Genomic DNA, 121,896 nt, shown 5'->3' with positions numbered 1-121,896 from the left:
TTAAAAAAAATTCAATTCCGCAAAGATTTATTTATTATTTTTTTTCAGATTTATTAATCACCTACCATGTGTTATGCTAGGTGCTGGGGGAGAATATGGAGATGACATGGTCCCTACCCTCAAGAAATTCTCATCACATTAGGGTTCTCCCACATGCACATGGAAGAGAATACCACTGGGAGAGAGTTTTGCATCTGGCATCCTAGGACCAGAGTTCAAGTTTCAGCTCTGCTTACTTTTGTAATCTTACACAAGTCACTCTCTAGCCTAGATTTCCTCATCTATAAAGGGAGGTTGAACTTGATAACCTCTGAGGTCCCTTCTAGCTCTACATTTGTGAAAGTATGAGATAAATTACTACAAAATGCATATAAAATAAATACAAGGTAAAATCTTGAGAGTAGAATGAGAAGAGAGAGACACTAAGAAATGGAGGAATCAGAAAAGGTCTTTTATGGGTGACATTTGAATTGAATGTTGAAGGGAGCTGGTGTGAGTGAAGAGGAAGAGAATTTCAATATTCAGCCTGTACTTTTATATCCTTAGTGCCTAGCTCAATGCCTTGAACATAGTAGGCACTTAAGTGTTTATTGAATTGAAGAGTAACAGATCCTATTCAAAGCATATGAAGGAAATTAGTGCCACCCGAAGCCTTCCAGCTATGAAAGCCTTTTTTTGTCTAGGATTTCTTTGGACAGCTATAAGATGAGAAAGTTAGATGTGGTGCAGAGAAAAATTTTTTTTTGGCCCATAAATAGCAGTAAGATTTGTATCTGATTCGTACAAAAGAAAGTATTCCCATCTCAAGCTGCATACTTGGTGAGCATTGTTATTGGAAGATTTTTTGAGCTGATGTGTATAGATAACATGTACATTGACTTAGTGTGCAAAGACCATCTTTGATAAAGGCTAAAAAAAGCCATGAGCAACATTCTAAAAGTGACTGACCACTTTACCCAATATTCATAGATCTACCCTATCCCAAACCATCTGGCCTCCAAGATGGTAAAAATACTTTGGGTGAAGTATTTTTCTGAATATAGCTTCTTTACCAAAATACACTGTAATTAGGATTGACATTTCAGTCAACAAGTCAATGAGCATTTATAATGTACCAGGCACTGTTAAGTGCTGGGGATATGAAGAAAAGCAAGAACACGGTCCCCGCTGCCAAAAAGAGCTGACCTCCTAATGGGGAAGACAACATGGAAACAACTTTGTACATACAAGATATATAAAAGGTTGGTTGGGGGTAATTTCAAAGGGAAGGCACTAGAATGAAGATGAAATAGGAAAAGTCTTTTGAGAAGGTTGAATATGAGCTAAGACCAGGGACACCAAGAGGTAGAAATGAGGAGGGAGAGTATTCTAGGAATGGAAGACAGTCTAATGACAAGGGAGTTGGGAGTCAGAATATCATGTACTAGGACATGTTGGGTAAAATGTCTACAGGATATCTAGTTTGAGATGTCCAAAAGGTCTGGAGATATGAGACTAGAGGTCAGGAGAGAGTTTAGGTTGGATAATGAGATTTGAGAATCATCTATGTAGAGATGATAATTGAATCCATAGAAGATAATGAGATCACTAAGTGAAATAGTATAGAAGGAAAAGAGAAGAGAGACTAGGACAGAGCCCTGTGGGATATCCACAATTAGTGGGAGTGACCTGGATGAAGATTCAACAACAAAGAAGCCTGAGAAGGAGCAGCCTGACAGATAGGAAAGAGCAATGTCATAAAAACCTAGAGAGGAGATTGTCAAGGAAAAGAAGGTGATTGACAACGTCAAAGGCTGCAGAGAGGTCAAGAAGGATGAAGCTGAAAAGATTTGCCAATCGAGAGATTATTAGTGACTTTAGAGAGAGCAGTTTCAGTTGAATGATGAGGTTGGAAACCAGACTGCAGAGACTTTAAACAAGAGTAAGGGTAGAAGAAGCAGAGGTGTTTACTATATACAGTATCTTCAAAGAGTTTAGCCACAAAAGGGGGACTAGATATAGAATAATAACTGGTGGTGATGGATGCATCAAATGAGAGTTGTTGTTTTTTTTTTAAGAATGAGAGAGGCATGGGCATGTTTGTAGGCAGAAGGGAAGCAGCCAGTATACAGACAGATTGAAGACTGGTGAGAGAGTTGGAGTCATGGTGGTGAGGTGCAATTTGCTGGAGAAGGGTTGGAATGGGATCACTTGTGCACGTAGAGGCATTTGCCTCGGCAAGGAGGGAGGCCATGTCTTTGTATATGCCAAGGCTGAAAGAGTATGTGGTGGGGAAATCATTTGAATGATATAAAATGAGGAGGGGAGAAGAGGGAGCTCTTGGGGAATGGTCTCAATATTTTTACAGTGAAGTATGAGATAAGGTTTTCAGCTAAGAGTTCGAGAAAGGGGAGCTATGGAAAGTTGGCAGAGTGATGAAAAGGTATGGAAAGGCCTGTGGTGAATAAGCTAGTAAATCAATTAGAGAAGTGAAAAGGATTGCCTTGCTGAATTTTCAGGACAAGTTACTTGACATGGCAGATATGCCTTGCTACTCTTCCAAAAAGATTCCCAGTCAGGACACTAAAATGACATCTTAACTGACATTATAACTATTCTGGAACACTCAGGCTAGAGAGCAGTTTTGGTGTAGCCAGCTGTGGACATTTCTGGCCCATGCTCATGATAGAAGATGGGAACTGGGTCTATGATTTCAATGATACAGCAAGCTCCCACATGAAGAAATTCCTTCTCCCAATGCAACTCGGTGTCTTGTCTGCAATTTATATTGTAGAGAGGTGCCTGGAGCAGTGAGGGCATTAAACGAATCACCCAGAAACACAGCTGGCGCTCTCTTCACTATGCCCTGTTGCTTCTCCTATGTTTACGGTTCCCAAGGGAATGATGCCAAAGGATTACATTATGTTTGTTGATATTTGGGAATCTCAACTGCACATTGACCTATACTTTGGAATGTTGGAAGATTGGAACTCTAGAGACCTATGACTAAGATGTCACAATACTGAATGAATGAGGACCTTTCATCTCGTTAGGGCTTTAGCAAAGAAAAACACTAACGGAGAATAAACAATTCTACATTGCTTAAGTCCACTATCAGGAATTCCAGTTGAGAGTCAGGGCCCTGCTATGCAAACTCAGTATTCCTGGGAAGCACAAGATACTGACCAATGAATGGAAAGTCACACCATATCACTTCATCGAAATACCAGAATGTCTACCAATCTACAGCAGTGGAAAACAGAGAGGCCCCTACATGGAAAGTACATCACAATCACTTGCCAACCACGTCAAGTGAGTAGCTTGCCAAGTGACCAGGAATGTAAGGATACAGAAAAGTTAAAAGAACTGAACCCCTAAGAGGACCCCAACAACAGATTGCAGTTGGACCACTATCTTCTGAGAAGAACCAACATGGAGATGGCCTAAGCCAAGATTCCGATGAAGGTGAGATTGAATGTGGATTTACCACTAGAGATTATGGAATGCCATTAGAGATACCTTAAGACCTGCAGGAAACCCCTTCTCTGGTAAAGAAAAGAAGTTAAATCCAGAGGTAGCCATCTTTTTGGAAATCTCTGGGAGACAGTAGCTGCAGGTGGAACTTACCTATCTAGGGGCAGCAGATAGCCCTTATATCCCTCAGATGTTTGTGGAACCAGAATTTAGGTCATTGGCCAATGTGCCCAATAGCAGCTTCAACCCAATAGCAGCCAGGTGGCAGAGTTTTAAAATGCTAGACCTGGGGTCAGGAAGACCTGAGTTTGAAATCTGCCTTGAACGTTGGCTGCATGATCCTCAGAAAGTCACTTAATCTCTGCTTGCCCCTGGGGTTTCTTTAACTGTAAAATGAGGTAAATAATAATACCTACCTCCCAGGGTTGTTGTGAGGATAAAATGAAATAATATTCATAAAAGCACTTTGTAAACCTTACAGTATTGCATAAATGTTAGCTTTAATTGTTGCTAACACACCATGGAGGTGTACTCAGAAGTGGCTACAAGTTATAGCAAAAGCTCTGTATCGTTCCTATTCTGCTAGAGACTGAGCAGGTACCCTGAAGGAAAATGAAAAGGGACATCACCTAAATAGCATCTACTGGCATAGGGTAGAATACTGTACACAAAGGAGGAAGGCAGTTGAATGTTGTAGTACATATGACATGTTCTGTATGTAATTTATTATATAATATTACTGTATGCTATGTATCAACTGGGAATTATTTTGCATGAACTTTACATATGATATTTGGCATAATTTGCAGGTTCCAAAAGCCTGCGCTTTAAGAAAAATTGGGTTGATAGAAATATTGAGTCATTTGCCTCTTCTCCCTCCCTTTACCATAAAGTGACTGGGGGAAGCAACCTCTTTGGAGTGTTGCATGGATCTGGCAAATAGGGAAGGCTGAAAAGGACAAAGGGGAGAGAAGTTGGAGAAGAGGCAAAGAGGAGAAAGGTGGGAGGCTCAGAAGGGTTTTTTGGTGAAAGGGTGCCGAGGGCTTTTTGGCCATCACACAGAGGAAGTGGCAACTTTCACAGACTGGAAGAATTGAGGAATTTGTCAACTTTGTCTCAGAAACTGAGGGAATGTATCCTAGGAGGTCATGAAGAACTGAAAATTGGAATGGGAGAGGGGGAGAGATGCCATCTCATCCCTTCCCCTATTCCTGCTTTTAAGCAGGCTAAGAAAATATATTTGGGAAAGGACTTTTCTCCCCACTGGGGATAGGGACTAGACCTGAGATTTAATTGGTATAGAAATTCCCAAGTGAGAAAACTCCCTCTATTCAGGTATGTTGGCACCTTCTTTGTAAGTTACAGTCTTAGAGAGTTACTTAGAGCACTGAAGGTTAAGTGAGTTCACTTGCCTAGCCACATAGTTAGTGTATACCATAAGTCGGATTTGAACCACAGGTTCTGGGTTTAAGCCCAGCTCTACACCTATGATGCCACAATACTCTTTTCTCACCATACACAGGTTTCTAAGTGATTTTGACCAATCACATGCCTCTTTGGGATTAACAGTTACTCATTACGGGACTTCTCATGGATTTTCCTCATTTTAACAAAATTACCTAGGGTAACACAAGCTGTTTGCTTGTAAGTGGGGAGATAGTATCAGGATATTATGGGGTATTAGACATATATTTTTCCAGTTTTTTTAAGAGGGAGTCATGAACTGTGAGTGAGAGGATCTCTCAAAGCATCTCAAAGATCCGTTGGGCTATGACTGAGTCTCTGATACAAGCAGTACACATGTAATGTGTGATATCAAACATAACACTTAACTTTAAGTCATCTATGTCCTAATAATTAGTAAAAGCTGGTGTTCATTGATAGGCAAATATGTCAGCTTTTGTTACTATGCTATAAATTCCCAAGGATAAGATAAACTTGCATGTAGGGCTTAAGACAATGTGACAGCACTGGAGGCCTGGACAGTGGAGCACTTCCAAAGACAGGGGGGCAGGGAAAGGTTGTAGAAAGATAAGAGGATGTCAGAGCTGAACTTCATTCATTTCAAAATGTTACTTTGGGATGGCACTAGACCCAGAAAGGGTGAGAAAAGTCTCTTCTTTCTGCTGTACCTCTAGTAAGTCCTGCTTCTTTTGGGACTCAAAACTTGGTACTTAGTATTAATAGTAATATCAATCAACTACATCATAGATTAGAAAATCATTTCAGCTGGGTTAGATACTATGTAAAGCATTGTGTTGAAGGCAAAATGCATTCTGAGTTTCAACAACTGACAAATACACACTTTGGTGGGGCAATATATTATTTTACTGGTAATCCTATTTTAAGCCTTCTGTTACAAACATCTCCACCTTGAGAGTATAAAAGGGGTTCTCTTGGCACCCTTGAAATCATATTACAGCTGTAAAAAGTCTATTTCTTCAGAACTGGGCTTATGAATAGGTGTAGTATGATTTCAGGGGTGCCAGGGGAATGCTTGTTACTCTTGCAACTATTTTTAATTTGATTATGTAGCTTCTAACTCAAACCATATGAAGCTTCACTTTTGAAATGCAATTTCTTTTACCAATTAGTTTATTTCAGCTTTATAGGTATTATGGCCAACGTGTGAAAAGCTACTCATTTGATATTATATATATACCTATCTTTTAGTAATCAGGAAATCAGTCATCAAGTATTTATTAAGCACTTTGTGCCAGACACTGTGTTAAGTTCTGGGGATTCAAATGAATCCTGACCAACCATAAACTAGTCCCACAACGCTTATGGTTTCATGATATAAAATCTTAACTTGGTCATTTTTGTTTTTTAAAATTGTAAACAGATCTCCAAAAAAGAAACAGGGCTTACATAGGAAAAAAAAGAGCTAATTGGCAGGAGTCAGGAAGATCTGAGTTCAAATCTTGCCTTGGACACTTACTTACTAGCTGTGTGGTCCAGGGCAAGTCCCTTAATCTCTGGGAGCCTCAGCTCTTCACCTGTAAAATGGTGATAATAGCAGCACCTACCTTATAGGGTTGTTGTAAGGATCAAATTAGAAAATACTTATAAAGTGCATTGTAAACCTTAAATTGCTATGTAAATGCTAACTATTATTACTATTGTAATTAGAGGAAAAGAGTGAACACTATTGCTTCTACCTCTTGTTCCTCGTTCCCTCTCTTATCTCCCAGTCCCTTATTCCTGTTTAGTCTTGATCATATACTCAACCACTCAACAAATCACTGTCCACCCTTTTAAAATCTGTTCCTTTGCCCTTTGGCTATTTCCCACCCTTGGTCACTCCTACTTTGTCTGCCCTTGTTCCTGTTGGAGGAAGCTCCTGCTCTCTCATTGCTGCTGGAGGAAGTCATGAAACTATGCTGACCACAAATTCATGCTATCAAATATCAAGAGGTCTATAATTTCAGCTCTAGTTGACTCATCACATTCTCAATGGTAGCTTTTCCAAACCTCTTCTTGCCTTAAGTTCTCAACTCTCCCTCTACTCCTTCCATTGCTTCCACAGATAACCTCACCTGCCTCCTACTTGACTGAGATTATAGCCATCATCTCTTCTCCACACCCAAGTAGCCCCTTTCTGACTTTTTTTTTCTTTTTTCCTTTAGTCTTAGAGGATGTTTTCCTCCTTGCCAAATCTAACTATTCTCCTTCCTTGTTCCTCAGGACTTTGCCTCATCAGTCATTTCCTCTTTCTTATAGGATTAGAGGATCAAATAAGGGTCTAAGACATCGTCTGGTGGCAAATCCCCTCATTTTAGATTTGAAGATACTAAGACCTACAAAGTTGAGAAGTGAATCTGAAGCCCTGTTATGCCATTCTGATTTTTTTTTCATCTCCAATTTCTCCCTCTCCTCTGGCTCCTTTCTCTCTACCTAAAAGCATGCTCAGGTCTTCTGATCCTTTGAATCTTTCTTTTGATCTTGCTAGTCCCACAAACTATCAACCTTCATCACTCTTCCTCTTTCAACGTTCTGGAAATAGGTATCTATCCTATTTGCTTGTATTTTTTTTAACATGTTCTCATTTCTTCATTAAAGGGCCCTAAAAGTATCTTCTACTGAAATTGCTCACTAATAACCTCCAAATTGTCAAATCACCAACCTTCTCACTCCTTATCCTTTGACCTTTAGCGTTTAACATTTGATGTTACTAACATTTGATTGATAATTTGATGTTCCTCCTTTTCAATATTATCTCTGTTGTGGCTCTATCCAAACTGGTTCTCCTATCTGTTCTCAGTTCCCTTCACAGGTTCATTTTTCTCTTCCTGAAATCTAATTGTAGATTTCCCCTAAGCCTAGTCTATCCATGACCCTTTTTCCCCATACTCTTTCCCTTGAGGACCTTATCCATTCTCATGACTTCATTTACCATCTCCAAGCAGAGGAGTCCCAAAGAATACATCTAGCAAAATTTCTCTGCCAAACTCAGTTTCTATATTTCCAGTTGTCTGCTAGACATTTCCACCTGAATATCCTAATGGTACCACAAAATCATATTCAAAAATAACTCACCATCATCCTCCCAAAGTTTACCCTTCCTCCAAATTTCCCTATTTCTGTTCATGGCATTACTATTCTCTCAATTATTTAGGCTTGAAATTTTGAAAGCATCTCTTTCTTCCAGTCAGTTGCCAAGTTCAGTCTATTTTATCTTGATAATTTCTCTCACATTTGTCTCCTTTCTACTCACACTGACACCACACTAGCTCATCAAGATCTTCTCTTCTAGACTATTGCATATGCAGTATCTCTCCTTTCCAATCCATTCTTCATAGCTGCCAAAATAATCTTCCTCATGCACAGGAATGACAACATCCCTCCCTTGCTCAAAAACCTTTAGCTTTTTATTGGATAAAATGCAAACTAAGCCTGTTGAGACCCTCAACCATTTGTGTTCAATCTACATTTCTGGCTTGTCTGACATCATTCCTCTTTACACATTATATGTTCCAGCCAAACCAGCCTTTCTCTGAGAGGACCACCCTCCTTCTGCATCTTCCCCTGTGGAAATCCTTCTCTTCCTTCTAGGTACAGCTCAAATGTTGCTTTCTTCACAAGGCTTTCCATGATTTTTCCAGCTGAAAGGGATCTTCTCATTTCCCAAAAGTTCTTACAAAAACATGTCCAGATCTTTCCTTTGCTTTTATTACATTTTGCCTTGTACCATACTTATTTCTTTACATACTATATCTATTTTCCCCAATAAATTATAATTTTCTTGACAGCAGGAACCATGCCATTTTCCTTTTTTTAAATTTTTAAACTTGAACATGGAAGCTTAAAAATTGAATGACAGAACTAGAGTTGGAAGGAACCTCAGAAATTGTCTAGTACAATCCATACCTGAGGAAGAATCTCCTCTACTAATCTGAACAAATGGTAAACTAGAAGACATTCAGGAAGGGGAAATCCACTACCTGACAAAGCAGTCCATTCTCCCTCCACCCTCCTTTTTTTTGGCTAAGCTCTAATAAGATCATTAATGGACTCCTTTTCTCTCACTTTCTCCTGGATTGCCAGGATGGTTTCCAAAAAGTTATTATGAATTATTTTAAAAACACATTCAGGTGCTTCACAAGATGAGGTTTCCTTTGAGAAAATTGCTATAGTATTTGGACTGTGTCTTAGGGAGAGATGAATGATGGGAAGGTGAACTTGTTAAAATAGGATTTACTGAAGAGTCAAGATTTGAGGCATAAGCATTTCTTTCTCCTCTTAACAAATTTATTTAAACTCACATTGCATCCAACTAAAAATGCAAATTACTAAGGTAATTCATCCCTGAAAAATGTTACCTGAAATAGGTTAATTTGCCAAAATTGGAAGGAGGTGGAAGCATTTTAGAAATAAAGGAATAAGGAACCAAATAAGCATTAAAAACTTTGGTAAAACTTGAGTACTTTTCTTGGTGGATTCACTGAAAAAACTCTTGGAAACATGGAGCCAAGATGGTGGCTGGAAAGCAGGGATTTGCTTAAGCTCTCCCCCAAATCCCTCTAAACACCTGTAAAAAATGGCTCTGAACAAATTCCAGAGCTGCAGAACCCATGAAATAGCAGAAAGAAACAGGTCTCCAGCCCAGGAGAGCCTGAATGGTTGCTGGGAAGGGTCTATCGCATGGTGTTGAGAGCAGAGGGCAGCCCAGAGTGCGCTGCGCCAGGACACACCAGACCCTGAGTCAGCCAGCCGGAACAGGCCTTGGGGCCATGAAACAGTGAGCTGTGGCAGTTGCCAGACTTCTCAACCCACAAATGCCAAAGAGCAGGTTAGGGGGAAACTGTGGGATTGAGTTCAGGGCCACCAGCTCTGGGGGTGGAGGAAGTGGTGTAGCAGTGGTGGTAGCAGCAGCAGGAAGCACCTGAGGATGCTTCCAGAGCACCAGTGTCAGCTGCTTCCCAAGTCCCTGGCTCACACAGTGGGAGGAGTCTAGCAGTGCATCAGAGCCAGAGTACAAGGAGCACTCTGTGGCCACAAAGGCAGATTCTCTTGCTGTGCCCTGCTTGGATCTGTATTGTGGTCCTGGTTGGCGGTTCTTGGGGGAGGAGAAGTGCTGCTGTGACAGAGCCTGGGTGACGGTGGAATAGAAGTAGCTTGAAATCAGCATTGCTTGGACCCTAAAGCTTGGGACAAAGTACTCTCTACTCTACAAGCAGTCATATCCTGACAAAAAGCTCAAGGGTCAAGTAGTTGCCTGGGAACATGAACAGGCAGCGAAAATGAACTCAGACTCAAACTCTAGATTCCTTTTTTGTTGACAAAGAAGAGGAAAACATACAGCCAGAAGAATTCAACAAAGTCAAAGAGCCTACATCAAAAGCCTCCAAGAAAAATATGAATTGGGCTCAGGCCATAGAAGAACTCAAAAAGGATTTGGAAAAGCAAATAAGAGACGTAGAGGAAAAATTGGGAAGATAAGGGTGATACAAGAAAACCATGAAAAATGAGTCAATGACTTGCTAAAGGAGACCCGAAAAAATACTGAAGAAAATAACACCTTAAAGAATAGACTAACCCAAATGGCAAGAGAGCTCCAAAAAGCCAATGAGAAGAAGAATGCCTTGAAAGGCAGAATTAGCCAAATGGAAAAGGAGGTCCAAAAGACCACTGAAGAAAATACTACCTTAAAAATTAGATTGGAGCAAGTGGAAGCTAGTGACTTTATGAGAAACCAAGATATTATAAAACAGAACCAAAGGAATGAAAAAATGGAAGACAATGTGAAATATCTCATTGGAAAAACCACTGACCTGGAGAATAGATCCAGGAGAGATAATTAAAAAATTATTGGACTACATGAAAGCCATAATAAAACAAGAACCTAGATATCATCTTTTAAGAAATTATCAAGGAAAACTGCCCCGATATTCTAGAACCAGAGGGTAAAATAGAAATTGAAAGAATCCACAGATTGCCTCTTGAAAAAGATCCCTAAAAGAAAACTCCTAGGAATATTGTCACCAAATTCCAGAGTTTCCAGGTCAAGGAGAAAATACTACAAGCAGTCAGAAAGAAACAATTTGAATATTGTGGAAACACAATCAGGATAACACAAAATCTAGCAGCTTCCACATTAAGGGATCAAAGGATATGGAATATGATATTCAGGAGGTCAAAGGAGCTAGGATTAAAACCCAGCAAAACTGATTATAATGCTCCAAGGCAAAATATGGACCTTCATTAAAATAGAGGACTTTCAAGCTTTCTCAATGAAAAGACCAGAGCTGAATAGCAAATTTGACTTTCAAATACAAGAATCAAGAGAAGCATGAAAAGGTAAACAAGAAAGAGAATTCATAAGGGGCTTATTAAAGTTGAACTGTTATGTTTACATTCCTACACGGAAAGATGATGTGTGTAATTCATGAGACGTTTCTCAGTATTAGAAGAATTGAAAGGAAGATAGACAGAGGGCACAGGGTGAGTTGAATATGAAGGGATGATATCTAAAAAAATGAAATAAATTTAAGGGGTGAGAGAGGAATATATTGAGAGAAGGAGAAAGGGAGAGATAGAATGGGGTAAATTATCTCACATAAAAGTGGCAAGAAAAAGCAGTTCTGTTGGAAGGGAAGAGGGGGCAGGTGAGGGGGAATGAGTGAATCTTACTCTCATCGGATTCAACTTGAGGAGGGAATAACATACATATTCAATTAGGTATCTTACTCCACAGGAAAGTAAAGGTATAAAAAAAGGGGGGGATGATAGAAGAGAGGGCAGATAGGGGGAGGAGGTAATCAAAAGTAAACACCATTGAAAAGGGACAGGGTCAAGGGAGAAAACTGAATAAAGGGGGACAGAATAGGATGGAAAGAAATATAGTTAGCCTTTCACAACACGAGCATCGTGGAAGTGTTTTACATAATGATAAATGTGTGATCTATGTTGAATTGCTTGCCTTCCTAGGGAAGGGAAGAGGGGAGAGAATTTGGAACTTAAAGTTTTAAAAGCAGATGCTTTAAAAAAACCTTGTGGGTTTTTTTTTTTTTGCATACAGCTGGGAAACAAGATATATAGGGAATGGGGCATAGAAATCTATTCTGCCCTGCAAGAAAGTAAGGGGAAAAGGGATGGGGGAGGAGTGGGGTGAAAGAAGGGAGGGCTGACTGGGGAACAAGGTGTTTCAACAATTCGGCTAGCAGCTGCTGTAGGGGTGAAAAATACAAGCCCAACAACAAGAATGCTGCAAGCCCAGGTTCTTTTGATCTGCTTTACTAAGGAAAGCAATGTTAAGGGCTTAACAATCTTACTTTAATCCAACATACAAATATCATTCAGTCAGCTTGGGGAAAAGCCAGCACCCTGAACTTCAGAGCAAATACAAACAAATTCCAAACATACATTTATGAACAGACCAAATACAATTCATAGTTACCAAGGAACCATCAACATCTGAGTTCATCTGGAGCTCGACAAGGCTGGCTCAGTCATGCACCACCACTCCTGCTGTGGCTCAGAGAAAGCCAACCTCTGCGTTTATATATCTTGTTCAGACTCACCCACGTGACCTAAAATTGTCACAAAAATGCAACTTAAACGCACGTGGTCTAAAAGCCTCTGATGTCACAAACATGTCACTCAAACCCATGTAAACTAGGCTTTCCCTTGAGGCAAGGAGGTCATCAAGGACTCCTAATTTAATCAAGGAAACAAAGGCCAAACTCTTCAAGGGCACTTGGTTGAATAAGTGCTAAGAGCCCATCTTGATCGCTAATACATGAGGCAATCAGAATATATGCCATCTTGGAAATAGGGGGGGAGGGTAGAATTGGGGAGAAAATTTGTAACTCAAAATCTTGTGAAAATGAATGTTGAAAACTAAAATATTAAATAAAATCACTAATACATAAAAAAGAAACAACTCTTAGAAAAACATAGAGGAGAAGCTCTAATAATTATAATAGGTAGCATTTATGTAATGCTTTAAGGTTTGCAAAAGGAAGGTACTTTACTACTTGTAAGAGTAGGATTAATAAACCGCTATTAAGCTTTCAGGTTTGTGGCCCTTGCTCGCAAGAAATATTTTTCCTTAAAGTAAGACATGAGAGACCACATGTGGAGAAATACATGCAAAAAGAAAATGAGACACATGTAGCTTTCTTCTATACACCTAGTATGCATATTTTATAATCCATCTTCCTCATTAGTGAATTCTTGAAGAAAACTTCTCTTCATAAATAGCTTTAAGGCTCAAAACATGATAAATATTATTAAGTAGCCCCAGGGTGCTGGATTATGACATAAACTACAGTGATTTACCAGTATCCATAGAGAGCAAATGCCCTTTGAATGGAGCTAAGCCTTTGTGTTGATAAAGGGTTTTATCACTGGGACTACCAAATTAAATACTAAAATACCTCCTGTAAAGAAAATTTGAGGATATAATGAAATTAACCTAGATGTATTATAAAACTAAATGTAGCAGCCCCTCCTCCACTCCAGGCTTTGGTTTTTTTTTCCCCCACTAGAACTTGTTTTGGTTCTGTAACCTGCACTCAATTATCCAGAGCAATATTTTTCTAACAGAGCATGTGGAAAGATGAGATATTTATTCTCAAAACATGAGCATCATAGACCTAGTAGATCAAGTCTGATAGTATTTATATAAGCGCTAACTTCCAAATTCTCAACCCGAGATAGAAGTACTACTTTGCTTACGATCATGTTTTGAGAACTTGAGAGAACCCAGATTAGAATATTTACCCAGATTGTACATTCATCTAAACACTTTTGGATGATAAGAGATAATAGAATGGTATGAAGAATTACAGTGAGGCACATTTTCCATCGCTACATGTTTAAAAGGACAAAATGATGCCATTTAATAATAGGCTACTATTATTCACCTCAGTGAGACCTCAGTATTTTCTGAAAAACTTGAGAAGGTAAGTTATAAATAGGTAAGTACATTTTCTCTTAATTTTTTTTAACTTTTTAAATATTTGTATCACCTTTATTTCTAAATCTACCTCTCCCTCTTCTTCCCCTACTCAGTGAACCATCTCTTTTATTTCAAAAAAAATAAGGAAAAAAGGAAGCAGTTCAGCAAACCTAACCAACACAATTATCAATTGAGTCTTACAGTATACATAGTGTTCCTCTCCCATAATGCCCTTGTTCTCTAATGAAAGGAGGGAGGTATATTTTCTAATCTCTTTTTCAGAGACAGGCTTGAAACCTTACTTAAGCATATTTAGCTTCTGGTTTTTGGTTCTTTCCATTACATCAATGTAATTGTGTATACTGTTTTCCTGACTCTGCATTGATTCATATAAACAAGTGAGCACATTTTCAACATGATTCTCTAGCTTCACACTTTCTGCCTCCATTATTACTTTGTTTAAAATGTTTTTAAAGTTTATAATCATATAGAATGTTAGTTAGAAATAAGATTGCTAGAGCACCAGAGAAAGCTTTTATTTTGCAATGCAAATGCTATTACCTATACCTCTAGCTCAGACACTGCAACATCTAATCACCAAAACCCATGTTAAAATTATGACCTAGTTTGAAGAAAAACCTAAAATTTAAAACAAATCTAACTGTAAATGGAAAGGTATAAAATAAATGAAGCTTGGCTATTCTCAAGAGATTCTCATCTTGTTTTCATGAGGATCCTAAGGGGATAACATTCAGCCAGCCTTAGTCTAATACAACTCAGGGCAATTAAAAACTAATTACAGCATGCACAAAGATACAGTAAAACTCAAAAACATATAAAATAACTATAATAGACTGGTTGACTTCCAATGATTAAGATAATTTTAATATATTGTAGGGTTCCAAAGTTAAGGATAACTTTTTCTCATGGTAATCATTCTTTATTGAATTTCAGGTTTTATAGATCTACCCTATATGCATATATAAATTTAAGACATTTAAAAAAAAATCGAGGCCAAATTTTTTGGTTCAAGAAACTTCATCAAATTTAAACATCTCCCAGGATTTTAAAAGGCAATAAATCAATGAAATATCTTCATTACCTATCAAAGATGTGTTTTCTATATAAAGAAATCTTAAAGTTTTCCCTTCCTAGATGAAACCCTGATAGAAGGAATTTTTTGGTCCTCTTTTAAACATACAAACACAACACAGTTCAAAAGACCTTTGATTTAATCAGTAGGCTTAGTCTCTCACACCTTAATAGACAATCTTTATAATGTGATGTGAGCCCCCCAAATTATCCTTGGCAGTTAACCTTATGGTGATAAACCTTTCTGAATTTAGACACTAGTTTGCAGAACGTTTTAGACATCCCCCATTATTCCTACTCCAATGCTCTGGCACATTCTATCAAGTTGGAAAGGCTTCAAGTAAGGGCCAGTCTAGGGACCAAGTGCCTTTTGTCCAATGACCAACCTAGCTAAATTTGGAAAGACTCATCAGCAGGTTGGCTATAGTGTTGAATTTTCATGATATAAAATACTTCCCTCCTGGGACAGGATAGTTTGCAGGGCATAAACCAACCATAATCCAAGTGGTTAAGATAAAATATAAACACTTTTTTATTTGAATCAGAATTCTAATATGAGTAATTTTTCTATATTGCACATGTAAATCATTTGGAAGTCTTCCACATTTGAATAAGTGGTTGATTCTATTAAACGAAATCCCCCTTAAGAGCATTCCCTACCCTACTCCCTGCCCCTTATTTCTCGTTCCATGGACTGAAATACCTGGAAAGTAATTCAAAGACATTACCTAGTCTGTATCCACATGTTCCAGGCAAGGGGAAAAGCTAGGTCATCTCAGAGAAATATCTCTACCCTTTAGAGAATAACAATGCTTTTTCCCCTAAAAAAAAGACAATTTGATATGTTATAAAATTTTCAAATAGTCACTGATAGATGATTTCCTCAGGTTATTGCTTATCCTATTAAGAGTGATTAAGAAGAAAAAGTTAAAATTGTCCACTATGTGTGTGGGAGCTATAGGAAGACACTAAAATGTATATGACAGTGCTAATCCTAAAGGAGCTTATGTTCTCAACTGAAAACAAACATATACCATACACTCCAAAACAATTAGAGAATACAGAGTAAAAAAATGAATACTAAAATATGTAGTACAGACTAAGTGAGAATAGGATACAAAGTAGTAATGTGAACAGGAATGATCAGGATTCATGAACTTGAAATGAAATTTTAAAGATAGGCATGATTTGGATAGACAGAAAGGGAGGGAGCATTCCAGGATGTGGGAACAGTGGAACACAGGCGGAAACAACTATGACAAGTTGGCTACAACCAAGAATACTTCTCAATCTTAATTCTGAACATGGACATACCAAAGCAGTCCAACCCAATCACAATTTCCATTAAAGTTGATGTCTAAGTAATCCATTAGAAATTATCTTGAATAGATTTAATTTACAAATGGATTTTGTGTTAAGTTTTGGGCACCACAGTTTAAAGAGAACACTGATAACTTGGAGAATGTCTAGAGGAAGGTAACTGGAAGGGTGAAGACTTTGAGTCCATGTTGAATGAAGATCAGATGAACAAATAGATGATGTTAAGCCTGGAGAAGACGACTCAAGTGGGACCTGATAAGTTATCTTTAGGTATTTGATATGCTGTCAAGAGGAGGAGGGATTAGATTTATTTTATTTAGCCCAAAGGAACAAAACCATGAGTAATGGGTGCAAGTCACAGAGGAAAATTTAGGTTCGATGTCAGGAAAAATTTTCAAACCTGCTGACAACTGGAGCTGTCCAAAAACAGAATGAGCTTCCTCCTCCTTAGAGGTCTTCAAGGACAAGCTGGGTCAAGTGTATAGTGTAGACTGATACCTTTTATGTATGGGTTGGACTAAATAGCTTCTGAGGTCTCTCCTGTAACTGATGGTTATGTGAAGGTGGACCACTCTAACAGGTCTCAAAGTTGCACAATTTTTTCACAATTCAAAATATAAAACTGCCACAATAAATTTTTGAAAAGAAAATGTATTTATTATCAAGGTTCATTAATTACAGTTAAAATATTGTTTTATCCTGTCAGTATTTGCACAGCATAGTGGTAGTTCAAAGCACAATGCATAATTGTCCTAATTGAAAAAGCTTCAAATTTACTTTAAAATGCTTCTGCCACAAGAAAGCTAGTAGTGTTAAGTTTTAAGTCAATATAAACACTGAAATGCAAATTATAAATATTCTATTAGATTATTAAAAAATAAATGTCACATTAAATGAATCACTTAGGCAACGAAAATGCAACCATTTGATACTTAAAAAAACACTGATATTTTACAAGTAAGTCTTTTTCTGCATATTTGAGCTAAATGATATTTTTGGGCCACTTTATAAAATAAACTGATAGTAAGAATAAGCAGAACACAGAGCTAATAAATTGATTTGTCTTCAGGTTAGTAAATAGTCTTAACATTTAACAAATGTTTACCCTTGTAGAAATGAAGCTACTTGCAAGTGGTTTAGTGGATTTTCAAGTAGAGTAATGATTCATGGTTATATTTCCTACCATTTTTCACTACTTATCTCAGATGTTCCTTCTTCACAGCTAACAATGATTGGCTGCTGGGTATTAGATGAAAACTCTTTTTGTGAATGTCTTTTTTCAACGCCATTTTTTTCCCACAGAAATAAAACCTTTGTCCTAAATTATGGATATATTATAAAGATCTCCCTTGAATATTTTTCATGGCTTGAAAGCTCAGCAATGGAGTACAATGTTTACTGAAGTAATAACTTGTACCTCTAAATGTAGAAAGTACAAACAGTTTAGCAATTCAATTCAGGTATCTTCAATTTGTTTGTTTTTTGTTTGAGAAACTCAAAGTGATTTTATATATGAAATACACCTATCTTACATGGTTGTTTTGAGGAAAGCATTTTGAAAACTATAAAGAAGCACATAAGTGGGAGATATTATTGTGCATTTTTCCCTTATAATTTTTCTATTTGGTAAAAAGGACAATAAATTTACTTAAATTGTCGGAGGACTGAGCATCTACAAAATGAAAAAGAAAGAGCTGAACATTGAATCTGCAAGCTAGATTTGGCATTATGTAGACAAAAATAACAAAGCTGATTGAATTTGACCTTAAACTGGTCAAAAGCTGTGTTTGTGTAATATAGACTTGCCCAAGGTCATATAATCACAGTCAGCACACATGAGAAATAGAAAATACTCCTAATCCAATGCCGTCCACTGGAATGAAAAGCAGCCTTTTTTTTTTTATTTAAACGTCACTGGCTAAGATCAAGATAGAAGTTTCACTAAGTATATGTACACCAATTCAAATGCTTAATACTCAGAAATACTAAAATAACTTTTTTTCAATGCAGAAATGAGAATTCAATTCAATGAACATCTACCAAGCACCTGTTGTATGCCCTGCACTGTGAGTAGAAAGAGTTTGCAAAGCTTAGTTATATTGTCTTTAAACATTCCCACTTCCCATTGGCCTCTGTGTGCATAGGCCAATAGCTAGAAATTTATTCCAACAGATAGGCCAAAATTCTCACTGAAAAAAAAAGAAGCCATAGAACTCACCATCTAAGGAATAATTTAAAAGTTAAGTTTTTATGTAAGTTGGAATAAAAGGATATGGAAGTTAAAAAGATTCTCAAGTGCACATTCCATAATTTGATTTTAGGAAAACCTAAATGGAAGGCAATGTTGAGATCCTTTTCTGCTCAATGGCTTCAGTAGTATCTGAATCTAAATAAATAAAAATTATAAGTATATAAACATTTACATACAAATTCCATATAGAGGGAATACTCAATAATCTATCTCATACTAGTTACAATTTTTTGCTATTGGTGGTAAGGACAAGTAAATACAAGTTTATTGTTTTGTAAGATAAGATCAAAAAGGAAATTTTGTTTCTCCTGAAAATAATAGGGGAAAAAAGAAAATGTGAGCTTCTAATACTAAATCCTGTCCTCCTCTAATTTTTAGTCATTTGAGATTGTTTTGGACTTTGCTTTCAGTGATTAGGTAATTTTGTACAGTGCTCTTTAAAATTATAAACTTAAAGCATCACTTGAATTTTACCTTCTCTAGTAATTGCACATTATTTTTACTTAACTTGTTAAATTATATTTGAGTTCTTGTATTGACCAATCTAACTTTTTAAGAATACACTGCCTGTGATGGCAGTTAAAAATACTTCCTATTTTTGAGTTTATTTGAAATTTTTAATTAAAAGTAAGTTTTACCATTGAAAACAGTGATAATGCAAATGCTTAGAAATAAAGGAAATGGTATCAGAGTGCTCACATTTTCAAACTGGAAAACATCTCAAGAAGTAGAAAGATTATTAAGTTAAAATTATTATAATTATTTCAATTATATGAAACAGAATTTTTATTTTAAGGCATATGCAACAGAAAAAAATCACAAGCAATCTTGGCTTAATGGTAATGACAGAAAATGATAATCACTTATCATGTTTTTAAGGCTTTAACTGTCAAGAGTTGAGATGAAATAGCACTTTTGCAAAAGAATTTATTAAAAGAAAAATTTTATTGATATTATATATCCAAATATAGCTGAAGCTTTTTAAGCAATTTAATCTTATTCCCTCTTTCACTGTCAAATAATCTGGATTCTCAGTAAGAAACTGCTTTAGGAAGCCAAGCTTAACTTTTCTGTCCCAGATAAGGCATTCATTAAGAACCTACAAAAATCTAGGTTTTGGTCCCAGTTCGGCCACTAACAGGATTAACTTGGCTCAAAACTCTCTGGACTTTAGTTTCTTCATTTTCAAACTGAAGGGGACAAGACTAGAAGATCCTTAAGAGTCCCACAAGTTCTTCTTAAATTCTATGGCCCTCTACTCACTAAATAACACTAAGCAAAAATAAGGGTCCTGGTGTTCAGATGGCCCAAAGGGAATTGTTTTAAAAAGCTATGCTTAAATCACTTTAGCCCCTTCCACTGGTAATTAACTTATGCAAAATTAAACATTAAACCAAAGAACCAAATTCCCTTATAGTCCAAATTTTGTCTGACATTTTCTGATCTTTGAAAAAGAGAAAAATTAGCTATGACTCAGTATTACTTTGTCTTTAAAATAGATCATAGCCACATATCATACATATTTTGTAAATTATTTACTGAACTGTGCTATCTTGGCAGTTGCACAATCACTGTTTAGGAATTCATAGGAAGAATAAAAGTTAAAAAAAAGGTATAAAAGTGACTTTTGACTCACTGACCTCCAGAAGACCTGGATTTATGTCTCTGGATTGCCAGATTCCCAATTCAATGAGCCTTAAATCACAGAATATTAGAGCAGGAATGGACTTCAGAGTTCACCTAATCTAATCCTTTCACAGGTAAAGAAACAAAGGCAGAGAAGTTAATGTGGCTATAGGGACTAAAGCCAAGTCTCTTGACAACTTAGTATTCTTTCCACCACATCACACTTTGTATATTATGAGGTTACCATTTGCCACCACATGATTATAACTACCCAAGCCAAATCCAATGTTAATGAAAAATGAAAGCTACCCTGTCAAGACATGATAAACTATTATAGATTTAATTTTTGGTGTGAGTGACTAAAATTTTAGTCACCTATTTTTCATCAGCTCTTGGAATAAAGGTTATAACAAGATATGTTATATTAAATTCTCAACTTGGCTCCCAATTTTAAAGTTGTTTTACTTGTACTACATTACATAAAAAAATAGTATTTTGTGCATATTCCCCAAACTCCCAAGATTCTATGCCCAGGTTACTTCAGAGGATCAGTTATTAATTTAATTTAAAAAATAGGGAACTGCTTTCCTTTATATTTTAGCTATTTCTACATATATTTAAGAACTGGTAAGATATTTGTATGATTCTTTTATATTACAATCTGTTCAAAGGCTCACTGTGACAAAAATAGCAGTTTGTCACTAGTCATGGAACCAAATTTAAGCCAGAAGAAAAGTATTTAGCTAGAGGCCTAGGGGAAAGATATGCTTTCAGAAAAAAATATTCTGTATACAATGCACTTGAAAATTGCACAGACCATATGCTTTTATTTAATGTGAAGGCACAACTAACATTTTGGCTCTTAAAATACATTTTAATTATTTATGCTGTACTTTATACCAGCTCATAAAAAAATACATATGCAAGCATTACAAATTATTGAAGATTCTTTCAAATTTCCCATTCAAAATTCGTATTTTAAAAAATCAAACTTCATTGTCTATTTGTAGAAAAACATATATAACAGATTATTGCAGGTTCACCTAATGTCACTGTCTGACAGTTTGTTGATCAGTTGCCACATTTTCTTCACTAGCTCCATAGTCCAAGTTTTCCATCATCTAAACACAAAAGAAAACATTAAAAAATTTCAACATTCCTCAATTTTTCAATAAGGTGACACAGAAAACCCCTAGTTCCTAGGAGGACATCACATGAACCCTCAGCACTGGAAGGTGTCCCTTTTGCTAAGATGCAGAGGTAAGGAGAAAATATATTCTAGATATGAAGGACACCTTCATGTGAGATGGAGTGCAAAGCTTGGAGTAGCCATTCTTTCTCTTCTGATTGACCAGGTGCTCCTTTCAAAATGTGACCCCAACTCCCACCATCTTACCTTCTAAAAGAAAATGAATTTTCAAATGAGTTTATAGAAACAAATATTCTCTTAATGTACTTCCTTTCCCTTAGGTTCAAATATAAATGCTGAACTTCTAATAAGCCCTGAATGTCTTAAAAAATTTATAAAAGGAAAAAAATAATTTTCTTATCACATCTTCAGAAAGACATAAAACTAATGACAATGTAGACAGAAGGAATGGAAAAAAAAACCCTGTGACTAGGCTAGTTCAGATTGGGGATTTTCTTTGAACTTGAAAAGTGTTGATTTGGCCACTTACAGATAGCTATCTTATTTATAAATGGAGCCATTAAATATTCAATAAAATGATAAAACTGGAAAGGTACTGATATCAAGATTTAAATGGCTGTTCTGAGTGCTTTTACATTATCACTTGTTAGTTTCAGCTTGTGACTTCTAAAAATAATAGAAGTACTTGTGACATTTAGCAGAGCCAAAATGGATGGATTGTAGGACGCCAGCCAGCTGTAAAGTTATTTCCCATTCAGATAAAAATAATGACAAAAACTGCAGCCTTTAACCCAGTATTTTATGGAAATTTTTACTACAAAAATAAAATGATTCTCTAAAATCCTTTACAGCTCTAAGTACATCAACAAACCACTGGTTTTTCAAAGGAAAACATACCATTACATATTATGTTAGAAACAAAGAGTCAAATCAAATAAATGAAACAGAAAAAAAAATTGTTTTACACTTAGAAACATATTATTCCATGGCAGCTCATGTACACATTGAACAAATATGTAATTTGCTTTCTCCAAGTTAAGAAAGCTTCGATGAGTCTGAATTCTCGATATAGTAATTTACTACTGTACAGAAAAGACCAGATACGATAGAGAATTAAGACTAAAGAATAAATCCATTGCTTTTTAAAAGCAGACCTTTCATGCTATAAGCAAAGATGCAAGCAGTATGCCCTGTGAATCACACAGCTTTCTCCCCATTAGAATGTGAGCTCCTTAAGAATAGTGATTGTTTATTCTTTTTATAGCCTAGCATGGTGTCCGGAACATAGCAGGTGCTTAATAAATGCTTCTGATTAGTTGTTTGACAAGTAGGAAGACTACATAATGGAGAAAAGTGATAACGGTAATATATCAAGTAAGTATCTATCACTGAATCATACAATCTTATAATTGGGAGGGATCTAAATGTCATGTAACAATATAGATGCTTCCCAAGAAGTTTCTGTCATTCACATTCAGCTCTATATGTCTGATGTCTTTATGAACGCTTAAGAAGTGGTAAAATATTGCTGACATTCAACAATTTTTAAATACAGCAACATATTATATCACTGTATTTCTTCGGGTCCTGAAGGGTTTTTGGTATTAGAGAGTTCTTTATTAAAACACAGCTACCCCACACAGACACTGCGTTGAGGGTAACTCTCTTCCGTTAATACTGCGTCACAAAAGGCCATTAATTTTTAAGAGTCTCTCTAACTATGAAACCTCTGTGGGCTGTGAATGCAGGATAAGGATTTTAGAGTTGATCTGAAAGACAATGAAAGACTATTTTGCCCCTTTGTGCAGCAGAATGATATGATGAAAATGGTCTTAGATGAAGATAACTATGATAGCAGAAACATATTGTTGGTTTGTGTATGTCATTATGACACAGTACTGGAAAAATGACCACTCCCACCTTAAAGTTGGAGTACTTAAAAAACACAATTCAAAGGTGAGTTTAAGAATTGAAATGATAGGAAAAAACATGGGAGCTGAATATAGGTGATTCAAGTTGAAAATCCCTTTCTCTTAGCAAATCTGGAATATTTTCCCATTCTCTCTGATGAAGTATGAACTTAACTTGATACCAGACAACTGTGACCTACTAGCAAATCTTAATCTATGATGCAAGAATATTTTCACCCAAATGAGAGTGTATATTCCTTTCAGGACAGTGTCTCTATTCATTCAAATATGCTAGAAATGTCTGTGGGGTTATTCAGCTTTTTCGCAAATTATGAATAGCTTCTTTAGCACTTTGATAACTGTTATACATAGAAAATAAAATACATTTATTCCTCTAACTTTCCTTCCAAATATTTTTATTGGTTAGGTATACAAGACACAATAGTCAATGACTATAGTAATTTACTGTTTGATAAATCCAAAGACTCCAGCTTCTTGGATAAGAACTCACTATTTAACAAAAACTGCTGGGAAAACTGGAAAATACTATGGCAGAAACCAGGCATAGGTCAATATCTTATACCCTATACAAAGATAAAGTCAAAATGGGTACGTGATTTAGATATAAAGACTGATACTATAAGCAAAGTGGGAGAGCAAGAAATAGTTTACCTGTCAGATCTATGGAGAAGGGAAGAATTTATCACCAAACAAGAGACAGAGAACATTATGAAATGCAAAATGGATGATTTTGATTATGTTAAACTGAAAAGTTTTTGCACAAAGCTAATGCAACCAAGATTAGAAGGAAAGCTGAAAGATGAGAAACAATTTTTACAGTCAGCATCTCCGATAAAGACCTCATTTCTAAAACATATAAAGAACTGAGTCGAATTTATAAGAATAAAAGTCATTCCCCAATCGATAAATGGTCAAAGGATATGAACAGGCAGTCTTCAGAGGAAGAAATTAAAGCTATCTATAGTCAGATGAAAAAATGCTCTAAATCACTATTGATTAGAGAAATGAAATTCAAAACAGCTCTCAGATACCACCTACACCTATCAGACTGGCTAACATAACAAAACAGGAAAATGATAAATGATAAATGTTGGAGAAGATGTGGGAAAATTGGAACACTAATACATCACTGATGGAATTGTGAACTGATCCAACCATTCTGGAGAACAATTTGGTACTATGGCTATAAAAGGGCTATAAACTGTGCATACCCTTTGACCCAGCAATACCACTTCTAGATCTGTATCCCAAAGAGATCATAAAAAAGGAAAAAGGACCCACATGTATAAAAAATGTTTATAGCAGCTTTTTTTTTGGTGGTTGCCAAGAATTGGAAATTAAAAGGATGCCCAACAAATGGGGAATGGCGGAACAAGCTGTGGCATATGAATGTAATGGAGTACTATTTTGCTATAAGAAATGATGAACAAGTAGACTTCAGAAAAACCTGGAAAGACTCAGATGAACTGATGCTGAGTGAAATGAGTAGAACCAGGAGAACATTGTACACAGTAACAGTCACATTGTGAGATGACTGACTTTGATATACTTAGCTCTTCTCAGCAATGAAAGGACCTAAGACAACTCCAAAAGACTCACGATAGAAAATGCTATCCACCTCCAGAGAAAGAACTTTCGAGCCTGAGTGCAGAGGGAAGAATATTATTTGCTCTCCTTTTCTTTTGTTGTTTGGTTTTGTTTCTTCCTTCCCGTGGTTCCTTCCATTAGTTCTAATTCTTCTTCATATCATGACTAATGCGAAAATATGTTTATATGAATACATAAGTAGAGCCTATATCAGACTGCACGCTGTCTTTGGGAGGGGGGAGGAGAGGGAGAGAAAATTTAAAACTCAAAATCTAATCGAAGTGAATGTTGAAAACTAAAAATAAATAAATTAATTATACTAAACAAAATAAAGGTTGAAAAGGTAAAAAATAAAATAGAAGAAGAGGATGAGGTCAATAGATTCTGGGTCTCATCCATGTTTCCAGGAGAGAAAGAAGATAATATTAGGTGACTGAAAGGCATTTACATTTATTATTTCCTATTTCTTTCTGAGTTACATTTTTAATTAACCCTTTTTAAGGACTTTAGGAATAATTTTTTATAACTGTAAATGAATCATTAATCCAAAAGGATCCAATAGGATCTCTGCTTTGAGACAGATTAAGATGTAAATGGTATCTACAATTCTTGAAAGGTATACATTTTGTATTTTTTTAAAAAGTTTTGTAAGTTAATTTAATTAATTTTCACTAACTCAGACTTGTGTCTCTTTCCTAAACCTCTTAGAAGGGGCCTACTGTAGTGCAGAGTAGTAGGTAGGTGGAAGGTGTTCATTTCAATTGGTAAAAAAGATAATTTATCTTTGTCTCTGCACTGGATGCTCAGGCTACCAATCATACTCCAAACAAAACTTGCCTAGTTTGTGCCTATGGCATAAACATTTACAACAGTCATACTGAGTTACTAATAAAACTTCTTCCTACTCATCTCCTTCTGATGGATTTGATGCAATGCTCCCCTTACTCACTTTCTCTATTGATGTTAAAAGTATATTGAATCTGTACATTCTTATACTTGTATAGTATTGCCAATTGAATTAGATAATTAGAGTAGGTCTTAGTTCCAAAATTCATGAATAATTTTCATTAAACTTCTAAAACACTGGAATTCTGATTCATGGCTTCCACATACATAAACAGATGCAGTACCAGAAGAAATGGGGTCCAAATGTGGTTGCTTCTACCTTCCTCCCTTCCAAGAAGAGCTGTGTCTTATGACTTAGCAGATAAATAAGGCACTTAATTATGGGATAGTCCATAAGAAATTATCTAAAAAGTAAAAGTGAGCCTTGCTATAAACTGTTGCTTTTCAACATGCCTTAGAATAACAACTTGGATGCATCAGTAATCTCATTTTCTTAGAGGACAACCTTCTATGCATTCTCATCTTGTTCAAGTCCTTCCATTAATCTTTCAAATGCATGAATAAATGAAAGAAACATTTATGAAGTGTTTCCTATATCCCTAGCACTGTGATAAGCCTTGGGGAGATACAAATTCAAAAGAGAGGCAGTCTCTTCCTCCACGGAGCTCACACGTTAATACAAGTAGGGAGGAGCATTATCTGCCACCGAGTTTAGATTAGTTTTTCCTTACAAGGAATTGAAACCATCCTTGAGACAGGCTTGGGCCAGTGGTGTCTCCCAGTGAGCACAGCACTCAAGGAGGCAGGGAAGCGGCACTCAAGTGAATCAATGCTGGTTCCTTACTGAGTGTCCTTTCAATGCTGTGGCTAGTTAAACTTCGATTTGTCATTAGATGATCTATTAGTTTCTTGCTTTGTTCTGAACCTGAAGCACCAGAAGAAGTTCTGGCCTACAACTGGCAGAATTGACAGGGTTGGATTGGAATGGCTTTGCTGAAGTGGGAAAAAGGTAATGCAGAGAAAGGTGGTCTCCTTGCTTATTTAGGGTGGTAATGGGTGCATACTATGAGACAACCCTGTTGCCCCAAGGGGATGGGGGGGGAAGAGAGAGGGAGGCAGGGAGGGGGAGAGGGGGAGGGAGAGAGAGAGAGAGAGAGAGAGAGAGAGAGAGAGAGAGAGAGAACTGACTTGACTGTGGGTGTTCAGCAACTAGAGACAGATGTGAATGTGCTCCATCTTTAAGAACCATGCACTGATAATGATAAATACTATAAACTATCATTTGATGAATCTGTGTCATTTTTGCATTTGGGCATAAATTGTGATCTCCAGGCTCACCAGCTGTGATAGGCCTGAGTCTTTTCTAAAGAATGGAATGCAAAAATGATCTAAGAAGTGTTCTGAAGGAACACATTGGGATTTTTACATTGTATTTGCAGAACTTTATTGGTATTCTCTGGCCAAAGGCATGGGGGGAGCACATGAAAGGATAATGCTTCACCTTCTCCAAGAGCCTAGTGATCTTTCCAGAACTTGGGATATGGACAAATGTGCTGGACATGAACAACAGCTGATTTGCTGAGGACAGGAGGCACTATATCAGTTTAAAAAGAGTAAAAGAAGAGACTGCTTCCATTCTTGCTCCTGTGAACCATAATTTTCTCTCTCTGGGACTCCCAGTTAGGGATAGGTGGATCAACTCCCTGCAGTGTGGATCTTAGGACACGTCCCAGCATGGGAGGGTAAAACATAATCATTCTCAACAGTGTTTGGCCTGGCCCAGAAGAGTAAAGCTCAGGCTCTGGTAGTGGCAGCTCCCATCGTAACACCTGGCTCTGCCATAGAGGGGACCCCTTGGACCCCAGCAGTGGCAGCATTTGCAGCAGCACTTAGCCTAGCACAGGACACAGCACAAAGTCTTGGCATGGGGGTGGGCAGGGCTAGGCCTTCCCAGAGGAGTAGAGAGTATCAGAAGCAGAGCAGACAATGGTGTGGGCACTAAAGAATGGGCATTGGTTTGTGCCACAGCAAAGGCAGGACCCACGAAGCTCTTTTCTTACTGTAATCTAGAACTGACTGGGCTCTCCCATATTGCTGTCAATACAGTAATCATTAGTCGCTGGTTCTTTCTTTCTTAGAAGTGACTTGGAGAACCAAAGTGTAGCACTGTTGGGAGATGTAGTGCTAAAATTCTCAAGTCCTTTGGAAGAGGAGAGCAGAGGTCTTTATAGGGACACATATTTAGTATTCCCCATATATCCCTCCTCCCTAATGAAACTCCCAATTCCTGGCCAGTGGATCAAGGAACATGGAGTAGGAAGTGGTACAGAATGGATCTCAATATTGACCCTAGCACTGGGACAGGCTGCATGCATGACCTTTTAGCTACCTTTGCAGAGATGACCCTGACAAGATGAGGTTCAATGACTGTGCCAGAGGTGTCATCATCTGAGCTGTGGCCTTGATGTTCCTGGTGTTGCTCCTGTTCATCATCACCGCTTTCCACAGGGACTCCCACTGTGAACTGCAAAGATTTGGTATCACCCACCACATGCCCTAGATTGTTTAGATCTGGAACTTGGTCCTTCTTAGGGATGGGAGAAGATGAAACTTGGAATTTCTGGTCTTCATTCATTTCCGTAGTCAGTCACTCCTTCATAGGGTCATTATATTATTTGTCTCCTTTTTTTGTTTTTGTTGTTCTGTTTTTCTTTTATCCTCACTAAGCTCTTCTTCCAGTGCTGCCTATAGCAGGCTTCTAGTATCCCTGAAATGAGGACTGTCTAGTAATGGCTCTAAAACCTTTTAAGTGGCAGGAAATCCTCTAAAAACCTTTGGAACTTTGTCACCAGGTGGTGAGGTGTAGCAGGAATATTATATACCACTCAGACTAGACTAGCTTTTCCTTTCCACACAAAAACTCTCCTTGAGACTTAACTAACTCAGGAGACTAAGACTCTTGCCAGTGATATGACTTCCTGGTGGCTGGGCAGAGTAGGGGTGTGTGTGGGGGCAGCAGAGAGACATAGAAGTTGCACTTATGTGAATCAATGCTGTGTCTTTGCTGAGTGTCGTTTCTATGCCACAATTAAAGTCACTTCCTCTTATTAATTAAAATATTAATCTATGAGTGTCTTATGTCATTCCAATTCTGAACCTGAAGCACCAGACTAGCCTGAATCAGGCTGGGCCTACCATAGAAAGATGATGCAAAAAAAAAGAATAGTGACCAAGGATGTTTTCTCCTTTTAGTGAATCTGGCGAATGGAACTATAACAGCAAACAACTGACAAACCTTTTCCAGAAGTAATAGTATTGATGATTTGATTGCAATTCACAAAGAAAATCAAGCCAACACAGAGGCCTTTTTAGGTAGAATTTAGTGGAGACCAGTACAATATTTGGGCTACCATCTGTTATTCACCATTTTCACTTTATACTAGTATGACTTATTTATTTTTTGAAGATATCCAGGAAACCCTAAGACAATATGAGATTCAACTCTTTCAAGGTTTATTTTTAAGCCAACAAAGTGTTAATTGTCCTTGTTAAATTGGTCTTCTTCAAAGTGATTATATTTTGAAAAGAATTTGAGCTATCAGAAACTTGACAGTAATCTTCTTATAACATTATTGGACCAAGTTGTTTCTCCACTGTGCACTAAATTTTAAAAAGTAAAGGTTCTGATAAATGGGCAACATTTATGCAAGGTGTTTCAGGATGTTAAAGTAAATCAATGACAGGAGAATACATGTTTTAATATTTAAAGGTTATAAAACATTTTATTCTATAATTTTGACTTTCCATTAGGGGCTCTTAACCCCACTGAGGCATCTGGGAACAATGTCTTATCTGAGGCTCCATGGAGATTTCATAGAGGGATTAAACATGAAAACATGAGCATGAAGTAATGGGAGGAATTTTGCTAATTTTATTCATAATGGATATTGTAAATATTAATATCACAGATGTGACATGGCCTAAGGAGTGTGTGTAATTAATTCTCAGTTTAAGAAGAATGTTTAGCTCAGAACATCTCCTCATTTCTTACCTACTACTCTGAAACTTCTCTAACTTTTCACCATGCCCTCATGCCTCCTCTTCCTCCCTTCTCTTTTGCTTTTCAGTTTTCTTTTGTGTTTTGTCTTCCCCTGTTAGTCTATAAGCTCTTTGAGGGCAGGAGCTGTTTCTTTTTTCTCCCCACATTTGTATCTGTAGCACTTAGCATAGTGGATGGCACAGAGTAGGTGCTTAATAGATATCTGTTGACTGGCTGACAGTGTAGCTAACTGTACTTGGAATACAGCCATCATAACATGGATCAAAGCCATGACTTTGACCTCAGTAGCAAAGTGCTTCTATCTAGAGTTTCCCAACTATTTTCAGTAATAGCACACTAGTAAACACTGTGTGGGTGAGGCAGGGGTGGGAGAAAAGAGGACTTAGCTTCAGTGAACTTGGGAGGAATTTAGTTTCAATGAACAGACAGCCCAACACCCAACATAAACAAGTTCTGATAATGAAAATTTCTCTGCCCTAGGAATTTACAGACTAGCTAATATATCATGTTTAAATTTGTCATCACTGCCCTGTCTCTGTCTCTCTTTTTAATCAAACTTATAATTTCATTGCTGTAAGAAATTCCTAGAAAGGAAACTTGTTCTTATCAAAGCTGGCCTATACCTGCTTGGCCACTAAAAGTTTTAGAGTTGCCTAGGGCAAGAAATTAAGTGATTGCCCAAGGTATTTATGTATCAAAGACAAGACTTAAACCCAGGTCTTCCATACTCCAAAGCTGGCTTCTTATTCACTGTGCTGCATTGTCTCTCACCCAGAAACATTTTTATAAGCACTTCTAAGAGCTTAAGAGCAGCTGATTTAGTTATATAAAATTAGTGCTTTGGCTACTTATGGAGATTAAAAGTTAATTTTTAACTAAAATTACATTTTCCATGAATCATGCTTTCGTATGTTTGAAGGTATTTTTAGGAACTTGACGTGACTTTTGTTTTCTGAAATGGTTTCCCTCCTAATCTTTATCTTCTTCTTTCCATAGGCATGGTTTTTCAAAGGATCTTCTAAGATTTGTGCTTTTGGCTTCAGATACAGACAGGAAGCTGTCAGAAAACTGATGATGTGGCAGGTGGCAGCCACCAGAAGATTCATCCTGTTTCTAGAATGTCTTCACAACACACCAAAGTAAGTTAAGAGACAGTGACCAGACAATTAAGCTAACTAATCACAAAGATAATTAAGTCAAAGTATCAACATAGAAATCTAAGTACATACCTGGTAGCTAGTGCCTTTCCAGATCTTCTTTACTTCCTTACGTCTCCAAGCAACAATCACAACAGTAATAAGTGTGCAAGGTACTAAGTAGAGAAGAGCCGGCTGCCCCTGCTTCATTAGCATCAGAACTACAAATGTGAGCACCATGCCCACGGCATAGGCTGCAAGAGGAAGAATGCTACATGTTAGTCATTTACATTCACAGGCACTTGTGCTGCTATTTTAAAAATTACGAAAGACTGTATTTAAACATCTTGAAGACCCTGGCAAACTAGGTTCTATTCACAGTTTTAAGACTGTCCCACCCAATGCTTTTTGAAAGCTAACCCCACAATCTCTTAAAAGTTAAGAAATTGATTAGAGTATGTGCACAGTATTAGTTTAATTATTCATCAGTGATAAAAACAGTAACAGTAATCCTTCAGTTATCTAGTATCACCAGAGAAGGAATTGTTCCATAGTCCAAAGGATTAAAATGTAATTATTGCACTGAGTGACAATACTTTGTTTCAAGTACTCTGGATAGTTAAAAAGTACTACAGACTGCTGACTCCTTAAACAGGAGACAAACATTGAGAAATAGTAAGCTTTTTTGGATGATCCAAAGTAACCATTTTGAACATACAATTACAGAATATTAGAGCTGGAACAAACCTTGGAAATCATTCTAGGCCAAACCCATAATTTTACAGAAGAAGAAACTGAGGCCTAGAGGAGCTAAATCATTTGCCCAAGGTAAAAGAGCTCCCCAGGCCAGCGCTTCTTCCATTATATCAGAACACCTTTTTAGGTGCTACAATATGTGATATTTTTAGGGATTACTGAGAGATAACAGAGCTCCTTGACTAGCCTATATTTCTAAATCATTTAAAATTCTTCCATTTGATGCCCTGCATTTTACTTTTCTCTTTTTTTAAAAAAAAAGCTTTTCCTATCTTTCTTACTGTTAGACTGCATAGAAGATTAAAACTATCTTTTCTGTAAGTGTGCTTGAGTATAATAAAGCTCCTTCTTTAGCTTTTTTGATTTGCTATGGGCTAAGAAACCAGATCAGGGGGTTTGTTATAATTGTACCTAAAGTGAACTAAAAGGCTGTGAGTAAAGGGGCCGTCCTGTGAATAAAGGGTGTGTACTTTATTCTATCTTGGATGGCTGCTCAGAAGCCTTCATGGGTACTTCTCAGTTGTTCCATGTGTACTAGATAACTGCAGTTCCAGGATAAGTGAATTCCTGATAAATGAGTTATTATACTTTATATTTCTATGAATCTTCTTTGGCTTTCAAATCTGTTTTTGGGGGCAGGTGGTAGACTCAGGGTAACCTACAATTTCTTTGGCAGAATGAATTCCCAATTAGGAAATTCCTTTTTACCAAAGAAGAGCTGTATTTGCTCTATCAATTAATAGCCTTGGGAAGTTGCCTGGAGGCACTGAGAAGTAAGTAAAGTGATTATTTTCCTGGAGTCACTCAGCCACTCTCTTTGTAAGAAGAAGGACTTAAGTCTCCAAGGCTGGCTCTATGGCCACTACACCAGGCTAGCTTTCTGAAATCTAATTTTTTGCTTTATGGTAATTAATGTTTTTCAGTCTGATTTTCTCCTTTCAAAAAATCTTGTGAATTAGGTAAAGTACCTAAGTACTTTAAAAAGTAGCTGGGTGAATATAGGTAAGTCACTTAACTATTTGTTCTTCAATCAACTCATCTGCCAAAGTACCACCCAGCTAGTTATGAGCACAGTGTGCCTTAACACCTGGATTCCCAGACTTGTCTTCTATTTGCCTACACAATTATGAATCAAAAAAGGAAATAAAATAACTTACCAATTACACAGGAAACATAATAGATAGAAGAACCAACATGGATATCAAATCTTCGACAATAAGCAACCAGGAGACCTAAAAAGCCCAACAAGATTCATTTCTTAAGGGAAAAAATCCTTTAAAGATAAGTTAAATTACGTGTGCATTTCAATATTATAATGGAAGTAAGGAATCTCGAAATCTATAGAATAAATGAGGCTATATAAATTTAACGAAACTTGAAACCACTAACCCTAAGATAATCTTAAGTGGGTCTTCTCTCTGCTGACCTTCTAGTATTTTGTCCTTCTCTCTTGAATTTAAAATATTTTAATTTCTATTATATAAACTGTGACTATGGCCAATCCTCCATTAGAGGAGGATCATATCTTATCTTCACAGGTGCTAGACTACATGATAAAAAGGGTCTATTTTCATAATAGTATGAGAAAGTTTCAAGTTTTAATTCAAAAACTTAAAAGGTCAGTGAAATATCAATTCTAGTTTTATGGTTGTACAGAAAAAAAACAGTTACTTCTTTATTAAGGAGATCATTTGTAAAATTCAGTCTATAAAGAATTCTGAGAACTGACTATTAATATTTATATAACAAATGCACAGCTAGCTAATGTACACATCACATACATCAGTGGTAGGCTTAAAATATAACTGCTATTTTACTTAGTCAAAAGAATTTCTTCTTGTTGCCTGAATTTATACGAGAAAATGTTTACTTTTATTTTTATTTAATTTAATTAGTTTTGGTCCCTGTCTAGTGAAAGAGGAAGGCTTACTCTAGTTGGTTGTCTTCTATTCTTTCAATTCTTTAATCACATTTCTACACGTTCAAAAATAATATTTTATCTTTTTAAAATGGGAAATTAAATTTTAAAATTAAACCATGAATTTTTAGCAAACGTGTTATTTTTGAAATTTTAAGTTGCCTTAAGGTCATACCATAGAAATGGTTCCTCACTTTTTTATTTCTGTAAAAAGTGAATTGCCAAATGACCATGGCCGGAGCTATGTGAAGCAGGACTATATTGTGTCAGCTTATAGCCACCATCTTCTTTCTTCCACTGGCCATGCTGAGAGAAGTACTAACTAGGACTCTTCTTGTTTGGCTGAAGGGGATTACAATGGAGCTAGTACTTTCTAATGGCCTAGCTTCACTCATAGGTATCTGATGCATAGACTGGCCATGATCAAACAAGAGTTATACCTCTTAGGAGATGTGATTTGTTGCTCTAACACTGTGTATCCCCTATATGTCTGAGAGCACTGTCCTTTAAGAGTCAGGCAGAGCAGTCAGAGAAAGAGAGAATAATTAGCTAATATTTTAAGAGGAGCCTACTTCAATGATCCAAACATGCAACTACCTCTTCAAGTATACTTGGTATTATCCTGCCCTGGTTCTTCCAACTCTTACTAGACTCTTCTAAGCCATCTTACATTTTAAAATAGAAATTTATAAATATAATTTGTTTTACAGGCAACTTTGGCAACAGTATCTTCTCTATAAACCTGTAGTTACAATGTAACTTACTAAAATTCAAGGGAAATATGAAAAATGAGTTAAACACCCATGTTAAAAGGAAATTTAAAAAATTATTATAGACAACTGCTCACCTGGAACAATAATGTCTCCAAAACCCAATATTGAAACAGGTGCTAGACACACACTCATTGCAGAGAAATATATCAACCTTGGTACTTTGATAACGACTGGCAACTGCAGGAGGAAATGCTGACATTAAGCCGCATCTGAATCTTTAATTATCACATTTAAAAAGCAATGTACTGACATTAGAACTATTGTTTTACCCATTTTAATTGACATTTAAAAAGAATTTGAAATCAGAAGACACACATTGAACACACACACACACTCACACACATGATTTACAAAGCTTGAAAGAAGCAGATTATGTAGCTTTGGAAAAATGAAACCCAACACACACATAGGATTGAATCCTATTAATCCAATAGCCCCACTGTCTAACTTCAATGACCACAATATGACTTAGGTCTTGAAACAAGTTAGACTTTATTTTGGCCATCTGTTTTTCCCCCAAAGAAGAATCTTGTCGCAGAGGGTGTGATTTAGAGTCCAGTGAACATATCTGAAATACAATCCTTACTTTCTCATGGGGAGCTGAGGGCTGAGCAGTGGCTTCCACCAAGTTTCCACCATTCTAGGATGAAACCCAAGTCAATAGGTATTTAATAATTTTAAATGACTAAAAAGTGGCTATATTTTGTAAGAAAAAAATTATACCTTAATATGCACTACATACTCATTGAATTAAATGAGAAGACGAAATTATTAATTGCAGACACTATGGAAATGCAGCAAAATTGATTGTGCACACACACTCACTATGAATATGCATTTCTGTATAACATATTCCTACCTTTTCACTGCTTCCAAAAGGTCCAGCTGCAACTTCGATCATGATACTTTCTCCATTCTATTCAATGGAAAAGAACAAAGTTGTGTCCTCTAAATGATTTAACAATTTGCCACTGTTCAAGAAGACTTTGAACACCTAGTACAGTGTTCAGTACAAAGCATCTATCTGGTTAATATCTGCTGAACAAATAATTATTACAAAATGTTTCAAAATAAGCTGCAAAATTCTTTTTCTCAATTCAATATTCATGGAGAACCAAAGAGAATGTAGTCATTTCACACACAAACACACACACACACACACACACACACACACACACACACACCCCTCTAGCACACTTGCTCTTCCTACAATGGTGTTGATAAAACTTCAGAGACTGACAGATAATAAAATGCACACAGTTTAACAAAGTAAACCAAAGTACTGTCCTGTACTAACATATAATTTTGATATTCACAGTCAACTCTTCATTATTTGCAAGGATAATAATGAACAATGGTAATTACAAATCTTTCATATTCAGCTAACAGACTCCATATTTATACTTTTATTTGGGTATGTATGGATATAGTTTTCTGAAAAGTCACAATACTTACTATATAATAATGAAACTATATTGCATAACAATTACATGACTTACTAAACATTTAATACTTCACATTACATATTAATATTTGCTGAATGAAGAAGCAGCCCAAAAGGAACTGGAAAGCTTTGTAAGCCTCCTGACCTTGAAAGCTGCTCATCTTCGATTCTGTTCCCTTTCCACACTCCAAGCTGGAATTAGCATTCTCTCCCCACTTTTTGCTCAAAGCTTCTATCAGAGGAGAGTACAAGATAGAAGGGGGAGAGGAGCAAAATAAACTTATTGTGTAAATAGTTCCTGCAGATGGAGTTTGGCATGGAGTTGGCAAATACTCCTCAGTCACTGAGCTGGGGAGGTTGTGGGATACAGGTCTCAAGTTCTATCATCTCAAAGCAAAATAGGTTATGAAGGTAAATAGGTATTAAAAACAAAACGGATGGTATTAAAGGAAATGTTATGACAGACTAAGGGATCCCCCTTAACTTTGCTTCCTGGGTGAGAAAGGTAATGAATTGTTTTTTAAAGGCTCTTTTTTGCTCCTGAACAGGGTGGCAGGAGCAATGGAATTACCAGCTATAGTGACCATGGTCTTGTACTTCCACAGTAAAAGCACAGCTTTGCTTACTTCTTTAAGAAAGCTAAGGACTTTTTTCCTCTCAAAAAAATACTATTTGTCATATGGGATAGCTCTCTAGGAGAGTGAGAAAGAGAAATACATGGGATACTATGGTGACATAAAACAAAATATCAATAAAAAGTTACTAAAAAAAACCAAATTAAGGACATCCAAAACACCTCCATCCATCAAATTTCCCTCCTCTATCCATCAAAAGCCCTTTGCATTGTCACCCGTTCTTTCCTCCTTCCCTCATTTTGAATCCTGGCTCTGCTAGTTATTATTTATGTAATAACTTACACAAGTTACTGGGTAAGCCATTTCTAGGCCTGTTTCTGCATATGTAAAAACGTAGGAGTTAGACTACAGGGTGTCCCTAAAGTCTGGACACATAGGAAAAAATGCATATTTTGAAATATTTGGAATATTAACAGACCTTAGCCCCCTTGACTTCTTTTTCTGCGACATGCTAAAGGAGAAGGGGTACTCAATGAAAATCACAGATGCAACACACTTAATTGAATGTATAAAGAGTGAACGTGCTAAAATTGACAGCAATGTAGAGTTATTGCATCGAGTTCATGTGAATCTTGCAAAGTGCATCAACCTTTGCATCACAAATGATGGGAATCATATTGAAGATGTTATTTGTTAATATTCCAATTAAATAAAATGTTGTTGAAAATTTCATTCATTTCATTTCTTGAAAATATGCATTTTTGCCTATATGTCCAGATTCTAGGAACACTCTATATATGACTTCTAAGGTCCAGATCCAAAATCCAATGATTTCCAACTCACACAAGAATTCTCAACCTGGAAGTCTCACTACTACCTCAAAATCAGTCTGTTAAAATTGAGTTTATTTTCTTTTTGAAACCTGCTCCTAGTCACGACTTCACTATTTCTGTCAGGGGCACCAAGATTTGCTGAGTCTCCTACATCTGAAACTTGGTATAATTGATTCTTTTACCTTCTTTACCTCTCATATCTAATCAGTTAGCACTTCATGTCTATTCCACCTACACATCACCTCTGGAATATGTCCCCTTCTTCTCTATCCCTACTGCTACCATCCTAGTATAAGGGTAGTAGTAGATATGACTTGCCTGGACTAGAGCCTCCTAACAGGTCTTCTGGCTTTCATTCTTACCTTACTTCAATCCATCCATTTCACCCCTATCCAGTTATAACGACTACCCGACTAATCTATCATATACACTCCACTGCTAAAAGTTTTTAAGTAGAATCTATCACTTTGATTTCTACATTACGACCCTCCCATGTAACTGCAATAGCCTCCTATTTGGTCTCCCTATCTCAGCACTCTCTCCACTCCAATTCATCTTCATTCAGCCGCCAAAATGATTTTTCTAAAGCATAAGTATGACCATGTTACTCACCTGTTCTCCTCAAAAAACTCTAGTGGTTTCTCTATTATCTCCAGGACTAAATATAAAGTTCTCTGTATGGCATTTTAAGCCCTTTATGACGTGGCTTCTTCTTATCCTTCCAGTCTGATATCTTACTCCCATCCATACACTCTATAATCTATCTGCATGTGCACATGATATTCCATCTCCCAACTGTCTGCCTTTGCAATGGCTCTCCCTTATGCCTGAAATGCTTTTCACACCTTCACCTTTTAGTTTTCTTGGCTTCCATCAAGAATGAGCTCAAATCTTATCTTCTGCAGGAAACCTTTCCTAGTCTTGCTTTTGAGATTACCTTTTATCTAATTCCTTATATATCTTACATGCACCTAGTTATTTACATGTTTCCTCATTCATTAGAAGGTGAGTTCCTTGAGGGCAATTGTTTTTGCCTTTCTTTATATCCCTATGACTTAGCACAATGCCTGGAAGATATTAAGTATTTAATAAGTCATTAAATTAAAGGAGGTGACAAAATAAATAGATGTTAAGGTTACTTCTTAAATCACATTTCTATATCATGACTGAATTTCCATTTAATGGAGAGCTGACTGTGATTCAATTTACTAATGAATTCCTGACACCCCAAATTTAAGTTCATTAACACTTTCACATGCTTTAAATACATGCAATCTTATATTCCTACTTCTATACCTACTTGCCTACCTGCTATTAACCTATTAGGCTCATAGACATGATGTGGCACTTCCAAGGTTCAAACCTTCTAAGCACAACAGCAAAAATGGAAAAGTTAAGAATGAAATTATCTGAGATTAAATGAATGGCTATGTAATGAGGTGACTTCAACAGCCTAAAAGTGTAAATTTAATCCCAATATAGAAAACTTTAATAGCATTCACTTTTTTTCGTTGTTGCTTTGCAATTTTATCGTAATGAATGTGTTGCTAGTAAACATTTCTAGTCTCCTGGGGCTAAGAATGGAAGAAAGCAAAAAATTCTTTACACATAGTAGAAGGAATAGTTGTACATATGTCTTTCCTCCTCAGGGCATATGATTATAGGTTTCTAAACCTATATGTCCCTAAGGAAAATACCTTAGAGGTTACAGATCTTTAATCTTTCTCTGTGTGCTTCGCTTTAATTTGCTATGTGGTGGTGGTGGTGGGGTACAGAAATGGTTGATACAACCGAGATAAAGAGAAGTGATAGTACCTGAGGATAATTGTTTATTGGTGTAAAGTAGAACATTATAACTGTAAAGAGCTAAGCTCCAGCTCAGTTGTCCCTTGCATACTTTGCTATATCTATATATCCATCTCTCTCTCTCTCTCCCCCTCTCCCTCTCCCTTTCCCTCCCTCTCTCATTAACAAGTGACAAAACATAAGATACTCCCTTACAGAGTAAATACTGTCTGGACAGAGACTAGAAAAAGTATTTATTTACTGTATTGTGTTGTGAAGGTTCAATAAAGCACTATTACTATAGGCCAGATACTGAAATAGCTTTGCTATTTGGAATCTGCCACAATAATGGTATTTGCTGTAATGGGTTTACTGCTTCTTATAAATGCATGCAAAATGTTGTAAGCCCTTAGCCTGAAAAAATTTAGAAGGGCTTATATTATGTTCTAGAAGACAGGAATTTTAATAAAAATTTACATTACAAGTCATAGCGCTAAGCACATAAACACTAATACTATGCTTACATAGGCCAAGTGATCCTCAGCTATTGAGATTCTAGGCAAGTTACTTCATTTTTAGTCATATTTGCACTGACTATTTCACAGGCCTGTTTAAAGATCAAATGAGATAACTATGTTTTTCATGAATCATAATGCTAAGTGTGTTATTTTCTTCCATTAATATATGTAGCCTCCTCACTGTGACATTTATAGCAGTGAAAGGTGCTAGTAGAATACTGTGGGCTGGTGATAGGTTCAAAATGTAATTTTTCAATTCAAAATTATTTGGAAGAGAGCTATAACTCATCACTACCAGGGCATATCCCTGGGATATGTTATATGTAATAAAGGCTTTCATTATAAATTATCACTAGGAAGGAAAGAAGGAAATAACTGGTGGGATGAGGTGGGTTTAGAAAATCGGACTTGGTTTGGATAGGCAAGAAAATGAGTTAGAAAAGGGAAAACATGCCTCTAGAAACTCAGGAGAAAGAAACACAAATCAAGAAAGGATGAATGAGGAGTAGAAAAAGTAGGAGTGATCAGGTAACGATGATAAAGCATCTTCTTAAATTGCAGAATAAAGGATGAAGGAATAAAGGGGGGGGGGCGGGGAAGCACCATGCCTATAGTATCTCAAACTAGAGACAATATTTTAGTTAAGAATGCACAAAAAGTACAATTATACCCTACAATAAATTATATTAATTTCAACAGTAAGACTTCTCAAAATATTTCAAATCGAGGGAGGGGATTCATAAGGGTATATAGATTTCAATTTCATGGCAAAATCCTGAAGCATGAACAATCTAATGGACTGAATAAATGTCTTATTTCTCAGAATATTATGTATGAATTTCAGAAATATTAACATACCTTTGTGATGAATGGTGTTATGAAAACAAAAAATACATCATAGATGAGAAGGAGGACTAGAAGTATTACACATGCCTGTCAGAGGAAAAAAAAAATTAAGAGACTAAACTTCCCACATCTTAAGAAAAAAGTCAATAGTGTTTTGAGACAATCACACATCTGTATACTCATTAAAAAAAAACCCAAAAACACAAACCAACCCTCACACAACTGCTATTTCTAATTTTGTCCTATAAAGCAAAGAAGATTTTGTTTTTCTTTCTACCATTTTCATTTCTTTGAATATCATTGATTCAAAGCAAAGTCCTTCATTAAATTTCTCCATTCTCTATAAGGCTATTAGGTATGTTATCATTCAAACAGGCAGCATGGTGTGGTAGGAAGAACAGTGGACTGGGAGTCAAAAGACCTAGGTTCAAGGCTCATCTCCCTTAACTTACTAAGCCAGGTGACCTTGAAGAGGTTACTTCACTGTTGTGGGCCTCAGTGTCCACAAATGTAAAGCGTAACTACTTTACATTACCTACTTCAAAAGGTTGTTGTAAGAGTCAAGTAAGATAATACACAGAAAGTACTTTGTAACCATAACATGCTTTACAAATATGATTTGTTCTTTTTTTATTATTGCACATAATTAGTGTACTTTGGACAGGGCAACAACATACTGTACCTTGAAGTTGGGTAATTTCAATGTTTTAATTAGATTCAGACAGAAAGCCATTCCCAAAAGATCTTGTAAAATCCAGGCCCATCTGAAATCAGACATTAATTTTTTTATTTGTAGTTATTTTAAAATGGATCCTCACAAAATAAAGAGGTCACAGTGAATAATATGTCTAACAAAATCAATGAAATAAACATTAAGCACCTACTACGACAGGTGAAACAGTTGGGAGAAAAAGATGAACTAAAAACTAGACTGGTCTTCAGGAAATTCATAATTTAAGAGCAGAAATAAGGCACATATACAAATCATTATAATACAAGGAGAAACTGGAGGAGAAGGCTCTCTTTCAAGGGGAAGGGAAGACAGCTATGGGAAAGGTTTCATGAAGAAGAGTGTACTTGAGTTATATCTTGAGACAATGGATGGAGCTTAGTATTAAGGAGATGGGCGAGGGAAGTACAGTCTAGGCATGTGAATAAAGTCACAAAAGATGGAAGAAGGTAAGGACAGGTGATGGTATGTATTCTGATTTGGCTGAGATATAGAGATTGTGAAAGGAAACAATGTGAGATAAAGCTGGAATAGTAGGTTGGAGCCTAATTGTAGAAAGAGTTGTATACTACTATAAAGAACTTTAATGGGAAGTTAGTGAAAGTTTTGGAGTTGAGAAGCAACATTATTTGAAAATTATTCTGGCAGTCATATGAAGGTTATATTGGAAACAAGACAGAATGGTGGCAGGAAAACTATTCAAGAAGGCATTACAATTATGCCAAGAAAAGGCGGTAGTGAATTCCTGAACTAGAGTGATTACAGTTGGATTTGAGAGGAACAATTATGAGATTGTGGAAGCTGAGTCAAAAGGACTTTATAAAGGATTACATAAGGGTAATAAATGACTGGAATAGGTCAAGGATGACTCAAAGATTTCTTAAAGTTGAAGATGGTGGTACCATCAATATAAATAGAGAATTTAAAGGAACAGGTAGGTTTTCTGGTGGAAATGAATTCACTTTCATCATGTTAAACGTAAGGTACCAGTAAAGCCATAGATAAAGGGAACTGGAAATGAACTAGAAGAGTTAGAATGTTGTAAAGTCATCTTCATGAAGCTCTTAAATGAAGATGTGGGAATGTTAAACTGCCATGAAAGAAACGGGAAAAAGGCCCAGAATTTAAATCCCTGTGATGTGACTACTGATGTAGCATGGTGTAGAAGTGTTGGACTTAGAATCTGGAAGACATGGGTTCAAATCCTGCTTTAGACATTAGCTGTATGACTCTGGGCAAGTCATTTAAAGGCTCTGGACTTCAGTTACCTAATCTGTGAAAGGAGTGGGTTGGATGTGATGATCTCTAAGGTTCCTTCTAGCTCTAAATATAAGATTTTATGACTGTTTACTATTACTTTTGTTAAAAAATAAGAAAACAATATTTTCTATATGTATTATAACAATGATATGCTAGAATATTGGTCATTATGATGAGAAAAAGAGGAAATGATGCTAAATTTGTTTTAAAAATGTTGCAAATTTGTAGAATAACTTTCCTAAACAATAAGCTAACTAGAGCATTTTATTCTAAAATTATCTAAAAAAATTTAGATGTACCAATTTCTATAAACCTTCAACAAATATGTTAATAATTAATTAAATGATTTTTGTCTTCTTTACTTTTAAGCCTATATTTAAACATGAAATCACAATTTCAAATATCTTTTGTACATTTGAATCCAAATCAATCAGCTTGAAAATTCTTTATCTGACATGGTTTTTCCTGAAAATTAGTTCTTTAAAAACCATGATATTCTAGAATAAAAGCCATAAATTCCTTAGCCAAGTAGATGATTAACTGAGTGAAATGTGTAACAATCTGTCTCTAATCTAAAACAGTAAAAACTGATCCCCTACCTGTCATCATTTCGAAATACAGCCCAAACAACAGCCACGGATATGCAAAATGCTGCAAGAAAGAGAAGCCTCACTTCAAAGCTTTTGCTGCCACATACAATCCTAAAACAAACAAAAACAAATGGAGAGAATTTAGTTTGCCATGTAGATGAAAACAGATTGGGGGGGGGGGAGAGAATTAGGTGGGGTTATAATAGAGCCAAAAGAAATACAAAAATATCCATTCAGTACTAAAGTTGCTGCAATAACCACTAGTTTCCCTTTTAAATAAAGAGACTAGTAATAAAATGTTTAAATGTGTGATAGTTTGACATTTCCACTTCCTTTTTTTTTGCATATAACTTAAACAGCCAATAGCAGCATTCTATAGCTGCCCAGAAAAAAATTCATACCTGCATCGTCCACATGGTATTTTCCTAATCAGTGGTACAAGGCAGTTGTATAAACTCATTGAAGATGCCAAGCAGAAAATTGATATCATAACATAGACTAGAAAAAAGGAGAAATATTTAATGAAAACAGAGGAAAATGTCAGTAAAATGCTGTTATATGGCGTAAAATTTCCGTATAAACACCGTATTTCAATTGATTTGTTTTTAAAAGCTATCTTAAATAGATGCTCAAAGAACATTCAATTAGCCTGACTAGACAGCAATGTGATGGTGTCTTCCTCTGTATGTTTATTTAGGATTTGTAAAATGAATAGAAGAACTACCTGCTTATCAGTAGTTGTTTGAAAACAACTCATTCTAAAATTTAAGCTAACATAATCATGTGAGATCTAATAAAGTAAGTCCAACAATATTTAAGAAGGGGAAGAATTAATTTCTTTATACTGCTTTTTTGAGATACGTAATAATGCATACCTAATAATCTAACAACATCACATAAATTATTTCTGTAGGCTTATATATAGGTTATAGGATCTAACTTGATCCATTTTATGGACATATCCATGTAATAAAGAACCTTTTCAACTCACATGTTTCAAAAACATTTATAGAAGCTCTTTTTTTGTGGTGGCAAAGAAATGGAAATTGAGGGAACGCCCATCAATTGGGGAATGGCTGAACAAGTTGTCATATATTAATGTAATGGAATACTACTATGCTATAAGAAATGATGAGTAGAAGATTTCAGAAAAACCTGGACTTATATGAACTGATGCTGAGAGTGAAATGAGCAGAACCAGAACACTTTACACAGTAACAGAAATACTGTGTGATGATCAACTGATAGACTTAGCTCTTCTCATTGATACAAAGATCCAAGACAATCCAAGACAACTGAAAATGCTATCCATATCCAGAGAAAGAACTATGGAGTCTGAATGCTGATTGAAGCATACATTTTCACTTTTTTTGGTTTTCCCTTTCTTGTGGTTTTTACCTTTTGTTTTGATTCTTCTTTCACAATATGACTAATGTGGAAATATAATTAATATGATTGTACATACATAACCTATATCAGATTGCTTGCTGTCTTAGGGGGTGGGGAGGGACAGAGGAAGAAAAATTTGGAACTCAAAAATCTTATAAAAGTGAATATTGAAACAATCTTTACATATAATTGGAAAAAAACACAATGGGGAGAGGGGAAGAGCCTTTTCCTAAGAGTTGTAATATAGTTATCAATGTTTCATACTGATGTATTTTTTTTTTGGAGAGTGGAAGGCAAGGCAATTGGGGTTAAGTAATTTGCCCAAGGTCACACAGCTAGTAAGTGTGTCAAGTGTCTGAGGCCGCATTTCAACTCAGGTCCTCCTGACTCCAGGGCCAGTGCTCTACTCACTGCGCCACCTAGCTGCCCCAATACTAATGTATTTTTATTTAAAATTATTAATAAAAGTTTTATTATAAAAATTACTGAGCTTAAAAGCCTTCTTCATCTCTCAATAATTCAAAATGACAACTAATTTTACCGCATAAACATTGTGAAGTTTCAGTGAAACTGTGAGGCCATTTTGCTCAAGAGAGCAGGACAAGCAAAAAGTCTAGAGCCTGTGAAACGTAAAAAGGGTAGTGGCTACCCCTGTAGGACGACTGAACAACAAACATTAAGTGCAATTCATTTTAGTAGGCACTGGGAATAAAATCTAAGATGTGGATGAGATGTATACAAATAAGTAATACATGCACATGAGAGGTTAGATTTAAAATAAATTTGAGGAAGGAGGGATAACTTTTAGCTCAAGGAGGGAGGAGGGATCAAAGGCTTGATTCAAGAGGTAGTACCTGGCCCAAGACTCTAAAGAGAAGAATTAAGACAGCTAGAGATGTGGAGAGACTATTTTCCAGGGGTGCATGTATGTCTGGGCAGAGGAATGGACTAGAAAGAGAAGTAGGAAGGATGATGTGTACAAATGAACACAGACGGTAAAAACAAAATCAAGAAACAGCCAGCAGACTAGTTTGTCTGGGATACAGAGTATCTGAACAGGAGTAATGTTAAATAAGGAGAAAGGTAAGTTGAAATCATATTGTAGAGAGCTATGAATGCCAGGTTAACGAGTTTGTATTTTATCTTAATAGGTAATGGTGAGACGCTGGAACTGGAGAGTAAGGTGGTCAGATCTATTAGAATGACTTTGGCAGCATGTAAAGGATGGCTTAGGAAGAGAAAAAAGAGGCAGTGAGACAAGTATGACAGTTTATGTGAGAGATGAGGGCTAGAACTGGAGCAGTGGCCAGGGGAAAAAAAAAGGAATGGTCAATACTGTAAATACACTAAAAATGCTATTAAAGAAAGCTAAAGTACAGTTGTCATAGGTTGAGAGGTTTTTTTAAAGAAAAACTTTCCAAAGGACAGATGAAATTAAACAACTGAGTTAAGTTGTGAGGTCTCAGGTTCTTCACCTCTGCTTTATGCTAACATTCTTTGAACAATGGCTTGGCAAAAGGCTTTTGGGTGATCTTCATGAATGTTCCTCTTTCCCCATTTCCCTCTTCTGCCTATTGTACACTTTGGCCATTGGTGGACTACTACAAAAGCAGGACTGGAGAGTTTCCAAGAGGTCATGCTAGAAAGAGGATCATTCTAGCTTTCACCTCAGCCCTCAGAGTACAAAAAACTTCAGGCTACCCCATAGGCCATCAGGCATATTCCTGATCATATTCTGAGATGATCTGATCCTGACCTCTAAGATAGAGGATCTAGATTAATGATAAAAGGTTAATATATAGGGAAAGCTATTTTTAAAATAAATTTTAGATAACAGCATTTTAACTCCAAAATATATGGACTGCACTTTTGGGGCAGGCATTACATTTGTGATATTTCATGCATCAAAAAACCCCCAAAACTTAGACTACTGTTTTAGATACTATACAGTAACATTTTGTCTGCAGAGAAGAAAAACTAGTTATGCCATAGCAAATACTCCTGCCTTGCTAAGACTGAATACTCTTATTGAGACCACAAGGTACCATCTAAACTAACAAGGGTGGAAGAATTTAGAATTTTGGTTGAGGATTAAAAAATTAGCTAAATCAGTCATCCAAGTTTTCATACTAAAAATACCTTAATTTAAAGAAAAGAGGAAGTTCATGGAAGTGAGTTAGGGTAATGTATACCAAAAATAAAAAATATATAATAAAGGTAATTTCTTACCTAGCCACTTGTAGAAGAAGTAAAGTAAGATCATTATAACACAACAGCCAACCACAAATATTATAACTGTAAGTGGAGTAAAAGTTAAAGTGTCTTCCTTCTTTTTTGTTTCTCTTTCTTCAGTGCTTGTCACTGCTTTCATGTCCTCCCTGCACAAACACACACAAGAGCTTCAGTCAACCTTGTTCTGTCAAACATTTACATTTACATTTATGTGAAGGATCGATGACTTCCTCAGCATAGGGAATTCCTGGTGTGAAAACCCTTTCGTCAACAGAGATCACATCCAGCTGAGCAGATGGTAGACTCTGAGCAAAAATTCCATCTTTATAATTTTGCCCAGAACAATCCCTGGAGACATCAGTTGGAGTAGGGTGGAGTATGAAGGGATAAGAGACAAAAGAGGAACAGGACTGTAGAAAGCCCTGGCAGCAAACTTGATGGAAAAAGACAATTTATCAACACATGAGTTTATATGGAATAAAAATAAAAATTGATTCGAGTAAGGTTCAGATAAATTCCTAAATAGCCATTTTACCATTACTTATAGAGAGGAATTTAGGGATAACATTGCAAGGATATCACGAAGGGAAATCAATCCATTCTCTCCAAACAAACCCCTAATGCCACCATTTGCAATGCAATATTGGATGAGCTATTGTTCTGACTCAGTCATTTTTTAAATATCATTTGGGACAAACTTTTATTTCTAAGAAAGTTGACAACATTTATGACACAAAGCTTAAATTAAATCTATCGTATCCTCCTTGCTGCATAAGGTTGTTAGATTTAAAATGTTTTAACTTGAAACATATTAAAATCTAACTATTAATCAATGCAATAACATAAAAACTATTGCCTTTCCTGTAGAACACTTCCTTTTCCCCCATTAGTGTCCTCCTTAAGAGTTATTTCAATAACAATACATAAATTTTCCTCTCTTCAGTATCTTCTTAAGATTCTAAATTCCCAAATAAAGGGCAAAAATTGTTTCCATTACATTCTCTGTAGGACTTCTAAATTTCTATTTCAATTCTTGAACTGAATGAATACTGCTAAGCTGATTTAGTTTAAAATAAATTTAGTAACTAGTAATGATGACTACTATGCCAAAAGATTAGAAACTTTAAAAAAAGACATAGTTATATGTTAAAACTTCAGTTATAGATATGTCATTTTAGTGTCTGCAGTCAGCAAAGTCCAACGGATTTAACCATCCTTTCTACCATTTTTGATCCATAATTATAAGTAAGGTTGTAGGAAAACAAAGCCCACCTCATTAAGAAATAGATTTTTCAAAATATAAGCTCTACTAAATCTGGTGTGAGAACCCTTTCGTCAACAGAGATCACATGTGACCCAGTCAATTGATTTGTGGGTATGACCCAGCTAATTAGCCAATTAACTTCATATTTTAACACTCAAAATTAAATAGTCTTAATTTTTGTTTTCTTCACTGCCTTCATGTCCTTTCCTGCACAGATATACCTCATTTTATTGAGCTTCACTTTATTGTGTTTTGAAGATAGTGTTTTGTTTTGTTTTAAAAACAAATTCAAGGTTTGTGACAACCCTCTGTTAAACAAGTCTACTGGGGCCATTTTTCCAATAGCATGTGTTCACATCCTGCCTCTTTGTCACATTTTGGTAATTCTCACAATATTTCAAACTTCTAAATTATTATTATATCTGTGATCTGTGATCAGTGATCTTTGATTGTTACTAATATAATTGTTTTGGGATGCCACAAACCATGCCCATATGAGATGGTGAACTTATAAATGTTGTATGTCTCTTCTGACTGCTCCACTAACCAGATGTTCCTGTCTCTTTCCCTCTCCTCCAGCCTCCCTGTTCCCTGAGATATAACAGTATTGAAGAATATTACACAGACTTAGTTGATAAAGCAGTGGCAGGGTTTGGGAGGACTGACTCCAATTTTGAAAGAAGTTTACTACTAAAATGCTACCTGCATGCTACAGAAAAATCTTTTGTGAAAGGAAGAGTCAATTGATGCGGCGAACTTCATTGTTGTCTTAAAGAAATTGCCACAGCCACCCTAACCTTCAGCCACCACCACCCTGATAAGTCAGCAGCCATCAACACTGAGGCAAGACCTCCACCAGCAAAAAGATTATGACTCACTGAAGGCTCAAATGAGAGTTAGCATTTTTTTTAGTAATAAAGTATTTCTTAATTCAGGTACGTATGTTGTCTTTTTTTTAAAAGACATAATACTATTGTACACTTAATAGCGTATAACCACTATGGCATAGTATAAACATAATAGTGTGACTTGCTTTATGGTGATATTTATTTTATTGTAGTGGTCTGGAACCAAACCTGCAACGTCTCTGGGGTCTGCCTGTATAAAAGAACCTCGGTCAATGTTTTTTTTTTTTTAACCAAACATTCACACAAATACTTGAAGGATCTATGATGATTCTTGATATAGCGACTCCCTCACCCTTACCTAATAATGAGACAACACAGAATTGCAGGTATGGAAACTGGATCGAGTGAAAAGTCTGGACCTCATAAGACAATTCTGAAAGCCATATATACCATTTCTCCTACTTTTTTAACAAATGGAACCTATTTTGAAAATTAGTAAATGAATTAGAGCTGCAGTGTGACAGTGGATAGTTTCTGGACTCAGAAGGCAGAAAGACTGGTTCAAATGCCACCTCTGACATTTACTAGCCTGTGACCACAGGCAAATCACTTTAACATCTCTGAGCCTATAACAACTCCTCTAAGAATATAAGTTAGATATAGTATGGTAATCTATGTCCATATAATGCGTTCCAACATAGAAAAAAAATCAAAATCCTTTAATGTATCAATGTAAATTAATTTATAATCAAATATTTTTGCAATATATCTCATATGGGCAGATATTTATAAGTCCAAACTTCCGTCACTAACTATATCAACAAAGAGAATTTTTAAAAGCATATCAGAAGAGAATATGTTAAAACTGATCAACTAGAACATCACCCACCAGAATCTTTAATTAAGGTTTGTGTGTTTATTTGGGAGGATGGAGGAAAGGAATTAGATTTCATAGCAAAACTGCTGAAACAGAGCAACAGACATTCATATTAAGATTTTAAAACACCACCAACCTAAATCTACTTTCAGGGGGCATCCTGGAATTAGTATGCATTCAGTTCAGGCTCTTATACATTCTGGCCCTAAGTACAGTGTGAGCCAGTGTTCAGAATGAAGACCATCATGCAATACACTATCCTGAACGATTAAAAAAAAATTAGTGACATCCAGTGACTCCCTCACTATCGGCAAAAAGCCCAGACTCATCATTATCTTTGTCTTATATCAACCTTATAATGGCTTTTACTATCTGTGCAAATATGGCTCCTGCAGTGCAAGATCTTGGCATTTCATTAGGTGAGAAAGCAGACTTGAGATTTGCTCATGGCATCTTTCAGGCTACTCAGGGAACTGTACAAAATAACTGTCACAAGAGGTGATTTTAGGAAAAAAACACATTTTATTCATATTTTAGTTCTTCCAAAATTGAAAATATCAAGTCCTACTATTAAGGAGAAAAGGTAAAACAAAAAGCCTTTCTCTCTCTCTCTCTCTCTCTCTGAATAAAAATGCTTTTAAAGTCCCACCCTAGAAAGCAAGCAGCAGGCTTGGCCCACCAATGGGAAAAAGAGAGAAGCTCAGTCTAAGAGGATGAACCTTAAGAAGGGAAGAGAAACACTTGAGGGCAACAATCACTTTTGCAGGAAAGACTGTAGGAAAAACTTCAGGAAAACAGCTCATTAAACAATAATTTTGGAAATGAAAGGATCTATATTCTTTCAGTCACCTTTAGAGAGGATCCACTTGGCACAACTCTGAAGTGCATTCTTTAAAAAGTAGCTAAAGATAAAGGAAGATTAATCATACTTTTGTTTTGTTTTGTAGAGACATGTAATTTCATCAGTGTGGAGAGTTGCTGGTGAGGAAACTCCCTCTACCAGTAGAGAACAACAGTTCTGGGAATTAGAGCCTTACGGAATTGCCTGGAGCACCAAGAAGTTAAGTGACTAGCTCAGGGTCACGTAGCCACTACGTGTCAAAGGTGGAACGAGCTCAGATTTTTCCTAATTCTCAGCTGTTATTACCATTATTAATGTCACATTTATACAGGACTTTCAGTTTACAAATCACTTTCCTCATGGTGACCTTGAGAGGTAGGTAAATAACTATATGGGAAATGTATGTAACTTAGCTCTTCAGGGGGACAACTATTAAAGGTGAGCTAAGTTAGGGTGAGAGGGCACTCCTGGAGTTCATACTATGTAGTAAGAAGTATTACAAAGACTTTATCTTTCCCAAAGGAAATTATCTCCATTTTCTTAACTTGAAATCTTGGTTCCCTCTTTGAATATCTGTCCTATCTAACCTGTTGCAGGTATCTAACTCTTCATTTCACTCCAAATTCCAGCTCTCACATTATAAACTGTCTCCTCTGATCTAGATGTTTGTTGCTATGTCATTTCAGTCGTGTATGACTTTTTCTTTTCTTTTTTTTTCTTTTCTTTTTTTTGTGTGTGGCAGTTGGTGTTAAGTGGCTTGCCCAGGGTCACATAGCTAGTCTGATGAGGAAATGTTTGACCAAGATCTTAATCTTCATCATCCAATATACACATCCTTTAAAAAAATCAATTTCTTCCTATAGCAAGGTGGACACGGATGGTCCTAATAAGACTGAAGGGAGAAACCTGAGTCTTTTGTTCAGCTTTTTTTTAATCATTTGTTTCAGAGCTGTATTATCCTACATATACAGTGCGGCCACTAGGTGGCACAGTGGATAAAGCACTGGGCCTGTAGTCAGGAAGACTCATCTTCCTGAGTTCAAATCCTACCTCAGACACTGACTAGCTGTGTGACCCTGAGCAAGTCACTTAACCCTGTTTGCCTCAGGTCCTCATCTGTAAAATAAGGTGGAGAAGGAAATGGCAAACCATCCAGTATCTTTGCCAAGAAAACCCCAAATGGGGTCACAAAAAGCCATATATGGGGCAACCAGGTAGTACAGTAGATAAGAGTGCCAGCCCTGAAATCAGGAGGACCTTCGTTCAAATCTCGGCCTCAGAGACTTACTATTTGTGTGACCCTGGGCAAGTCACTTAACCCTGACTGCTTCAAAAAAAAAAGAAAAAGTTATACACGACAAATGATCGAACAACAAGAAACATAGATCACATCAATCCCAGCCCCTTTAACTTCCATCTCCTAAATTCCATCCATTAATATCCTGACATTGTTGCCCAGATCTCCTAGAAAAAAACCGACAGTTAAATTTTCAACATTCCTCAAAAAAACTCTCATTTTTATTTAATGACCAATTTGCCACGTCCTTGACTAAAAAGCAATTTTGCCACTTAAAAATCACTGAGTGGGTGGGTTGGTCATCATTTTGATCACCTCGGCTCCTGGCATTGCTAGCTGGGTTCTTGGAAGTCTCACAAGAGACACTATTTCCTGCACTGAATGGCAGAAAACAAGAGTTTTAAGATGTTTGAAAATGGTTAAGTGTTAGCTTTTTTTGTATTATTGTTCACTGCAAAGAAAATTTCAAACGTCATTTTAAAAAAACAATGAACACTTGTAAAAAATCACATTTATGGCACTGTCTAGATACAAATACCTTCAATTAGGTTTTAGGTATTTATTATCAGCATTTTAGTAAACACTAGGCAGTTTTAAGAGAGGAAGAAAATGTTTTTCTACAACCTTTGCCTCAATAATACATTTTAAATTGCAATTCACCTTTAAATTTTTTTTTAAAAGTCTTAAATCAGCTTTACATGTAGTCACCTGCCCAAAGAAACCAAGCATAGTTTCTTCCATATCAACTTGGTATTAAAAAGGATTATGGTTGAGGACTAGTGATCTATTTATAATGGTACTTCAACTTTCCATCCTGAAGAAGTCTCCATGTGGAACCTGGGACCTTTTGCTATCATTTCCTAAAGTAACTAAATATCTTTCATTTGACAGAACAATTTGATTTTGATCTGGCTCTCAACACATTTTTTGCAACTTACTAGACCCCAGCCCTTTTTTTCTCCTCTCTTCATTTACCTGCTAAATCACAATCTTAATATGGTTTATATTTCTATTTTCTAGGAAAATCTTATACCTGGTCAACCAACCAATCAACAAGCCAGGCACTGGGCATAAAAATGAAACAGTCTCTTTTCATAAGGAGTTTACATTTTATTGGCAGAGACAACATATATGTAAATAAGTATATACAAAAACACTTTTAAGGTAATTTTGGAGTGGATGTGCTAGTACTTAGGTGGGAGGCATCAGGAAACGGCTCATGTAGAGAGGGCTCATGTAGGTGGCATTTGAGCTGTACTTTGAAGGAAATTAGGTATTCAAAGAACTTGCAAAGTGAATTACACTCCAAAAATGGGGGACAGGCTATGTAAAGGCACACAATGATTATTTCAAACACTCTTTCAAAATAGCCTAGAAAAAGGATGGCTGATATCAAAATTTCTCTCCATAAACAAAATACGACAATCTACAAAATCTAAAACTGGATAAACAATATTTTAAAGTCAAGATAACAAATTAAAATGCTAGTGCAAGATCCCCAAATGTTATGTAATATGAATATTATATGTTACATGAATAAATATTTTGCCCTTAAATATGCAAAATTTCTAATTCTTTTACATAATGTTTTTTTAAGATAGGGAAAACCACTCATATGTACATGAGCAGATGTGACTAAAAACAGTCATCTTATCACTCTTTCCAAATCAACATTTAAGTTCATTTTTCTAGTACCTTTCTTTTGCTTTCTTAAGATTTTCTTTTTAATTTGAATCAATTTTTAGTACTGACAGATACCTGAACAAATACAAAAAGGGTATCTTAAATGATGATACAGGTGATGTATATTCATGTAGTTAAATGCAAATGCATCTTAAACACACGACAGAACTACAATCCAGTCTTAGACCTTTACTAGTTATATGACCATGGGCACATCAGCCGAAGCTTCCTAATTCATAAAACAGAGATAATAATGGTGGTATGTACACCTCACAGGGTAGTCAGGAAGCTCAAACAAGACGATGTATATAAAGTTCTCTACAAAACTTAAAAGGATCATATCACATTCTTGTTGTTTTTGACAGAGATCACATAGAAAAGGTCTAAGTACAAGTCACTATCCTGTTATTATTCTTTTATATTTCATGTTCTATGGATTACTGCACAGGTGGATAAAATAACTTTTTTGTGGGGTGGTGGTGACTGAATAAAAATATTAGCCTGTAAGCTCACATTCTGTAGGGTCATTGAAAGCATTTTTGAGACAACTTCAGAAGCACACAGGGTGATGGAGATGATATGTAGTTCATCCTATTTCCACATGGTTTTGATTTCTTCTGCTGAGTATCCAGATTTTAAAAGCTTTCATTTCAAATATCTTGGATATTATGAGTGTTTGATATGGCAATATCTAATAAAAAACTGTTCTTAAATTTTTATGGAAAAATACTATATCCAGGAGTTGATGGACAAGAGTTTCACCTGTGACAGTGCTTTGGTTCCAGTATTGTTATCATGATTTTTTTCTGGTTTGAACAATTTTTCTATTAGTAGTAATGAATCTAGATTCCTCCTTTTTTTTCCTTCTCAATGGGAGCAGCAGGAAGAAAAAACAAATTATTTTTTAGCTGAAAAAAAAAATAAAGTAAAAAAATTCTATTTTTCAATTTCTCTTAGGTCAAAGACACAAATTTATAAGATGGCTGATCTGAATTCAGATGCAATACATGGAACACAGAAAAATAACTAGGTTCCTCAGAAATCATCCATGATTGTGACTTCAGTACCAAACATAGGCTTTTAGGCCAATATATCACAAAGGATGCCAGTTTTAAACTAAAGAGTTGAAGAGAATAAGTTTATTGTTTGATGACTCCACTGGTTTTCCTTTATTTTATTTTTAATGTTTGAAGTTTTGAAATAATTACTTGCAAATTGAGGGCTAATTTATTTTGATAAGGGACATATATTTAAATGCTAATTCTCCATCCTGATGTAGGTAAGCAATGGTGTATTCATGACCCTAAAAAAACTGATGAGGATTGTATCATGACCTAAATCAGGAAAAAAGAAGAAAGCCACTCAATTTTCTCATGTTCAAGTCCTTTCTGCTTTCCATTCCTTGCTGAGCATCAAAGTCCCAGTGGTAAACAGAGCCATTAAATCTATTCACAGCTTTCTAGGAGAAAGTAAATTAACTAGTTTAAGTTTTTTTTTTTTAATCCTTTATTGTGACTACATTGAGCTAGGAGAGAAGGAAGTAAGTTATAGCATCTAAAGTCTAACCAGGACTTAAATCAATGGAAGCTAAAAGTAAAAAAGAAGAATAGTATTGTAGAAACAGATTTCTTATATTATTCCTTTCATTATGTTGAAGTTTTTTGATATGTCATGTTCTTCTGAGAGAACTAAGATACTTAAGTTAACTCTGCACATCCTTTCTTTGAGACCAAGCTTCTTGCTCGTGTAGAAGTAAGATGTTCTTTTAACATTGCTACCAGTTTTTCTTTTCTATCACACTTTCCTCCACGTCAGTATTTCTGTATTCCAAATGTGTTATTTTCTCTTCTGCTTCTTTGGAGAACTTCGACGCTGTGGCTTTAAGTTTTTCTAATCCGCTAATTATTTGTTTGTTGGTCACCTGACCCAGAAGTTTTCTATAGTCACTGTTGTCAATTTTCATTAATATTTGAGATTTCTCCCTAATTAAAATCCAAATCTACTCAGGAGTATGTAACAAAATTAATTGAAATTTAATAGCATTATGCCTCCTCCCTTTTTTTGTTTTTTAGTACCTCTGCCTATCCATGAGATGTGTCAATTTTGAGCAAGAATAAAAGTGAATGCATGTAAGGTATTCTAGTATGTTTGAGAAAAACAAAAAGGAAAACATGTTTTGCAAAGTGACTAAAAGGTAGTGCTTACATTTAGAATTGCTTTTCTTTTCCAGATTTGGCCCTGGAATTTAGGTGCCACTTTCAATGCCAGAAGGAGGACCATTTCTGATTCACTTTAAGTTCATTTTTTTCTGTGGCTTTCTGCTTGCTGGACAACAGTAATCCAAGGAAGGTATTAAATGGTGGGAAGAGGAAGTTGGTTGGTTAGAAAAAATGGAGTGTTGGTTTACTGCTCTTCCTTCAGTACTGCCAAAGAGAAATATCCAGGTGCTATCTCTTCATTCAAGTGTTCTCTGCTCTGGTCAGAACAAAATAAACCTGGACAAAAGTGTTCCTTTAAGGAAGAAGGCAGCTAGGTGGCACAGTGGATAGAGTGCTGGGCTTGAAGTCATGAAGACTAATCTTACTGAATTCAAATCTGGCCTCAGATCCTTAGTAGTGGTATGACCCTGGGCAAGTCACTTGACCCTGTTTGCCTCAGTTTCCTCATCTCTAAAATGAACTAGAGAAGGAAATGGCAAACCACTTCAGTATTTGCCAAGAAAACCCCAAATGGGGCAATGAAGAACCAGACATGATTGAAACGGCTGAACAACAAAAAAAGGGAAGAGCTGAATAGGATCCAAAAGAAATCATTGTTAAATGTCACTTGCCTAGTTTTACTTAGTTTCAGAACTGCTAAGTGACTGATTTTTTTGAAGCCCCGAGAAGACTTGGTTACTCTTTCAAAGCAATAAATTAAAAAGGGGGAACAGGAAGAGGAGAAAGAAAAAGACTGTTTATGAAAGGAAACATTTTTATGTTCTCAAAATGGGTGGGAGGGACTCTGTAAGGACAGAGTCTTGACTATATGTACTCTACTAGAATTGTAGCGGAAGAAAAAAGGTTAACTGAAGAAATAATGTTGTCAGCCTTTTTTTTTAAGACAACAATACTAGCCCAACAGTAGGAAGAAATATGTTTTCATATTTTTTTTTAGTATTAGTTTGTACATACCTGGTTCTCCTTATGAAGAGTCACACACAACTGTATGGTTGTATGCCAGGTGTCTATGAATTAACCAGTCTGGAAGGGTCATCAAAGCTATAAGCTTCATTCATTCTTCTCTGGACTCCTCTCCTGGCTCTTTGAACTACTTTCTCTACTGTTCCCCAGCAGCCTTTTCACCCTGGAAGATTCCTCTGCCCTTGCAGTCACTTATTTTAAGTTCCTTCCAGAACTTCCATTTTAAAGAAGGGTCTAGACCTGCCAGGTTCACTACTCTCCAGACTTCTTTCTCTACAATGTCCCAACACAGGTACCTTTCTCCTTGCTCTTTTTTTCAGCTTCCTTTTATGTGTTGTCTTCCCCCATTAGAATGTAAGGTCCTTAATCGCAAAGACTGTATTTTTTGGTTCTATTTGTATTCCTAGTACTTAGCACAGTATTTGGCCCATAGCAGGAGCTTAGTAAATGCTTGTCGGTTTAACTCACAACTTTGGTCTAAACTACATCGTACTCTAAGTGAATTAGCTTAGTCTATCTTTAAAAATTAGTTTGTAAAAAAAACCCAACACATTTCTTTCTACCACTTACTTAAAATATACTAAATTTTAATACAACTTACAATTCACTGACACCACTCCAGTAACCTCCAATGGCCACACTTGACACAGCAATTATAAAGATGACCACCATAGTATAGTCAAATTTAGGCCACGGTGGTGCATACAGGTTCACAGAAATGTTTTTTCCAAGAGTCTGAAAGGAAAAAAGTAAATTTTAGACATGATAAAGAACACTTTCTAAGACACAACGTTAATACAGAAGTATGGAAGCAACACTTCATACTTCAATCTGGAATGGACTCTGTGACTAATACCAGACTTATGCAACTGGAATACCAGACCTAGGCTATTATTGGCATGATAAATTCTCTTAGGAGGGAAGCCATGCATGCCGTCCTTAGCTAAATGAACTAACACTGGTTGAGGGAGGGATTAATATTGGTGTCAAGGGGAAGTGTTAACAGTGGTTGACATAAACTTGAAAGTGCTTATTTTGATGACCACAATAATATGATTTCTAGAAATACTTAAAGACTAGAGATTGCTGGTAAACATAATGACCAATTATGGCTTCAGAACCTGTCTTCTGTAAAGCACACTTCGTGTCTTTAGGTAGCAAGGTAGCATACTATGGATGACGAATAAGGAATGCATTTTCAGACACAGTGAATGTTATTTTGTTTAATGTCCTAATTTGTCACAATGGAGGGAATGGGATAGTGGTGGGGATAGTGGAAGGTATCAGTGATGTTAAAAAATAATATCAATAAGATATTTTTTAAAAGTTCACAATTTATAATACCAGATATCATTCAGTCATTAAAAGTGAGCATAATGTACACAAAATATGAAGATATTAAATGGAGTCAAAACCAACAATTAGGGTCATGACCAAGTTAGCAATTCCATGCCGATAGGTTCTAACAGAACCCTCATTCACATCACAGAACACCAGGGTTACTCTGAAAACAATCTGAAAAATACTGCTTTAGTAGTTGAATTCTTTATAAATTCAGATTTTAAGGATGATCTCAAACTAGCATTTTGTAGGAATATAGGGGCTTTATCCTGATTCTCACCATTTCACTGCAAAACCCACAGGTAGGGGGATAAAAGATGGAGCTCTTTATTTGACATCAAGTCAATAAGCATTTATTAAGTACCTTCCATGTGTCAGGTGCTGTGCTAAGCACTGAGGGGCAGAAAGGCAAAAACAGTCCCTCCCCTCAAGGAGCTCACAATTTAATGGGGAGAGACAACCTGCAAATAACTATGTGCAAATAAGATAAATACAGGATAAAGTGGAGATACTCTTAGATGGAAAGCACCAGTATGAGAATTCCCAAAGCTTGTGCACTTCCCTTCAAAGCAGTTAAGATTTCCTGCTCCCATGTCAACGAGCAGATGAACAAGGTTCAGTAATGTATAATACAAACAAAATTATAATGGCTTCTCTGTGTACTCTTCTCTAAAAGTTCATTTCATATACTATTTCACTCCAGTTATATGTTCTACTTTTATATTCCTACTCCATCTAATGCAGTCTATCAGTTTCTTCATCAAGTGTCTGTACCTAGAGCTGGTCTTTAATTTAGATAACACCATGTCATGGGTCCCATGGTCCCAAAGTCCAAACTATCAATGTGACAGAGTAAACCCTATAGCCTTCTTGAGCGAGATGCTGACAAACTATCTGATATTTCTTGATTTTGCCAGCTTTGTCTGTCTATTTTCAAAGGGTATGGTAACATCTATGATGGTGGCAGTACAGGTTTTACTGTCCGAAATAACTAGATCTGGTCTTAAGGACTTTCCAAATCTTGGAACTGTCAAAGTTACCTGCACCTCAGTTGTTTCTGGGACTCTGATGTCTTTAACCAGCCTATTTAAAATATCACTGTGCTACTGAGTGACAGCTTCACCCAGCTGAAAACTGCAATGGCAGAGGACATGTGGGAGATTTTCATTTGACGCCCCACATCAACAACAGCATTATCTCCAGAGCCAAATCTCCTGGCCCCCATTTAATGGAGCAGAATCCAGTCTGGCTCTGTAAATAAAATGTCAATCTGTGAACCAGGTAAAGGATCCCTCCCTTATAAGTTTGAAGCCGAAGCCAGAGAAGTAATGGAACATACTTTACTCTGATAAGGTTTGCAGACTAACTGTTGTTGTTGTTTTTTTTTCTAACTGTTGTTTAAAATCATGTCTCAGTGCTTGATTTAAATTCCTTTCCACTTCTTCTAAGGTCTTTAGCATAGAAAATTCACTGACATACAAAAATGCTAAAATGTGGACAGAGAACATATGAAGAAACCTGTGGGTGAAATTCCCTCTGTATGTATACACAGGTGCACATGGACCTACCCACACAATCACCTATACTCTGCAATGAAAACTCATAAACTAATTCAAATCAATGTGACCAAGAAGCATTGAAATCTGTTTCCTGCTTCCACTTTTCACAGACTAGGATCTACTCCAAACATTCTGTAAGAAAAACAATACCACCTTCCTCAGGAGCTATAAGGCAGATATCTTACTGCAGATGGACCAGCACAAATAAACTCAGTAAAAGAGGACTGCACGTTTAAATTTAGGATAGTCATTCATAAGGACTTTCCAATATCCAACACAAGGAACAATTCCTCTTGCTCATCCTATTACAACATTCTTCTGTAGCAGAACTGCTCTTGCTTATAAAAGCCTGGATCATCAATGGCATGATTGTCTTCTTTGGTCAAAAACTTGTCTGTCTTGCCTTTCATGAATTTTCAAGACATGGTGAATGACTGGAATTTCCCTTCCCTCTATCTTAAAGAAAACAATATCTCCTATTCTTATGGAATTTTCAATTTGATTGATTAAAAAGAGGAGGTAAAATGCAGATTCTGTGCTACTACCACCATGCCACCTGGACTTTCACTTCTAGTTACTACTATAAGTCATTTTCAGTTCATTGAGGAGACAATTACCCTAAAATTTTGGACTTGGTAATATAGCTATCAATTGTGCAAGTGTCTCACATCACCCAAGAAGTACAGGAAGAGCATGGGTGGAATGGAAATGAAGGTCTTAAAAACTGTTCTAAGGAAGGTTTTAAGCTATTGGCCAAAAAGTACATAGGACAAAAGTCATGGGATAACAGATCTAGAACTAGTATGAATCCTACATCAAGCCTCTCATTTTATAAGAAAGGAACTGAGCTCCAGAGAGGTTAAATGACTTGCCCAAAGTCATGCAAAGTAAGGGACAGAATCAGGATTCAGTCAGTCAAAAAGCATTTAAGGGTTTACCATGTATCAGGTACTGAGTCAAGAGCTGTGGATACAAAACAGCCCCTGCTCTTAAGGAGTGTACATTCTAATGGGGGAGAAAAGGGTACATGAAGGCAATTGGAAAGGGGACAGAGTTAGAAGCTGGAGGGATGAGAATAGGACTCCTACATAAAGTAGGATCTGAACTTAATCTTAAAGTAAAAGAAAGGAAGCAGCAGAAGGTGAAAAGCTAGAGCATCATAGGCATAGGGGACAGCAAATGCAAAGGCATGGAGCCAGGGGAGAGGCTGTCACATGTGAGGAACTGCAAGGAGGGCAATGTTAGAGTATGGGGAAGGGAGTAAGATGTAAAAAGGCTGGAGAGACAGAAAGGGCCCAGGTTATGAAGATATTTAAATGCCATTTTAATGGCTGAGTGGAAGATGAATTTGAGTAGGAAGAGACTTGAAAAAGGGAGACTTGAGCAGTTAGAGGCACTTATGGAAGATGGTAAGGGCCCGAACTAGGGCTGTGGCTGTATTAAAGGAGAGAGGAGGAAATAGATGAGAGATGTTGTCAAGGTATAAATGACAAGATTTGGCAGTGGTTTGGGTATGTGAGATGTGAGTAAGGAATCAAAGATGTAAGCCTAGTGACTGGGAAGATGGTAGTACCCTTGTGAGTTATGAGGGAATTCAGTGGGGAAGAATAAGGACTTCTGTTTTGGTCACATTGAGTTTGAGATGTCTTTGGAACACTGAGTTGGAGATGTCCAAGAGGTCACTGGAGATGCATGACTATAGCTTTGTAGAAAGACTAGGGATAGATATAGAGATCTGGGACTCATTTGCATAGAGATGATAATTGAACCCATAGGGGATGATGAGATTGCTGAGTGAGACAATAATAGAGTGAAAAAATGACCCAGGGCAGAGCTTGGAGGACACCCAGTTAGTGGGCATGACACAGATGAAGAATCAGCAAAGGAAACTGAGAAGGAGCAGCTGGATAGGTAAGAGAAGAACCAGGAGACAAGTGTCATAAAAGCCTATGGAGGAAAGAGTATCCGAGAGGAACAGGTGATCAACACTGTCAGATGGCATGGAAAGGTCAAGGAGTATAAGAACTAAGAAAAGGCCATTAGATATGGCAATTAAGAGATCAATGGTAACTTTGAGGAGGGTAGTTTTGTTTGAATGATAAGATCAGAAGTCACATTGCAAAGGGTTTGGGAAGCAAGCAAGAAGAAGGGAAGTTGGGGGGATCAAGTGCAGATGGCTTTCTCAGTGACTTCAGCCATGAAAAGGGAAGACATATAGGATGATAGCTGGCAGGAATGATTAAATCAAGTGAGGGCTTTTTCAAACACAGCTTGGATGACTCCAAGCTTGGTACTCTAAATTCTGCATTGTTCCATTAGCAATAATATTAATAATACCTAGCATTCATACAGCATTTTAAGGTTTGCAAAGAACTTTGCAAATATTGCCTCATTTTATCCTCACAACAAGCCAAGGATGTAGGTCTTAGTATTATTACTGTTTTACAGATGAGGAAGTTAAGGTAGACGGAGGCAAATGACTTACCTAGGGTCACACAGCTAGCAAATGTCTGAAGTTGGATCTGAACTCAGTTTTCCTGATTCTACATCTAGTGGAATGTCTACTGACACACCTAATAGCCTTGTTTATATTATATCACACTACCTCAATCACTACATATCACAGAATTGGAAAAAATACAGCTATTGAAATTAGATTCCAATGGCATTGAAAATATACACTATAACATAACTAACTTACCTGCTGCATATCTCTCAAGTCTTTGTTACTCATAAATGCGATCAATAGTTTTACATCCTGAAATTCGGATTTGTTTCCTAATGGAGGAAACTAAAAGAGAAAATGTATTACAAAAGTATATTTGAAGTAAAGAAATAATAAAAAGCAATTAATTAAAAATCATTAAGCAAAAATGCTTTAAAATTTGAATGTCACACTATTGTGTTATTTCTTAATATTAATGAACTGTTATATAAATGATACTTTTCTTTGAAAAAACAAAGCATCAAAAAAGTAACTTCAAATCCTCTTATAACGAAAAATTATTTACATCATTATATGGTGCTTATTCCAAATTTTGTTAAACTTTATATTCAATGATCTTAGAGAAATGGGCATTAAAATATAATAGAAATATAATCTATATTATTCTGATCATAAGAATTTTGTAATTATCAACATTCTTTGGGGCCAAATGCTGTATTTTGTAGTCATCAAAATTCTTATGTATCAAAAAACATAGATTTATGATCTCTACTCTATGATTACAATGGGGAATGAAATAGGCTTAGCAAAATCCTTTTACAAAGTGGAAAACTACTGTTATTCTTAGGAAATGAGGTTGTACTTGTATGTCAGAAACAGAAGTATTGAAGCTACAAGCATTTTCCCAATTTTATTACCAAAACTGTACATGAGTTTTAATAACAAAAACACTAAATCACTAAAGTAAAGAGGAAATAAGCTTATTAATCTCAGTTGATATAAAATTTGCTTGATTCCACAAGCATTAAAATAGGTGGAGAAAGTTGGTCAAGGAATTTGTTAAAAATGCTCAGAATGTAGACTTAGAAAATCCCAGAGAAGCAGCAAACTATTGGGAAAGATTAGAAATTTCAGCAAAATGGCTGGAAACAAATTAAATACACACAACTTTAACAAAAACCAACAAGAAATAATAAATCCCATTTAAAATAACTACAAAATGCATGAACTATCTGGGAAGACATACACAACATTCATATGAATAAAAGACATTCAAAACACTCAATAGAAACAAAAGGAGATTTAAATAAAGAAAGAAATATTTACTGCTTGTGTTTGGACTGTGCTAATATATTTAAAATAATACTATTTTAAATTAATTCACAGATTAAGGGATTTACCAAGAAAGTGACCGAGGAGATAGTTTTTTCAAACTAGACAAACTAAATTTCTGGAGAAGGAAGAAAGAAGTCTAGAATTACAAGGCAAATCCTGTGGGGGGGTGGGGGATAGATGAAGAGAGTATAATATTACTAGACATCAAATTACAAAGCAGCAGTCATTACAACTAGTTGGTATTGATTAAAACACAAACCAATGGGACAGGCTAGATAAGCAAAAACAAACCAAACAAAAAATTGAAAACAGAAGCCCAGTACTTAATAAACACAAGAATGTAAACTAGTTTTTTGGAGGGGGCTGGGAGGAGGAGGAAACTGCTAGGAAAAATGGAAAAGGATTTGAGAGAAATTAGGTTTAGTCTATCATAGCTCAACATGTATATGTGACCTGAGTATAAAAAGTCAAATAATTAAAAAAATTAGAAGACAATAAGAGGAAGTTCCTTTTGTGATTGTGCTAGGGGAAGAATTATTAACCAAAGGATAAAAAAATATTATAAAAGACAAAACTGACAATTTTGTTTACATAATATTTTAAAACTTTTGCATAAATAAAATAAATGAGGATGTAATAAAAAGAGAAACTAGAGTGAGAAAAAAATCTTTGCATCAAACATCACTGATAAAAGTTTGATGTCCAAGACTGAGGGATTATACACAAATATATGTTACTATATCACCACTTCTCAATAGATAGGTGATCAAAGGACATAAAGAGTTTAAAAATGCAAATGATAAATGACCATGTGCAAACATTTGAAAACAAATAACCAGTAGTAGAATAAATTCAAATGAAAATAACTGTGATAGTTCACCTCTCACCCTACAAATTGGCAGAAATAAAAAAATGATAACAGTCAATGGTAGAGGGGGTATAGGAAGACACATATATTAATATGCTACTAGTAACCCTGTAAACTGGTTTAACTGCTCTGGATATCACTTCAGAATTATGTAGGAAAAAATGACTAAATTGTTCATAACTTTTTTCCATGCCATGATCCCATTAATAATCATATGCTCCAAATAAGTTAAAGAAAGAAACAAAGGAACAATATGTAACAATATATTCATAGCAGATTCTTTGTAGTAACAAAGACGTGTAAAACAAGTAAGTACCTATTACCTGGAGAATAGCTTTAAAAATTATAGTATGTCATAGGATAAATGCAATGGAATGCAGGAAGAAATGCTGATATGATGAATTCAGAGAAATATAGGAAGATTTGTATGAATTGATATAAAGTGAAAAAAGGAAAAACTAAGGGAATAATATACACAATTTTTATAACAATGTAAATTAATAGACAGTAAAAGGAAATTGAACTCTGAGGAACTGAAAAATTAATTATTACTTCAGAAAAAAGGCAATGAAATACATTTCTGTCCTCATAGCAGAGAGGTGGAGGACTAGTAGGCTGAATGTTATATACACTATCAGATGAAGTTACTATGTTGGCTGACAATTTTTTTACTTGATTATTTTCTGGCTGGATTAATTGTTTTTTACTTCATTCACTGTTCTGTTATGAGGAAGGATTTAATCTGATGAGAAGGGGAACTTCTAAAAATGAGAATGATGTGTTAAAAGGTGTCAATAAAATGTATTTTAAAAAATTAAATGTTGAGTTATAAAATATTCTACGGCATGAACAATCATGCTTATATTATCCTTTATTTTTATCTCACATTTATTTCCTAATATATGTCTTCCATCTGGGCTTAAAACAAAGAAGAAAAAAAAGCAGTTCAGTAAAACTAACCAACATATCAACTAAATCTGACAGCATATAAAGTATTACATACCCAGAGCCTTCTACTTCCAAAAAGAAGGGAGGAAGGTATATTTTCATATCTCTTTTTTGGGCCAAACTTTGGGGCCAAAGTAATACAGCATTCAATAAATGCAACTTCTGCAAAAAGCCTTTCATGGTTTCCCCATCCCCAGCCACTAGCCTTTCCCTTTAAGATTACCTTCCATCTATTCTGTAAGCTTTCTGAGGGGAGGAAATGTCTTTGCCTTTATTTGGATCCCTTACAACACTTAGCACAATGTAAGCACATAATTAAATGCTTAATAAATGCTAACTGATGAACCGATTTTTGTTCTTTCACCTTATGATGATGTAGTCATTTGTACATATTGCTTTTCAGGTTTTGCTTTTTGCTTATTTTTTTAAAGCCTATTCATACTTACATGTAAACTTCCATTGGCAACCAATAATGCTTTAGCACCTCTGCTTTGGGCAATTCTGGCTTTTTCCAGAAACTCGCAGGTGCCCCATGGTACTGCAACTACTTTGTCCCTTATTCCAGTGGAAGGAACGTCAGAAAAGTTGCAGAGCGGTGTGGTCAGGTTCTCCAAACCAAATGATGTCTGCAAATATAAGAAACACCTTTACTTTACATGGTAACTAATATGCCCCTCCCCTCCCCCCAAACACCCTACTTGATAAAAAACCAGTACTAGTTTCACACATCAGTCTTGCGAGTAAGATACACTATTTGATCTAAATTCATAAGAAACTCCCAAACTGATCTTTCTACAGACTACAGTTTATTATAGCCAAGAGAATAAAACAAGAAAATCACTCTTCATCACTATTTAGCCACCATATATTGCTATTTGCCCTGTATATTGTAAAACTAATCAAAATTTACTCTCAGTATCTTTGTTTTCATAGATTTCATAGACTTACTGAATTTTCTATTGTAGTAGGAAGAGTTGTCCAATAGGGATTATACAGCATGCAGTAGTCCTTAGATAGTAATGGTGTTCCATTTCCATATGCATGTATGATTCCTTCCTGAGCAGCTGTCTAAGAACAAAAATTTCTGCATAAATAACTGTTTACTAATAACTCAAGATTTATTGGTGTTTGCATACAAATTTAGCCGTCATATTACACAACCACAAGTCTTTGAAGGGACTTACTTCTTAATTGCAGGATATTTTAAGACCACAAACATGAGCAATCAAAAAACATTTATTAAGTGCCTACAGTATGCCAAGCACTATGTTAAGCACTGGGGTACAAAAAGAGGCCAAAGATAGTCATTGACCTAAAGCGTTTTCTGATGGGGAAGACAACGTGTAAACAAACATACATAAAGCAACCTACATACAAGATAAATAGGAAATAATTAAAAGAGGAAAAGTACTAGAATTAAGAGAGGTTAGGGAAGGCTTCCTTAAAGGTCGATTTTAGTTGGGGCTTAAGGGAAGTCAGGTACATTAGTAGTTAGGGCAGAAGAGAGAGAGCATTCCAGGCATAGGAGAGAGCCAGAGAAAATTCTTGGAGTTGAGAGATGGATAATCAGATGGATCCATGCACAAACTATGTGGAGTTTTTCTTATGATACATACACAATCTTTTGTGCAAATACATTTGTGGGCCTTGGAAAATTATGGCGAAGATGACTACAATAATATGATAAATTCACTACTCCCTACAGTGACTATGACTGTACTTCCAACCCATTCCAAAATGTTGTTTTTATCTAGTAGGCATTAAATAAAATGCAGTGGGAATATCTAGCCTTCTACACTCCAGTACCAACTACAGCTACACTGTACACCACTAATTTCAATCTCAGTCCACGGAGTAGCATCAATTGGGAACAGGGGCAAAAGCTACTTGATAACTAGTCAATACCCTTGACCTTCTTATCACATATTTACAGATCCCCATTCTGTTGACTTAAGTATTTCAAGAAATATAAAAGAAATTGAAGAGCTGGTCCCTACTCTTGAGAAAACGTACACATCTTATCATCACAGTTTCAGAGTTGGAAGGGACCGTCAAGTTCGACCTGCACCTGACAAAGAATCCACTCTACCGTACTGCCAATAAGGGGTCATTGAACCTTTGCTTGAAGATTCTCCAAGTGAGGTGAGGCGTGCTACCTATGGGGCAGCTCACTCTACTTTAGCAGAACTATAATTATGAATAATTTTTCTTTATATAAAGCCAAAATCAACCTCTTTGCAAATTTTATCTATCGCTCCTAGTTCTGTCCTCAGGAGTCAAGCAGACCAAACCAAATCCCACTACCGCACAGCAGCCCGTCAAATACATGAAGATAACTATATATTCTCCCGGAGTCTTTTAATCTCTAGGTTACATACCCAATTCCTTCAATTAATATTTGTGTAGTATAATCTAGAGGCCCTTCTCTATCCTAGTAACCTTTCTCTAGATAACTTTCCAGCTTATCAAATGCTCTCTAACATGTGGCACCTAGTACTTGCAGGAATAATTTTCGATACTACACATGTCCTAATGTAGACTAAAACAGCGCCGTTTGACTGTCATTTCACACTGTTAGCACACAGTGTTTGTCTGAAAAAAGATGCCACCCAATCATACCCTTGCCATTTTGGTTTGTTTTCTTTCTTTTTTTTCCCCCCTCCAACAACAAGTATAAGATATTATATTTATCCTTACTATATTTCATTTGGCCACAAATTCTAACCTATCAAAATATTTCTCTTTCTTTTCATCAAATATGTTACCTATCCTTCCCAGGTTAGTATTGTTTGCAAATCTGAGAAGCGTGACCTTGATGCCTTTAACATTTTTAGCCAAAACCTGAAGGACAACCAGCACTGGGACAAGAGGACTCTAGGACGCTGCACTAGACACCTCCTTCCCCAGTGACATCAATACATTAATGATTACTCTTTGGGTCTAGTCATTCAACTAATCTTGAATTCACCTGACTCTAATGTTGTCCGGCATAATCCTCACCATCTTTTCCACCAGAATGGCATGGCTTTATTAGATGCTTTACTACAACATTCTCCTAACCTTTAACCCTATAGAGAAAGGAAAGTCTGATGTGGCCTGTCCTTGATGAAGCCATGCTGGCTCTTTGTGATCATAGCTTCTTTTTGTAGATATTCTGCCTCTTTAAAGATTTGTTTCAGAATTTCTGTCAAGAATCAGAGAAAATCAGTTCTTCTGTGGTTTTCCACCATCTCTCCCATTTTCTGCAAATGTTCAAAGGTTTCTGAGAGCAGATTATTAGTCACATCCATCAGTTCCTTCAATTGATTTATCTGAGCCTGATAACTCAAACTCATAAAGGGCGGCTTTATCTTGGGCATCGACTCACTATCACATATTTTTGAAGTGTCCTTTCCAGTCCAAAGATCATTTTCCTTGGCACAGAAACAGAAACTATGGAGGAGTTGAACAGTTCTGTCTTCCTTCCATCAGCTGCTATTGTACCACCCACCTTAAGGGGCAATCATTTCCCTTTTTTGATCCTCTTTCGCTCAATATACAAATCTTTTTGTTTTCTTTAGCATCCTTCACCATCCTCATCTCACTCTGAGCTTAAGCATTGCTGCCACAATTCTTACTTGTGCTGTACTTCTGTATGCATCTTCATTTATTTTCCCTTGCATCCCATTTTTGGTACATATCATTTTAAAATTGAAGTTAGTCTATGAATCACCTAGGTGGCCACATTTATTTCTTTAGACAACTCTGTTTTTCTCCTCAGCAGAATTACCTTTCTCTCCTCAGAATTTCTTTTATGAGTGCTTCTATCCCTCTTTAACTTATTTATCCTATAGAATCCTAGGCCATCCTCCCTTTCTATTGACCCTCTGAAACAGACTCCACCCAAATCTACAGTACATATCAGACTATGCATGGCTTTTCTTTCCTTCTCTATCACAAATTCAAAAATGAAGTGTTTACTTCCCTTAAAGCTGAAAGATTATTGGAGTTGAAGCCAGGAGACCAGGGTTCAAATTCTGCCTCAGATACTAGCTGTTTGTTACATATATTACATATCTTACAGGACTGTTGGAAAGAAAGTGTTTTTGTAAGCTTTAACTTACCATATAAATAATGGCTACTATTCATCATTATGGATAGAGAACTGGACTTGTATTCAGAAGATCTTAGTATGAATCTCATCTCAGATACTTACTAGCTATATGATTCTGGCTAAGTCACTTAGTTCTCCCCAGCTTCAGTTACTTTATCTGAAAAGTGGGAATTATAATAGCATTTATCTCGGTGTTGTGAGGATCAAATGAGAAAATATATGTAAAGTGTTTTGCGAGCCTTAAAGAGCTGTTAGCTATATGTTAGTTATAATTATTAAATATTATATAAAATTAAAATTATATTGTTATATTAGTTAAATTATTAAAATTATAATTATTCTTTGAAATCTCTGATCTGATTAATACAAGACAGGTTTCCTTGGAGTGGCAGGGACTAGCAATATAGAATGGTACATTCTGTGGGCTAACAGGCACAAGCACTGCATCAGCTGGTCTTGCTTCCTTTTTTTTTAATTATAAATAACAAGAGAAGGCTCACTGATCGGTAGTTACATAATGTCATGGTGCATCAATAAAACAAACCCAAAAAATAATAAAATAAGAAATGACAGTTCTAAATGAATGGTAAATGTCATAGGAACTTGGCTGACTTTCTTAGAAGCACTCTCAGAGCTTGAGGCATCTATAAGAAAACTCTCTCTGATTCTACTTCTTCCCCTTCCCCCACCCCCAAAAATCACTTCAGAAAAGGGAGGGAAGAAGGGGAAACATAAACCAATACAATGAAAATTACCTTATGTTCTGCTTGTCATGGAGTAAGTTTGGAAAATTGAACTCCCTCATCACTACTGTATCAGACTTCTGTGGCACATTTGTGGTTTATTTCCTGAACTCATCAACTTTTCCTTCCTGGCCAGGTAGCCCTGTTATTCCCTACAACAATATTACTCTCTTGTTTTTAACCATTAGGCATTCTCTATCTAGTTTATGAATATCTTAAAATGAGTATATCTTCTTAATATACAATGCTACTTTGCTCTACTCCTCCTTTTGCCCTTTCTTTCTCTATTCTCTTCTTTCTGAATAACGAATTCCCTTCCAGAGTCATATTCTAGTCGTGAGTCCCTATCCCACCAACTCTCTGTGGACTCTGCCTCCTTACATTAAGATCTTCAGTTTATCTTATGACCCATACTCTATGCATTTGTGTAGTCATCATCTTAGGCCATGGCTTAAGCTTAGGCTTTTAGCCTAAGCCAGAAGTCATCTTAGACTAGCTTCTTTCTTGAATATATCTTTTATGAATTACTGGGTACCTTTACTGGTCTTTTTCTTCCTTCATGGTAGTTATTCTCTATGGTGTCTAGTTTAGTGGATATAAATATGCAGTTTTCTCCATCTCCCTCCCCCTTTTTGTTTAAAGCCCTTGTGATTAAATTTGTAAGATTATATGCAAATACATTTTTACCTGATTTTTTTTTAAAGGTATCCTCTGACCACAAATTCATTATGCCTATATTTTAAGCCAAAGTTCAGAAATTCATATTCTGTTCTTGGATACCAACTTCTAAACGAGCTACTCAACCTTATGAAGCCTCCCTCACTGGGGACCAAGATATCAATGTATGATAACTACTACAGGAAGTCAGAAAAAAAGAGATGTAAGCCAATCTGAACCAGAAATTTATGGAAACCTTCATGGAAGAGGTACATCTTAAAAGACAGTTATAAGGAATTACAAATGAATGATTCTGAATCAAAGACAATACTTTTTAATGAAAATATTAAGGCTTTAAATACACAAATAAGTGACTGTTTCTGGAACCGCATGTCCATTAGAGTATAGAAACTCATATTAAGTCAAAACATGGTTCATCTAACCCAGTACTATGACTAAACATCTAAATACCCAGTATTATACGATTAAGGGACATGTGGGCAAATTGGGCCCACAGTTGTCTTACATGACATTCAGTTTCATAGATTCTTATTAAATGTTTTCTATGTCTAAGGCTGTGTGTTAGGCACTGGGAATACAAAGGTGGATGGAGAAGATCCTGTTTTCAAGCTTACAGTTTAATGAGGGGAAACACATATACACAAAAAACTGATAGAAGGGAGAGTGTGATAAGTACAAAGAAGAGGTCTATGGCACAGTGTTTAGAAAATTTAAGAGAGAGAGATCACTTGCACACTGTAGGTGGAGGCAGGAAAAGCAGGGTGGGTATCAGGGAAAGATTCAGGAAAAAGAGGGTACTTGTGTTGTACCAAAAAGGCTAATATTTCAATAAACAAATGGTGGTAAGGAGAAGGGTGTCCACTTGGGATTTAGGGAACGAAAGTGAGCAGAGATAAGGTGATATAAAGGGGTAAGTCAAGAACTAAAGATGAGGAGTAGTCTAGTTAGGCTGGAATTAAGTATATACCAAAGGAAGTAGTAAGAGATCAGTCGAGATAGGCAGGTTGGGGCTAGGATGTAGAGATCTTAAATGTATGAGGTCAGGAGTTTACATTATTCTGCACAGGCCTTAGGAAGCCAATGAATATTTAAGGAGAGGAATGGTACAGTGACACGGTCAGAGTGAAAGCTTATAGGATTTAGAGTTTAAAAGCACCATAGAAATCTTTTCCAAGTTCTTCATTTTACAAATAAGAAAACTGAGGCCCAGAGCAGTTAAGTGACTTGATGAAGGTCAAAGAGATAGTACGTGGCAGTGTCAGTCAAATCTAGGTTTCTTGACTTCCTATTCAGTACTCTTTCCACTAGAACAAGAACAGACTGAAGAAAGGATAAGACTAGAAGCAAACCCCTCCCCCCCCCCCCAAAAAAAACTCAACAACAAAACCCTGTTAGGATGGCAGTATAGGACACGGGTTGAAGCATGCGTGCCTGTGTGCGTGCGTGCGCGCACACACAGAGAAAAGGGCACGAAGTAGAGTGGTTACAGCACAAACAAAAAGGAGAGACTAAGAATGAATGAATGAAAAAAGTATTCGTCAAGTACTTACTATGTGTAAAGCATTATGCTTTGGGTGTACAAATAGGAAAAGAAGAACCTATAGTATCTGGCAAATAATTTGACTCACAAGGTAAAGGTAGAAGGAAAAATTAAAATGACTCCTAAGTTACAAACTTGTGTGACTAGGAAGATGGTGATGTCACCAACTGAAATAGAGAAACCAAACGAAGTAGGCAAGTTTTGGATGAGGGAGTGGAAATGAGTAATTTAGCTTCAAATGCATGAGTGTGAACTGCCAATACCAGCAGAATATCTAGACGGTTAAGTCTAGGAGGCATTTGGAAACAGCAGACTGGAGATCTGAGAGGAAGTTGGTGTAGGGAGTTACAGATTTTGACTTTTCTACATAAAAGGAATTATAAAGTGATGAGATCACCAACAAAGAGTGGTAGAAGGAAGAGGAGCAAAGAGAACTTTAGGGCACAACAAGAGGTTAAAAAAAGATGAGATGGTACCATTAAAGAGGAAGAAACAAGAGGATCCAATGTAACAGAATCCAAGAAAAGATTTAACAAGGAAAAGATGACCTATAGTATCAAATGATGAAGAGAGCTTAAGGAAGTCAACACCTAAAAAAGGTGATTTCACTCCTTAACACCCAAATTTCCATTAGTAAATTCATGGGTAACAAGACCACAATGAGTTATATGAACCTTCTAAAAAAATGTTACTAATATTTTCAAACTATACAGTCTTCTTGAAAAAAGGTCCTTTTATTTTTAGTAGAGTCATTAAACATTAGGGCTGAAAAGGACCCAACCACCTAGTTTAATCCCCTCATTTTTTTCAGATAAAGAAACTGGAAAAGTAAATTAATTAGCCTAATTTCACGTCTGGCTAGTGAAAAGACCAGGACAAGAACTCTGTTCCTTCACTGTCTTAATTATATCTCGTTCTAGTGTCCTGAATATATTAGAATGTCCCTTTGACACTGTCCTTCTTTAATTGCATCTTCTCATCTTTTTCTCACTTAATTATTTCTTAGATTTGGTAAATAATACCCTCTTCACTGTATATAGACCATTCATAATTTTATCGTCTTTCGGCCTATGATCTTTTCAGCGTGGTCTTTTCAGACTTAAAAAGTCCTAATGTTTTTAAGACTGTCATCATAAGAGTAACCTCCCATACCTTTAATTATATTAGTTACTCTCCTCAAACTAGTTGTTTTATCTTTGGTGTGGTGAGGCTGCAGAAGAATCAAGATTTTGTATAAAGTTAAGCTTTTTTGTTTGTTTTTTTATTATTTTTTTCACAGCACAGTGACTTATTCATTAGAAGAGGAAAAAAAAAACATTTTAGTCATCGGGTGGTATAGGATTTGAACTCAGGTTCTCTGAGTCCAAGCCTGGCCTCAGACACACATTAGCTATGTGTGAGCCTCAGTTTCCTCATCTGTAAAATGGCTTATATGCCATCGTTCCTACCCATCTGCTCTCCTATATTTTATGACCTCCATAAACATCAAACTTCAAAATGACATTAACTCTTTAATGAATGCCTCCTAGCCCCTTGGGCCCTCATTTCTTCTGACTGGAGAGGGAACATTCTCTTTCCTGTTCATGCTTTTCTTGAGTCTTGTATTTGAAAGTCAGATTTTCTATTCAGATCTGGTCTTTTCATGGAGAAAGCTGGAAAATCTGCTATTTTATTGAAAATCCATATTTTGCCTTGGAGTATCATACTCAGTTTTGCTGGGTAGGTGATTCTTGGTTTTAATGCTAGCTCCATTGACCTCTGGAATACCATATCCCAAGCCCTTCGATCCCTTACTGTAGAAGCTGCTAGATCTTGTGTTATCCTGATTGTGTTTCCACAGTATTCAAATTGTTTCTTTCTGGCTGCTTGCAGTATTTCCTCCTTGACCTAGAAACTCCGGAATTTGGCAACAATATTCCTAGGAGTTTTCTTTTTGGGATCTTTTTCAGAAGGTGATTGGTGGAGTCTTTCAATTTCTATTTTGCCCTCTGGCTCTAGAATATCAGGGGAGTTTTCCTTGATAATTTCTTGAAAGATGACATCTAGGCTCTTTTTCTGATCATGGCTTTCAGGTAGACCAATAATTTTTAAATGATCTCTCCTTAATCTATTCTCCACGTCAGTGGTTTTTCCAATGAGTTATTTCACATTAGCTTCCATTTTTTCATTCTTTTGGTTCTGTTTCATAATTTCTTGATTTCTCATAAAATCACTAGCTTCCTCTTGCTCCAATCTAATTTTTAAGGTGGTATTTTCTTCAGTGGTCTTTTGGACCTCCTTTTACATTTGGCTAATTCTGCCTTTTAAGGCATTCTTCTCCTCATTGGCTTTTTGGAGCTCTTTTGCCATTTGGGTTAGTCTATTTTTAGGGTGTTATTTTCTTCAGTATTTTGGGGGGGGTCTCCTTTAGCAAGTTGTTGACTTGTTCTTCATGATTTTCTTGCAGCACTCTCATTTCCCTTCCCAATTTTTCTTCTACTTCTCCTACTTGCTTTTCCAAATCCTTTTTGAGCTCTTCCATGGCCTGAGACCAATTCATATTTTTTCTTGGAAGCTTTTGATGTAGGCTCTTTGACTTTGTTGACTGCTTCTGGCTGTGTGCTTTGATCCTGTAACCAAAAAAAATTCTATAGTCTGAGTCTGAGTCCTTTTACGCTGCCTGCTCATGTTCCCAGACAACTACTTTACCCTTGAGATTTCTGTCAGGGTATGACTGCTTTTAGAGTGGAGAGTACTTTGTCCCAAGCTGTTTTCAAAGCTACTTCTACACAGCAAGCTCTGCCTCCCCCAGGAACCGCCAACCAGGACCGCAATACAGATCCAGGCAGGGCAAAGCAAGAGAACCCTGCCTCTGGGCCAGCAAAGCAAACCCTAGACTCCAGCTCTGATCTGCTGCTTGATTCCTCCCACCATGTGGGCCAGGGACTGGAAGCAGACACCTCTGGAGCTCTGGAAACAGCAGCAGGAACTTCCTGCTGCTGCTGCTGCTGCCACGCTACCTCTGCCAAACCTGGGGCATCTGCAAATTGTGTGGCCTCAATAGTGTCCAAAATGTTGTATTCCATAAGCAGGATATCAACTTCCTGAAGGCCAGGACTATTTGGCTCTTGTCTTTGTATCCCTGCTGCCTTGTAACTCCTAACTGCTTAATAAATGCTTGCTGAATTTAACTTACCGGGTCACGACTGATAGATCAGAAGGCCACCACTCTGTCAATTTTGTTTAGCTATTTTTTTCTCTACATGCATTATCTTGCATTTATGGTTCCTTCCTGACCATATCACAGCCTACTCCTCAATACAATCTAGCACCTCCCTATCACCTACAGAATCAAAAGGCAAAATCCTCTGTTTGGTATTCAAAAAGCCTTTTATAATCTGCCCCGTCACCCCAGTCTTCTTATACTTTATAACCACCCACCAACTGCCATGTCCCTATGAACATAGCAATCCAGTGATACTAACCTTCTGTAGTAGCAATTTAGATTTGAAGATCTTTCCCACCCATTAATAGGCCATGTGACCTGCTTACATCACAGGAAGCCTGTGTCCTCCTGAGAGGAAAAGGAAGTTATGTCACAGGAAATGCAGAGAGAAAAAGCAGTTATGGCTGCTAATGACTGCCGTTGGGATTGTTAGAACTGAACAGGCTGACTTAGCTGTACTGAAGGTTTGTTTTTGGGAAGACCCCAGCAGGGGGTTGGAGAGGTTTTAGAATGGAGAGGCTCCATGTTGTGATATTATGTATGGAATATTTTACTGCTCTGATAGATTGGATAAATGGCTTGTGGGATATGGTTCTCTGGTGCCTGAATAAATGGTTTACTTCTATCTTCTTTGTGGAGAGTCTCGTATACTTTGCAACAGAGAACTACATAGGCATTTTGACAATTATTATCTACACTGTTATTACTGCCTTACTGATACACCTCCTTGCTGTCCCTCATACGAGATATTCCATCTACAGACTCCCGATTTTTACTGGATGTCCCCTATGCTTGGAATGTTCTCCCTTGTCATCTCTAACTTCAAGTCCTACCTAAGACTGAACCTTCTACAGGAAGCCTTTCCTGATCCCTCTTTATTCCAGTGCCTTCTCTCTGCTGGTTATTTCCAATTTATCCTGTATCTAGCTTGTCTGCACAGAGTTATTTGCATGCTATCTCTCCTATTAGACCATGAGCTCCTCAAGAGCTCCTCAAGAGTACTCCTCAAGAGTACAGTGTTTAGCACAATGTGTGACACATAATAGGTACTTGATAAATATTTACTAACTTCATAGGATGATAGGTTTAGAGCTGGAGGGACCTGAAAGGTCATCTAGTCTAACTCACTTATTTTTACAGACAAGAAAACTGAGGCCCAAGGTGGTTAAATGACTTACCCAAAGTCACCCAAATAGTAAGCAACAAAGGTAAGCCTACAGACTTTTCACTGCCTCTCCCTTGCCTACAATGAAACTGTTGTTGTGTCATTCAGTCTGACTCCAAGTTTTCTTGGCAAAAATACCGAAGTGGTTTGCTATTGTGTTCTCCAATGTACTCCCATTTTACAGAGGAGGAACTGAGGCAAACCGGGGCTAAGTGACTTGCCTAGGGTCACACAGGTAGTAAGTGTCTGAGGCCTGATGTGAACTCAGATCTTCCTGACTCCAGGCCAGGTGCTCTTTCCACTGAACCACCTAGCTGCACTTATAATGAAACTAACATACCATTTTTCTTCCCACTCAGGCTCAGACCTTATAGCCACAAACTTCATTTTCTATTCAGAAGGGTAAAACTTCATCTGCAAGCATGATTTTTTTTTATTTAGTCCTTCCTCCAAATGTTTTATAACAGTGTGAAGATTACTTTTAATGCTGATTTCTGAGAAGTACATCAATTTACATTTATCTGTCCACAGTAGGGCCTGCTTATCTAGATTTTTTATTTCCAGTCTTTAAGCTACTTGCCTATTCAGGAAAACAACCTTCATTTCCAATTTTGAAAGAACTAAAGTTTAAAACAGTCTCTGGCATAGAATCTCATCAAGGGATTTTTAAAAGCTTAAAAGGATTTTATCCATAATAGCCAGCCTGTGTTCTTTCTCCCACATACCTTTAAGCCTCACAGGCATGCCTATTTAACTCCTATTTAACTGCAGGATCACTCCTACCCTGTATTAGAAAATCATTACTGACCTTAGGCAGACTGTGGAGAGAGTTGACATTGAGCTACTTTTCCTATAGGTCCCCACCATTATTGATCCTATCTCATACAGCGGCAGGTTCCCTGCCCTTATCACTCAGCCAACAAGCATTTTGTTAAGCACTTGCTATGAGCCAGGCCCTATGGTAAACGCTGGGGATATAAAGAAAGGCAAAAACACAGTCCCTCTCCTCAAAAAACACATTTTATTGGGGAGATAGCAAACAAATAGTTATGTATATACAACAGTCAGGATAAATGGAAGAAAATCTCAGCATTGCTCCCCATTGTTTTACTACTGATTTTTATTCCTTGTGCCCAAGTTCCATCTGTTATCTAGTCTCCTGCCCAACAGGATCTCTGCCAGTTGTCAATCCCATTACTTAAATGAATGAGCAATTTGGATCCTGGACCCCTTGTTGACAATATCAAAGCATGAGACTTTATGGGTTTTATTTTAATTTGTTAAAAAAAATGCCTGTCCTATCTATCATTTATGGTTACTTTACAGATCAAATAAACTTCACTGATTCACATTAGAAAGGAAGAAAAGTGTGGCTATTAGTGAAATAAAAAGTCAAGGGTGGGGCCTGTAGGGTCTGTCACACCAACTCACACAAGTAGCTTAGGAGGTAAGATGGTTGAATACAGTAATAATTATAACAATAACAGCAACTAATATTTACCCAGTGCTTTGGCATTTACAAATGTCTTACATGCATTATCTTATTTGATCAATGAGGGGACGATATGAAATGGAAAAGATGTAAATTGAAATTTCAGGAATAAATGAGGGGAAATAAAGATTTCAAATGATGTTGAGAAAAAGAGTGAAGAAGGAAAACAAAGTAACTTGGGATCAACAAGAAATATAGTATGAATAAAGAGAAGCATAGAAAGATTTACATGATTTGATGCAGTCAAGAAAACAATACAATGACTGCAACAATGTAACCTGACAGACCACAAAGCAATCAAAAGCTCCAAAAAGAGGGAGACACCTCCATCCCATTCTTTGTAGAGCTGGCAGATCATTGGGTGTGGTACTTAATTCATATTTTTAAGCTTTTTGATATACTGCTTGATTTTACTGACATTTCTCTCCTCTTTTTTTGTTTAAAACTTTTTTTTTTAAAGTGAGATTGTTCTGGGAGGGAGATTTGGGGTGATGTGAAAACTCCCAAAAGACATTAAAATGTATTTTTTCAAGTACTGGTAAACATGAAGCAGGGAGAAAATGGTACCTGCTGACCAAAGATTATAGGATGAAAACGCTTCAAAGAACTACCTTATTTGAATTGGATACAGACCTGGGCATGGAGTCAGGAAGACCCTGAGTTCAAATTCTGCCTCAGACACTTACTTGCTGGAAACCTGGGCAACTCACTTAACCTCTGTTTGCCTTAGTTTCCTCAAATGTAAAATAAGGATAATAACAGCACCCATCTCCCAGGACTTTTGTGAGCATCCAATGAGATAATACCTATAAAAAGTCCTTAGCACAGTGCCTGGCACACAGTAAGCGCTACATAAATAGTTACTCCCTTCCCTTACTTTCCCCTCCTTTCAAAGAGTCAGAACAAAGAGAAGGCAGAAAGTAACCAGGAGACATAAAAGGAAAAAGGTAAAGTGAAGGACAGGAAACTTATTAAAGAATAATAAGAAAAAAAAATCTACAAACAATGAGAATTTAAGAAAGAGGCCAAGGAAAGGGCAATAGTTTGGAGGAGAAATAAAGGTGTCAAAGGTGGGGAAGAAAGGAGAAATTGCAAGTAAGTCACAAAGGGCTAATTAAAACCAAGCAAATGTGGTGAAAAACATAAAAAACTAGAAATGCACAAGAAGGTAGAAGGTAAGTTATGCAGCCTATTGGGCTCTGAGGCACAAGCAGGAAAATGGAAGAAAATATAGAATTAAAATATTTTACAGGAAATTGTGTTGAGGATTTTTTTGGGGAGGGGGCTTGCTGTACTGGGGAAAAAAACTGTAAACATACTTTATTTAATATATACTTTAAATACTTTTTAAAGCCTATCAAAGGTCACATGAAAAGGTATAAAATAATACTCTGAAAAATATCAAGAGCCAGAGAACACAAGGGAATTACATACTATTTGTACTATATTTTGTAACTATATTTAGTATACAGGAATACTCTCCCTAATTAGATTGTCAGTTCCTTGGAGACTATCTGTGTGTATATATGTATATACACACACACACAATTTATAAACATGTGTGTATATGTACACACATACCCATTCACTAATGCCACCAAATGTCTCCTAAAAATAAAAGGCCACATTTTAACCAATATTATTCTAGTATTTTTTAGATGTTTCAAATAATGGAATATTGCAATCTCCAGAAGGGTATTAAGAGAAACATGGTGGATGTGAGTAGGTTGCAATAACATAAGGAACATAGTTCAAAGACTAGGGGGAAAGGGATGTCTTGGAGAAATGAATGTTAGAAAAAGATGGGCTGATGACTTTGTAAGAATGAATATCGCTAGACAGCCCTAGTACTTATTCTATCAATAACAGAAGAAAGGGAGGAGGAGGTCGATAGCACTTTGGATGCACCCCCAGCTGTGGAAATTACAGCAAGTCAAGAGTTGGAGAGGATGGGCAATAGGTATGGGTTGTGATCTGCACCATTAAAAGATTCATTCAAATCAATGAGATCATAAACCCATTTTAGTATTTCCCCCCAAAGACTTTCAGATATTTCATCTCATTTATACTTCCCGTATAGTACAGAATACTTATTGGCACACAAGTATAAACTTGTGGAATTTAATTTATCCATTAATTATGAACTTTTACCACAAGAGATGCTAAACCATAAACCTTTCACTGGTGTTATAGCTAGACCTTATCAATAAAGATTTGGCTATTTAAAAAATTCGTAGAACAGTATCCAGAAAAAAAAAGTTTTCTGCAAGGTCTGCAGTATAAACCACTTACTAGTACATTTAAAGGCTAATTTAAAGAGGATTGGATTAGAATAAACTTCGTCTAGCTTTTAAATCTATTATGATCATATATCCTATTTAAAGTTACACTATTGTAAACTTCTGAAGCGCCAAGATGAAACTTGAAACTATAAAACAAAAGTGAAATCATCATACTAGCTTTGTGACCATTTCAAGTCTGAACTGCTGCTCCACGCAGTGATTTCATTTCCTTTAAGTTATCCAAAAAGAGAAGTGTGCTAGATGACACCGTAGTGAAGCTCTCGAACAGTCTCATGCTCTACTTTAATGCTGCCAATTTATGGAGAAAGGGGGGAAAATTACCAGGTGCCTGTTAGCACAACTAAAACTCAATACATGTGGAAGTTAAACTCTCTGGGAATGTCTAACTCTCGGGGCAGGGTGGAGGGATATTAAAGTTATTCCCAGAAGGGTAACTAACTCTTCACAGTCCCGGGGGGCAATAAATCACTGCTCGAAATAATACAGAGAAGAACAGTAGTGGGGAGCAAGAATCAAAGGAAATGAGAGGAGGAAGGGAAGCTCCACCTACACCTTACCCGAGAGATAAGGCATTCCAGGACACAGCAAGTAAAGAAGTGGCATAATACAGGAGGAAAGAGGAGAAGAAAGAGAGGAGGATGTGAGGGGGGCTAGGGGAGGGAGGGAATAGAAGGAGGGAGGAGGGGAAAGAAAGGAGATAGGAGAAAGGGAATGGAAGGAAAGGAAAACGGGGATAGAAAAGAGGGGAGGAGGAAAAGGGGGAAGAGGGGGAGCGAATACAAGGAGGAGGGGAATACAGGGCAGAATGGGCGGAGGGGAAAAAAGGAAAGAGGGGGAGGAGGGAAATCTAGGGGCATCCTCAGCCACGCCCTACGGCTCGGCCCGGGAAGGCCGAATGGGAGGGAGCCAGAGCTCCGCGGCTGCCCCGGCCACTCCGGCCGCCCCGCCCGCTGCCCTGGCAGCCGCTCCCTTACCATCTTTAGCAGAAAGCCCCAGAGCAGGGCGGCTGCGGCCGGGAACAGCCGCCTCTTCGTCCCCATCCTCCTCGGCCCCTGGAGCGTCTGTTCCAGAGACCCCGGCTGCCGCTCGGACCCGGCTCGGAGGAGGCCGGCTCCAGCCCGGTCCACTCCACTTCCTTCCGGCTCGGACCCCAGGCGGTTGGCTTCAGCCGCGGGGTGCCAGCGGTGGAGCGGACCTCGACTTCCGCCCCTACGTGTCCAGCGGGGGCGGGGCGGGGGTGGATGGGGAGGACTGGAGGAAAGTCCCCACGCTTGGCCACGCCCCGTAGGTGTGTCCCGGTAGGGTGGGCGTGGCCTGGAGGGAATGGGTGGGGCTGTCACTTCTGACCAGCTTCCCAGCCTTTGCTTTTGCGTTTCCCTTTTGGACAGTTTGGCATCCTCATAACCACCTTTCTCCTCTATGGTCTGCCCCGCATTTCTTTCAAGCCCTGTCCTAGGCCCCATACTCCTAATTCCTCTCTGGACCAGATTAAGATTGTATCTTGAAGGCATGACCTCTCCAGGAGCTCCCTGCAGCAGTCGAACCTCCAATGTCTCTATTAGTACTTATTTTTCACCTAATCATGGAAAACGTCGCTGTGCTAGTTTTGGGGGAGAGGGGCGGGGAAGTTTTGGACTTGGCACGAGAGGACTTGGGTTTGAATGAAGACTGACTCTGTGATCTTGGCCAAGTCACTTCCTGGCTCTAGGCATCACTTCCCTCCGCTGTCAAATAATAATAATACCTTTACTATCTAATAGCAATAAGTAGCATTCATATAGCATTTTAAAGCTTGTAAAGAACTTTACACATGTTATTTTATTTGATCCTCAAAAGCCAATGAGTGATTACATGAACCAGTCAAGAGTCATTATTGTGGAAGGTACCTCCCAGCCATCTCAGCTGGCAACCTAGGCAACCTTTATTCTTCTCTCTGACTCCTCATATCCAATCAACGTCCAAGTCCCCTGACCTATATCTAATTAGTGGTCAAGTTATTTCTACCCTCATAACATCTCTCCTATATGCCCCTTTCTCTTCTCTGACACTGCAACCACCTTGACATAAGCCCCCAACCTAAAATATATCATCCCCATCCTAAAATGTATCACTCTATTCAACAAGCTCCAGTGGCTTCCAGTTTCCTCTGGATTTAACCATAAAACCCTCTGACTTTATAACTTGGCCCTTTCTTATCTTTCCAATCTTCTTACACCTTACCTTCCTCTACATGCTAGGATCCCAGGAAGATGGCCTCTCCTCTGTTCCTTAAACAAGATACTCCATCTCTCTACGCTGGGCATTTTCACTGGCTGACAGACATCATTCTCTTCTTCCTCATCTGCACCTCCTGGCTTTCATCAAGTCCCAGCTAAAATCCCACTTTATACAAGAAGCCTTCCTGGATTCTCCTTAATGCCAGTGCCTTACCCCTGAGACTATATCCATTTAATATATATGCATTATATAATATATGTATGTGTACATGTATCATATATATCTTGTTTGTGCATGGTTATTTACTTGTGGTCTCCTCCATTACACTGTGATATTGAAAACAAGGACTCGTTCTTTTCCCTATAGTATGAGCTAAGCACTGATGATCCTTGTTTGAGACATACTTACATTGTCTAGGAATAAACAATACTCATTGGGAAGCCAGGAACGTTTTAATTATAGTTTACGGTTTATTCCTCTTGAATAAATGGGTACATCCCCTGGACAAAGTACAGGAGAAAGTACAAAGGACTCAGATGGAAGCCAATAGACCCTCCCTTCCAGTCTCCTGCCAGGCTCTTCATTGGCTTGATACAATCCCCTGGCTGCCTACATCATGCCCTCCTCAAAAGACTTGTTTAAGCATGTGTACAAGCCTTTGACCTTTCACCTGACTGACCTGAAGCCTGGTTTCTGCTAGCTCAGAGCTCTGATTGGAAGTAGTTCCAATCAATCACCTCACTTACATTTGGCTAAAGCTGGGGTGGGGGTGGGTGGGGGGGAAGGGGGAGGAAGAGGAATGTTTTTAACCCTGTGGAAACAAAATGGCTCCCCCATCTCTTACGATCTGGTTGCTCAGACTGGAACTTAAAGGATATTGGTACTATGTACGTCTGTGTGGGAGGGGTTGACATTCATTTATTCAATCCATACAATTGCTAGGATGACCAATGGTTAGAACTAAGTCTGAAGTCAGGGAAGGCCTGAGTTCAGATTTGACCTCAGATACCATGTGACTCTGGGGAAATAATTTAACCTCTATTTGCCTCAGTTTCCTCAACTGAAAAATGGGGATAATAATAGAACGCACATCACAGGGTCATTGTGAAGATCAAATGAGATAATATTTGTAAAGTACTTAGCACAGTGCCTGGCACATAGTAGGCACTATATAAATGCTGCTGCTTTTGCGATTGTTGCTACTAATGGACAACTGTGCTGGGAGAGATTCAAAGTTTAGATATTGGGCCATTATCCACCAGAAGCTTACATTCTAGTAGCCTGCAAGTATGAGAAAATCTGCAAAGTAGAGAGTGTGAGAATAGCACCCCTGGGTTGGTACTTAAGCATTTCAGGTTTGTGAATTTAGCTGACTCAGTTCATTTCAACAAGCGTTTGTTACATATCATCAATGACAGTTTGAGGCACTGGGGATACAAAGAAAAAAGAAAAGTTTCTGCTCTTAAGGAGCTTGCATCCTATTCTAATCAAACCCCTGTTGTTGTTTTCAGTCATGTTTCTTATTTTTTTTTTAGAGCCACAGACAGTTTATGTTTCCAAACTGAGATTAGGAAGAGAAATGAAGAAACCACTGGTAGTAAGTAGCAGGAGGCAAAAGTGTTTTCTTGGGTCTGTCATTTAATGAGATAGATTTTCAGTTACTGTGCATTTCCTTTGCTTTTCCATGGTAGTACACACAGCAGAGATTTGGGAACCCACATGCCTGAAGCCAGGCTACTCTTACACTCCACAACTACATTCTTCACAGGGCTGTCGTTGCTACTGCAGTTAGCAGTGCCTCAGATGAAGATGGTGCTGGACTGCTCCCACATATCTTTATCCCAGTCTTCATCACAAGAAGTGTATTGCTATGTGTTCACAATCAGAGTCTCCAATCTGTAGTTCCTGGGCTGGCTGACAACATGCAACTTTTGTCACTGAAGCTTGAGATGAAGCTTGAGATGTAGCGGCTGATTTCAGCCCAGGAGGATCTTGGTGGCAAGCGTTGAAAAGACATGTAGCCAATTTGTTTGCAAAACGGTGGTTCTTTCTGCATTTAATCAGATCGTGAGGGAATCTGCAGGCCCTGATCTGATGGTTTTTATTATATGGTCCTTATATAAGGTTCTCTGGATCTAAAGAAGCAGTATAATTGTTTTCCATGTCCTTTGAAAAGGAAGCAGACCCAAGTACTGTCTTAAAGCTGATTCAGGGAATCAGAAATGGCATCCTCCAAAAGACTGCAACTCAAAGAAACAGAGCCAAACTCAGAGCCCACCTGCACTCTTTTGTTGTTGTTGATTCAGGGAGCAGTTTAGGATTATTTCTGCGTAGTTCCTCAAATGCAATCCAGCCTATGCGCTTGTTTTCTTACTCCTGTTCAATTCTGTGACCAGTTAGTCATCTTTCCATCAAGGTCCATGAATTAATGAACTATTTCAATGGACTGATTGCCCATCCAACTGCATCATCCTCTTGGATGAAGAATATTGTACTGTTAGGCCAAACTAACAGTTTGGAGCAGTTGTAGATTTTGCTACCATTGCCCTGAAGTGGATATTTGTTGCTAATGAGTCATTTCAGTCTTGCTTGATTCTCCATGACCCTATTTGGGGTTTTCTTGGCAAAGATACTGGAGTGGTTTGCAATTTCCTTCTCTGGTGTGACCCCATTTTACAGATGAGGAACTGAGGCAAACAGGGTTAAGTGACTTGCCCAGGTTCACACAGCTATGAAGTGTCTGAGGCTGGATTTTAACTCAGGTCTTCCTAACTTCCTAAATCTAGGCCCAGTGCTCTATCCAATGCTCCACTTACCTGAGCCCCTAATCAAATCCCAAAGAGGTTGATAAACCAGAGTAACAATTGTTTTAATTCACAATGAAAAATATAGCTGTCCAATAACTTGAATCCTTATGTCTTCTGATCAGAAAGTTTTTTTTTTCTAAGAAGGATTTTTTTTCCCCTGAAAATCAAATCCTAATAATTTTAGAAGCTCTATTTTGTTTGTGGTTTCAGAGCAAAGGGAATTGAGTGATCTTAATGGAACAGATAATACCATAAAACCTTACAGCCAAAAGCACTCATCTAACTTTAGGAGCAGACATGCTGAATGAATTGAATACTCAAGTTGGTTCCCTTGGGACAATTCTGAGTGAACACTGACAAAGTCATAATATTCAACTCTCCTTTGTCTAATATTTTTTATAAGTCATCCTAATTTTCTGGTGCAGGCTGTCTTCATCTCATGCCTATACGACTACAATAGGTATGTAGCAGTCTGATTGGTCTCTCCTCACTCCAGTACGCATGCTCTATCCAGCTTCCAAAGTGATTTTCCTGAAGTGCAAGTTGGATCATGTCACCTTCCAACTCAAAACTCCAGTAGTTCCCTGTTACCTCCAGGATTAAATACAAAATCCTCTGTTTGACTTTTAAAGCCCTTTACCACCTGGCCCCTTCTTACTTTATAGACTTCTTATATTTATTCCACTCCAGATATTGCATAATCCACTAACTATAGACTGACACTGATCTCCTTGTTCCTCATACTTCAACTCTATGCATTCCCCCATGCTTGAAATATTTTCTCTCCTCATCTAGGCCTTTTGACCTCCTTGTCTTCCTTAAAGTCTCAGCTCAAATCCCCATTCTGAAAAAGATCTTTCCCAGCAGCCTCACTTCAGTGCTTTCCCTATGAGATCTTTCCCAATTTATCACACACACAATTTCTATATTGTGTGGAATTTGTATGTTGTCTCCCCCATTAGAATGGGAGCTCTTTGAAGGGAAAGAGGGTCTATTTTTGCCTTTCTTTTCATCTCCAGCACTTATCACTCTACCTTGCCTGGCACAAAACAAATATTTAATAAATGCTTGTTGACTTGACTCAAAATACTTCCTTATGAATCTTAAGAAAGCAAAGCCCTGCTACAACATTATTTTACTTTATTTTAATTATCTTTTAAATTGATAGCTTCCTTTTTTAGCACTCTTGTCAAGACTCAAGAAACTTAACAACTTTACAAAATACCTCTTAGGATCGCTGTGTTACATTTGTTACTTTCGTTTCATCCAACCTATGGGGTTGATAAGAGGCCCAAGGGTGTTGTGGGTAGGGAGCTGGCCTTGGATTGAGGAACACTAGTGTTCAAATCCAGCCTCTAACACATGTTGGCTCTCTAGCCAAGGGCAAGCACTTCATCTATTCATGCCTGAGGCAACTTCTCCGACTATAAATTGCAGAGCAGTTACAAATCTGCTTTGCTAGAATCTTTTCACTTGGAGTCCCCTATACCAATAAAATCATAGGCCAAGACCCTCTCTCTCCACTTCTTCATACCATCCTCCCCATCCTACCCCCCATGTTGATTTTGAGTCTTATTGGATTCAATGTAGCAGGCTTGTCCATAAATACTGATGACACAATCTATTATGAGCCTGAAGTTTCTCTATTCACTGACAACAGTAATAATCAAATGATAGTAAACATGCTATATAAAGGGCTTATTATTTTCCCAATCAGTGCTAACAAGAGTCTATCTTCCTAATGTCTCTTTTTCCTCTCTGGATGGTATGTGATTACAAATAAAAGGTTCTTCTTTATTGATTTCATAATTCTCATTTAAAAGGGTACATTTTTCTATGAATGCTATTTTTTCATTATGAAAGCAAACTTCAATAATTCTCATTGATGTGGGTACTGGACACTTTCCAATGCAACCTCCATGCCTTTTTATCACATGCAATTTTTGTATGCATCCTTCTATAAATCCTTAACAGAGACTCTTCCCAGTGTACTGGAAGCCGTTTCATATTTTCTGGTTACCAGCATAGTACTCGAAGTGTCCATCTCTCATTCCTCATGTGTAAGTGTTTCAGTTTTTTTTAACATCATTTCTCAAATTACTGTTTAGGAATAAATGGTCCACTTTGTGATCTAGACAGCAGCAGTTCTCCAAGTGCAGTTCAACCCAGGGGGTCCCTAAAACCCCACAAAGTCAAAACTAGTTTTATAAGAATACCAGGATGTTATTTACCCATTAAAAATCTCTTCTCTTTTCCAACTACATATCTGTGTGAGGCCAGATTTTCTTTATATAATTCAACCAAAACATATCACAAAAGATTGAAAGCAAAAGCAGTTATAAGAATCCAACTATCTTCTCTTAAGCCATACGTTAAAGAGATTTGCAAAAATATGTAAAACAATACCAATCTTCTACGTTTTTTGTTTGGGAAATAGTTATTTTTCATTAAAATATGCTATATTTCCATATAATGGTCTTATTATTGTTATTTTAAAGTGTATTAATAAAGATTTTTAAAAGAAAATTTCATTTTAAATTTCTAATGCAGTAATTATTGATGGAACCCAGAAAAAAACAAAAGCTGTTCAGGGTGTCCTCAATAATTTTTAAAAATTTAAAGGGGTCTTGAGAACAAAAAAATTTGAGAACTTTCTTAGGTCTCAGGATATTTTACTTTTTATCAATATAAAAGATTAAGTTTGAATGATAATTAAGTCTATAACTCGTATTTGAAGAGGCTTTAGAAATCATCTTTTAAACCTGGGGGGTGGTAGAAGGTGGTCTCCCCACCATTTCCTAGGTGAAAAAACTGAGAGCCAGGATTTGAACCCAAGCCTTCTTACTCCAAGTCTACTTTCTGAGCCAATATACTCTGCAACAAACCTGAAAGTCAAGAAACTCAAGCTGAGGAAGAATCACTTTTTCCTTTTAAGCAAAGGCATAGTTGAAAGAATATCTAGACTTATTTTAAACCAGTTATTCTCACGTGTTCAGGAGCTTCGGAAACTTATTTTCTCCACTGATGGTTAAGAACTGCTTATAAATGTGAGGGATGGAATTGGGGTGGGGGGAAGTGGAAGGGGAATTTTTCTAAACAACAGTTAAATTGGTCTTGGAGAAAACTACTTTTTGCTTTCTCACTTTATGCCAGCACAGTTACAGATTTACCATTTCCTAATTTAGCTGCAGAGTCAGAGACCTAGAGGTGGGTCTAGGAAGCAGAGTATAAGAGAAAGTTACTCTTTACAATGCCCAAGATGACTACCATGGGTAGACGCAATAGCTACAAAATGCCATGGAGCCTAAGGAGCTGGAGGGTAACTCTATCCTAACTAGCTCTGTTCTCTAGAAAAGGGGTCCTAAGCTCTATGCTGCATAGAAACTTCAAGATACTGAGTATAGTGTTCTGGACTTGGAATCAGTAAGACCTAGGTTTGGACCCTTGCTAGTTGTGTGACTCTAGGCAAGTAACTTAGCCTCTTTGCGAATCTGTGCCTTTTCTGTAAAATAGTGTGCAGTTGCGGGGGGAGGGGGGGAGGCGGGGGAGGTTGGGAAGGAAGGGGGAGGAAGGGAGGGAGAAAGGGTTGGACTGAGGGGTCTTTAAGTTCCTTCTCGCTCTGAGTCTAGGATCTTACATACTACTCTGTTTCTTGTTTCTCAGAATATGGCAATTAAGAATACTTAATACACTGTACCTAAAGCATGCTCAAGACCTTTCCTGAGATACAACCTACCCGGGACCAAGAATAAAAGACCAGCCATGTTAAGGTGTCATAGAAATTAGAGTTTGAAAGTTTCTTTTTATTTCTCCACTGCCACATATTATGGAAGGGAAGCTGAGAACCAGAGAGGGCAAATGACGTGCCTAAGAGCATACAGCTAGTTAGCCAGGCTTAGAATACACACTTCCTGCCCTCTAATCCAGTGCTTTCCCCCCTACGTTGAGTTTCTTATAATCACTTGAGGCAGATGAATCTTAAGCCAACATCTTTGGATCTGCTTGAATATTCATTCATACCATACAGGCAGAGCTGGCTGTAGGTAAAACTGTGAAGTTAGTACTTTAAAAAGAATCAATTTTATTTTCTCTTCAGGTCCACATTTTCTCCCCGAGAAAGCAAGAAAAACAAAACCCTTGTTACAAACACATAAAGTCAAACAAAACAATTTCCCACATTGGCTACATTTTTAAAAAGTCTCAGTTTATACCATCACCTCTTGATCAGGAAGTAGGTAACATTTTTCATTCTGATTCATCTGGAAGTGTTTGGTTATTGCTTTAATTAGAGTTCCTAAGTATTTCAAAGTTATTTGTTTGTACAATATTGTGATTTTATAAATTGTTCTCCTGGCTCTGTTGACATCACTTTACATCAGTTCATACAAGCCCTGCCAGCTTTTTCTGAAAACATCCCTCTCATCATTTCTTATAGCACGGTAATATTCCATCACAATCATACACCATAACTTGTTCAGCTATTATCCAATTGATGGGCACTCCCCCCACATTCCCATTCTTTGACACCACAAAAAGAGCTCCCACAATTATTTTTGTATATGTGAGCCCTTTTCTTTTTCCTTTGATCTCTTTGGGACATAGATCTATTTGCAGAATCATTGGGTGAAAGGGTAGGTACTGTTCAATTAGTTAAGTACTTCTTTAGCATCCTCCTCCTTTCCTCTCTCCTTGCCCTCTTTCCCTTTTTCTCTCCCTTCCATAAAAATGCTCTCCTGAAATGATCTATAAAATTATTTATGTTAACTTGGAAATGACTGTCAGGACTTCATTTTTAACTTTCTCTGGGTGTTTATATTTTAACAGAGGAAAAATTTCTATGTGAAGGAATAGTGTTTCAATTTCAGAATTAGCAAGCCAAGTGGGAGAGGTATTTTGGAACTTAGAGAAGGCCTTTTTGGTACCCTTGCAACCACAACATGTAGGTGGCTGCCTAATCTGTCTAGGGCCCTGACTGTAGAGAATTAGTTAGATATGCTCTAACTTGCTTGCCATGTCCCCCCAGTTAATGTAATCCTCCTCCCTTCACCTTCTTCCCTATGCTTTTGTATATTACTCCCAAATTAGAAAGTAAGGCCAGATAAGGAGAAAACAATTTTTAAATGACTAGGAATGGTATATTTTTCCCATCTACATTGTTATGTTAACTCATAAAATAATATAACATGGCCATTGAATAAATATCCTTAGGAAATTTTGCTGACTTCAGATAACCAACAGCTTTGGAATGTACCTTTTATATCATAATCATAGGAACTGACAGTTAAATAGCTCTTCAAAGTTTTTAGAATGGTTTATGTTTGAATTTTACATGAACATTAGAATTAGGAGGGACTTCAAAGACCATTCTAGTCCAATTCTACTCTTTTTACCTATCAGGAAATTAAATTTCAAGGCAGTGAAGTGGCATGTTCAAAGTCACATAGCTGGTTAGTGGCAGACTAGAATTAAAATCTCTGCTTCTTGGTGTTTTTCCTCAGCTTGGTAGTCATAGTCAGAAAATATATTTCACCTATAAACAAATATTTTAGTAATTATGTCTCTTTTGTGAGCCTTAAATACAGTTTATTCAGTGATTTATACAAACTGGATTTAGGATAGGCTAAAATCTAGAGGACAGGTACGTGGCTTAGGAGGGCCTTCAGTCAGGAAGACTCATCTTCCTGAGTTCAGATCTGGCCTCTGACACTTACTAGCTATGTGATGCTGGACAAGACACTTAAACCTGTTTATCTCAGTTTCCTCATCTGTAAAATGAGCTGGAGAAAGAAATGGCAAACCACTCCAGTATCTTCACCAAGAAAATCCCAAATGGGGTAGTGAAGAGACTGAAAAATGACTGAACAACAACAAAAAATCTAGTGGTTCTTTCTAGAATTTAAAGTTTTAGTGTCGCAGTTTTTTTTTCCTGGAAGACAGGCTAATTGCTAGTATTTGCCTACCATGGGCCTTTGGGTCTTCTTCTTATCTAAGATGAACACAGAGTGCTGTGTATCTAGAAAATTCATTCCTAGCTAAAATGCAAACCCCAGAGCAATTTTAAACCAGCCACTGCCAGTTTGTAACACCCGCATGCATACAAATGTAGTTTTTAAAAGAGAGAAGAAAACAAAAGTAATAAAGGCATTCTATTCCTTTAGGGTAAATACTTAGATAGTATCTAAAAAATGCCATTGAAATTAGGTACCTATTTTGCACATTATTCTCAATGAACTGTTGTTAACCTATGAAAGCACTTATACAAATATTTGGAATTACTTCAGACAGCTTATATTTTACTTAACACTTGTCTTCACTCCTACACCTAGCTTGCTTAAGTATACAGTCTGACACCATATTTAATTCTGATAAGCATTTGTGTGGGGGGAAGGGGGAAGGTTGTCTAGACAAGTTATCTAAAATGATAAAGTATATAATTGTAAATTCAACCACAACAGGAGCATTTCAAAATCTAGCTTTCCTAAGTTTGCTTTGATGCATCAATTATTACGAACTTTTTCTTTCTCCTGGTTGGTTAAAAATTAAAACAGTTTAATGGTCTTCATAGCAAAAGGGGTTAAATCCCAGAATTCTCAAGGTTAATCTTAAAAAAAATCCACCAAACCCTAAACACCCAACCTGCCAACAGTTATGCTCCTGTGTAAACATTCCTTTCCATTTATGGACATCCTTTCTTTTTTTCCATTCCCAAAGCTAGTTTGAGAACTCATGAGTTAGCTTTATTTATAGACTCAACACCTTAGCCATTAACTCTTAAACACTAGGAGGTTTTTTTTTTTGTTTTTTTTTTTTAAATAGAGACATCTTCAGTAGGTTGACCTGAACTACGGAAGGGCTACATTCAGCAATTTTAGCTCCTAGTATGCAAAGATAATTACCACCAGTTATTGGCAAGCTATTAAATGACAACTTGGACTCCTCTACTGAGGGAAGGACCTGTTTGAAATAAAGAAGCAACAACTTAGTAGCAGTGAAAAGGAAGGTTTGCTATATCTCAGTTTACACAGCACTTGTGCTGGTGACTTTGTGAGATGGTAAAGAGAGGATGAGGTGATAGGGTGGGGAAATGGAAAGCCTGCTGCCTCTAGAGTCAGAGAAGCTGGTTCCAAATCCTGGTTCTGCCACCCTGGCTGTGTGACCTTGGGTGAGTTACCCTGCCTCTCTGGTTCTCACTTTGCTCATCTATAAAAGAAGGGGTCTAGACCATTGAACCAAAAGACCTCTCAAGGTTAGTGGATAGAGTGCTGGGCCTACCTACAATGCCATAAAATCTATTATTACACTGTATAATATGTATGTAGGACATACAGTCTCATTTTCCAAATTCTTTATTTCTGAATCTTCTAAAATGACCAAAGGTATGCCAAAAATAGTTACTCAACCTGGTAGCGAAAATTTAAATTCTAAACTCAATGGCAAAAATGTACAAAAGTCAGTCAGCCAATTAACTAGCCTTTATTAAACACTTCTAATGTGCCAGTCACTGGGCTAAGCACTGGGATGAGGAAAAAAAAAACAACTAATCTCTGCTCTCAAAGAAGTCACAGTCTAATGGGCAAACAATTGTGTACAAAGAAAATATATACAAGATAATCTCAGAAGGAAGGCAATAAAGTCAAGTACAGGTTTACTTGTTTTGGTTTTATCTGGATTATTGGAATGGCCTAATAATCTCACTGACTCCACTCTAGTCTGTCCTATCTTCAATCTAGCATCCATAGAGTGCCAAAAGTGTCAGTCCAGAAAAAAAGTATACCTTAGAGGACTAATACCTGAGAGTGACTAAGTACTCCAAGGGCTCTTGGGGCAGTAGAGACACATTATTTAGCCATATTTTAATTGATAAAGATTATAGAAGAATCTAGACAAATCTAATATCACTTCATCAAACTATATGTTAATGTAGTTTTATCTAATTAATAAAGTTTTGCATCCCTTGATAATTAACACCCAAGGAATTGAGTTCATAGGAACTAGTTCATCAGGTGTAAATTAAACTGGAATAGGACTCCTTTTGAAAAAAATCTCTCAGAGTTTTTCTAGTCCAACATCCCTGACTACTCTCATCATCAAATCTCTGCTTAAAGATCCCTTATAATGAGGAACTCATTACAACCCAAGGTATTTGAAAGACTGTAGAGGCCCCAGTGATATCTCTTTGACTTCATAGTTCCTTTCCATACATCTTTAGAAGAGCAATTTTATATTGTATTGGAAATTCAATGTTTGGCACTTATACTGAGAGTGAAGGTGAATTGTCCTTTAAAGAAGATTCCTGAAGACATTATTTCAGCTAGAATTATAGCACTGTCTTCCCAAGAACTGACAGCTTGACTTCTGTGTTTTTTTTAAAAAAATTCCTAACTTAGTGATAGTTATCTTGAAGTTGTTCAGCAAGACAGCAAGAGAAAATACAAGATAAAAGCAAGTCAGTGCAATTCAGTTTCATTTATTTCAAAGCAAACCTTTATTAAGTCCCTAGTGTACCTAAGAAGCTTTCAAGTCCACTGGAGAAGACAACACGTATATAGATAAGTACAATGTAATTTGAAGACAGAGAAACACTAACATTTAGGGAGAACAGAAGATGCTTGCTGTTGGAAGAGTCACCTAATCTGAACAGGGAAGGAAACTAAAGAGTCTAAGTGGCAGAAGTGAGGAGATTCGTTTCCAAGCATGAGAGACAGCTTGTGACAAGGTGTGGAGGTGGGAGATGCAAGGCTAAATTTGGACAACAGTAATTAGGCTTATTTGGATTTAAAAAAAGTGCATGAAGGGAAGCGATATGAAATAAAATCAGAAATGTAGGCTAGAACCAGATTACAAACAGCTTTAAATGCCAAGCTAAAAAGTTGGGTTTTTTTTAAAAAATGATTTTTTTTTATCTTAAATGTAATAGAAAGCCATTGAAGTTTCTAGAACAGGGGAATGACATGGTCAGAACTGAGCTTTTGGGAAACTATGTTAATAGCTGTATGGAGGAAGGCTTAGGAAGGGGAAAGCCAGTAGAAGTGAAGATAAGACAAAAATAAAAAGGGCAAGAAAGACTGGGGGAAAAAGTCCAGAGATTAAAGTTTATTTACACATTTAATCTCTGTGCCTTGTCTTTCTTCACTCCGGTTCATCCTCAGCTCAGCTGTCAAACTGATCTTTCTAAAAGTGCAGGTCTAACAGATCACTCCTCCCTTCCCCACCCCCCATTCAATAAACTCCATTGGCTTTCTATTACTTCAATATCACAAAATTCTTTATTTGGCTTTTAAAGCCTTTGTAACCTGGCCTCTTCCTGTTTCCGGTCTTCTTACACCTGACTTCCTTCCATATTCTCTAACCATCCTGTGACAGTGGCCATCCAGTGACACTGTTTCTCACACAAGACACTCCATTTCCTGAGTCTGTGCATTTTCATTGCCTGTTCTACCATGCCTAGAATTCTCTATTTCCTCCACTTCATCTCCTGATTCCCTGATTTTCTTCAAGTCCCAGCAAAAATCACACCTGCAAGAAGCTTTTCTCACAGCCCCTTCATGCTAGTTCCTTCCGTCTGTGATTATTTCCAGTTTTTATTGTCTATATCTTACTTGTACAAAGTTGTTTGCATGTTGTCTCCACCATTGGACTGTGAGTTCCTTGAGAAGAAGTACTGTTTTTGCCCTGCTTTATATCTCCAGTGCTTAGTCCAGTGCCTCGCATGTAGTAAGGGCTTAAATGCATGTTGACTTGTTTATTTGACATGTTTACTGAGAAGCTTTCTTAGTGACTGCTGATTATTAGAGACACAGGCACTTAGTCATCTAACATATTAGTGAAAGCATAGATATAGTTCCTTTAATTAAATTTAATTGATAAAAATGATAAATTCGATACACACAATGAAATTTGCATATATTCTACCTTCACTAGATGAGACTAACCAATAATTAATAAAAAGAATGTCATAAAAGTATAAAGTAATTCATGATATGAAAGAATTAAAATAATTTGTCACAATAAATAGCATTCTTTAAAGGACTATAGGCAGACAGGTTTTTTGCTAATCAAAATACAGCATTAAAGCAATAGAGTTTTTCTGCATACAGATACAGGTAATAAAATGCAAGAATGTGGGCTAGATAGATGGAGAGAAATAATTGCTTTTTTTTTTTTTACTTTACCTTTTATTCTCAATCACATTCATTTCCATGTTAATTGTTGGGAAAATCTAACTCTAGGTGAAGTAGTTGTCTGGAATGGAGGGATTGTAATCACTCTTCATAGATTTAGGGGTGGAAAAGATTTAAAGATGTAATTTTAGCCTGGAGGATTTCTATTTGACATTCATGTGCTAGGGTCCAGGGGCTAGAACATCTCTCTGATAAGGATCTGCTTGTAGATCTTTAGTCAAAGGTCCTGCAATCAGCCAACCAAAGCCAGGCAATGTACTTCCAGTCTTGGACTATGTCTTTTATTTTCAACTTCTTTCTGTTAAATGACTATCTCCAAAAGTTCTACTTTCCCAAGAGTTTCCTTTTAGATTTTCCTTTCTCTGGCTTAGCATGTAAATGAATTCAAGCCAGAACAATAATTAAACTAGGGAAGTAGGATTGTGTTCTCCACTCACCTGCATCTCTGTCTTTATTATGCTTAGCTTTTGCTTTGATGCTATATTTTGGTGGCAGAAAAGCCTTCTGTCTCTCTACATGTAAATGGCACCAAAGAGAGAGATGATTGCATGATAACCTCTGAAAATAACAGACCTATAATAAAATATGTATTACTTCTAATCTGTAAAATGATATTAAAATGCAGCATGGTTACTGAGTCACTCTTTGTTTTATTCTTGATCCCCTAATCCCTCATAGTTGACCTGATTTTAGATCAGTTTTGGGTTATCCCTGATTAACAGTGTTCTTGGTGGGGGGCGTGGAAATGAGAAGATATTTCTTTGCAGAGGGAGGATATTTTGTCCTGGGTCTAACTCGGATCGGTTCCCTGGTAGTTTAGATTCTATATTGGAATAAAATGAGATAATTTAGGGCATTCGATGAATGGTGAACAAAAGATTTACTTAGCCATAGCAGGACAAGGATATGTAAAGAAATGCATTGAGTATATCTCCAAGTTGATTCAGCTAAGCAAAGCTCCCTTGCCTGAATTACACATTGTAGTACACCATGCTTCATGCTTCGGAGTGATCCAGAACCTCTTCCCAGCTGTTTTGTACTGGGGTGGGCACCAGGAAGCCTGAGCCTAAAGTTCCCTGAGCCAATCAGTTCTTTAGGATGGTTTTAATACTTTTAAAGGAAAAAGTAGCAAATTTGCATAAAGGAAAGGGTTAGGGACTTTCCCCACCACATGTTGGGGAAAGTCTATGGGTGGGGAACACTGCATATAACATAAGAATTTTTCCATTGTATTGACTGGTTTTGCTGACTTTTTTCTTTTCCTCCCACTCTCCCTCCCTCTTTCCCTCCCTCTTTCCCTCCCTCCCTTCCCTTCCTTCCTTCCTTCCTTCCTTCCTTCCTTCCTTCCTTCCTTCCTTCCTTCTTTCTTTTCTGTTTTTCCTTCCTCCTAATAGTTATAAGCAGTAATTCTCTGGGAGGGGGAAAAAGGAGGAATGAAGTGGGAAATCTAGGTGATGCAAAGGACAAAAGATATCAGTGTTCACATTATCAGCACATATACTAAAAACAAAAGATATACACAAAAATCTGTTTTTTTGAATCTTTTTTTATTTGAGGGGGGAAGGCAGGGCAGTTGGGGTTAAGTGACTTGCCCAAAGTCACACAGCTAGTGTGTCCAGTGTCTGAGCTAGATTTGAATTCAGGTCCTCCTGATTCCAGGGCTGGTGCTCTACTCACCAAACCACTTAGAGCTGTCCCTCTTGGGACACTAGGTAAATTCTGATTCAGACTAGAGACCTGAGTCTATCTGAGCTCTGTGTCTATACCTCGAAACTTCATTTTGCCCCAGCATCAACCTAGACTCTCCAGGATGGTTACCACAAGTAACCTGAGCTTAAGACAAACCTCTTGAAGCCACTTGTGTCAGATAGATGAATTTAAAGTCTGTATGTCATCGTCTTTAAATATTCAGATAACTATATATAAGCTTATGGAACTACCAAATGTCAGAGCTGATAAGAACCTCAAAGACCCTCTTGTCCAGCCAATATCTTTAGCATCTTCTATATGTATATCGTTATTAAAAGTTTAACCTCATGAAATAAATGACAGAGGATCATACTTGGAATGAGAAACTGATTTGTTGTATTGTAATGTGCTTTTAACTCTTGGAATAGTCCAATGGCTTGTCAGTAAATATCTGGAAAAGTACAGGAAATTCCAGTGTTACATGTTAAACATCTGGTAAAGTACTATAGTTTGAGAAACCAGCCCAGGCTCCAGAACTCACTCTCTCTCTCTCTCTCTCTCTCTCTCTCTCTCTCTCTCTCTCTCTCTCTCTCTCTGTCTTTATCTTGATGGAACAGTGTGATAAGCTGAGAACTGCTTTCTGTGGCAATCATATCACTCATCTAGCCAATTTCTTTAAAAAGGTTTCCTTCTTCAGCCTATATCAGTTCTCTTTCAATCTTTTCTTTCCCCTATTCTTCTAGTTTCTTTTTCTGTTCCTATTAAATTGTTTAAAGGATCAAGCAATTGCAGGTAACATATTAAGAGATGAGGGGGAGGGGGCAGGTGGGGGAGGTGTGAAGGAAAGATATCTTTTATGGATTGATGTAAATTTGAATTCTGGGCCATCAATCAAAATTTTGCAACGATGCCTCTATTTACTATCCTGCTTCCTGCACTTCCTTCCTCAGGCATCTGCCACCAGAATTAGCCAAACAATGTATATGGAGAAAGTGGACTCTCACCTTTTCAGGCCCTCTAGGTACTTTAGGCATTTCTTGGTCACAGCTACTTCTGAGAACAAAATCACTAATCAATCATTGCATAAAGTCAGCTGTAGCCTATCATTTTCTTGTTTAATGCATGGTCTCAAAAGTGTTTAACAACAAAGATATGCTGCTAGCCCAGATGGGTTGGGGGCATTCACCCTGTCCTTCTAAAGAGGCCCCTAGCTCTGGACCCAGGCTACAAACTAGGTTCAGACCTGGAAGAGCATGACCTCTAAAAAGAAGGGTCAGGTTTTTTTCTCTCTGAAATCTCTGACTATTTACATTCGAATCTAGATCCCAATTGAAAATAATTTAAAGCTTAGGTTTGACTCATGTCTGGGGTATCTACAAAAAAGTCCCTGAACAACGTAAATGATGTATAGGGCAGTTATTTCTCTCACAAAAGAAATGCTAAAAGCACAGGTGATTCACACGTGTAGGAGGCAGCTAGGGGGTGTTATGGATCAGGAAGACTTGATTTTGAATCCTGCCTTAGACACTTACTGGCTGTGTGACCCTGGGCAAGTCAATTATTATCTCAGTCTCAGTTTCTACATCTGCAAAATGGGATTAATAATAGCATCTGTCTCACAGAGTTGTTGTGAGAATCAAATGAGGTAACATGTAAAGTACTTTATTATTAAGTTCATATTGATAAAGACTTAAGCATGAAACAATAACTTATGACTACTATTATACTCTCCCAGGAGGTTGATACTTAGAACATTAAAATATAAAACATTTAATGGTACCATTAAATAAGTATTCTACCCTCACCTCTGCTTCATGGAAACAGCTCCCTCAGAGTCCATATATTCTGCCAAGCTAGGCCAAAGGTTCTGCTCAGTCTCCAATTGGTAGCTATACATTGCCTATTTTTAATATTTTAAAATAATACCTCAGATCAACCCTCCTTTAAATTCTGAGATGCTCTCTGTTGGGGGTAGTTTAGTTGTTTGCAGACTGAGCATCTCTGGTAGGCAATGGTAATTCCTTTTGGGAAGCTCCTCATGCGTATGTCAGAGACACTGAGGGAACTGGAGCTGGTGGCTCAAGGAGAGCACCAAATGGTAGACAAACTTAGAAACTGTACTCCCATGCTGGATAATGAATATAGTGCCATGCTGTTTTTCTGTAGGCTTAAGGCTAAAGGCAAGCAACGTGTGGTAATTTGGACCATTAAATTACTTCAGTGCTTCAAGTGTAGGTTCACTTATAGAGCACTGTGTTCAGTTATATGAACCATGGTTTAGAAGAGACATTCATAAAGTGGAAAGTATTCAGAAGATGGCAACAAGGATGCTAAAGAGCCTTAAGGTCATGCAACATGAGAATGGGTTAAAAAGAGCGGGAGTTGGTCAGTCTGGAGAGGAAAAGACTCAAGAGAGATACAATAGATATCATGAAGTATTTGAAAGCCTGCTACCTAAATAGGGATTCAGTTTCTGCTTAAATCCAGACAGTAGGGCTAGGAAGAAGAGGAGGAAGATGGAGGAAGAGGAGGAAGAATTTAGACTTCATATAAGAAGGGAAAAAAACCCCAAACCTTTCTAAAAGAGCTGTCAAGAAATAGAAGACTGTCTCGAGAGGTAGTGGATTCTCCTTTACTTGTCTTAGAGCAAAGGTCAGATGACCACTTGTTGTATATGTTGTAGAAAGGATTCTTCTTTAGATATTACTTGTAGTCAATGGACTCAGTTGAAGTTTGAGGTACATTCCAACTTCAAGACTCTTTAATTCTGTGAAACCTCTCAGGTCCAATTTAGAGAGCTACCTACCTGAACTATACCAGCTGAGCAGGACCCTGATTTTTCATCTCTCAAGAAGGGAATTTTGTTCCAGGCACATATAACAGCTTCTGGACCTCAAAGGTAGAGCCTATGAAAAGTAAATAAGTACACATTAGGCTACTTAGCCCACTAAATTCAGTCGATCCCACATCTTAGATCATACTTCTCTTTCACATTTCATCCAGACATCCACCAAGGCCATTTGCCATCTGCCTGCTCCTGTTGCTCCTCTTCTTCCCACTTAGAGCAACATCCTTTTTAATCGCATCTCTATACTCAGTTTTCAGAATTAATGCCCCCAGTCCCTAGGGAAGTTAATCCACCTATTTAGAATCTTTAGAATTCCTGCCCTAGTACCCAGATGTTTTGATTGGTTATTGAAAAGTGCAAATTAGTATGTTTAGTTCACCATATCTAGTTTTTAGAGAACACTGAAGGATTTAGAATATGCCCTTGACAGTTCTTTCTGATCCATTCTCTGTTCTAGTTGGCCCCACACCCCAAACCATGCTTCATGTACACATTTCATCCATCCAAGTCATCTTGCCATTTATCTGCTACATATGAATCCAAAACAGATTTCCCCCATTCTCCTTCCAACTACTGTCTGGACACAATAAGAGAGTATGCCAATTGACTGTCCTATGGACGAACTCAGCAGTTTTTGACTCCCCAGACCAAAATATCCTTCCCTGGACACCATTCCTCTATATATGTTGGTTCTCCCTATTAAATGTAAGCTCCTCAAGGGCAGAGACTGTCACGAATGTTTTGTATTCCCAGCACTTAGTGCAATGCCCAACATGTTGTACTTGCTTAATAAATGCTTTTCCATTTATTCATTAATTTTCCAAAAATTGCATTCATTCAAACCCTTAGCATATGCCTACAATGTGTATAGCATCATAAAGAAGAAAAGGATATGTTCAACGCTCTCAAGCAGTTCATAGTATAATTGGGGGGATAAGATGAATATAATGAGGTGACTGAGCCTTCATTGGCCACTCCCCCCACTCCTTATCCTCATGTGTGCAATATTTTGATAACAATGCTATAGGGTATGTCATTAAGTGCCAGAATAATCAGCATATGTAAATAGTGCTATGACTTTCAGGAGGCAACAGCGTAGAAATAGACTGTAGCGTGGAAATGGACACCAGAATCGGAGGACCTGAATTCCAATCTCTTCTTTGATGCTTACTACCTCTGTGACACTTGGCAAGTTCCCCTAACCTCCTTGGATTTCAGTTTTCTTATTTATGAAATGAAGGGATTGGACTAGATGGCCTCTGAGGAACTTTTCAGCTCCAAATCTAAAATCAGTGATCCATGACAATCAATGTTCACCATTTCTAACAACAGCATAACTAAAGAATAAAGAATGGATCAGAAGGAATTATCAAGGGCACAGCAACAGCATGGTGCAGATATGAAACTTACCCAATCACATACAACACAGGGGAACACAGAGATAGTGAAAGGCACCTACTAACAACAGCATCCCCCACCCCCTCAACTGCACTATTTCATTGTGAATAAATCTCACCTGGTTCACTGAAATGCTTCTAAATTCTTTTGTTTATAGTTTGTTCTACTGATGCTCTTTTCCTTCTTACTTTTTGCATCTTTTGTCACTTCCCATTAATTCTGCCCCTCCCCCATGCTCTCCTTTGTAATAAAGAAGTATGATTAAGTGAAACATATCATTGCATTGGCCATGTTGGAAAACTTGACTCATTCCGCACCTTCAATCCATCACTCTTCTGTCAAGAAACAAGAGGCATTCCTCATCATCAATTTTTTGAAGTCAGTTGTGTCCAAATCTTTGTGATCCCATTTGGGGTTTTCTTGACAGAGATACTAGAGTGATTTGCCATTTGCTTATCATTTTACAGATGAAGAAACTGAGGCAAACAGGGTGAAGGGACTTGCCCAGGGTCACACAGCTAGTAAGTGTCTGAGGCTAGATTTGAACTCAGTAAGATGAGTCTTCCTGACTCTAGGCCCAGCACTCTTTTCTACTGTACCACCTAGGTACCCTTACACCTTCTAGTGGAGTATAAACACTTCTTTACATTGTTGCACCAAAGCCTAAAAACTCTTTACAAGGTAGGAATGGGCCACTCCCAGTTTTATAAAATTATAGCTTGTGAATAGGTCAGAGTGTGAGCCACTCAGGGTTTAGGCCCTTTACCAGCCAAGAATCCATGGTAACATGGTCTCTGTTACTTAATCCTTGCATCCTATAATTTTAACAAGCAGATTGACAGGACTTAAGTGATCAGACAACCCTTGATTAATCCCCTCCTAAATGCAATGTTATTCTGCCATTAGAAATGGTAAGTATGGATAATTCAGAGAAACTTGGGAAGTCTTACATGAACTGATACAGAGTAAAATAAGTAGAACTAGGGAAACGACAATTTACATAACGACCACAATAATGTAAAAGAAAATGATTTTGAAAGATTTCCGAACTCTGATCAATGCAGTAGTTAATTGTGACTTCAAAAACCTCTCTGTCCTCAAAAAAAAAAATAGTAAACTTGACAACCTTTGTAAGTAAATTCAAGTCGGTCACCATGTATCTGTTATACCTAACAGCTAGTGTAGCATAATGAAAATGGCACTGGATTTGGAGTCAGATGACTTGGGTTCCTAGCCCAGCTCTGCCACTTACTCCCTTAGTGACTCTGGCAAAGGAAATTTCTCTGATTTGGGATTCAGTTTCTTCATGTGTATAACATGAGAGGGTGAGGCTATATAATCTCTAAAATTCCTTCCAGCTCTAGATCTATGATCTTATGTAGCATGGAGAAGCATATTTCATCTAATTTTCTTTAGCACCATACCACCATTCTTCATATTCTCTTCTTTCAGTGGATATGATTAGTGGGAAAGAGAAGTCTCATTTCCTGCTCTGGTTACCTTCTTTCCTTCAGGTTCTGTCTTGCTGGCATTCCAAGAACTGAAATAGCACTCTGTAAGTTTCATCAGTGTACTTCTCTTTGTCTCTCAACTCCCACCTATTTACAGAAAACAATCCAGTTTTATGAAGTTAGGGAGTTCCTACAATCACATTGCACCTGATACAATAAACCGAGTAGCCACCACCCTATGGTAGGTCTAGAACCTACATTCTTAGCACACAGTAAGGTGATTATGATTTTGACTTACTAATTTGTTTTGCCCATGACCCTTAAGCTAACAAACATTTTACAACTCTAAGGAAATAAGGACAGCTGAAGTATTTGGAAAAATAGATAGTAATAGCTGGAGACTATGACCCTGAAGACTACCAGCCTCTCTCCTACTCTGAGGTTACTTGAGGGCAACAAAGAAAAGCAGAGATATTGCTACTAGACATATATTCCAAAGAGGTCAATGACATATACAGAAATATATATATGTATATATAATATATATACATATATATACACACACATATACATATATACACATATATAGTAGCACTTTTTGTGAAAGCAAAGAACTGGAACAAACTGAGTAGAAGCTGAATAAATTTTTGGAAATGAATATAACAGATTTACTACTCTCTCTGAACTATACTCCCCACCCTTGCATTTGCATTTACAGGATTGCTTCTCCAGGGGATGACTAACATAAGTTCAAGGTACTTTGTGTACTCATATAATTATAACTCACAAGCCCCAACCAAGTTGTTCATCTTTCATAGTCAAACAGTTGACACAATTAGCTCAAGACAAAGGCATTTACTGAAATGGCATAGAATGTGTAACAGTTACAAAATATATCCTTCATAAACCTAGGATACAGTCTCTCACAAATGTACATAGTATAAGTGATAGAATTGACACACGCATAGAATTCATAGGTAGAGAGGCACATACATAACTCAAGCCCACTAAAACCTCTGGATCTTTTTTTAAAAATAGGAACTCTTTTCGACCTCTTTTCCATACTGTACTTGTGAAGTCGATATTTGAAGTCTACATGCAGGATTGTATATTATCTGTATTAAATTTCATCTTAATTAACTTGGTCCATCATTTTATCTAACTTAGATAGTTTTGGGTCGTGATTTTGCTATCCAAGATGGTAGACATCTCTCTCAGTTTCATACAGAATGCCATGTGTTACATCAGAAAGAGCACTAGCTCTGGAATAAGAGGGTTTGTGTTCAAATCCCACTTCTGATGTTTACTACCTGTGTGACTTTGGGCAAGTCACTTAGCCTCCATGGGCCTCAGTTTCCTCATATGTAAAGTAAAGGGACTGGATCAGACAAACTCTGTCTTAGATATCTTCTCTGACTGACTTCTTCACCATGCCCTAGGAAGTTTGTTATTGGGTTAACCTCATGAACCTTGGTATTCCACCTTATCACTATCCTCTGCGTCTCTGATTGGATGGTGGAGCCATGAACTCCAAATCTTCATTTAAGGAGAGAGTTCAGATCAGACATAACCTCATTTCCTGACTGTACTACTTTGGGATATCTCTGACTAACATCTCCACTATGTCTCCTTTGGTACCTTTTCTTCCTCTTCTTGCTCCCTCCCTTCCCCCACTCCCCAACATTCTTCAGCTTTCTTTTGTGTATTGTCTTTCCCAATTAGACTGCAAACTCTTCAAAAACAGGGACTGTATTTTTTTTTCATATTTGTATCCCCAGCCCTTAGCATACTGCCTGGCACATAGTAAGGCCTGATAAATATTGATTGATTGATTCATCTTAGGTTCCTTCCTGCCCTAGTTTATGAACTATAAACTGTTAAACAGCCTAGCATGAAGGACATATCTTTAGGGACCATTCTCTATGTTGATTTGTCTCCATTACTGCTTTTTGGACCAGGTTATTTAACCAGTTTGGTCAAGTAGGAGTTCAGTGTCAATTCAGAAGTAAATGAGATGAAAAAAAATTATTGGTCCACCTAGTTAGACATTTGGAACATGTAGGAAGTGATAGAAAAGTCTAACCAGAATATGGAGAGAACATTAATTAATCCTATGATTCCATGCCTGAAAGATAAGGTGACAGCCACAATTGATTACCTAAGTTTGGTATCCCAGAGACTTGTTGGAAGGTTAACCAAAGGGATATAATGTTGCAAAGCTCAAAGTGCTTACCAGAAGGCTATGGATGGGTAGAAACACAGTTATGTAGCACTATACGTGAGGGACAATTGGAGTGTGAAAGAAAGTTACTAACCTGGAAAGCTTATCTGATAAAGAAAGTACTATGAGATCTCTGTGGGTAAAAGTTTTCTTGCTGTCACAACAATAACAAAATAAGATAATAAGGCTACAATAGAAAGCAATAGTGATAGAACATTGAGGGGGCAAAGTTTAATGAACCTGAGGAAGTGACATGATTGAATTGTATGCTAATAACCATACAATGATTGTTAGAATGTTTCGTATGGACTGCTGTTTTCCACTCCAATATAATGGGAAAAAACCACTTAATATGAGTCATAGGACTTAGGTTTTATTCTTAACTATGCTACAAACTAGCACCAGGCCTGGAAGCAAGAAGACTTAGTTCACATTTGACCTTAGATGCTTACTAGGTGTATAACCCTGGGCAAGTCATTTAATCTGTTTGCCTCAATTTCCTCATCTGTAAAAGGAGGATGATAGCATCCACTTCCAAGGTTGTTGTGAGATTGGGACACTAATGCACTGCTGGTAGAGTTGAGAACTGATCCAACCATTCTGAAGGGCAATTTGTAACTATGACCAAAGGGCAACCCTTTGATCCAGCTTCCAAGTCTGTATCCCGAAGATATTATAAAAAAGGGAAAAGGACCTACATGCCCAAAAATATTTATAGAATCTCTTTTTGTGGTGGCAAAGTATTGAAAATTGAAGGGATGCCTATCAATCGGGGAATGGCTGAACATGAATGTAATGGAATACTATCGTGTAATAAGAAATAATGAACAGACCGATTTCAGAAAAACCTGTAAAGACTTGTACATACTGATGCAAAGTGAAATGAGCAGAACCAGCAAAACACTGTACATAATATTAGCAACATTGTGTATCTCATTTGATTCTTACAACAACCTTGGTTTAAATAGCATTTTATTTTTTCTCTAAATTACATATGAAGAAAATTTTTAACATTCATTTTTACAAGATTTTGAGTTCTACGAATGACTCAGCTCTTCTCAGCAGCACAATGATCTAAGAAAAGTACAAAGGACTCATAAAGGTAAATGCTATCCATATCCAGATAAAGAAGTGATGGATTCTGAATACAGATGGAAGCATATTTTTTTACTTACTTTGTTCTTTCTTGTGATTTTTTCCTCTTTTAGTCTGTTTCTTCTTCCACAACCATGAAGAATATGGAAATATGTTTTACATGACAGCATATGTATAAACTATATCAAACTGCCTACCATTTTCAAAAGAGAGAAGGGAAGGGAGGGCGGGAGGGAAGGAGAAAAACTTGGAACTCAAAATCTTGTAAAAATGAGTGTTAAAAATTTTCTTCATATGTAATTTAGAGAAAAAATAAAATACTATTTAAACCAAGGTTGTTGTGAGAATCAAATGAGATAATATTTGCAAAAAGTGCTTAGCATAGTGCCTGGTGCACAATGAGTGCTATATGCATGTTTAAAAAATTATTTAACATCCTTAGGTCACAGTTTATTCATCTGCAAAGTAAGGGGCTTGGAAAGGATGATTTTAAAAAAAATGTAACTGAATGCTGTGTAATTAAAGGACCAAGTTCAGTCTTGAGAAGAGTAAAGAAAACATCTCCCTCCTTTCATTTGTGAGGTAGAGATTACTGGTGTGAAATGTTACATGTACTACCAGAGAGTCAATATATTGTTTAGTTTGGTTGAACTGACTTTTTTCCTCATTGTTTTTAAAGTCTTTGTTATGAGAAATGTCTCATTGCATAAGGGAAGGATATATTAATAAATGAACATGACACAGATATAAAGACATCAATAAAAATAAGATTTTTTTTAAAAAAAGTGGTAGGTGAGATAATATTTAAGCTTCTTTCCAAATCTTAAATCCTATGATTCTGAGTCATGGATAAAAATTAGGTGAATAAAAGTATTATGTCACTAGTTTAATTTCAGTATCTCTGAGGTCTTATCCCAATGCTAAATCTTATGATCCTGGTGAGAGATGAAAAGCCTAAAAAATTAATGATTACTCAATTTCAGTACCGAGAACTCTTAAAAAATGGAGCCGTTATTTAGGGAAGGAATGAGAGGAATATTTATAAAAGTAAATAACTCACAGGAAACCAAGAGAATATTGAAATACTTTATTGGAAGAACAGGAAATATGTGCCACAGATGAAAAAACAAATAGATGCTTTAAAAAATCCAGATGGTGGGGCAGGTAGGTGGTGCAGTGAGTAGAGCACCGGCCCTGGAGTCAGAAGGACCTGAGTTCAAATCCGGCCTCAGACACTTGACACACTTACCAGCTGCATGACCTTGGGCAAGTCACTCAACCCCAATTGCCCTGCCTTCCCCCCTGCAAAAAAAGGAAAACAAATCCAGATGGCTCATTGGTAAAGTGAAAGAAATCATTGTGGAGAGAAAAGGGAAGGCATCTTTTTAAACATGGGAAATGAGGATGACAAGGAAGCCCATGATAGGTAGCTTGACCAGTTTGAACTAAAAATTAGGCAAGCCAAAAAAGAATTTGAGGAGTACCTTAGAAAGATTCCAAGGCCAATGATAAATGGTTCCTTAAATAAATCATAGAGAGAAAGACAGAGAAGCAATCAGACTGTTTGAAGATCATGGTGCAAAAGTGCCCTTGGAGATGAAAAGGTGACAGTAGAGATTCAATAAAGTCTGATTTTACAGAGGGAGAGGGCGGAGGGAGGGAGGGAAGAAGAAAGAGAGAGAGAGAGAGAGAGAGAGATTGAGAGAGAGAGAGAGAGAGAGAGAGAGAGAGAGAGAGAGAGAGATAGAGAGAGAGAGAGAGAGAGAGAGAGAGAGAGAGAGAGAGAGAGAGAGAGAGTTTCTATTTGCAAAATGCTTTTTCAAGGAGACAGGTCAGATTTATGAGGACAACTGTAGGACATACTCTCAGTCTTTTAGGTCTAAATGTCAAACTGTATGGACCTCCTGACAATGCATCCAAAGATTTTGAAGGAACAAAAGGAAAACAATATGAAACTGTTGACAAAAAACACGTGTCATTTGATATTACTAAGTCAGGGATGGATAAATTGCCCATTGGATTTCCAATCACAAGATTGTCTCTAGATCTAGAGTTCTAAGGTAACAAAGCAGAGAGATAAAGACAGCAAAAGGGAGTTGGGTTAGGGGGTGTGGTGAGACAGAGAAGGCAGTATAGTGTGGTAGAAAAGTATTGAATTTGGAGTCAGATAATCTAGATCTAAGCTCTGCCGGTCACTACCAATGTAGTACAGTTTAAATAATGTTTGTTTTGAGAGTTAGAGGATCCAGGTTGAAATTATGGCGCTGATACTTTCTATCTAAGTGACCTTCCCAAAAGAGATCATAAAAAAGGGAAAAGGACCTACACATACAAAGATGTTTATAGTGGCCCTTTCGTGGCGACAGAGTGTTGGAAATTGAGGGGATGCCTATCGACTGGTGAATGGCTAAACAAGCTATGGCATATGATACAATGGAACACTGTTGTGTAATAAGAAATGATGAACAAGCAGATTCAGAAAAACCTGGAAAAACTTGTACAAACTGATACAAAGTGAAGTGAGCAGAACCAGGAAACATTGAACAAAGTATTAGCAACATTGTGACCAACTATGAATGATTCAGCTTTTCTCAGCAACACAATGATCCAAGACAATTCCAATAGACTCATGATGGAAAATGCTATCCACATCCAGATAAAGAACTGATGGACTCTGAATGCAGATCAAAGCATATTTTTTCACTTATTTTTTCTTTTTCATTGTTTTTGCCTTTTGATCTGTTTCTTCGTTTATAACTGTGACTAGCATGGAAATGTTTTACGTGATAGTACATGAGTAACATAGATCAAATTGCCTGTCATTATAGGAAGAAGGGAGGGGAGAGGGATAGGGAGAAAAAATTTCAAACTCAAAATCTTGGAAAAACAAATACTAAAAATTGTCTTTACATGTAATTGGGGAAAATAATTTTATTTAAAAAACATCCTCACATTTCTTCTCCAGATGAGTTAAATTCAGTCTCTCAGGAAATGAGTGTTTTTAAACTTTTTAAAAAAAATTTTATTCTCTTCAGCCATCATTGATAACAGTCTCTCTAGAATGCACTGAAAACTTCCATTTCCTTATAGGCTCTTCATGTAATTCTCTTTATAATGCTTCTAATTAGGACTAGATCGTTCTAACAAGGAAGAAATTTCTCTTTATATTCCTTATCTGTCTTCTCCACAGATTCCTCATTGATCCTAATCAAAGTTAATTCCCACACACTTTTTGACTCTATAGGAAGAAGCCCCTCATAGAAAATCATTTATAACTATAATTCTAAATTTCCAGTCCAAAATGCTCTTTCCTCCAGATACCATTGGGCTCTTAAAGATAAAATAAGGGTGTTTGTAGACTCTATGGGAGACCCTAGTGAAACACACACGTGTATGCACACAGTGTATATACACACATGCATATGTATGTGCATATACATTCACATGTGCATATACATATATGTAAAAACATATGTGTGTGTATCTCACACTTTTAGCCAAGAAAAATAGTTAATCACAAACCTAGAAGCTGAGTGTTTGGTAAACCCAAAGACCCCAGCTACTGGGCTAAGGACTCACTATCTGATAAAAACTGCTGGGAAAACTGGAAAGCAGTTGGGTCAAAATTAGATTTAGAATACTACCTCATACAATAAATTACATTAAGCTCCAAATGGACAAATGACATAGATATAAATGATAGCATTATGAACATATTAGAAGACCAAGGGAGACATTACCTTTTAGATCTATGTATAAAGAGAACAGTTCATGAACAAAGGCTAGAGAGGATAACATGATAAAATGGACAATTTTGATTCTGTAACACTAAAAAGTTTTTATACAAACAAATCCAATGAAATGACATTTAGAAGGGAAAGTTAACTGGGGAAAGAAATCTTTTTAGCCAGTTTCTCTAATAAAAATCTCATTTCCAAGTTATGTGAAGAACCAATTAAATTTTGTAAGAAGAAGAGCCGTTTGCCAATTGATAAACCTAAAGGAAATGAACAGGCAGTTCTTAAGGGAAGAAATCCAAACCATCTATAGACATATGAAAAAATGCTCCAAATCACTAATAATCAAGGAAATGCAAATTAAAGCAACTCTAAGATTCCACCTCATATTCATCAGACTGACAAAGTTGATAAATGAGGAAAATACAAATGATGGAAGGATTCTGGGAAAATAGCACATTCTTGGTTGGTGGAGCTGCAAATTGACCTTCCTGTTTTGGAAAGTAATTTGAAACTTTGCTCCCAAGTTACTAAACTGTGTATACCCTTTGACCCAGTGGTACCACTGCTAGACTTATAGCCCCAAAGAGATCAAAGAAAGAGGAAAAGCTCCTTTATGCACAAAAAATTTTATAGCAGCTCTTTTTATTATGGCGAAGAACTGGAAACTAAGGAAGTATCAATTAATTAGGGAATGACTGATCAAATTATGATAGATGAAAGTAATGAAATACTATTGTGCTATAAAACATGATCAAGGGGCTGGTTTCAGAGAAACCTGGGAAGACGTGCACAAATTGTTGCAAGGTGAAGTGAATAAAACAAAAAGAACAACTCACACTATAATGCCAAAGTTATAAAAGTGAACAATTTTGAAAAAGTTAGCATGGTTAACAATGCTAGCCACCTCCTGACAGAGGGGTGTTAGACTAATATGCTGAATGGACACATATTTTGATGTATGGAAAACATGGGAATTTGTTTTGCTTGATTATGCATATTTGTTACAAGAGTTCTGTTTTTCCTTTACTTTTCAGGGCATGGGGATGGAGGAAAAGGAAAAAAGTAAAATTTAATTAAAAGAATAATTAAGCAAAACCAACTGACATAATAATCACATTTAACAGGACAACATTTTGCACTTGTTGATCCTTCCCTCCACATAGAAAGGAAGCCTTACCCCCTCATCTTTTTTCCAGGGACAAGACCAGTTATTATACTCAATTTGTATTTAGCTTTATTTCACTGAAGAGTTAAATTTTTTTAAAAAAATTAGCCACTTGTAAACAAAATAGAATTATTTTATTGTGAAACTGAATATAGTAATCTCTTCTCATTTGTTCTCTTACTATTTATTATTTCATTAATTCATCTTCCTGCCCCAGACAAACAGATGCTTCTCCTCCATCCTCCCATCCCTGGACCGAGATAACATTGCTGATGGAATAGCCCTTTTACACCTTAGTTCATTGTTTTGTTGTTCATTGTAAAACTCAGAATTACATTCATGAAAAATATTCATTGCATTCAGGTAAGCTCTTCCCAGTTGATTTGGATACGCCTCTCTTACCTTGTTCCCAGAGGATGCCTGAGGAACATGCCCAAGAAAAGTCCTGCTTCAAATTATAAAGCATTATTTGAATTGTGAGGAGAAGAGACAGAAAGAGATGACATGCAGACCTGGAGGCAGGCCTATGAATGTCCTAGGAACCCCATGTTCTGAGGAACTCAGGCTAGACAGATACAGACCGAGAGTAAGCACACTTCTAAGACATAATGGTAGCAGGTTTAAAAGGTAGTAAAAGATTGCTGTATCAACATACATACTTCACACACCTCCTAGGCATGGAAAGATCAGCCTTGAAAAGAGAAAGAGGCAAGAAAGATGCACCCTTAACGAAGAGCGTCATAGCAAGGAGCCTGGAGTGCGTGTATGTGTGTTTCAGTGTATGTATGTGTATTTCTATATGTGTATGTGTGTAGATAGACAGAGACAGAAACATAAAGACAAATGTACTAAGGAGTAATGAAGCACAGATCCAAGATATGAAGGAGCAAACCTAGATTCCTAGGGGTGGGAACCTGTGGGCTAGAGGCCACAGGGGCCTCCAGGCAGCAGGTTCCCCACCCTTGTGGCTTTTGCTTGTACTGAGTCATGTGGATTGTGCAGGTCCTGGGTGGGGGGAAAGTTAACTCTAGCAAGTTCTAGTTCTTTACCAAAGAGGAATGTGGAACCTGCCAAGAAGAGGAGTTGGTTGATTCCCTATCACCCCTGAGAACTTATTACTATAAGTGGGAAGTATATAGGTCACAGAGAAGGAAAGGGAGCTTTTTTGTTATTTTTTTACTAGTAAAGAGCTTGGTGAGTTTGTTTTTATGTTTTGTTTTGTTTGGCTTTGTTTTAATGTCTCAGCATGTGCACTTGCAAGGAGAGTGGAGGCCCTTCATATACACACACACACATACACATACACACATTTTTTCATAACCTATGCTTCCCAGTATATTTCCCTCCTTCCCACTCTCAAAGAGCCATCATTTATAACAAAGAATAAAAAGGAGGAAAAAAGTTCAGTGCAACTAATTTACACCTTTAAAAATTCTGACATTCTACGCAGTCTTGCACTTCTATAGTTTCCCCTCTGCAAAGAAATGATGAGTGTGTGTGTGCGCGCGTGCGCGCACGCACATGTAAATGTTTGTGTGAAAGCCAGATATTGATGTTCTTATAGTTTCCCTGAGTGAAGGCATATAAGTCAGAAACATTTTGTGGCACTTTCCAAAACAGTACCTGGATCTTTTGAAAGGAGCCAAAGCCCATATGATAAATTGGTTAAAGGTTTTTTTTTCCTTTGGAGGGGGAAGGTAGGTCAATTGGGGTTAAGTGACTTGCCCAAGGTCACACAGCTAGTAAGTGTGTCAAATGTCTGAGGCCAGATTTGAACTCAGGTCCTCCTGACTCCAGGGCTGGTGCTCTACTCACTGTATCACCTAACTGCCCCTTAAAGTTTTAATATAAGGCAAATTGTATTGTAAAATTAAAATAATTCAATATGAATTTTGTGTGTGTTTTTACTCCCCACCTAAAGATTAAATCACAAAATCTCATTATGGTGTGGAAGTGACCCTGCATTTCAAAACCTGTATCAGTGCTACATCATACTCTACTAGGCCCTGCCAAACTCTAGGTACAGACCCAGTGATAGTCTGTATGTCTGACATCTGATGACCAGCCTCCCTAAAATTCACATTGCCCACCTATAACCAGTTGAGAGAAGGATGCTGAGAAACTATAAGCTTCCAAGAGTTTCAGTAAACTAAAAGTATCAATAATATGTCACGGCAGTTAAAAAGTTAATGAGAACTTAGGCTGTATTAAGAGAGAAAAAGTGTCCCTAATGAGGGAGGGAAGAGTACCCTGATTAGATCACATATGGAATATAGTTCTAGGCACCACATTTTATGAAGTACCTTGACAAACTCATGGACATCCTAGTGTTTAGTAGAGGACAGCAATTGTGGTCTGGGGACTCAAGTCCCATAACAATAGATAGTTTTAAGGAACTGAGAATATTTAATTTGGATGTCTGTTAGGTTCCCTGATCCCAAGAAAAAGGGTTCAGTCTTGATTTTGGCTTCCGAGAGCAAAACTAATGGCAATGGTAGCAATGAGAAAGAGGGAAAGATTGGGGGAGAGATGGAGAGGAGGGGGGCGGAGAGAGAGAGACAGAGAGACAGAGAGAGAAAGACAGAGAGAGAGACAGAGAGAGACAGAGACAGAGAGAGAGAGAGAGAGACAGAGAGAGAGAGAGAGAGACAGAGAGAGACAGAGAGAGAGAGAGAGAGAGAGAGAGACAGAGAGAGAGAGAGAGAGAGAGAGAGAGACAGAGACAGAGAGAGACAGAGACAGAGAGAGACAGAGAGAGAGAGAGAGAGAGAGAGAGAGAGAGAGAGAGAGAGAAAGACAGAGAGAGACAGAGAGAGAAAGACAGAGAGAGACAGAGAGACAGAGACAGAGAGAGACAGAGAGAGAGAGAGAAAGACAGAGAGAGACAGAGAGAGAAAGACAGAGAGAGACAGAGAGACAGAGACAGAGAGAGACAGAGAGAGACAGAGAGAGAGAGAGAGAGAGAGACAGAGACAGAGAGAGAGACAGAGAGAGAGACAGAGAGACAGAGAGAGAAAGACAGAGAGAGACAGAGAGAGAGACAGAGAGAGAGAGACAGAGAGAGAGAGAGACAGAGAGAGAGAGACAGAGAGAGAGAGACAGAGAGAGAGACAGAGAGACAGACAGACAGACAGACAGAGAGTGACTTAGGCCTCATGTGAAGAAGTTTCCTAACAATCAGAGCTGTCCAAAATGTAATGTACTGGCTTTTCAGATGGTAGATTACTCTTTCACTAGAGGTCTTCTTGGAAAGGCTATAAACGACTATTTTAGTGCCTTACACGTTACCTAGCACAGGGTAGGTGTTTAATAAATGCTTATTGAGTTGCACTGGATAGTGTGAAGGGCATTGCTAGTCAGGAACAGGTTGGATTAGATGACCTTTTAGTTCCCTTCCTGTTTTGGAGTTTCTATAAGTCTGTGATTGATTCGATTCCCAGTTAGGCCTCTTACAACTCTAGGATTCTCTGATTCAGTGAATTTTAAAGTTTCACGTGCTTCTTAGGATCATAGCACTTTTCTCCCTCTCACGAGATCCTTTTACCCAATACTTATGGTGATCCAATCACTCAGTTACTTAATCTCCAAGGGCTTTAAAAAATTCTATTACTCTAAGACTATGACTACTGGCTATAATTATATTTTCATGATGCTATTGTAAAGAGTTGCATGAATATCTGGAAACTCCTCTATTTTAACTCATCTATATGCTTCTCTGAAACTGACTTTTTGAAGGAAATTTTCAAAAAACAAAACATCTGTTGCACTGGCTGAAGAGTAGAACCATGAGCAACTTGCTCCCAAATGAGTCTATATTTCTGATGTCACTATTTACTACACAGTTAATCTTTTTACATTCTTTGTGAATTATACTGCTGGATAACGGATTTTAAATTGAATGTTTAAATAGGCTAAGAACACTATGGTTAGTGAGTTATATTTAAGTTACCACAGCAGTGATAAGACAGACAATTAAAGGGTAAGTGCCTTCCAAACCCCCTAATTTTTGTTAAAGTATTCATTTACCAATCTCCATGGGCAAGTTTGACTTTTGATACAATAGCAATGAAGTCAGATCGAGAAGTCTGCAGACTTTAGAATCTTCCCTACCCAAGTATTACTGAGCCCACATTGAACCAAGCTGTTTACGTTTACAAGCAATTTGGGGTTATTGGAATTGAGAGGTGGTTAATCCTCGACTAGACTGAGACAATGGAAGGAGTTTTAAGATAGAAATTCATTAGAGAGTGTCTCAGAGAACCTCAAAGACTTTAGGTTGACTTGATATTATTAACTGGAGAAATGTGTAATTCAGAAGTTAAAGGCACCAACACAGAACTAAGCAGTATCAGAAAGGTCCTTTGCTTAATGAAAAAGGTTCATTAAGGATCTGTGTCAAATGTTCTCCATTGACATTTTTTACTTCTACTTGGAATATCATAAAGTCATAGATTTAGAGCTGGGGGAACCTTAGTGGCCACTTAGTCTAACCTACCCCTTTTTATAGATGAGGAAACTGAGGCTCAGAGAGATTGTGACTTGCCCATGTTATGATAAGTAGTCAGTTTCAGACTCAGGATTTGAATTCAGGAATTCACTCAAATCTACTTCATTTCTATCTGTGCTGCCCCTGTATCTCTTATAGAATATATCAAACTACTTCATTTTTCCTTGTATTCTGTCTGATCATCAAAAATTATTCAGTGAACCCCACTTCATGGGCACAAGGAATAATACTAAGAGAAGTATGGGCTTTAGGAAACATGACATACCTAGTCTCTAAAGAAGCTTTCAAACCAAACATGTATGGAAAATTTTAAGGTTGTGAATCAAATTCAACTAGGAAAAAATGAGAAAAAACTATAAATTTCTTAGAGTAATTTTCTCAGACTGTTGTAGGTACCACTGGAGATGGGTATGATTTTTTTTAATGAAAATAATATTAAAAAAGATTTATTACCATCTGTTTTGTTACTGTACCCTAAAAACAAAGTCCTCTAAATAGTCTATACCAGCAGCAAAATTGACAGCCTACTCTCTTGACAATGTCTAACATTTACAAACATCAGAACCTCTGGGGAAGCCTTAAGAAATCTTCCTACTACTTTAGAAAAACCTGGAAAGACTTATATTAACGGATGCTGAGTGAGGGGAGCAGAACCAGGAGAACATCATACACAGTTACAGACATTGTGCAATGGCTAACTTTGATAGACGTGGCTCTTCTCAGCCATGCAAGGTTCTAAGACAACTCCAAAAGACTCATGATGGAAAATTCTATCCACATTCAGAGAAAGAATTACAGAGTCTGAATGCAGATCAAAGCAAACTATTTGCTCTCTCGTTTTTGCTTTGTTTCTTCATTCTTGTGGTTCATTCCATTGGTTATAATTCTTCCTTGCAACATGACTAATGTGAAAATATGTTTAATGTGAATGTATATGTAGAGCCTATATTGGATTGCAAGCTGTCTTGGGGAAAGGGTGAGGGGGAGGAAAAGGAGGGGGAGAAAATTTGGAACTCAGAAGCTTGTGGAACTGAGTGTTGTAAACTAAAAATAAATAATTACAAAAAATCTTCTTACTCTTTTAGTCTACTGGCAGAAACTCTACCCTTTAAGAAATTGGGAAGAAGGAATCATATCTTTAAGTCAGCCAAATGGTAAACTATAGAAATTTCCACCTATAGGACTTTGATGGCCAAGGAAGATAAAAATTAGAAGGGACACAGAACAAAATGAGTATCATTGCTCTCAAACCTCTGAATTTGGGACAGGTCCTCCAAACATGGTGGCCTAAAGTTGGGTGGTATTCAACAAGCTGGGGCTCTGACTGTGGAAGAGGACAGTGTCTCTAAAGTTCTGGTGGGGGGGCAGACCAAAGTTAAATATGGGGTGATAGGGTGCAGTGGGGCTGGCAACATCCTTCTCCCTTGGGACTCTAAGACTAGGTGGCAAGGAGGGGTTGTAAAAGGTGAGATTGACACATTGGCCTTAGAACAGCAGAAAGGAGTCTCCTGTGGCCAAGCATGAGGGAGGTAGGAATTCTCATCTCTTTCTCCTTGTTCATCTCCTTTTTTCCCACTTGCTTTCCTTTTCCTTTCCCTGAACATTTTCTTTTGCCAACTTATTCTGTGTGTTTGACTGATCTTGGACAGCTGCAAATGTTAAGCTTTGACAGACACTCTCAGAATATCCCAGCTTAAATAGCTCTGCCTCTCCTCACACCCTAAATAAACAAACTATTAAAGCACATATAAGAATTGTTGACTTAAATCCATTACATTGAAGGATAAAAGCAGAATGGTTCAAAAACTGGTGATTTTTGAGAGCTGTGGTTCTGGGATCTTTGAAGTGATTACAAAAAATGAAAATTTACGGACAGGTGACATAAAAGACTTTAGCCCATAGTGGGATTTCTGCTACAAAAGTTTAATTTTTGTAACAGATTGGAAGCATTTTAAAAAGTGTTTTGTTGATTAGTTTTCTTTTCTCTTCTTTTCTTTTTATGTCACTCTAAGTTCCCAATGGCTTCCTATCTTTAGCCCTAGAATTCTCTCTTATTTTTATACCTTATTTATTTTAACACTAGTTTTTTAAAATGTTGAGTTCTGTGTACCAACATAAGGTCAAAATGGGTGCATGTTTTAGGCATAAAGGGTGATACCATAAACAAATTAGAAAAGCAAGGAATAGTGTCTTTGTCAGACCTATGGGGTGGGGAAGAATTCATGACCAAACAAGAGACAGAGAGTATTACAAAAGGTAGAATAGAAAATTTTGATTATGTACAATTAAAAATCTTGTACAAGCAAAACCAATGCAACCAAGATTAGAAAGAAAGCAGAAAGCTGGGAAAGAAATTTCACAGCAAGTATATCTAGTAAAGGCCTCATTTCTCAAATATATAGAAAACTGAGGCAAATTTATAAGAATACAAGCCATTCCCCAATTGATAAATGGTCAAAGGATATGAACAGGCAGTTTTCAGATAATGAAGAAATCAAAGCTCTCTATAGGCATGTGAAGAAATGCTCTAGATCCCTTTTGATTGGAGAAATACTATTTAAAACAACTCTGAGATACTGCCTCATACCTATCAGATTGGCCAATGTGACAAAAAAGGAAAACGAAAGATGTTGGAGAGGTTGGGGGAATATTGGCACACTAAAGCACTCTTGATGGAGTTGTGAACTGATCCAACCATTCTAGAGAGCAATTTGGAACTATGCCCAAAAGGCTATAAAACTGTGCATATTCTTTAATCTAGCAACACCACTATAAGATCTATATCCCAAAGAGATCATAAAAAAAGGAAAAGGACCTACATGTGCAAAAATATTTATAGTAGCCCTTTTTGTGGCAGCAAAGTATTAGAAATTGAGGGGATGCCCATCAGTTGGGGAATGGCTGAACAAGCTGTGGTATATGAAGGTAATGGAATATTATTGTGCAACAAGAAATGATGAACAGGCAGATTTCAGAAAAACCTGGAAAGACTTGTACACACTTTTGCAAAGTGAAATGAGCAGAACCAGGAAAACACTGTACACAGTATCAGCAACATTGTGTGATGATCAACTATGAATGACTCAACTCTTCTAAGTAACACAATGGTCCAAGACAAGTACAAAGGACTCATGAAGGAAAATGCTATCCATATCCAGATAAAGAATGATGGATTCTGAATGTAGAGTGAAGTATATATATTTTTTCACTTACTTTATTCTTTCTCATGATTTTGATTTGTTTCTCCTTTCACAACCTGTGATGAATATGGAAATATTCTTTACACGATAGCACATATATAAACTATATGAAACTACCATTTCCAGAAGAGGGGAGGGGAGGGCAAGAGGGAGGGAGAAAAATTTGGAACTCAAAATCTTGTAAAAATGAATGCTAAAAATGTTCTTGACAGGTAACTGGGGGAAAAAAATAAAATGTTGCATTCCAAATTTTCTCCCTCCCCCCAGCCTCTTCTCCACCAATTGGGAAGGCAAGCAGTGTGATATCAATTATACATGTGAAGACAGGCAAAACATATTTCCATATTAGCCATGTTGCAAAGAAACAAAAAGCAAGAAAAATAAGGTAAGTGAAAAAAATATGATTTAACCTGTACTCACAAGTTCATCAGTTTTCTCTCTGGAGGTAGACAGCATTTTTCATCATGAGACCTTCGGAATTCTCTTGGATCATTGTGTTGATTAGAGTTGATTTTACAGTTGATCATCATTATGATATTTCTGGTTTTTTATGATGTTTTCCTGGTTCTGCTCACTCCACTTTTAATCAGTTCATCTAAGTCTTCCCAGGTATTTGTGAAACCATTCTTCTCATTATTTCTTATAGTAGAGTAGTATTCCATCACAATCATATTACCACAACTTATTCAGCCATTCCCCAACTGATGATGGACATCTCAATTTCCAATTCTTCATAACCACAAAATGAGCTTCTATAAATATTTTTGTACGTATGGCTCCTTTTTCTTTTCCTTTGATGTCTTTAGGTACAGACCTAATAGTAGTATTGCTGGGTTAAAGAGGATGCACAGTTTGATAGCCCTTTGGGCATAATTCTCAATTAGAACACTGTCTTGTAACAAATAAGAAAAACAAATCAGGACATTGGCCAAATTCGAAAATGTATGCCACATTCTACGTCTACAATTCATCATTTCTCTATTGAGACACATGCTTAATCCTATAAAGCCATGTTTAGATATTTTAGTCAGAGTTCTGAAGTTTTTTGGTGTTATTTTCTTTACATTCTTATAGTCATCATATGAGTTGTTCACTTGCCTCTGAATCAATGGAAACTTTCCCAATATGTATCACGGGATCATCAATTAGAACTGAGAGGGAACTTAGAAGTAAATGATTCAACTCCCTCATTTTTACAATGAGTAAACTGAGGCTCAGAGTTTATATATTGCCTAAGGTCACATAAGTAGTAAATGGCAGAGTTAATATTCTAACTCAGGTCTAACCCGGGAACACCTTGAAAGGATGGGGTGGGGAGGGGGAGGGAAGAGAGGAGTACTTGACCAAAGATGACATTTTTTGTGGTTTTATATTTCTATTAAATACTATTTTGAATCCAATCTTTCCTCTCTATTGGAGGGTTTTTGTTTGTTTTTTACATTCATGTGTCTCTCCCAAAGAATCTCTGGAACCAACTCAGTAAGTCCCTTACTTATCATGTGTCATGATCATTATTCTCTCAGCCAATCAGATGTCATTATCCCTCCCACAGTGGCATGTAAAATGTTCCAGGCTTGGATGGAAGCCAGGTTACACAGGGAATGCATTGGAAACAAAAAAATCCTCTGTGTAGGTTTAAGAGCAAAGTTTAAAGAAAATTGTTCTTCTTATTTTTCTTAGAGGCATTTGATGTGGGCTCTTTGACTTTGTTGACTTCTTCTGGCTGTATATTTTGATGATCTTTGTCAGCAAAGAAAGATTCCAAAGCCTGAGTCTGAATCTGAGTCCATTTTCATTGCCTGTTCTTGTTCTTATCCAACTACTTGACCCTTGAGCTTTTTGTTTGCGTATGACTGCTTGTAGAGCAGAGAGCTTAAGGGGCTGTGCTGCTGTTTTCAGAGCTATTTCTACACAGCAAACTCTGTCACACCAGCCCTCCTCCTCCCCCAAGAACTGCCAACCCAGACCTCGACCCAGATCCAAGCAGGCTCTGCACTCCTGCTCTGATCTGCCACTTAATTCTTCCCACAGGGTGGGCCTGGTGCCGGAAGCAACCAAGGCTGGAGTTCTGGAAGCAGCCCTAGAGATGCACCACTTTTGCGGCCCTGGGGCTAGGGTCGACCGCCAACTCCTTTTACTCTAGCGGTTTTCCCACTAACCTTCTCTGTTGTCTTTGGTGTTTGTGGGTTGAGAAGTCTGGTAGTTGTCACCACTCAATGATTCAGGGCCCTACCACCTGTTCTGCTGGGCTCCTGATCTGGTTGGTCCTGGCGTGGCCCATGCTGGGCTGTGGTCTGCTCCACTCCCAGTTCCATGTGATAGACCCTTCCCCATGACCATCCAGGCTTTCCTGGGCTGGAACCCTGCTTCTCCCTGCTATTTTGTGGGTTCTGAAGCTCTAGAATTTGTTCAGAGCCATTTTTACAGGTATTTGGAGGGACCTGGGGGAGAGCTTAGGCAAGTCCCTGCTTTCCAGCTGCCATCTTGGCTCCATCCCTAAAAATGGTTCTTAAAAGGAATTTTTTGTAGTTTGTATTGCTGGTGGGGGAAAATTCTAAAGCTTTAGAAACTTCAGAGGAGCTATATTTGATGCTAACAAAGAGTTGAAGGTTCACACCAGAGCAGAAAATAAAATAATTTACTTTAAAAAATTAATAGCATCACATTTGGAGGAAAAAAACAGTCTGCAGGTGAAAAATCACTAATCCATAGGAAGGCCTCTAGTGCATGGGATGGACAAGAACACAGGATAAGAAGGCAGAGGTAGGTTGCATTCTACAAGGTCAAAGAGAGTGTCCAGTGCCTACATCAATGAGCTCATGGGTTCTTTGGAATATTGAAGTTTGCATATAACATTTTAATGATACAAAATTTGTTCATTCAGAAAGTGCCCTTTGTGAATGGTAGACATTGTAGACAGTGTTGCATTAAGGCAGCAAAAGCATTTTGGTGAAGTGATTAGGGCATTACACCATCAGGTAAGAGCTGGGTTCAAATACTGTCTCAGACACTTACAACTTTATGACCATGGGCAAATCACTAAATCTTGCTGTCCCTAGATTTCCTCATCTGTAAAATGAAGGGTTGGGCTCTATGGCCTTTGAAATCTGTTCTAGGTCTGTGATCTTTTTAAACTGCATGGTTGAAAACACTGAATACTAAT

At 37.2% G+C, this 121,896-nt stretch overlaps 1 protein-coding gene, 1 long non-coding RNA gene and 2 pseudogenes across 4 annotated transcripts; 1 reads left to right on the top strand and 3 right to left on the bottom strand.

Annotated features, from left to right (window-relative positions):
* Window positions 1-3,258: 3,258 nt before the first annotated feature.
* Window positions 3,259-48,705, top strand: LOC118828713. 2 transcript variants are annotated; one of them, XR_005008960.1, is made up of 3 exons: window positions 3,259-3,444; window positions 30,718-30,860; window positions 48,350-48,705. It is a non-coding gene; the product is annotated as an uncharacterized LOC118828713 (long non-coding RNA). The 2 variants fall into 2 exon arrangements; XR_005008961.1 differs by lacking the exon at window positions 3,259-3,444 and adding an exon at window positions 22,568-22,671 and having other exon boundaries at window positions 48,350-48,658.
* Window positions 20,948-81,424, bottom strand: SPPL2A (signal peptide peptidase like 2A). 2 transcript variants are annotated; one of them, XM_036735546.1, is made up of 16 exons: window positions 81,189-81,424; window positions 65,944-66,063; window positions 65,442-65,621; window positions 62,100-62,189; window positions 57,100-57,233; window positions 46,504-46,652; window positions 43,287-43,383; window positions 42,895-42,996; window positions 40,988-41,069; window positions 40,318-40,392; window positions 35,164-35,220; window positions 34,891-34,944; window positions 34,379-34,481; window positions 32,771-32,845; window positions 30,951-31,111; window positions 20,948-21,268 (listed from the first exon to the last, which is right to left on the bottom strand). In XM_036735546.1, the coding sequence occupies exons 1-16, from the start codon at window positions 81,252-81,254 to the stop codon at window positions 21,197-21,199; spliced, it is 1,617 nt and encodes a 538-aa protein (XP_036591441.1). In that variant the 5' UTR covers window positions 81,255-81,424; the 3' UTR covers window positions 20,948-21,196. The 2 variants fall into 2 exon arrangements, with proteins under 2 accessions (XP_036591441.1, XP_036591442.1); XM_036735547.1 differs by lacking the exon at window positions 34,891-34,944.
* Window positions 59,580-60,117, bottom strand: LOC118828712 (annotated as a pseudogene).
* Window positions 81,425-84,089: 2,665 nt separating the features above from the next.
* On the bottom strand, window positions 84,090-84,594 carry LOC118827895 (annotated as a pseudogene).
* Window positions 84,595-121,896: the final 37,302 nt, after the last annotated feature.

Source organism: Trichosurus vulpecula, chromosome 8 (assembly GCF_011100635.1).
Source record: "Trichosurus vulpecula isolate mTriVul1 chromosome 8, mTriVul1.pri, whole genome shotgun sequence".
NCBI classification, from domain to species: Eukaryota; Metazoa; Chordata; class Mammalia; order Diprotodontia; family Phalangeridae; genus Trichosurus; species Trichosurus vulpecula.
This window is presented reverse-complemented; position numbering and strand designations above follow the sequence as displayed.

What these genes read in the sequence shown, in the direction of transcription:
- SPPL2A (XM_036735546.1), bottom strand. Translation starts at nt 81,254, where the DNA reads ATGGGGACGAAGAGGCGGCTGTTCCCGGCCGCAGCCGCCCTGCTCTGG. An exon ending in CTTCTTCTACAAGTGGCTAG is followed by an intron (nt 43,384 to 46,503) that starts GTAAGAAATTAC and finishes CCTTTTTTCTAG; the next exon opens with TCTATGTTATGATATCAATT. An exon ending in CCTCAGCTCCCCATGAGAAA is followed by an intron (nt 34,482 to 34,890) that starts GTAAGGATTGTA and finishes TTCCTCCTGCAG; the next exon opens with TTGCCAGTCGTTATCAAAGT.